Here is a 144,179-nt window from a genome sequence, read left to right on the forward strand (position 1 = left end):
TATTGAGTTTGATAAGTTCTTTATAGATTTTGGATACTAACCCTTTATCTGATATGTCATTTGCAAATATCTTCTCCCATTCTGTCGGCTGCCTTTTAGTTCTGCTGATTGTTCCCTTCGCTGTGCAGAAGCTTTTTATTTTGATGCGGTCCTAGTAGTTCATTTTTGGTTTTGTTTCCCTTGCCTCTGGAATCGTGTTGAGTAAAAACTTGCTGTGGCCAAGATCAAAGAGGTTTTTGCCTGCTGTCTCCTCGAGAATTTTGATGACTTCCTGTTTTACATTGAGGTCTTTCATCCACTTTGAGTTTATTTTTATGTATGGTGTAGGAAAGAGGTCCAGGTTCATTCTTCTGCATATCGCTGTCCAGTTTTCCCAGCACCGCTTGCTGAAGAGACTGTCTTTATTCCATTGGATATTCTTTCCTGCTTTGTCAAAGATTAGTTGGCCATACGTTTGTGGGTCCATTTCTGGGTTCTCTATTCTGTTTCATTGAGTGTCTGTTTTTGTGCCATATAATAATGCCTTCTTGATGTCCATTTATGTTGTCAGAATCAACTTTTCATCCATAAAGCACTGTACACAAAAAAGATCATCTTAAAAGGAGCACAGTTCAAAGCTTCTTTTAAAGTTCTGCACTACTTTTTAAAAAAGGATTGTCATTCTTACTTTGAGCCCAATATAATGCTCTCTGTAGAAGTTTTGGAAGAGAGCATAAAGAGATTCAAGAAACGGTTTAAGTACTCATATGATCCTGTCTCCTGGAAGCAACATACAATTTTATCCTGGCCATTTTCCTATGTATTGTATTGCATTGTATTGTATTGTATTGTATTGTATTGTAATTTATTGTATTTATTATTTTTTTTAGAAAGAGAGCAAGAGCAGGGGAGGGGGCAGAGGAAGAGAGAATATTAAGCAGTTTCCATGCTCAGCATGAACTTGATGCAGGGGCTTGGTCCCACAACCCTAGGATCATGACCTGAGCCAAAATCAAAAGTGGATGCACAACCAACTGAGCCACCCAGGTGTCCTCTATGCTTTTCAAATTTTTAGATCATACTGTATAATTTGTTTTATTTTTTTAAATTTGTGCTTTTAATGAATATATTTTATTGTGCATCATCTCATACGCATCTGTCTATATCATAAAAAATCATTTGTAAGCCTCATTTCTAATAAATGCATAACATTCCTCTAAGGTGAAAAAAAAATCTCTAAAAAAAAATCCACTGGATAGGGGAAAAAATGTAAAGATTAGATTCTGCAAAAGAAAAGTTTAGTGAACTTGAAGACATAGCAATATATAGTAATAGAAACTATCCAAAATGAACCATGGAGATACAAAGGACTGAAAATAAATGAATAGGTCCTCAGTGACCCATGGAACAATATCAAGTAGTCTAGGATACATGTAATTGAACAACCAAAAGGAGAAAAGGAAGGAGAGAAACATGTATTTAATGGAATAATGGCTCCTAAATTTGATCTAAACTGTATTCATTGTATCTAAGAAGCTCAATGAAACCACGAAGTGAAAACAAAACAAAACAAACTCATAAGATACATTAAATTCCTGAAAACAGAGTGTTAAACAGAAAACCTTAACAGCAATCAGAAGAAAAAAGACATATTAATTACCTAAAGAACAACAAAGAATAATCATAGACTTATCAGAAACTCTGCAAGCCAGAGCAATAGAATGACATCTTTAAAGTGCTGAAAGAAAGTAACTTTCAACTTAGAATTCTGTGATCACTAAAAATAATTTTCAAAATTAAATCAAAATTAAGAATTTTTTCAGAAAAAAATCTAGAACAAAGTAGCACAAAAGGTAAGGCAGAGAGTGGACATATAATATTGTAAGTTTCTTGCATTATTACTGAGGTTTTATAATAACCTACTATAGGTTAATACAGCAACCAGTGTGAACATTTTCAAATGTAAGTCAAATCATGTCATCCCTCTGCTTAAAACCCTCCCATAGCATCTCACTTCATTCAAAGTAGAAGCCAAAGTCTACAACTTCCTGTGAGATTGGGTATAATCTGAATCCATCCCTAATTTCCACTACTACTGTGACCTCAATTAATAACACTTAGCAGAAATTCATGTTTGTGAGTGTTCTTTCTTTTATAAAATTTCATAATGAATTCTTTTCAATAGAAATTATAAAATGTACTTTTTAAGATATAAAGCTCATGCCAAATAATGTCAACCTCCTTTTTCCTTGTTTATAATTCACTCTAATGTAACGGAGAATTTCTTGCAAATTCACATCACTCCCACTTTGCCAAATAGTCCTTCCTCCTAGAATTGAGGTCACAGAAGAAATTCCTGCTTGTTGCCTTAATTTTCAAAATGATTTTTAAATTTTTTTAACGTTTATTTATTTTTGAGACAGAGAGAGACAGAGCATGAACAGGGGAGGGGCAGTGAGAGAGGGAGACACAGAATCGGAAGCAGGCTCCAGGCTCTGAGTCATCAGCCCAGAGCCCGACGCGGGGCTCGAACTCACGGACCGCGAGATCGTGACCTAAGCTGAAGTCAGACGCTTAACCAACTGAGCCACCCAGGCGCCCCTCAGAATGATTTTTAAAAAATAGAAACAAAATACCTTCAAATCAATCATATTCTACTTGAGCAGACTTCCACCAGCTGCCAAGATATTGAACCTGTGACAATTTTGAGTTGCCCTAACTTTATAATCTGTACTGGGGAACTATAATATATATAAAGAAAACAGAAAACAATAATGTAGAAATATAAGTATGCCTAGGCTTGGTATGTGGTAAGAAGTTTTTGATCAAAATAGGGCTTATTCTCTACCCAACCTCTTTTTTAAACTGTGTTTATTCAGAAACTCTCGAAACAAATCAAGTGTTTATGAATGATCAAGAAATGTCTGTAACATTCATGGAGCTGTTACTGATTCCTTAATCCCCATCCAGCTATTATTAAATAGTATCAATTAATGTATGGGTTGGTAAAAGTGTTTTAGCATATAGACTTTCTATCTTGTTTGGAACATATTCAAGTTGTGGTTTAAGAAATCTGGTAACTGGGAAGGAAATAGGGTTGCTTGATTTTGAGTATGGTATAACAACACAAGGGTTAGCACTAGCTATTCATGGAGGCAGATTATGGGGAAGACTGAAAACTCCCTTAATCTGAAGGAGTATAAAATGGAGCAGGCAAGAGGGAAGAGAGCACAGCAGGAGACTTATAGAAGAGGCTGATATTTAGACAAACCACCTGGCCCTGCCCTTTGGGGAAGGCAGCTTAGAGATAAGATAAATCCTTTGCAAGTCAGGTAAACCTGTCTTGTCCTTTAGGCCAGATTACCAAATAAGGCCATGGAAGCTTACAGTTGGAGTTATCCCTTCCCTTTGTTCAATAACTAATATAACCACTGATTATGTATAGAGTCGGAATATATTAAAACATAAGAGAAATCCAATTAAATTCAGTTAAATCCAATTAAGTTTTAAACTATTGCTCCATATTAATATTTCATTACTATGGTTAATATTCAGGTAGAATTTAAAAAATTTATCCTCATCATTTGCCAGATTTACGACGAACACTATCTTGCCTCTTGAGGTTTATTATGACCTCTGTAAACTTTCCTGAAAACCAGAAAGTAATAATACAGAATTCTGCTTTAGAGATTCTTATATTTCCAGGGGAAAAAATATATCTTAATTATTCCAGAAAACAATTGAAAATAAATCTATTTGAATAAAACCCACATTGGCCTATCTAAGGTGAAGGAGCTAAGGACAGAGACCACTTGACACATTTATGACTTAAACTCTCATCCCCATGTAACTGAAACTATTCCCTTTGACACTCCCTAGTCAATTTGCTCAAGTGAAGAGTGACTATAAAAACAACACCCACTATTTCCAGATAGTCTGGGGTTTTTCCTCTCCTCCTGAGCCTTGTGTTTTCTTTCTCTCTTATTCCTATTTTTGTTCAATGAAACAGTTGAGTGATTCTCTCCCTTATGCATGTCTCTGATCTGTCTATCTATCCATTACATGTTCCATTTTTTTAAATGTTTGTTTGTTTGTTTAGAGCTTGTGAGCAGGACAGGAGCAGAGAGAGAGAATCCCAAGCAGGCTGTGCACTATCAGCGCAGAGCCCAACATAAGGCTTGATCTCATGAACTGTGAGATTATGAGTTGAGCCAAAATCAAGAATTGGGTCCTCAACCGACTGAGCCACACAGGCTCCCCACATGTTCAATTTTTATTGAGTGAACGCACCCATAAACCAAGCACCCATATTAAGAAACAGAGCATTTCTGACATCTGAGAAGCTACCCTCATTTCTACTTCCAGATGCTATACTCTGACTTCTAAGAGATCAGTTTTACTTGGTTTTGAACTGTTTACAAACAGCATTATACTGCATGTATTTATTTGAGTATGACCTTATTTTTTTTCAATAGTATGTTTTCCGAGATTTGTCTATGTTGCCCTGTATGGTTGCAGATGCTTCTTTAGATTGCTCTATGGTATTCCACTGATTGAATATAACAAATGTATTCCATTTGGATCATTTCCAAGGTTTTGGTTTTTTTCCTATTAGAAATAGCGCCATTTACGAACACTTTTGAACGTGTCACATAATGAACATGCACGTGCATGCTTGGTGGGTGTATGGCTAGGAATAGAATTGCTTGACCACAGAGTTCACCTCAAGTCAATACTGACAAGCAGTTTTCCAAAGTGGCTGTACCAAGTTTTACTCCCAATTAACATGTAGGCCTCTTGTAATATTACTAAATTCTGTGGGTTTTTTTACTTTTTATGGAAGTATGACGTAGGTGCAGAGCACTAATTTACTTAAAGCTATCTTCTTCAAGGTATGTTCGTTCTGCTAAATAGTAAACTAAATCTCCCCTTTCTGCGGTCATTTCCAGAGGGATGCTGGTTTTAAAGAAGGTGAAATTCTAAGTATGCTATGTCAGCAGAATCCTGGGGTAGTCAGGCAGCATGATATATAGAAGAAACATAGGGTCTAGCACTAAAAACCCCATGTTCCTCTCTTAACTCTGGACTGCTCACATCATTCAGCCTATTTTCTCAGTTTCCTCATCCATATAAAGGGAATTAAAGAAAACCTTTATAGAACTAAGTTTTTGTGAGGCTTCTCTGAATCACTTTTGACAACTTATGAATGCATGGAGTTCATTAAAACCTTGAATCTCTAAGTAGGAACAATTTAAAATTTGTTTGTAATGTAATGTAGCAAACTAAACATATTTCTTGCAGGGGAGCCTGCGTGGCTCAGACAGTTGAGCTCCTGACCTGGCTCAGGTCATGATCTTGCAGTTCACGGGTTCAAGCCCCGTGTTCGGCTCTATGCTGACAGCTCAGAGCCTGGAGCCTGTTTTGGATTCTGTGTCTACTTCTCTATCTGCCCCTCCCCTGCTCATGCTTTGTCTCTCTCTGTCTCAAAAATAAACAAACATTAAAATAAAATTTATAAACGTATTTCTTGCAGGCTTCAGAGGGTACCACAATTCTAACATTCCAGGGTGTAGTAATTAATTCATAGATACCCTTTATTTCTACATAAATTTATACACGTTGAACCAACTGACTTTTATGACTCATTTTATATTTCAGCAGAAAACTCTCATACCTAGTCAGAACACTTAAAAAAGCTGCTAAATTTTATAATAACTAATGTAATTCCCAGTATTATTTGAAAATATTCCAATGTAATATTTCTTTTTTTTAATATGAAATTTATTGTCAAATTGGTTTCCATACAACACCCAGTGCTCATCCCAAAAGGTGCCCTCCTCAATACCCATCACCCACCCCCCCTCCCTACCACCCCCCATCAACCCTCAGTTTTTTCTCAGAGTTTTAAGAGTCTCTTATGCTTTGGCTCTCTCCCTCTCTTACCTCTTTTTTTTTTTTTTTTTCCCCTTCCTCTCCCCCATGGTCTTCTGTTAAGTTTCTCAGGATCCATATAAGAGTGAAAATACATGGTATCTGTCTTTCTCTGTATGACTTATTTCACTTAGCATAACACTCTCCAGTTCCATCCGTGTTGCTACAAAAGGCCATATTTCATTCTTTCTCATTGTCACGTAGTATTCCATTGTGTATATAAACCACAATTTCTTTATCCATTCATCAGTTGATGGACATTTAGGCTCTTTCCATAATTTGGCTATTGTTGAGAGTGCTGCTATAAACATTGGGGTACAAGTGCCCCTATGCATCAGTACTCCTGTATCCCTTGGGTATTCCTAGCAGTGCTATTGCTGGGTAATAGGGTAGGTCTATTTTTAATTTTGTGAGGAACCTCCACACTGTTTTCCAGAGCAGCTGCACCAGTTTGCATTTCCACCAACATTGCAAGAGGGATCCTGTTTCTCCACATCCTCTCCAGCATCTATAGTCTCCTGATTTGTTCATTTTAGCCAGTCTGACTGGCGTGAGGTGATATCTGAGTGTGGTTTTGATTTATATTTCCCTGATGAGGAGTGACGTTGAGCATCTTTTCATGTGCCTGTTGGCCATCCGGATGTCTTCTTTAGAGAAGACATGTCTATTCATGTTTTATGCCCATTTCTTCACTGGATTATTTGTTTTTCGGGTGTGGAGTTTGGTGAGCTCTTTATAGATTTTGGATACTAACCCATTGTCCAATATGTCATTTGCAAATATCTTTCCCCATTCCATTGGTTGTCTTTTAGATTTGTTGACTGTTTCCTTTGCTGTGCAGAAGCTTTTTATCTTCATAAGGTCCCAATAGTTCATTTTTGCTTTTAATTCCCTTGCCTTTGGGGATGTGTCAAGTAAGAAATTGCTATGACTGAGGTCAGAGAGGTCTTTTCCTGCTTTCTTCTCTAGGGTTTTGATGGTTTCCTGTCTCACATTCAGGTCCTTTATCCATTTTGAGTTTGTTTTTGTGAATGATGTAAGAAAGTGGTCTAGTTTCATCCATCTGCATGTTGCTGTCCAGTTCTCCCAGCACCATTTGTTAAAGAGACTGTCTTTTTTCCATTGGATGTTCTTTCCTGCTTTGTCAAAGATTAGTTGGCCATACGTTTGTGGGTCTAGTTCTGGGGTTCCTATTCTATTCCATTGGTCTATGTGTCTGTTTTTGTGCCAATACCATGCTGTCTTGATGATGACAGCTTTGTAGTAGAGGCTAAAGTCTGGGATTGTGATGCTTCCCGCTTTGGTCTTCTTCAAAATTACTTTGGCTATTCGGGGCTTTTGTGGTTCCATATGAATTTTAGGATTGCTTGTTCTAGTTTCGAGAAGAATGCTGGTGCAATTTTGATTGGGATTGCATTGAATGTGTAGATAGCTTTGGGTAGTATTGACATTTTGACAATATTTATTCTTCCAATCCATGAGCACGGACTGTTTTTCCATTTCTTTATATCCTCTTCAATTTCCTTCATAAGCTTTCTATAGTTTTCAGCATATAGATCTTTTACATCTTTGGTTAGATTTATTCCTAGGTATTTTATGCTTCTTGGTGCAATTGTGAATGGGATCAGTTTCTTTATTTGTCTTTCTGTTGCTTCATTATTAGTGTATAAGAATGCAAAACTGATTTCTGTACATTGATATTGTATCCTGTGACTTTGCTAAATTCATGTATCAGTTCTAGCAGACTTTTGGTGGAGTCTATCGGATTTTCCATGTGTAATATCATGTCATCTGCAAAAAGTGAAAGCTTAACCTCATCTTTGCCAATTTTGATGCCTTTGATTTCCTTTTGTTGTCCGATTGCTGATGCTAGCACTTCCAACACTATGTTGAACAACAGCGGTGAGAGTGGGCATCCCTGTCGTATTCCTGATCTCAGGGAAAAAGCTCTCAGTCTTTCCCCATTGAGGATGATGTTAGCTGTGGGCTTTTCATAAATGGCTTTTATGATGTTTAAGTATGTTCCTTCTATCCCGACTTTCTCGAGGGTTTTTATTAAGAAAGGATGCTGAATTTTGTCAAATGCTTTTTCTGCATCGATTGACAGGATCCTAAGGTTCTTATCTTTTCTTTTATTAATGTGATGTATCACATTGATTGATTTGCAAATGTTGAACCAGGCCTGCAGCCCAGGAATGAATCCCAATTGATCATGGTGAATAATTCTTTTTATATGCTGTTGAATTTGATTTGCTAGTATCTTATTGAGAATTTTTGCATCCATATTCATCAGGGATATTGGCCTGTAGTTCTCTTTTTTTACTGGGTCTCTGTCTGGTTTAGGAATCAAAGTAGTGCTGGCTTCATAGAATGAGCCTGGAAGTTTTTCTTCCCTTTCTATTTTTTGGAATAGCTTGAGAAGGATAGGTATTATCTCTGCTTTAAATGTCTGGTAGAATTCCCCAGGGAAGCCATCTGGTCCTGGACTCTTATTTGTTGGGAGATTTTTTATAGCTGATTCAATTTCTTCACTGGTTATAGGTCTGTTCAAGCTTTCTATTTCTTCCTGTTTGAGTTTTGGAAGCATGTGGGTGTTTAGGAATTTGTCCATTTCTTCCAGGTTGTCCAATTTGTTGGCCTATAATTTTTCATAGTATTCCCTGATAGTTGCTTGTATTTGTGAGGGATTGGTTGTAATAATTCCATTTTTATTCATGATTTTATCTATTTGGGTCATCTCCCTTTTATTTTTGAGAAGCTAGCTAGAGGTTTATCAATTTTGTTTAGTTTTTCAAAAAACCAACTCTTGGTTTCATTGATCTGCTCTACAGTGTTTTTAGATTCTATATTGTTTATTCCTGCTCTGATCTTTGTTATTTCTCTTCTTCTGCTGGGTTTGGGGTGTCTTTGCTGTTCTGCTTCTATTTCCTTTAGGTGTGCTGTTATATTTGGTATTTGGAATTTTTCTTGTTTCTTGAGATAGGCCTGGATTGCAATGTATTTTCCTCTCAGGACTGCCTTCGCTGCATCCCAAAGCATTTGGATTGTTGTATTTTCATTTTCATTTGTTTCCATATATTTTTTAATTTCTTCTCTAATTGCCTGGTTGACCCATTCATTCTTTAGTAGGGTGTTCTTTAACCTCCATGCTTTTAGAGGTTTCCAGACTTTTTCCTGTGGTTGATTTCAAGCGTCATAGCATTGTGGTCTGAAAGTATGCATGGTATGATCTCAATTCTTGTATATTTGTGAAGGACTGTTTTTTCCCCTAGTATGTGATCTATCTTGGAGAATGTTCCATGTGCACTCGAGAAGAAAGTATATTCTGTTGCTTGGGATGCAGAGTTCTAAATATATCTGTCAAGTCCATCTGATCCAATGTATCATTCAGGGCCCTTGTTTCTTTATTGATCTTGTGTCTAGATGATCTATCCATTGTTGTAAGTGGAGTATTAAAGTCTCCTGCAATTACCACATTCTTATCAATAAGGTTGCTTATGTTTGTGAGTAATTGTTTTATATATTTGGGGGCTCCCATATTTGGCACATACATTTTTAATTGTTAGGTCTTCCTGATGGATAGACCCTGTAATTATTATGTAATGCCCTTCTTTATCTCTTGTTACAGCCTTTAATTTAAAGTCTAGTTTGTCTGATATAAGTATGGCTAATCCAGCTTTCTTTTGACTTTCAGTAGCATGATAGTTCTCCATCCCCTCACTTACAATCTGAAGGTGTCCTGAGATCTAAAATGAGTCTCTTGTAGACAGCAAATAGATGGGTCTTGTTTTTTTATCCATTCTGATACCCTATAAATTTTGGTTGGAACATTTAGTCCATTTACATTCAGTGTTATTATAGAAAGATACGAGTTTAGAGTCATTGTGATGTCTGTACATTTCATGCTTGTAGTGATGTCTCTGGTACTTTGTCTCACAGGATCCCCCTTAGGATCTCTTGTAGGTCTGGTTTAGTGGTGATGAATTCCTTCAGTTTTTGTTTGTTTGGGAAGACCTTTATCTCTCCTATTCTAAATAACAGACTTGGTGGATAAAGGATTCTTGGCTGCATATTTTTTTCTGTTCATCACATTGAAGATCTCCTGCCATGCCTTTCTGGCCTGCCAAGTTTCAGTAGATAGATCTGTCACTAGTCTTATCAGTCTCCCTTTATATATTAGAGCATGTTTATCCCTAGCTGCTTTCAGAATTTTCTCTTTATCCTTGTATTTTGCCAGTTTCACTATGACATGTCGTGCAGAAGATCGATTCAAGTTACGTCTGAAGGGAGTTCTCTGTGCCTCTTGGATTTCAATGCCTTTTTCCTTCCCCAGATCAGGGAAGTTCTCAGCTATTATTTCTTTAAGGACACCTTCAGCACCTTTCTCTCTCTCTTCCTCCTCTGGAATCCCAATCATGCGTATGTTATTACGTTTTATCTCATCACTCATTTCTCTAATTCTCACCTCATACTCCTGGATTTTTTTATCTTTTTCTCAGCTTCCTCTTTTTCCATAATTTTATCTCCTAATTCACCTATTCTCTCCTCTGCCTCTTCAATCCGAGCTGTGGTAGCCTCCATTTTATTTTGCAGCTAATTTATAGCATTTTTTAGCTCCTCCTGACTGTTTCTTAGTCCCTTGATCTCTCTAGCAATAGATTCTCTGCTGTCCTGTATACTTTTTTCGAACCCAGCAATTAATTTTATGACTATTATTTTAAATTCATTTTCGGTTATATTGTTTAAATAATTTTTGATCAGTTCGTTAGCTGTTGCTACTTCCTGGAGTTTCTTTTGAGGAGAAGTCTTCCATTTCGTCATTTTCGATAGTTCCTGGAGTGGCACAGAACTGCAGGGCTCTTCCTCTGTGCTGTCTGGAGTAAGTTGCGTTGGTGGGGGGTGCCGCAGTCAGACCTGATGTCTGCCCCCAGCCCACCACTGGGGCCACAGTCAGACTGCTGTGTACCTTATCTCCCCCTCTCCCAGAGGCAGGACTCACTGTGGAGTGGTGTGGCCCCTGTCTGGGCTACTTGCAAACTGCCAGGCTTGTGGTGCTGCTTCCATGGGATCTGGCGTATTAGCCAGGTGGATCTGCAAGGTGCACAGTGGCAGGAGGGGCAGACTCAGCTCGCTTTGCCTTCAGTGGTCTGCTTCAGGAGGGGCCCTGTGGCACCAGGAGGGTGGCAGACCCTCGGAGGGATGGATCCACAGAAGCACAGCGTTGGGTGTTTGCACTGTGCAAGCAAGTTCCATGACAAAACGGTTCCTTTTAGGATTTTGGCTGGGGGTTGGGCGAGGGAGATGGCGCTTCCCAGCACCTTTGTTCCCCACCAAGCTGAGCTCTGTCCTCCGGGGCTCAACAACTCTCCCTCCCATTGTCCTCTAGCCCTCCCACTTTCTGAGCAGAGCTGTTGACTTATAACATTCCAGATGTTAAGTCCCACTGGCTGTCAGAACACACTCCCTCCGGCCCCTCCGCTTTTGCAAGCCAGACTCAGGGGCTCTGCCTTTGCCGGGCAGGCTGCCTCTCCACCGCCCGGCTCCCTCCTGCCAGTCCACGTAGCACACACTGCCTCTCTGCCCTTCCTACCCTCTTCCGTGGGCCTCTCATCTACGTTTGGTTCCGGAGAGTCCGTTCTGCTAGTCTTCTGGCAGTTTTCTGGGTTATTTAGGCAGATGTGGGTGGAATCTAAGTGATCAGCAGGCTGTGGTGAGCCCAGCGTCCCCCTATGCCGCCATCTTCCCTCAAGAATGGTTTCTTCTCACCCCGTCCAGAATACAGAATTGAGTGCGGCATAAGTAGGAGCAGGAAGAGACTGGGAGTCTTGAGGACACTAAGAAGATACAGATCCAACTAACTACATCACAGATTCCACTGAGAAGCCTGCCCAGGAAATTAAGAAGTGCACCTGTTGTGATGAGCACCGGGTGATGTATGGAATTGTTGAATCCCTGTATTATACACCTCTCATTTCCAGTCCGGCGTTCACCAGCTCTATGCCGGTCATCACCGCCATCATTCTCTTCCTGCACTCCCCTTCCTATGCGGCCAGATCGCAGGGTGAGTGAGAAAGAAAGTGACTTGGGAATGGCCAGGCAGGTGCATTACAAAGGAGGAGGGGTGCAGGATGGGCGGGCAGCTTCTCTGCCATCACCAGGCTGCCACTCTCCCCACAGCTCCATGTCTCCAATGCAATATTTCTTACCAATCCCCAATTTTATTTCTAGGTGAACATGAGATAAAACGCTTTATTAAAAGCACTGGATTGATATGTCAGTCTTATTGGCCCACTTGAAATCATTAACTAGGTCATCATTTTTCCACATACAGTAACCACGTTGTTACCCCTTGTAAAAATAACTGTCATATGTGAAGATATGATCTAAATATTGCCAAAGGCAAATGAATTATTTTTGTAGATGATCATGAGATTAGACCCAAATAATGTGTAAAACAAAGCACTTATAAAAGTATTTTCACAGGAGTTACATTTCAGGCCCAAAGTTGAATGGTGGAAAGTTAGGGCCAGGGAGCATTCTGAGAACTGGTGTGCCACAGTCCCAACTACAAGTGGAGCTGCACACATTTAGGTCCTGGGAATGAGAAGAGATGGCAGCAGAGCAAGAAGTGGTGGTGAAGAGCTGAGAACACCAGCATTCAAATCTCGGCACTGGCCTTTCTGGGGCCCAAACTCTCTCTGCCTGTTTCCTCATATTTATTTTTACCATAAACTAAGAGAAGAGAGAAGTTGGGAGTTACTGACTTTTATCAATGGGGAACAGCAAGGATGTGCTCTTGACCTTTTGCTTTCATTAGGAGATGAAGCATCAAAGCACCTAAGTACAGGTGTGTATATAAATATTCTCCCTTTGGGGTGAGAGTCTGGAATTGGTCAGGAAGACCATGCAGATGCTGCAGTGTCCCACCTGCTAATTGCAGCATTTCAACTTCCTTTCTGTGGTCCCAGCTGTGGGGACAGCTCAGGTTGGCCCTTAGTGCACGGTTGCTTGTAGAGCTGGTGTGTGGATGTGCTGGCATGCTGGGCTCGCTCACAAACCTGACCTAGCATCTATGCTCTTAGGTCTGACTCCCCAGGCATCTAGTATTCCTCTTGACAACTGTCAAGGGGGATAGAGTCATGTTTCTTGGCTGGTGTGATCAAAGAGGCTCACCCTAGATCCCTTGGTGAGTGAGCAAGGTGGAGCTATTGGCTCCAGATGGTTTATGATGTTAAACATATCAGATGAAAAGCTAATGTTTTTGTCCAGATTACTGAACATAATGCACTTGGATAACAAATCCATTTTCTCACTGCCCTATAGATTTTCAAAGTCAAATGCACAGCACATTCTGGTGTGTGTATGTGTGTGTGCATATGTGTGTATGGAGTTGGGTGTCAGGGGGTAGGCTGATAAAGAAAATTCCTAGTAATGGACACTCTTCAGGAGCAGGCATCTGAGCCGCTCATCCACTGGCTCCAATGTTCCACCAAGTGAAATCAGCCATAGGGCTCCAGGGTCACTCAGGCTTTCCAGGTTTAAGAAAAGTGAGACACTCATTCTGCAGAGGTTTACTGGGCACAAACCACAGTCCAGTCCCCATGCTAGGAGTTGTTGGGGAGAGATATCACTACCATACACAAACTCACCGTTTCATGAAGGCAGACAGGCACACATGGCAGATGGTGAGGGGCCACGATGTCATCCGAATTGTCTTCCCACTGCCCATTAAGTTGGCACCTGTGCAGATGGCTCATGGTTCATCTCATTTATATTTCTGAACTCTTTAACCAGTTTTAGAGTATTGACTTCTTCTAATTCATCCCCCCAAGTGAGATGGTTCAGGCTTCCATGCATTACGTGTTCAACCTCTACCAGCATATATGATTCTAGGATTAAACTGCAGAATTTACAGTGTTCCAGCTGAGCTTTGTTTGTAAAGCTGAGAGTGGGACAGGGTTGGCTATGGGCAGTGGGTCCAAAGTGTTTTTTTGTTTTTGTTTTTGTTTTTTTTATCTCTGACAAAATGCAGAAAAAGGGTGAGCTGCAGAAGCCCAGTGACAAATGGGCTTCTAAATACTGGAGGAGCATGCATCCATTTGGGTTAACTAGTTGCACTTTAAAATATGAATAACCTCCTAGAGGATTAAGCCCTACTAAGCTTAGGTCATTGCAAGTAAATAATCATCCAGCACCAATTAGAAATGCAGTGAATTAACTATCAAATATCCCAGGGAAGGTTAGATAGGAAAGGAAAGGAAAGGAAAGGAAAGGAAAGGAAAGGAAAGGAAAGGAAAGGAGTGACCATCAGTTGATTCCATCTGAATAGTCTACATCAAGAGAATGGCCATTTTGATTGGATGAAAAAAAAGTAGGGATTTGTACAATTATCAGTTGTAGTGTTTCTCAAACTATTTTTAAATTTACATTGCAGATAAATTAACTTTTGTAAAATACAATAAAACAAGTATCAGGAAAATGAAAGGAAATACTAAAGATACAAGTCTAGATTTTTATTAAGATTCAACAGATCCTACTTATTGTTAAGTATAACATAAAATTACATTTTGATAAATATAATCAGCACACACATAACCCTGGAAAAAGAAAACAATTACAAAACTGTACACATTCACTGAAGGTATGTATTTGTGTAGGTAATTAATCTATACTCTTGTAACCTTCTATGGTTCCACAAGTGCAACTAAATAAAAGTTGCAACTAAATAAAATAATTCATGAGTGAAGTGATGATTCCCTATTTCAAATGCCCCTGTGCATCCTTTGAATGAATACCGCCATGTATGTTAATATGTGAAGTTTTTAGGGTGACAAACGAGCTTGTTTCCCAGTTGTTAAGTCATCTAAATTCCCAACAGTACTATTTGCAGGAGATAGTGTTTCTATCTTGTTCTATATTTTGTTTTCATAACACTAATAGTAGAGACACCATCTCGCAGAGAAATGTTGACAGTAATTTTAATTCAAACATTTTAAATTTTGAAGGAATTTCAGTGAATTGAGGATATTCACTTTGAAGCTTTTTCCAAAATGAATCAAGTGGTACTGTATCTTCAAAATTAATCTTCAAATTTTCATCAATAGCCTGTTCCAACTATTTGCCCTATGAACTCCTAATTGAATTTAAATTATCTTTTGATGAGGGGCACCTGAGTGGCTCAGTCGGTTAAGCATTCCACTCTAGATTTTGGCTCAGGTCATGATCTTGTGGTTCATGAGTTTGACCTCCACATTGGTCTCTGCACTGACAGTGTGGAGCCTGCTTGGGTTTCTCCCTTTCTCTCTCTCTCTCTCTCTCTCTCTCTCTCTCTCTCTCTCCCTCCCTCCCTCCCTCTCTCTGCCCTTCCCCAGTTTGCTTTCTCTCTCTCAAAGTAAATAAACTTAAAAAAATAAATTATCTTTTGATGAAAGAAATTATTCCTAATCTGTGAATTTCTTATGAGAAATTCTTTTGATAAAACAAATTCCATATCTTTTCCAACACATGGTTGATCTTTTTAATTGTTGACATTCTAGCAGGTATGCAGTGGTAGCTCATCTGGGTTTGATTTGGATATTCCTAATTAGTCTGAACATCTTTTCACGTACCTATTTTTCATCAATGTATCTTCAGTAGTTAAGTGGCCAAATATTTGGCCCACTTTTTAACTCAGTTATGTGTTTTTTTATTACTGACTTTCCGGTGTTCTTTATATACACTTGATAAAAAGTCCTTGACCAGATACATGATTTACAAATATTTTCTCCAAGTGTGAGGCATATCTTAACTGTCACTTTAGAAGAATAGAAGTTCTTAATTTTCATACATCCAATGTAACAATTCATCGATGCCCCAAACCATCAGGCACACTATATTTTATATCTTTATAATTTATATTTTGGTTTATTACTTATTGCAATGAAGGAGAACACTCACCATGGGGAGCCATGGGGAGTTGGAGGGAGGGTGTTAGAAAGAACCTATTATAAGGTTTGGGCTTTAGTTGGGTAATTTTGACTTCAGTAGAATTCTGTGATAGAATCTTTCACTCAATCTTATTGAAAGGCAGAGCAGACCAGAGCAAGGATGAAGCTGTATTTGGTAAAGGAGTAGTAATCACTCATTTTAGCTGGAAGAGATGAAGATGGTGAATATTTTGTGGGTTACACAGTGAACTTGTTTTTGTATCACTTTATCATTGTCTCAGGGCGACTTTGTTTGATGTTGGTGTTTTATGAGATTGTTTAATGTCCAACATTAACTAGTTGTGAGCATCAGGCTAGCTTTGTAGTAATACTGAAGCCCCGCTGTGTCAGAGCTGTTCCCAGATGTAAGAATCTCCTTTTTTTTTTTTCTTGTTTCTCTTATGGATCGTAATTTTGCTATTAAATATAAGACCCAAGGTCACAAAGATTCTCTTCTATGATTTTTTCCTGTAGAAGTTCTATGGTTTTACTTTTAGGTCAATAAAGTTTGAGTTAATTTTCATATATGATGATAGGTATAGATCAAAATGTTTTTCCTCTTCTTTTCCTCCTCCCCCTTCTCATATTTTCCCCTTATCTCCTCATCCTTTTCCTCCTCCTTTTTGCCTATAGATATCCAGTTAGTCCAGTATTGCTTATTGAAATGACTATCCTTTCTCCACTGAATGGACTTTGTCAAGAATCAATTACCAGTATACACATGTGAGTCTGTTTTTGAAATCTCTATCTTATTTCATTGATCTACTTGTTTATTTTGATACCAAAACCACACTCTCTTGATTTCCATAGCTTTATAATGAGTCTTGAAGACTCAGCTTTGTTGTTTTCTTTTTTTTAAGTAGTTTTGGACATTTTAGGTACTATGCATTTTCATGTGAATTTCAGAGTCAGCCTGCCAGTTTCTACAAAAAGGCATGCTGGGATTTTGATTGAGATAGATTTGGATTTATAGATCAATTCATAGATCAAAGATCTGAATCTTCTGATCCTTCAACAGAGTATGTCTCTCCATTTGTTTAGGTCTTCTCTGATTTCTCTCAGTGATGTTTGTAGTTTTAGTGTATAGGTCTTATACTTTTTTTCACATTGTCTTTAAGTTTTTCATACTTTTTGTAATATTGTAAATACTATTGTTTTTAAATTTCAATTTCCACTTGTTGCTAGTATATAGAAATGCAATTATTCATCCCTGGGTTACTTAAAGGTATGTTAGTGTCCAAGCACTTGAGGATTTTCTAGATGCTTTTCTATTGTTTTTATTTTCAATCTACTGTGGTCAGAGAACATATGTTGTATGACTTCACTCCTTGAATCTCTTAAAATTTATTGAGACTTGTTTTATGGCTCAAATATGTAGTATATCAGTAAATGCTCCATGTGCATTTGAAAAGAACACATATTATGCTGTTGGGTGGAATGTTCTATAAATGTCAGTCAGGTCAAGCTGATTGGTAATACTGGTCAAGTCATACTGATTTTCAGTATACATATTCTGTTGATTGTTGGGAGAAGGGTATTGAAATCTTCATCTACAATTATGAATTTATTTAATCTTATGGTTCTATCAGTTTTTGCTTCATATATTTTGAAATTCTGTTATTAGGTACATATGTGTTTAGCACTGTTACATCTTCTTGACCAGTGTACTTCTTTATCATTATGAAATGGCCACCTTTTCTCCTAGTCATGTTGTTGGATATGATATCTACTTTGTTAGATATCAATATAGTCACTCTAGCTTTATTTTGATAAGGTTGAAGATGGTCTATCTCTTCTTATTTATATCTTTTTCTTTAAAGTGAATTTTTCTATAGGCAGTATATATCTGGGTCTTCCTTTGAATATAAGTGGATGATGTTTGCCTTTTAAAAAATGTTTATTTATTATTTTGAGAGAGAGAGATAGAAAGAGAGAGCAGGGGAGGGGCAGAGAGAGAGAGGGAGACACAGAATCTGAAGCAGGATCCAGGCTCTGAGCTGTCAGCACAGAGCATGACACAGGGCTCGAACTCACAAATTACGAGAACATGTCCTGAGCAGAAGTTGGATGCTTAACCGACTAACCCACCAGGCGCTCCCACAATCTTTGCCTTTTAACCATGGTATTTAGATTATTAATATTTAATTAACATTAATTGATATGGTTGAGTTTAAACCTACCATCTTACTCTGTTTTGTATTTGTCTCATCTGTTTTCTGTTCCCTATTTTTTTATTCTTTTGGATTAATAGAGTTTTAAAAAAGTTTTATCTCCTTTGTTGGCCACTTAGCTATATATAAGTATTTGTGTTATTTAGGTGGCCACTTTGGGATTACATCTTTAGCTTATTGAAATTTTCCTTCAAGTGGTATTATACCATTTCACATGTAGTATTAGAACCTTACAAAACTACCCTTTTGTTTCTCCTCTACTAGCCTTTGTGGATTTTCTTTCTACATACACTGTAAACCTCACAATAAAGTAATATTTTTGCTTTAAACATTTCTTGTTCTTATCACACATGCCTCCAACAAGTTTCTCTTTTCTGTTCTCTTAGTGGAAATCTGTGTAAAATAAGAACAAACAGGATCTGAGATCCTTTGGTTTCATAATCTTTAGTGTATCGTCTTTTTAAAAATTTTTTTAAAAGTTTTTAAATGTTTTTTTTTTTAATTTATTTTTGACAGAGAGACAGAGCATGAGGGTGGGAGGGGCAGAGAGAGCGAGACACAGAACATGAATCAGGCTCCAAGCTGTTAGCACAGAGTTTGTCGCAGGGCTCACAAACTGTGAGATCATGACCTGGGCTCAAACTCACCAACTGTGAAATCATGACGTGAGCCAGAGGAAGTCAGACACTCAAACAACAGTGTATCGTCTTTGTAGCACCAATGTAACTATTCAGAAGCTTTTTTCCTCCTAGTTTTCTTGTTGTTGGTTGTAAATTTGTGGAATAAGCAACTTTCAAGTGAATTGTTACTGTATAAAGAAAGTAGATTAAAAAAATTAAAAAATTAAAAAATAAAGAAAGTAGATAAAAAAGAGAGTTGGGAATTGTTGAGTATTGAGAAACAGATCAAAACCTATTTTGACTACAACTGTTACAGTAAAAAATAGAGAGCTGGGGGTGGAAATCATTCATGGAATGATTCATGGGATGGGAGGTGGTGGGATGTTGCATTTGTATTATAGGACTTGAAGATTGGCTAATGTTGTCTCCTTTTCCCTTTGGTGAATTGATCTAGTTTTCTCTCCTTGCTTGATGAGGAAGCATTTCCCCTTCCCCAAAACCAGATTTGATTAAGGTATTTTATATTTTCTTTAGTCATCCGTTTTAATGTTAAACCTCACAAACTTAAAGAAATTTAGACTTGACATAATGAACATATGGATTCTGGAATGTTGCATTTTATTGCATTCAAATACAGAGCATAAAATAAACGGTGGAACAATAAGGAGACAATAGGCTATGTGCAGTGAGTACTCTAAAAACTGGCTAGTGATCACAGAAGGAACATTTAGTCCTTGCTTATATACCAATACAGCTTTTAACTCCCTCCTTCCAGCAACTTCTGTCTGCGATACTCTACGTTAGGAGACATTAAAAAAAATTATATTTCTGCTTCCTAAATCAAGGGCACAGTACAACGTCCACTTGGAAAATCCCTCCTCTCCCAACACCTAGCACGGTATTCCTTTACGTTCTCTTTTAAAACTATTGTTCTAAATTAGAGTTCTAAAATGTTTCAGTCTAAAATTCAGAGTTCCGTTAGGAAGCTTGCTGGAGATCTGTTCAGTACCCACTTCAGGCTTCCCTGTCACTTAAGACAATTTCCTAAATCAAATTCGTGATGTGCTTGGTAACTGCCTCGGTTCTCTTTTGAACCGCGGCCACAGGTTGTCTCGGCGGCCAGGCCTCTGGGGAAAGCGGGAGAGAGCTGGGCGCCCAGCCGGCCGCGGACACCTGTTTCAGGCACTGCCACGGCTGCGGGAAGAGAGCGCGCGGCGAAGGGCACGTGTAGGTGAACGCGCACGCACACACGCGCCCGGCCGCCCCGAGACGCGGACGTGGGGAGGGGGTCGCCGCGTTCTCACAGGCGGCCTGGGTTACATAAGCGAGCGGGGCAAGGAAGGGGCTTCGCGTGCGCGGGGGGCTCGGGCCGTGCCTGCCTCGCCCCCGCCCGGGTCCGGTTGTGGTCCTGCGGGACCGGCCGCCCACGCCGCGTGGGGGACACCGCCGCAGCCTTGCGCCTGCCCGTGCCAGTGGTCGCGGTGGCCCGTAGCGGCCGCCTCCAGACGCGCGTGGCTCTCAGAGAAGGCGGCGGCCGCGCTCCCGCCGCCGCGCCCCAGGCAGCAGAGCATCCGCTTGCCTAGGCTTCTCCCGTCCGGGCCTACGTTGCCGCAGGCTCGAGGCTATGAGCCCCGAGCCGGTCCCACCGCCGCCGCCGCCGCCCCAGTGCCCCGGCTGCGACTGCGGGGAGTCTTTCGCCAAGCGCCTGGAGAAGGGCGATGAGGCCTTCCGCGCCGGCGAGTATGAGATGGCCGCGGAGCTCTTCCGCTCGGTGCTGGCCGGGCAGGCGCAGCCGGACCGCGGCCTGTGCCTGCGGCTGGGGGACGCGCTGGCCCGTGCCGGCCGGCTCCCCGAGGCCTTGGGTGCGTTCCGCGGGGCGGCGCGGCTCGGGGCGCTGCGGCCGGAGGAGCTGGGGGAGTTGGCGGTCGGCCTCGCGCGCGCCCTGGGCCAGAGAGAGTGGAGGCTGCCGGCTGCGGGGCCGGGCCGCGCCCCCGAGGAGCCGCGTGGGGAGCAGCCGGTTTCGGCGCCCGCCGCGCCCGGTGATCTGCTGGGCTGCCCGCGCTGCCAGCGGCTGCTCCACAAGCCGGTGACCCTGCCGTGCGGGCTGACGGTGTGCAAGCGCTGCGTGGAGTCCGGGCCTGTCCGGCCGCAGGCGCGCCGAGTCAACGTGGTGCTGAGCGGCCTGCTGGAGAAGTGCTTTCCGACCGAGTGCCGTGTGCGCAGGCTGGCGGGCCAGGCGCGGAGTCTGCAGCGCCAGCAGCAGCCCGAGGCCGCGCTGCTCAGGTGCGACCAGGCTCTGGATCTAGGTAAGTCGGCCTTGGGAGTTGGCCCGCCGGCCTGCCCACCTGTCGACTGCAGGGGTGGGCGTGGAGAGCTTTGTTCAGGTGTAGGGATTATTCTCTTGATAAAGGTGGTAAGATGAACCTGCACCCAGAGTGGCTGGTGTCAGAGGGCAGGTGCACCCCGCTGGTTGCGTCTTTTACCTCCGCAGCCGGTACCTCCGCAGCCTTCCTGAGTAACCCTGTAAGGCCAGGACTGTCTTTTACTCCCATCTCAGCTGTCCAGGAGTGGGAGGATGACCTAGTGTTTTTACTTGTCCGGCAGGAAAGTGCAAATAACTAACACCCTAGAGGCGCACTAGGACCTTTGCCTTGTGATGTGGAAGGATTTGCTCTGGGGGTTTCAGCTAATGAATCCAGGAAGGATCGCCTTCCATTCTGCTTTTGTTACTTGTACGTTCTCTCTCAAAGGGCATTAGATGTCGTGTAATTAGCTTATTAGTTACATTAACTAGTGTGTGTGTGTTTAAGTTTTAAAAAAATAACTGAAATCTGTGACCAGCACAAAGGATCTCTGATTTCCTACCTACCCCCCCACTCCAGCCCACCTGTTAAGAATATGTAATTTAAAAGACCAAACTTCCTGTCATCGTATTTGATTCCCACTGCCATATGCTCTATTGACAGTTATTGGGGTGAAGTGTGTGTGGAGGGTGATTTGGCTTCACTGTTTTTTTTACAGGTTGTATGTGATTTAAATCACTGGCCAAGAAGACTTGGTTTAATCTCTGTTACTAAGAGTCTTGTATGCTGTACTCATCCATTTTATTTTAAATTCAGAGTTAAGGTTTTCCCTTTTTGAGAGCACACCTATATCTAAGTTGGGAGATGCTTTGTTGCAGTAGAACAGTTGAATTGCTTTATGTAAAAAAATATTGTGTACCATTTCTGCAGCCAGTATATTCCATACCTTAATATGGCTGCATGTTTCTGAACTTTTGTCCATCTTGTTCATGCACGTGCAAGGTGGAACAGCACTGTCCAGTGGAAATACTGTGTAAACCACATATATGCAATTTTAAATTTCTAGTAGTCACATGTAAAAGGTAAAAAGAAGCAGATGAAATTTATCTTAACACTATTTTTTAAACATTCAAAACATTCAAAATACTATTTCAGCATACCTTCAATATAAAAAATGATGGAGATTTTACTTTTTTTTTTTTTTAAACCAACCTTTCAAATGCATTATGTGTTTTACATGCACTGCCCACCCCAATTTGGGCACAAATTTTTCATCAGAAATACTTGCTTTATACTTAGATTTTTTAATATTTAGAGTTGAAAAACTAGGTTGGCATATTGAAGTTCCAAATTAAAAGTTTTCCACTAGTCAATAGGGTATCAGGTTTCAAATTTAAATTTCAATTAATTAAAAAGTTAATAACTTTGTTCCTCTAGTCCCATTTTAGTTGCCCAGTAGCCACATGTAGCTAGTGGCAACTGTATTAGTGGAAATCTAGAACTTTTAAAAACAGCTGCTGGAAATGTAGAAGATCACAATACCAACTGTTGGAGAAGATGGATAAAATGAGGATTATCATATATACTGCAGATCTGCGAATTGTACACCTGGAAAATTGCTTGTAGTATCTGAAAATATTAAATGTGACTTTTGGCCAAGCAGTTTCAACAAGGTGCATGTATATGTGCACTGAGAGAATTACAAGAATGTGCAGGAGTGTATATCCTTATTTAGAGATAGCCCTGAAGTAGAAGCAACCCACATGTCCAATAAGAACAGAATGAATGGCTAAGTAAGAAGAGAATAAACGCCTTTTCTAATACTATATAGAAAGAAAGTAAACTGGCTACAGACACACACACTACAATGTGGACAAATCACAAACATAATGTTGGGTGAAAGAAGCCATACTCAAAGGCATTTTTATGATCTGATTCTATTTTTTTGTAAGTCCAAATACGCAAAACTATTATAGCATGTTGGAAGTAAGGGCAGTGGTTACCTCTGGGGGGGGGGGTAGGGGGGACAAAATATTGGCAGATTGAATCCAGTGATACACTTAAAACACATCATGGTCAAGTAAAATGTCATTATTTAATCATTGTCAAATGTTTAATCATTATTAATCAACCAGTGTAATTCACTGCATCTACAGAATAGAGAATGGATCTCTCAGGAAAGTTGGAATAAAAGGGAATTTCTTAATGTTAAGGAGTATATACAAAAATCTGTAGCAACCATTGTAATGATGAAATATTGAATGTTTTACTACTGAAGGAAAAGGTTGACAAGGGTGTTCACCTGCCATCACTGCCATTCATTCAGCATTGTATTAAGATTTTAGCTAGTACAATGAGAAAATAAAAGGTATTAAGATTGGAAAAATAAAACTTACTATTTGTAGATGACATGCTGGAGTACGTAGAAACTCCAGAGGAATATTTGAACTGTTAGAAATTATAAGCAAATTATCAAGATTGTTGACTATAAGGTTAATATAGAAAGATCACTGATATATATACCTAGTAAAAAAAACAAACAGAAAGAAAGCCCATTTATATAACAAAAATTCTTTGGAGTAAATGTTGAAATATCTGAAAGTTGTTCAAGACCTCTACACTGAAAATACAAAATATTTCTGGGAGAAATTACAATTGACTTAAGTAAATGGAAACATATGTTATTTTCACAGACTGCAAAACTCAGTATTGATGTCAGTTCTGTGCGTATGGAACTATAGATTGAGTGCATTCTCAGTCAGAATTTTAGCTAGGGGTTTTGGTGGAAGTTGATGAATGGCCAAGGCAATAATGAAGAAAAGTAACAAAGCTGGAGAACTGATACTGTAAGATACCTGAGACTTACTATAATGTAGCTGCAGTAACTAGCACAGAGTTGTATTGGCCCAAGTTTAGACACATAGAAACTGACTCTCACATACATGGTCACTTGGTTTGCTACAAAGATGCCAAAAGAATTCAATGAGGGAAAAAGTCTTTTAAATAGTCTAAGTCTGTTGCATATCCATTTGGTAAAAAAATGAACCTAGATGCCCACTACACACCATACATGGAAATTATAATCCCATATCTAAAATCATACAATATTTTCATGATTATTAGGCAGTTGTTTTTTGTCTTAAGACACAAAAAACATATCCATACAGGAAAAGATAAATTCAATTTAAAATTAATAACTTCTCTTCCTTAGAGACCCCCCAAAGAGTGAAAAGGTGATGTCTATTTGTAATATATCCAAATGAAAATGCAAATCCAGAATGTTGAAAGAATGCCTACAGTTCAACAGGAAAATAGGAAGTCTATCTAAATAATAGGCAGATTGAACAGATGCTTTGTAAACTGGATCTCAAATGGCAATAAATATATGAAAGGGTGCCCAAAGTAATTACTGATCAATTGAAAATTTAAACTAAAATATTACTACATGTCTTTCAGAATGATGAAAATGAAAGGGTCATGGTACCTCGTTCTGGCAAGTATTTGAAGTAATCGGGACTCTTAACAATCCTGTGGGAAGTGCAAATTGGTACAAGTTAGATATGTTTGGGAGTACCAAGTAAGTTTAAACATAGATATAACCTCTGGCACATTTCCACTCTTGAGTATATATCAAGTAGAAATTAATGCTTATGTCCACTGAAAGTAATATACAAGAATGTTCATTTCTAGATATATGTGCCAAAAAAACATTTAGATAACAACCCAGTGGTAGAATAAGTATGTAAGTTAAGTCATACAGTGTATTATGCAACAGTTTATTAAAAAGAAAAAACTGAGACCTACAGCAATGTGGAGGAATCTCACAGAATGATACTGAGTGACCTATACAAAAGAGTACATTCTATTCATATAACCCCATGATAAGTTCATAAACAGGCTCAAGTAATCTAATGATGATAGACGTCAGATGGTGGTTCCCCTCAGGAAAGGTGTACTACCAGAGAAAGTGCACAAAGTAGCCGCCTTAGGTCCTGATCTGGGTGGTGACCATTCAGGTGTGTAGGTATATAAAAGTTTAACAAGATCACACTTAGAATTTGTGGCCTTGACTTTTGAGTCCTACATCACTTTGAACAAATAACCTCTGAGGAGAATTGCCGTTTATTCTATTTATTGGGACCACTACATAGCTGTCCTTGCTTTATGTCTCCACTCATTCAGCTCTTTCTAAATAATACTTGGGATGCCTAGGTGGCTCAGTTGATTACGCATCCCACTCTTGATTTTGGCTCAGATCATGATCTCACTGTGAGATCGAGCCCTGAGTAGGAGTCTGTGCTGACAGTGCAGAGGCTGCTTGGGATTCTCTCTCTCTCCCTCCCTCCCTCCCTCCCTCTCTGCCCCCCTCCCCACTTCCATGCACATGCTGTCTCTCTCAAAATAAACATAAAAATAAATAACACTTGTACAGTTCTCTACTTCTCACCACTGTCCGCTCATTTGACACATTTTACACCGGTAACTAGCTCCCAACACTACGACAACTCTGGGTTGGAGTTGGAGGAGAACAGCCTTAGATTAACCCTAAACACAAATGTAGAGAGTAGATTATCTCTTCTCTTCCTCACAATGCCAAGTTCTCAGACTGTACTCTTTTTGACTCATTTCCCCATACAGGGGTTAATTGATAAAAAACCCTTTGGATATTTGTGTCAGTTTCTTGGAAGGTGCACATGTGCATTTTTCTTCCATAAGCTGTCTTCATAACAAAGAATTTTAAGTTGCTTTTCCTCTTCCATTTATTTTTTTTAGTGATTCCTCTATAAATTTTTCTCAGTTTTACTAAGCTTAAGGCTTAATGGTTGCAAAATGTGTAGAGATTTATTAGAAATATTTTAAAAGATTAAATTATGAAGCTCTGGCTTCATAAATAGTAGAAGTCAACAGAGAAAACAGTCTGATTCATTCAGTGTCTGGATGGGAAGTGACTTTTTTGGACTTCATTAAAAATAGCCTTTAGAATGTGTGGAGTAGAGGCTTAAATGCATTTATTAGAAAAGAATGATTAAAAACAAATGCAAATGAAGAGTGTTTTTCACTGCAAAAACTTTGTCAAAATCAATTAAGGTAACACAAGTGTAAGCAAAGAGATAATGAAGAAAACATTAGTGAAACAAAAAGATTGAGTTGGTTAAGAAGTCAGAAGCTGGTTCATTACAAAGACCAACAAAAGAAACAAATGTTTGGCAAATGTAATGAAGAAAAAGCAAACCACAAACAGGAGGATCAGGAATGAAGAAGTAGCAGAATTGCAGATGTAAAGGAATATAACAGATTTTAAAGCCTATAAAAAAAGGACAGTTTTAAGGAAACTATAAATTATCAAAATTTACCCAGGAAGAAATAAAAGCCTAACACTGACCAAAAATAAATGAAATAGAAGTGCTACTTGGGGCTTTTCTTTTGACAAACAAAACAAAACACTAAGATCAAACAAGTTTTAACAAACTTTCAAGGAAGATAAACTTTCATTTCAGATCATGGAGAGATATGGAAGATTTTTCATTGTTTTATTTTAGAATGCATGAATGGGGTAGAGAGGTAGAGGGAGAGAGAGAGTTTTACGCAGGCCCACGCTGACATGGGGCTCAATCCCACGACCCTGGGTTCATGACCTGAGCTGAAATCAAGAGTCAGACACTCAACTGACTGAGCCACCCAGGTGCCCCACATTTAATTTTATAAGATTAATATAATCTTGATATTATAATCAGGTAAAGCCTAGGAAAAATTTTGTAGACTAGTCTTACATATATACATGGTTGCCAAAATCTTAAACTTGTCAGTATTTGAATCCAGCAATATAATAAGAGTTAAGGTCAAGATGTGCTTATTCTAAGAATATAAGGATAATTCAGTATTAGACAAATTGTTCAATGTAATTCACTGTAAGGACAGATTAAAGGAGATATATTTCATGTAATCTCCCACATGTTGAAAGAGCATTCTATAAAATTCAACAGCCACTTGTTATAATGCCTATATATAAAACTAGGAATAGGAGGGAACTTACCTAATTTGATAAATATTCTCTGTCAAGAGTTTACAATAAGCATATTTCATGTTAAAACATTATACATATTCTTTTTCAAATTCAAAAATAAGAGCAAAAAGTCCGCTGTTGCTGTCTCCCCTGTTACTGCAACGTGGGAGTGAAAAGAAACACAAGAAATAAAATCTAGAATGCCACAGTCAAAGCTGATTGTTAGCATATGATATAGTTGTTTAGAAGATTCAAGCGGGAGCAAGTTGGGAGAACTTCATTCTCACACTTGCAGCAAGTGTATGTCTCAAGCTTGAACTATAGTTCTAGAAGCATTTTTTTGTTTGAGATTTCCAAAATCTCCAAAGGTTATTTCTGTATTTGATAATGCATTTAACTATGCAGTTTGAGGAGACTTCACTTAATCTTTAGTTGGAAATGATTAATCTGTAACTACATTTACTATATAATGACATACTAAAGATATAAGAAGAATCTAATAGAATTCTGCAAATAACTCCCAAGCAATCAAATGCTCAATTAAAAATTTTATGCTTGTGGATGGACATCCGTATTTTATAGTACCTATGTGTGTTTTCAAAGATGAAATACGAAAAATCTCATTACAGATCATAACCAACACATGGACATTTTCAATTTATTTTGATGATAGGGAACATTAACTTTGAATTTTAAGGAAAATGTTATCCCTTACCCAAATAATTCTGTTCGTGTACAATATCCTCAAGCTTCTAACTGGCCTGCAAAACCTAAAATATTTACTGTTTGATTTTAACAGAAAAAAGTTGATCCTTACTCTCACCAGTCAATGTCATTTTAAAGGATTCAACTTTTATTGTTAGATTCTCCTTTCTTGCTATTTCTTTCCTCTTTTTCCCCTTTTTTTCCTTGGCATACATTGCTCTATGAAACATATATGCAGCAATAACACAGTTACAAGTGGTGGCTGTAATATCTTTTTGTATGATTTGTTACGCACACTTGCTCAGTTACCTACATAAACTAAGGAGATGTAGTAGCATTTGCAAAGTTCCAAGTGGCTAGTTTGAGAAAGAGCCAAGGTCAAGGATTTGGAGCAAACTGAAATGGGTATTAGGTAGAGAAATGAGAACATATTCTAGGTACTGTACTTAGAATATTTCTTATCAATTAAAATGAAATGCTATAGCTGTATTACAAAGATCCTGCAATGAATATATAGAGTGAACCAGGTCCAGCAGTATGAAAAATGGCTTTCATGAGCTCTGTCACTTTTCCATGGTACCTTGCCAAGTCAATGACTTCATATACTACATATCACAGTTCATAGAATCACTCTTGGCCTTTGCATAGCTAGGCTCTATCCATAGTCTCATATGAGCAGTTCTCAAGCTCGCTTCTGTTTGAGTACTCTAGGGAAAAGGCAGTTATTTTTTTCCCTCATTTTACCACTTAATATACTATAGGTACAATTATGATGACAAGTCCACATCCATGCAGTTGTATAGGAAAGAAAATTATGTGCTTTTTTTTTTTTTAGTTTCTTAAACTATTTTATAAAATGTTTATTTTGAGAGGGAGAGAGAGAATCCCAAGCAGTCTCCATGTTAGAGTGGAGCCCAATGCATGGAGCTTGGTCTCGTGACTGTGAGATCATGACCTGAGCCGAAATCAAGAGTCAGACACTTAACTGACTGAGCCACCCAGCTGCCCGTTAGTTTCTTGAGCGGGACTTTCCTTGTGTAATTTCAAAAAATTATTTTCAATCATTTAATTTTTAATATGTAATTATAGCATTAGGATGCTTCAGCATTTACTCAGTATTATTGCAACTTATATTGTACCTAGTGTCTTTTTCTGGGTGCATTTCAACATTTATTTATTTTTGAGAGTCAGAAACAGCAAGCTGGGGATGGACAGAGAGAGAGAGGGAGACACAATCTGAAGCAGGCTTCAGGCTCTAAGCTGTCAGCACAAAGATCATGAATGGTGAGATCATGCCACGAGCCAAAGTCAGACGCTTGACCGGCTGAGCCACTCAGGTGCCCCTCTGGCTGCATTTTGAAGTCTTGCCAATCATCTGTTTTCCTGAGAGAAGCTGTGTAAAATATATTTATCAAGTTACTAAACCACATTATAATTTGAGGGAGGAAGTATTTATTTTGCCTTTATATTTACTTTCCAGTTTATTATTTTTAGTGACTTAAAGATTTGTTTTTAAATGTAGTCATTTTAATTTTTTTCTATTCCCTGTGTCTTTCAGTTCCTAGAGATAATTCGTTATTGCTGCTGCGAGCAGAGTTGTATTTAACCATGAAGAACTATGAGCAGGCTCTACAGGATGCCAATGCAGTTTGTCAGAATGAACCTCTCTTGACTAAGGTATTTGTATTGGCTGGTTTTAGAAATTAGAAATGTAAGTTTATGGGATTTTCTTAAGAATAAACTAAGATGACTGTGATGAGGTACCTACACACAGTGTATATATCCATCAATAATAGCAACGTAGCAATTCACTTCATGATAAACCAACTCAGTTTAAAAGATCAAAATGTTCCCAGCTGGATTTAATTAAGAAACACTAATTTAGATTATTCTTAGGAGATATTTAGCCGAATGATATACCTTATATACTAAATAAATACATAAACACAATGATAAAATTGGATAAATTTGTGAGTTCAGGGGAAATGTTTAAAATTATACTTTAAATAGGAAGATTCTAAAATAATCATGAATAACAGGCTCTGCTATGCAGGGAACATATAAATGTTATTAGTGAAAGGATGAATGTTTTGTATGTATTTTGGAATAATTTTAGTGTCTATGTTGGAAAGGTCTAATATGTCTGTGATGACACAGAATAAGCTTTGTTAATGTAATAACAATAGCTTAAGTTGCCCTTGAAGATTAAGAAGCCACATAATCAAAGTTGTAGCTTTTTTCATGAATCTCTGGAATTTTAAACCCAAAAGGGGTTTTGAAGTTTTAAAGAATTTGTGATGAAATTAATACCAGTTGCATACTCTATTAGCTAGTAATTAAAAATATTTTTGTCCTGCTGTATTACTTTTTATCATTTTCATTTTAGAAACATTGAAGAGGCATTAACCCAGGTTAATAGAAAAGATGCCCTTTCCTTCCTTCCATCCAACCTTCTGTTCTTTAAAACTAAGTGTTTTCAGATTAGATTGAGTGTTAAATTGGAATTAGGGATGAGCCTTAGGATGGGAAACAAATGTTTATTGGGCCAAGTCCAGAAATCTGTATTGTTGCTTGCTTGCTTTACTAAAGACATTTTCTCCTCCTTTTTCTGATGACTTTTCTTCTATCCCTTGATCTGTTAATCTTCTGAGCTAATTTCATCATCAGTGTCTGAGCCTTAATTGTTATGAATTATAAGCTTAGTATTTCTGACAGTAGACCTGTAGTACCCTGTGAAGCTAGTTTCTTCTCCACAATATTGGCCTTTCAGCTAAAAACTTGGCAGTGTGTCTGTGACAAAAGACAGACTTCATTACTACAAAGTTACATAGATAATTTTAACTGTAAGAGACCCAGCAAATGCATCATTAGCTTTTGGGATTTTGGTCCTGTCTTTAGTATTTGTTGCAAATATGTGGGCCTCAATTCTTGATAAATGCTTAGTAAAGAACAGCTTTAGCAGAAATGTACCCTGATAAATAACTTTAAGATGTGAAGGATAGAAATTTGTTTCCAGGCTAACATCATAACTAAAAGATTAGGGCAGAAGCAACATTGTTAAGTATGTTGAAAGCACTGAGGGAAGGATGAAGTTGTCCAACTATGGCTGAGCTGAGATGGAAGCACTTGTAGAATCAACTGAGTTTTCTGTTGGGGGCTACCAGAGCAATGTGTTTTATCCAGGCAAAACTATCCTTTCAAGCTACCAGCCATGGCTGATACTGATTCACAACTTTTGGTACAAATGGAGGTAAGTTAGTGCTAACAAAATATTTGACCACATTCAGAAATATAAATAGGCATGTGATGAGTTTGACCTTATCTAAATGGGTAAGCATACCTGTGCTTTTTAATGTTCATAGAATCCTATGCTGGTAAAACATGTCTCAGTAGATTTCAAATCATTGAAATCTTGAAGAATATACTGACAATAGAATGAAAAGAGTAATCAATGATAGTAAAATATCCAGGAAATCCTTAAGTATCTATTTTTTAATTAGGTCACCTTTAAACAATCCATAGAACAAAGAAGAAATCACAAGGAAACCAGGAAATATTTTGAAATCATTGATAATAAAAGCACATTATATCTAATTTGTCATATGCAGCTAAAGCCACTTTTTGAGGGAAATTTGTAACATGAATAAATTATTAAAGAAGTAAGCTCTCAAATGAGTGATCTAAGTTTCCACCTTAAAAAAAAGCTAAGAAAAGAGCAAATTAAAACAAAGATAAGCAGAAAGAACAAAAAAAATACATAGAAGAGGTTGGAGTCGATAAATGGAAGACAAAAAACAATAAAGAGAAGTCAATGAAACAAAAACCTGTCGTTTTTGAAAAGATCAATGAAATTGATATATCTCACCAGACTAATCAGGAAGAAAGAGGGAATGCACAGATTACTAATATCATGAATGAAAGTGGAGATATCACTATAGATCCCACAGACATTAAAAGGATAAAAAAGGAACAGTTTCATGAACAACTTTGTGTTAATACATTCAACAACATAGAAGAAGTTAACAAACTCCTTGAAAGACACAAACTGCCATTATCCATTCAAGAAGAAGTAGATAACCTCAATATTTAGAGAAATTAAAGTTGTAGTTAATCACCTCCCCCTGCCCATACCAAATATCAGGACTAGATGGAATTACTGTTGATTCTATCATACATTTAAGAAAGAAATAATACCAGCCCTTCAAAAATTCTTCTGTAAAACAGAAAACGAGGGAACACTTATTTTATGAGAACAGCATTTTTGTAATAAAACCAAGCAAAAATGTTAAAAAACAAACTTTAAACCACTATCTCTCATTATCTCATTTGAAAATCAATTTGTATTGGCAGACTGAAAAAAAGCAATAAATGAAGCTAAAGCACTTGATAAAATTGAATATCCTTCATGTTAAAACTTTGAATGAAATAGGAAGAGCAAAGGATTTCCTCAATCTGGTAACGAGCATCTATGAAAAACCTTACAGCAAACGTCATACTTAATGGTAGGAAATGGAATGCCTTTCTACTGAGACCAAGAACAATAAATACGTTTGCTTTTACCACTTACCAATGTGGTACTTGAGTTCCTAGCCAGGAAGGTAAAGCAAAAAAAAAAAAGGAAGAAGTAAAAGGCATACATAATGGAGAGAAAAATGTTTTACTGTCTATTCACAGTTGACATAATTGTGAGGAAATCTCAAGAAATTTATAAAAAGCTTGCATTGTACAAGGTGAATATGCAAAAATGAAACCAATCATATTTCAACACACCAACAAGAAATAATTGTAAAAATGAAATTTTAAAAATAATATTGTTAAAATAGCTTAAAGAAACATGACATGTTTAGTGATAAAGTTAACGAAGTACCTAAAAGATCTATACACTGAAAACTATAAACCATTGCTGAGAGAAATTAAGTAGCACTTAAATAAGTATAAATACATACTAGGTTCATGGATCAGAAGACTCAATTTTAGTAAGATGACAAATTCCCCAAATAAATAGAGCTAATTTGCCAAATTCTGCAAAGAAGCCTATCAGAATTTTAATCGGGACTGTGTTGTTTTTATTTGGGGAATTTGTCCTCAATGTATATATGTATATATCTAATTATTCATTAGTACAAATTATATACATATGTATGTATGTGTGTATGTATGTGTATGTCTGTGTGTATTTATGGAAATACAAGGGAAAGAATAGCCAAACAATTTTAAAATATAAGAATGGAGTTCCAGGAAATATACTACTTGATTCCAAGACTTCCTATAAAGCTAAAGTAAGGAGAATTGTGTGATATTTGCTTAAGGAAAGACATAAGATCACTAAAACAGAAGGCAGTCCAGAAATAGACCTACACATAAATGGCAAATTAGTTTTTTTACAATAGTGCAAAGATTTAGGGAAAAGATCATCTTTTCATAATTTGTAGTAAGGGGCAATTGCATATCTATTTGCAAAAGAAAAAATGAACCTCACCACTCTCTTTACATCATATATAAAAATTAATTCAAAATGGAGCATAGCCTTAAATATATAGGCTATAACTATAGAATATCTGAAACAAAATGTAAAAATCTTTGTCACTTTTTGTTAAGCAAAGACTTCTTAGTCAAGACAAATTGTAAAAGAAAAAGTTAGTAAATTGGTCTTCATCAAAATTGAAAACTTCTGTTCTTCAAAAGATACTGCTATAAAAATGAAAAGGCAGAATGGGAGAACATATTTGCGAGGTATATATCTGTATATAGCATATATAAAGAATACTTACCAACTCAATAATAATTTAAATACCTCAGTTAAGTAACGGGCAAGGATTTTAGCAGATACTTCACCAAAGAAGACCTAGGAATATCAAGTAAACACATGAAAAGATGTTCCACATCATTAGTCATTAGGGAAATACAAATTAAAACCTCAAGGAGATACCACTCAGTACTCACTAAAATGGCTTAAATTTAAAATACTGACCATACTAAGTGTGGAGAAGGATGTCTAGCAACTAAAACTCTCACACAGTGTGTGAATGCAAAATGGTACAGTCACAACAGAAGACAGTTTTAAAGTTAAGCATACACTTCCTATGTGATCCAACAGTCACTCTTAGATATTTCCCAAGAAAAGTAAAAGATATTAATACAGTATTCATAACAGCTTAATTCATAATAGTCAAAGACTGAATATAACCCATATGTTTGTCCATCAGCATGTAAATAGAGGCTATCACAAGATGGCAGACCAGGTGGTCCCAACACTTATCTCCCCCATGAAAACAACCAAAGCAATAAACAACTACAAAACAGTGAAAACTGTGGGAAAGCTCTGGACTACAGCAAAGCAGCAGCAGAAAACCTATAGAGCTCCAAAACTAAGGATGGTCACATAGAAAAGTGTAGGAAGTATTTTACTTATATCACTACATCCCCCAGTTCAGAGCAGCTCAGCACCAAGAAGGATCCCCTCAGGGATTTCACCGCATAGGGTAAAGAGAACAAGAGGATTCCAGCAGTCCTTGTTTTCACCAGGAACTTCTGCAGCCTTTACTACTGAGGACCCCAGAACTCTTAACCAATGCTGAACCCAGCTGATGGAGCTGTCCAGAATCCTGTCTCAGGGTCTCCTTCCCAGGGCTGGAGCCATTGCTATGGTGACACTTGCCCACTGGAGCCCGAGTTATTGCTGTGCCCAGTTCTGCAGGACTGGGATGCCACAGGGCCTCACCATCTACAGGGACCAGAGCTACCTCTGTGTTGTGCCCCACCCCCCTCAGTCCTAAGCCCTGTCATTGGCCCACCATTACCAAAGCTGAGCTTCTGCTGCTCTATGCCCTGCATCCTGGGTCCTAAGTGACAGCTTTTACCTGCTATCACTGGGTCATGTTGCCTTTGCTCTGTATCCCACCCCTTTGGTCCTGAGTTGGGGGCTCTGTAGCTGCTGCTGTGCCATCACTAGGGCCACACAGCTGCTTCTGTTTGCCCTACCCCTCAGTCCTGAATAGGGATACCTCTGTGCCCTGTCATCCCTGGGCTGTGCTGCTGATGCATCTTGCTTTCCCTTTATCCCCTTAAAGTAATGTCATTATATGAGTTTCCCAGATCCCGTTTCCATGGGTGATCTGCACACACTCTTCTTTTTTTTTAATGTTTATTTAAATTTGAGAGAGAGAACGAGAGAAAGTGAGGGAGGGGCAGAGAGAGAGGGAGACACACAGAATCTGAAGCAGTCTCCAGGCTCCGAGCTGTCAGCAAAGAGCCCAATACAGGGCTGAAACTCATGAGCGGTGAGATCATGACCTGAGCTGAAGTCAGACACTTAACTAACTGAGCCACCCAGGAACCCATGCACACACTCTTACATCTCAGATACTATCATCACAGGAAATAAGTCTGTGTCCCAGGCCATGGGCTCGGGTAGTTCTGCATGTCACTAAGCCCATGACTCCAGCTCCTTTGCTGTTCTGAATGCCAGCACATCAGAACTGTCACCAAGAGGGATCCTCGTGGCAGGGCACCTGGATGACTCAGTTGGCTAACGTCTGACTCTTGATCTCAGCTCAGGTCATGATTTCAGGGACATGAGTTCAAGCCCCATGTTTGGCTCTGTGATGGGCATGAAGCCTACTTAAAAAATAAATAAAGGGATCCTCTTGGCTAGAACTTAACACCCACAGACAAAGTAGAACAGGAGGATCCCAGCAGCCTTTACCATCGAGGACACCAACAGCCCCAGCCACCACTGCCATCACAGACCCCCCCAGAATGCCCACAGTCTTGGCCACTGAGGATTCCCACTGCCTTTGCCAGCATTGGACTCAGTAGACAGATCTGCATGGAGACTATGCCACTGCACCCGAGCCAGCCAGTGCCCTTGCAGCCAGCTTTAGATGAAAATCTTTCCCCATCAAATACACATCATCCAGACAGAAAATCAGCAAGGAAGTAATGGACTTGGACTATACTTTAGGCCAATGAATCTGACAAACATATACAGAATATTCCACCCAAGAGCAAAAAAAATATGTATTGCTTTGAAGACCACAGAGAACATCCTCCAGGATGGATCATATGTTAGGTCACAAAACAAGTCTTAACAAATTTAAGAAGATTAAAATCTTATCAAATATCCTTTCCAAACACAATGGTTACTAGAAAAAGTAACAGGAGGAAAGCTAAAAAAAATCACAAATACGTGGAAATGAAACGACTTCCAAACAACCAATGAGTCAAGAAATCAAAAGAGAAATTAAAAAAAAATCTCGAGACAAATGGAAATGGAAACACATATACCAAAATTTATGGGGGTGCAACAGAAGCAATTCTAGTAGGGAGGTTTATAGGACACCTACATTAATTAAAAAAAAATAAAGATCTCAAACAACTTAATCTTATTTCTCAAGTAACTATAAAAAGAACAAACTAAGCCCAAATTTAGCAGAAGGAATAAAGATTAGAGCAGAAATGAAATAGAGACTAGAAAGACAAAAGATCAATGAAACTAAGAATTGGTTTCTTGAAAAGAAAAAATTGATAAACCTTTAGCTAGACTAAGAAAAAAAAGATGACTGAAAGAAATGAAATTATAAATGGAGGAAGCATTATAACTGATGCCACAGAAATACAAAGGATCGTAAAAGACTATGAATAATTATGTGCCAACAAGTTATGTAACTTGGAAGAAATGGATAAATTTCTGGAAACATACAACTTATCAACTTAATCATGAATATCATGGTTTGTGAGATGAGCCCTGCATGAGGCTCTGCATTGACAGTGTGGAACCTGCTTGAGATTCTCGCTCTTTGCCCCACCCCTGCTCTCTCTATTTCAGAATAAATAAACATTTTTTGAAAAAATAAATAAAACAAATGAGCAAAGAAAAAAAGAGATAAAGTAAAAAATGGGCTCTTGGGGGTGGCTCAGTCAGTTGAGTGCCTGACTCTTGATTTTGGCTCAGGTTGTGATACCAGTGTTGTGGGATCGAGCCCCACAACAGGCTCCAAGCTGAGCATGGAGCCTGTTTAAGATTTTCCCTCTCTCTCTCTCTCTCTCTCTCTCTCTCTCTCTCTCTTTCTCTTTCTCTTTCTCTCTCTCTCTCTCTCTGACCCTCTCCCCTGCTAGCACTCTCTCTCTAAAAAAATAAATAAAACAAATTTTAAAAATTGAAAAAAAAGTCTCTTAACTATAAAGAACAAACTGATGGTTTAGTGGAAGGGAGATGGGGGGGATGGATGGAAGTGATGGAGATTAAGGAATACATTTGTTGTGATGAGTACCGGCTGATGAACTGCAGAATCACTGTATTGTATACCTGAAACTAAGCTTACACTGTATGTTAACTAACTGAAGTTTAAATAAAATTTTTTTAAAAAAAGAAAAAAAAAGACTTCATCATGAAGTAATAAAAAATCTGAACATACCAGTAATCAGCAAGGAGAATGAATCAGTAATCAAAATCTCCCAAAAAAACCAAAGCCCAGGACAAATGGTTTCATAGATAAATTCTACCAAACATTTAAATAAGAATTAATACCAATCCTCAAAATTTTTAGAAAGAATTCAAAAGGAGGAATACTTCCAAACTCATTTTATGGGGCCAACATTACCTTTATAGTGAATCCAGATAAGGACACTACAAGAAAATTATAGGCCAATATCCCTGATGAGCATAGATGCAATAAATCCTCAACAAAATACTAGCAAAATCAAAATCAGGAACATGTTAAAAGAATATGCCATGATCAAGTGGGATATATTGCTGGGATGCAAGTATGATTCCACTTCTGCACATCAATCAGTGTGATATACCACATTAACAGAATGAAAGATAAAAATCATATGATCATCTCAATGGATACAGAAAAAATATTTGACAGAATTCAATATCCTGTCATGATAAAAACTCAACAAATTAGGTGTAGAAGGGATGTTCCTCAACATAGTATAGGTTATATGGGCAATCCCACAGCTAACATCATACTCAAGATTGAAAAGTTAAGTCTCTCCTCTAAGATCAGGAACAAGACAAGGATGCCCATTTTTACCACTTCTATTCAACATAATATTGGAAGTCCTCACCACAGCAATTTGGCAAGAAAAAGGAGGGGAAAAAAGGCATCCAATCAGAAAGGAAGAATTACCTGCTTGCAGATGACATGATTTTTTATATAGATAACCGTGAATATTCCACCAAAAAGCTGTTGGAACTAACCAGCGAATTCTCTAAAGTTGTAGAACACAAATTAGCATTCCTATACAATAACAAGAAACTATTTGAAGAGAAATTAAAAAATAAATCCCATTGACAGTAGCATCTGGAATAAAAAAATAGTTAGGAATGAATTTAACCATGAAAGTGAAAGACCCGTACACTGAAAGCCATAAGATCTTAATGAAAGAAATCGAAGATTCAAATAAATGGAAAGATATTCTGTGTTCTTCGATTGGGAGAGTTGATATTGTCAAAATATCCATACTACCCAAAGCAATCTACAGATTCAGTGCAATTCCTATCAAAATTCCAATGGAATTTTTACAGAAATGGAAAAAACTATCCTAAAATTCATAGCGAAGCACAAAAGATCCCTAGTAGCCAAAACAATCTTGAGAAAGAACAAAGTGGGAAGCATCACACTTCCTGATTTCAAACTATATTACAAAGTTATAGCAAGCAAAACAGTGCAGTACTGGCATAAAAATAGCCACATAAACCAATGAAACAAAATTTAAAGCCCAGAAATATACCCATGCATATGTAGTCAACTAATCTTCTACCAGGGTGCCAAGAACACACAATGAGGAAAGGGTTTCTTCAATAAATGGTGTTAGGGAAAGCAGATCTCCATATGCAAACAAATGAAACGGGACTTCTATCTTATACCACTCACAAAAATGTACTTGAAATGGTTTAAAGACTTAAGTGTAAAACCTGAAACTACAAAACTCCTAGCAAAACATAAGGAGAAAATTCTTTGAGAGTGGTCTTGGCAATAATTTTTTTGGATATGATACCAAAAGTAGAGGTACCAAAAGCTAAAATAAACAAGTTGGGAGTGTATCAAACTAGAAGTTTCTACACAGCAAAGGAAACAATAAATTGAAAAGGCAAACAGTGGAGTGGGAGACAATATTTGCAGACCATATATCTGATAATGGGCTAATATCCAAAATAGATGAAGAACTCCTACAACTCAATAGCAAAAATTGAATAGGGAGACTAAAAAATGGACAAAGGACCTGAATAGACATTTTTCCAAAAAAGATATACAAATAGTCAATAGGTACATGAAAAGGTGCTCAACATCACTCATCAAGGACATGCAAATCAAAACCACAATGAAATATCACCTTGCACCTTGTTAGGATGGCTAGTATCAAAAATACTAGAGATAACTAGCAAAGATGTGGAGAAAAGGAAACGCCTGTACACTGTTAGTGGTAATGTAAATTGGTACAGCCATTATAGAAAACTGTATGCAGGTTCCCCATATAAAAAATGGAACTGCTGTGTGATTCAGCTGTCCTATTTCTGGGTATATAAAGGAAATGAAGTCCGTATCTTGAACAGATACCTACACTCTCATGTTCACTGCAGCATTATTCACAGTAGCCAAGATATGGAAACAACCTAAGTGTGGGTGAATAACGAAGGTGAGAAGCACACCTGTGTGTGTGTGTGTGCACACACACACACACACACACACAGGAACATTCAGCCTTAAAACAGAAGGAAATTGTGTTATTTGAAACAATGTGGATGAACTTGGAGGGCACTGCGCTAAGTGAAGTAAACCAGATAGAGAAGACAGATACTGTGTGCTACCAGTATATGTGGAACCTAAAAAAAATAAAATCTGATTTCGTAGAATAGAGTGGTGATTCGCTGTTGTTTAACATAGTGTTGGAAGTTCTAGCATCAGCAGACAACAAAAGGAAATCAAAGGCATCAAAATTGGCAAAGATGAAGTCAAGCTTTCAGTTTTTGCAGATGACATGATATTATACATGGAAAATCTGATAGACTCCACCAAAAGTCTGCTAGAACTGATACATGAATTCAGCAAAGTTGCAGGATACAAAATCAATGTACAGAAATCAGTTGTATTCTTATACACTAACAATGAAGCAACAGAAAGACAAATAAAGAAACTGATCCCATTCACAATTGCACCAAGAAGCATAAAATACCTAGGAATAAATCTAACCAAGGATGTAAAAGATCTGTATGCTGAAAACTATAGAAAGCTTATGAAGGAAATTGAAGAAGATATAAAGAAATGGAGAAACAGTCCGTGCTCATGGATTGGAAGAATAAATATTGTCAAAATGTCAATAATACCCAAAGCTATCTACACATTCAATGCAATCCCAATCAAAATTGCACCAGCATTCTTCTTGAAACTAGAACAAGCAATCCTAAAATTCATACGGACCACAAAAGGCCCCAAATAGCCAAAGTAATTTTGAAGAAGACCAAAGCAGGAGGCATCACAATCCCAGACTTTAGCCTCTACTACAAAGCTGTCATCATCAAGACAGCATGGTATTGGCACAAAAACAGACACATAGACCAATGGAATAGAATAGAAACCCCAGAACTACACCCACAAACGTATGGCCAACTAATCTTTGACAAAGCAGGAAAGAACATCCAATGGAAAAAAGACAGTCTCTTTAACAAATGGTGCTGGGAGAACTGGACAGCAACGTGTAGAAGATTGAAACTAGACCACTTTCTCACACCATTCACAAAAATAAACTCAAAATGGATAAAGGACCTGAATGTGAGACAGGAAACCATCAAAACCCTAGAGGAGAAAGCAGGAAAATACCTCTCTGACCTCAGTCGTAGCAATTTCTTCCTTGACACATCCCCAAAGGCAAGGGAATTAAAAGCAAAAATGAACTACTGGGACCTTATGAAGATAAAAACCTTCTGCACAGCAAAGGAAACAACCAACAAAACTAAAAGGCAACCAACGGAATGGGAAAAGATATTTGCAAATGACATATCGGACAAAGGGCTAGTATCCAGAATCTATAAAGAGCTCACCAAACTCCACACCCGAAAAACAAATAACCCAGTGAAGACATGGGCAGAAAACACGAATAGACACTTCTCTAAAGAAGACATCCGGATGGCCAACAGACACATGAAAAGATGTTCAACGTCGCTCCTCATCAGGGAAATACAAATCAAAACCACACTCAGATATCACCTCACACTAGTCAGAGTCACCAAAATGAACAAATCAGGAGACTATAGATGCTGGAGAGGATGTGGAGAAATGGGAACCCTCTTGCACTGTTAGTGGGAATGCAAATTGGTGCAGCCACTCTGGAAAACAGTGTGGAGGTTCCTCAAAAAATTAAAAATAGACCTACCCTATGACCCAGCAGTAGCACTGCTAGGAATTTACCCAAGGGATACAGGAGTACTGATGCATAGGGGCACTTGTACCCCAATGTTTGTAGCAGCACTCTGAACAATAGCCAAATTATGGAAAGAGACTAAATGTCCATCAACTGATGAATGGATAAAGAAATTGTGGTTTATATACACAATGGAGTACTACATGGCAATGAGAAAGAATGAAATATGGCCTTTTGTAGCAACGTGGATGGAACTGGAGAGTGTGATGCTAAGTGAAATAAGCCATACGGAGAAAGACAGATACCATATGTTTTCACTCTTATGTGGATCCTGAGAAACTTAACAGAAACCCATGGGGGAGGGGAAGGAAAAAAAAAAAAGAGGTTAGAGTGGGAGACAGCCAAAGCATAAGAGACTGTTAAAAACTGAGAACAAACTGAGGGTTGATGGGGGGTGGGAGGGAGGGGAGGGTGGGTGGTGGATATTGAGGAGGGCACCTTTTGGGATGAGCACTGGGTGTTGTATGGAAACCAATTTGACAATAAATTTCATATATTGAAAAAAAAAAAAAAAGAATAGAGTGGTGATTGCCAGTGCCTGGAGGGAGGGGGAAATGGGGAGATGTAAGTCAAAGGGTACAACTATAAGAAGAGCAGGTTCTGAGGATCTAATATACAGCATGGTGACTATAGTTAGTAATACAGGATTACATACTTGAAATTTGTTAAAAGTAGATTTTAAGTGTCCTTGCTGCAAAAAAAAAAGAAAAGAAAGAAGAAAAGGAAGAAAGAGTTAACTGTGTGAGGTGGTAGATGTGTTAATTACCTTGATTGTGGGAATCATTTCACAGTGTATGTGTGTATCAAATCATCATGTTGGGTCCTACATTTTATATGTTATATTTGTTAATTATTCAATAAATCTGGATTGAAAAAACTGGATTCAGCTATCATCTGGAGGAGTTCAAATTCTTAGTTTTGGGCTATGTGACAGTATTTTTTTTGTGTTTGTTTGCTTTAACTCCCACAACCTGTCATTCCTGAGACCCTTCAAGGAGATAAACAAGATGAGTTGTACTGTGCATATGACCTGTCATAACTGTCCATTTGAGTAAGGTTACTAGTCAGCAAATGTCTGGTAACTTAAAAATTTCTGGTTTATTGTGTGTGATTCACTTGTCTGAATGAAGTACTATGAAATAATAAAATTTCTTTTTAAAAATTAAAAAATTCAAATAAGCAGATTGTAGTATAATCGTTCAGTGGAACCCTACATGGTAATAGGGAATAATGAAGTATCTGTCTATTCAGCAATGCAGGTGAACCTCAGAAGCATCACGTTAAGTGAAGGAAGGAACACAAAAACATGTGTGATTACATTTATATGAAATTGTCAAAAAGGGAAAACTGTAGTGACAGATCAGTTGTTCCTGAACTTGGAGAGAGGAGAGGATTGACCTCACAGGGCATGAGGGAACTTTCTGGGGTGATGGAAATGTGCTACATCATGATTGTGGTTGTAGTTACACAGTGTATACATTTGTCAAATGTCATACATTGTACATTTAAAATTGGTAAACCCCTAGCCAGACTTCTCAAGAAGAAAAAAGATAGGAACCAAATAGATAGATAAAATCACCAATTAAAGAGGACAGATCACAACCAACACCATAGAAATAAAACAATTATAAGAGAATACTATGAAAAATTATATGCCAACAAACTGGGCAATCTGGAAGAAGGCAATCTGGAAGAAATGAACAAATTCCTAGAATATCACAAACTACCAAAACTGGAACAGGAAGAAATAGAAAATTTGAATAGACCCATAACAAACAAAGAAATTGAATCAGTAATCAAAAATCTCCCAACAAATGCAAACTGGTGCAGCCACTCTGGAAAACAGTGGGGAGGTTCCTCAAAAAATTGAAAATAGAACTACCCTATGACCCAGAAATAGCACTACTAGGAATTTATCCAAAGGATACAGGAGTGCTGATTTATAGGGGCACATGTACCCCAATGTTTATAGCAGCACTTTCAACAATAGCCAAATTATGAAAGGAGCCCAAACGTCCATCAACTGATGAATGGATGAAGAAGATGTGGTTTATATATATAATGGAATACTACTTGGCAATGAGAAAGAATGAAATCCTGCCATTTGCAACAACATGGATGGAACCGGAGGATATTATGCTAAGTGAAATAAGTCAGTCAGAGAAAGATAGATATCATATGTTTTCAGTCATATGTGGAACTTGAGAAACTTAACAGAAGACGATGGGAGAAAGGAAGGGAAAAAATAGTTTCAAACAGAGAGGGAGGCAAACCATAAGGGACTCTTAAATACAGAGGAAAAACTGAGGGTTGATAGGGCGGGGGAGGGGGTGGGGGAAAGGGGAAAATTGGTGATGGGCATTGAGGAGGGCACTTGTTGGGATGAGCACTGGGTGTTGCATATAAGTGATAAATCACAGGAATCTACCCCCAAAACCAAGAGCACACTGTATATGCTGTATATTAGCCAACTTGACAATAAATTACATTTTTAAAAAATTTCCCAACAAACAAGAGTCCTGGGCCAGATGGCTTCCCAGGGGAGTTCTACCAGACATTTAAAGAAGAGTTAATACTTATTCTTCTCAAACTGTTCCAAAAAAAAAAAAAAAAAATAGAAATGGAAGGAAAGCTTCCAAACTCATTCTACGAAGCCAGCATTACCTTGATTCCAATACCTGGCAAAGGAGAATTACAGGCCAATATCCGTCCCTGATGGACCTGGATGCAAAAATTCTCAACAAGATACTAGCAAATTGAATTCAGCAGTACATTAAAAGAGTTATTCACTATGATCAAGTGGGATTTATTCCTGGGCTGCAGGGATGATTTAATATTCACAAATCAATCAACGTGATACACCACATTAATAAAAGAAAGGATATGGGGCACCTAGGTGGCTCAGTAGGTTGAGCATTGGACTTTGGCTCAGGTCATGATCTCATGGTTTGTGAGTTTGAGTCCCACATCGGGCTGTCTGCTGAACCTGCTTTAGATCCTCTGTCCTCCTCTCTCTCTGCCCCTCCCCTTCTCATGCTCTCTCTCTGAAAAATAAATGAAAACATTAAAAAAATAAAAGAATAAGAGCCATATGATCCGGTCAATAGATGCAGAAAGACCATTTGACAAAATACAGCACCCATTATTGGTAAAAAGTCTTAACAGAATAGGAATAGATGGAACATACCTCAACATCATAAAGGCCATATAGGAAAGGCCCGTAGCTAATATCATGCTCAGTGGGGAAAAACTCCTTTCCCTTATGGTCAGGAACAAGACAAGGATGCCCACTTTCAACATTACCATTTAACATAGTCCTGGAAGTCCTAGCCTCAGCAATCAGACAACAAAAAGAAAGGGTATACAAATCAAGGAAGAAGGCAAACTTTCACTGTTTGCAGATGACACTGTACCTATGTAGAAAATCTGAAAGACTCCACCAAAAAATTGTTAGAACTGATACATGAATTCAGCAAAATTTTAGAATATAAAATCAATGTGCAGAAATCTGTTGCATTTCTATACACAAATAACAGAAAAATCAAGGAATTATTCCTATTTACAATTGCACCCAAACCAATAAGATACCTAAGAATAAACCTAATTAAGAGACAAAAGATCTGTACTCCAAAAACTACAGAAGACTTATGAAAGAAATTGAAGAGGACACAAAGAAATGGAAAAGCATTCCATGCTCACGTATTGGAAGCACAAACATTGTTCTTGTTGCTTGTTACCCAAAGCACCCTATGCATTTAATGCAATCAAAATACCACCAGCATTCTTTGCAGAACTAGAACAAACAATACGTTTCTATGTAAAATTTGTATGGAACCAGAAAAGACCCTGAATAGCTAAAGCAATCCTGGAAAAGAAAAAACTGGAGGCATCACAATTCTAGATTTTAAGCTATATGATAAAGCTGTAGTCATCAAGACCATATGGTATTGGCACAAAAACAGCTCAATAGAACAGAATAGAAAACCCAAAAATGGACCCACAGCTATATGGTCAAGTAATCGTTGACAAAGCAGGAAAGAATATCTAATGGAAAAAAGACAGTCTCTTCAACAAATGGTGCTGGGAAAACTGGACAGCAACATGCAGAAGGATGAAACTGGACCACTTTCTTACACCATACACAAAAATGAGCTCAAAATGGATGAAAGACCTAAATGTGAGATAGGAAACCATCAAAATCCTAGAGAACATAGGCAGCAACCTCTTTGACCTTGGCTGGAGCAACTTACTGGACACATCGCCAAAGGCAAAGGAAACAAAAACAAACATGAACTATTGGGACCTCATTAAGATAAAAAAAACTTCTGCACAATGAAGGAAACAATAAACAAAACTAAAAGGAAGCCTACAGATTGGGAAAAGATATTTGCAAATGACACATCTGGTAATGGGTTAGTATCCAAAATCAAAGTCAACACTCAAAAAACAAATAACCCAGTTAAGAAATGGGCAGAAGACATGAATAGGAACTTTCCCAAAGAAGGCATCCAGATGGCTAACAGACACATGAAAAGATGCTCAACATCACTCATCATGAGGCAAATACAAATCAAAACCACAATGAGGTATCACCTCACACTGGTCAGAATGGCTAAAATTAACAACACAAGAAACAATAGGTGTTGGTGAGGATGCAGAGAAAGGGGAACCCTCTTGTACTGCTGGTAGGAATGCACACTGGTGCAGCCACTCTGGAGAACAGTATGGGGGTTCCTCAAAAAACTAAAAATAGACCTACCCTGCGATCCAGCAATTGCACTATTAGGTATTTACCCAAAGGATACAAAAATACAGATTCAGAGGAATATATGCACCCCAGTGTTTATAGCAGCATTATCAACAATAGCCAAACTATGAAGAGAGCCCAAAGGTCCATCAGCTGATGAATGTATAAAGAAGATGTGGTATACATGATAAACACACACATACACACACAATGGAATTGTATCCATACATACAGTTGTATACATACAATGGAATATTACTCAGCCATCAAAAAGATTGAAATCTTGCCATTTGCAACAACATGCATGGAGCTAGAATGTATTTTGCTAAGTGAAATAAATCAATCAGAGAATGACAAATACCATATTATTGCACTCACATGTGGAATTTAAGAAACAAAACAGACCATGTGGTAAGGTAGAGGAAGAGAAGAGAGGGGAACAAACCACAAGAGACTCTGAGAGAACAAACCGAGGGTTTATGGAGGTAGGTGGGTGGGAGATAATCTAGATGGGTGATGGGTATTAATGAGGGCACCTATGAGCACTGAGCGTTGTATATAAGTGATGAACGACTAAATTTACTCCTGAAACCAATATTGCACTGTATATTAACTAAAATTTAAATTTTAAAAGTATTCATAAAAATTTGTGGATTTTATTATACATAAATTATATGTCCCTAAAACTGGTGGCAAGAATGTATAAGCAAGTATAAGTCTATAGCTGAAGAGAATGAGGAACATTTATGAGATTAGAAAGCTCAGAAAATGTTTGGAATGCAGGTTAATGGATGAAAGAGCAGAGGATGTAATAGTTCAATGGGAGCCAAGTTCACATCATAAAATAAACTCCAGGAAGGATTCGATTTAAGCTCTTAGGAAAGGAGTAAGAGAGAAGGTTTGCTTGATGGTGCCAGTTCACTCTGCCATGCAGATCAGTTGTGGAGAAAGAAAAGTCCTGGTGCCTCACCCCGACTTCCTGCAAAGAATTGCACAGACTGCCTGGGGAAAATTGTGGCTGCCAATGCATGTGACAGGTCCTTCCCCCACCCCCCCCCCAAGTAAGCCCCTCTAAATCCTGGTACATGGGGCTCCCAGCATAAGGCCTGGCTTCCCTGTCACACACCCGAAAATAAAATCTCTCAAATAGATCTCTTTTATGTAGACAAAGGACCCAGAAAAGCTTCCATTCAGCAGTGAAGACTATGGAGGACGAGGGTCTGACTCAACATAAGAGAAAAACAGTTGGAAACAGTACATCTTTCTTAAATATGAACAAAGAACCAGAGAGTAACAAGAAAAAATAAATAAGAAAAAGACTAAAGATAATATGTGAACTGATAAATTACAGTATTTACAATGATTTGAGAAAATTCTGCAATTACCAAAAAAAATGCTGGTGGAAAATTCTGATCCATATTACACTTTGTTTATTTCTGTTGTAGTATTTTGTAGGCTATGCTTTGTGTTATAGATATTTCTGCTCATGTCTGTCTTACCTCACAAGTCTATATGCTCCATGAAGACAGGAACATGGTTGTGATCTGTGATTACTGAGTGTATTTAAAGTTGGTAGATAGCCAGTTCTCAGCATGTACCTTGGAACTGCCTTGGGCTCAAATTCCTAGTCTGGTGACCCCTGTTGGCTGATTGTGGATTGTGTTTATGAGACATTTGGGTTTGCTTGGTTTCCAAGGTAGAAGAGCTAGAGGCCAACCTTGATGGGTTTTTGTTTATTCTAGCTAATTTAAAAATTAAATAGTTCTAATGGTTTTTTTCAGTCTCCTTGTATACAAGAATATAATCACACCATTTTTTAAAATGTATATCTTGTTTTTTGATGAATCCAGGGGCATCATGTGAAAGCTCAGGCTCTTTCTGGATTGGGAAGAAGTAAGGAAGTGTTGAAGGAGTTTCTCTACTGCCTTGCTTTAAATCCTGAGTGTAACTCTGTGAAGAAAGAAGCACAGAAGGTATGATTTTCTTTAAATGACTTTCTTCTTTAAGTCTCATTTATATAGCCCTTGTGTCCATGCTAGTGACTCCTGTCACATAAACAAGAAATATAATTCTGAATATTCATAACAATATGATTAAAAACACACAGGAATAATGATGAGTTTCATGCACTTGGTAACTTTCATCCAGGGATAAAGCACAGTGAGATGGCTTTCGTATAGCTCTGTTCTGCTGAAATAATGGCACGTGCTAGTGAGGGAGGATTCATGTGTGAGACTGGAGAAGCAAAGTGAGTTTCCTTAGAGTGGTAATTTCAAACATTATAGTTTGTATAGGAGCCCTATAAAAGACATTGTGATAATACGCAAAATATACCAGTCTAGCTGCATAGGTTGACTTGAAAGTTTTAGCAAAGCTTCACCAGAACAATGCAGAAATATCTTCTCTCTTATTCAGGTCTTTAGCCCAGTCTTCTTAGAAGTCACTGAGTCACACTTACTGTAAAAGAACCTGTACAATAGTTACAGTCTTAGCAGGTGCAGTGACCAGCAGTTCTTGTTTTTATGTCAGTGTTTCCCTATTTTAACGCTATTGCTGACTTCTACCACACATTTACCTTGTAATTTCCACTTTCCAGTCTAGTTTTATTTTTGGCAGCAAGGAATAATGAATCTATTCTTCCTTCTCCATTTTAAAGCACCTTAGATATTTGAGATGGACTGTTATCTTTGTCTCAAGTCTTTCTTGGGCCTGAACATCCTTACAGGGTAGTAAGGTTTCCTCCTTTGGATACATTTAGTGTACCCCAGCATCCAAATCTGACAACTATAGGGGTCACCTTTCACCTTCCCTTGTGTTCATTTCATGAGGCATGTTTGTTTTTAGCCTAATACCATCACACCATTGGCTCATAGTTAGACAAAACACCTACATCTTTTTTGTTTGTTTTCAGTGAGAACCTTGTAGCAATATTTTTTTTATCCTTTTATCATGCAGTCTGTTGGTCTTCGCTAATGCTGTCAAATCATCACTTACTGGTTTTGGCCGTTGTTTCAACTTGTCAAAATAACATTGAATCTTAACATTGGCTTTTCTAACTATCACTGCCTGCTTTGTTCCACCTGCACATTTCACAAGAATGTTAAAATGCGTCTCAACTGCTTTTTACAACAGCATCATAGGAAATTCAGCTTGAGCTCAAAATTAAGCAGATGTATAAAGGTCCCAGGACCAGAATCTAGATCTTGTGGTGCTTCTTGTCAGTCTGGTGCTATTTCAGATATGATGTTTTTCCCTGTAGCATTCTGTGAGTGGTAGATGTCTTCTGTCTCACACAGCCCCAAAACAGTGCCTGGTGGTGCCCGTGAAACATGGTATCCTCCCAGGCAGCCTTCTGCTGCTCTAGTGAAGCCCCTCAGAGCCAGTGCTGAGGACATTGATATCCATGCTGAGTGCTGTTTCTTCTTGATACAGCAGTTATGGGTGTGGTGCACTGACCTGTGACATGAAGAACCATGGAGGACTCTTTATTAGGTTTCAGTCACTGCTTTGTACTTCTCTTAAGCCCTTGGATTTCAGCTGAGTCCATGAGGATTGGCAGGACCATCGAGTGATTGGCAGTTACTTCCCCCTACCACCAAAGGCTGGTCTGTGGCTCTTGAACTAGAATTATGGCCCTTCACCTTGTCTTCCTTTTATAGTTCTTTACTAGGTGGCTCTTCCAGTTCTCTTGTAAGTTGAGCAGTCCTCTAGAAATGTCTCAGTCCTGTGGGTGATCACGACTTGGATTTAATTTAGGATCCCTGCAACCTCTAGACCCCACTTTTCTCTCTTAACCATGAGACTTTAGGGGTGATTTTCTGTAGCAGATGTGTAAGGGCCAGACAGAAATAGTGATGCTCATATTTTGTAGTTGGTTAGACTAAAGTGGAAAGGTACTGCTAGCCAAAATGCTTAAAGCATCGATTATGGTTTCAGAAACTTGAGTTTTAAAACATTGGCAATTGGAGTATGGTAACTATTCTTTTCAATGTCTTGGATCATTTTGCCCCGTAGTTTCCTTTGGATCTTTAAGGCATACTATGTATTTTTCAAAAGTGTTTTAAAACATATTTTTTTCTTCTTGGAAATTTTATAGGTAATGTGTGAGGTGTTGTTCCCAGCTTCAGAAAATGTGCATCAAAATTTAACACCTTCCATCCAAAGCAGAATATTGAACAGCAGGTTGAAGGCTCAGTGTGCCAGTGATATAAACACCCAGCCTCTGGAAGAAGGTGACAATGCAGGGAGTTCTAAGGTACAAAGTGCATGTGTTTGTCAATATTATCTTGATTAAACTTTATGTAATTCCTTAATTTTCAACATTTACAAGTTATTCAGACTGTGGTGTTATATTAGTTGGAAGTACTTCTCAAGACAGGTTCTAGCTCCTCAACCTGAGAGTTGAACCTTTTAAAGGAAATTGATGGAAGTAATGAAAATGATGCAAAGAAACATGTAGAAAGAAAGATTTAGGACAGCACACATTGGGAACCCCAAGCATCAGGAGACCTGAACTTATTTTGGCTTGGAGAAAAGAAAGCAGAGGGATGATTTGAATATATGAAGACTGATATTCAGTTGATCTGTCTCAAGGAGAATTATTCTGTATTTTACTACAGGAAGTGCAAAGCTCATCTTAGAAGTTAATAGATGAAACCAGTCATGAATGAAGAGTACAATCCTGTTTTTTTCCAAAGATGTCTAAGGAAGGCTACTGCATGAATACAATTTTCTCTTATTTTGTGATTTCTTTAATATTTCGGATTCTTTTTTCCTACTTAACCAGAATCCATCTGAGAAATCCGATGTGTTCAGAAATACAAATTCTTCGGTTTTGTATTTTATACTGGGTCTGCACTTTGAGGAGGATAAAGAAGTGTTAGAAAGTATCCTTCCAGGAGCACCCAGCACCAGTTTAAAGAGACAATTTCCAAATGATATGGAGGATGTGCATGACCTGAATGCTCCTGGGAAAATTCCCAAAAAAGGTCAGTAAACTGTTTTATCATGGAGTTGTGTGACTCCAGAGTGATAGAATGTTAGCTAATATTCAATGTATTTTTTATTTTTTTAAATTTTTCTTAATCTTTATTTATTTTTGAGAGAGAGAGAGACAGAGACAGAGACAGAGTGCAAGTGGGGGAGGAACAGAGAGAGAGGGAGACACAGAATCCAAAGCAGCCTCCAGGCTCCGAGCTGTTAGCATAGAGCCTGACATGGGGCTCGGACTCACGAACCGTGAGATCATGACACGAGCCAATGTCGGACACTTAACTGACTGAGCCACCCAGGCACCCCCAATGTTTTCTTTTTTTTAATTTTTACACAGATAGTTTAAAATTAATAATTAAAGGAATATGTCAGCTTTAAGATTATAGAACAATTTAAACGGTTAATCCCACAAGGATTTCATAGTCAAAATGAGGGAAAATTTAGTTATAACTTTACCTTTTATTCAGGTCCACTGTCCAGATAAATTATTGCTGTATATTTTTAATCAGGTTAGGAACTATTCCTTCCTAGCATGATTTGTTACATTAATGTAACACTTTTAGCCAGAGGAAATACAATTATTGCATGCTGGTATCCATATAAGCAGTGTTAATTTTAGCATTTTAAACTTTTTCAGAGGCAGATTCCTCACCTCAAAGGAATATGACCTCTAATGTAGGAGAAGGTCCAGAGCTCTCCATAGATGTAACGGACTTTGAGTGTGCCCTTTGCATGAGGTAGGATGACATAGAATCTGTACAACTCTTTGAAATATCCATCCTTCCTGAATTTGATATCATAAACATAATAGGCTTTTCATTATCAGATAAATTATATATACCTTAGCAATAAATGATTTATTTTCTAAAAATTTGATAAGGAAGCTATAAATGGAAATAGATACAATTGATTTCTACAACAGTAGGGAAATTGTCTTAAGGAATTCTTAGAAAATAAATAGATTATTTGAAAATCTCTTCTGGACAATTTTTGGCTAAAAACTCAGATATATTTTCCAGGTTGCTCTTTGAGCCTGTGACTACACCATGTGGACATACATTTTGCCTAAAATGCCTTGAGCGCTGCCTTGACCATGCCCCGCATTGTCCGTTGTGCAAAGAAAAACTTTCAGAAGTAAGTATTTCTTCTGAAACAAGAATACTGTTCGGCCCCTCTTCTTACCCCTCAGCAGGTGCTCATTTCTTGGGTTGGCTTTGTTTTGACTACCCATTTATTAAAGAAAGTTGGATTTCTCCAATCAGAGATAGGTCTTTTTCCTATTGGATTTCTCAAAAGATACACAGAGGAAGTTTAGATACAGAACCCATTAAACTTCAGGGAAATTTTCAGGCATGAGTATTGAAAACAGGTAACATAATTGGAGCTCTTACTATGCGTTAATTATAAATAATTGAGATAACATTGCTGAATCCTTACCCTATGTTAATCATAAAGGGTTGAGGTAATATAATGGCATACTTAATATGTGCCAAGGATTCGGTCCTTTACTTCATCTCAAGGTGAAGTCATATTATAGTACTTAGTTTTTCTTAGGATCGAAGACTTGATCATTTTTGATACTGGGAAATCCCTTTGGTGCCCTGTCAGTTGCATCTTTTGTCTGAAATCAAAGCCAGTAATACATAAGTTTCCATGAAGGGAAGCTGCTTAGTTATGTCTAACTCAAAAATAAACTGTTTAAATCCATACCATAGGTATGGTAAATACAATAAACAACACTTAAAAGCTTTTAAAAGCTTTCTGATCAACTTTTCACATCATGACTCTGTCAACTATGTGGGCTCTGGTACTTTTGGTGCCACTAACCTTCCACGAAGCAAGTTATTTAACTTCTGGGAGGGCAGTTACCTGTAAAATGATACTACAAATATTTGCCTTAATTACTTCTAGAGATCAAACTCACTAAATGCATTTTAAATACAATCAAGTGTCTTTTTAAAAAAACAAATATACAGTAAAATTTATTTTTGAATTTGATATGGTACAGGAGATATCATACCTACATGAGTTTTTAAATAATTGTGACTTAGTTTACTGCCAAAACTATAATTGAGACCTTTCTAGAGCATTATCTGTACATAGTTTCTTTTAATTGCATACATCCTGAATCTTTCTAAGTTACTCAGGGAGAGCCTGAATAATCATGAATATCATTCATTGTACCATGCACCATGTGTCCTGCTGGTGGATGCTTTTTGAGTCTTTGTAGCAGTTTCCTTCAGCTGTTCCTGTGCAGGTCTACTCCACAGTATTTGCTCTCTCTTCTTGCTAACAGTGGGTAGCATCTGGCCCACTGCCTTGTTGTACCCATGCTTGTCTGGACCGGTGGACCTGGAGGCAGCTTTCTTATTCTCAGAGAGTAAGATGCATGTCTTTATGACCACTGTTTGTAACACAGACCCTTCATTCATGTCTGCGTTCAGTGCTATTTGGTTAGGGGGCTGTGTGATGAACCAGTGCATTGAGGTTGGCACTATAATATAAGCTCCTTAGGGACAGAGATGCCTTCTGTCTTGTTTTCACTCTACTTCCAGAGACGAGAACATGTACTAAAGGTTCAGCAAGTCCATGTTGAATCAATGATTAAATGAGTGAATGAGTGAATGGCTAAGTGCAAGTTCTGTGTAGATTGCCGGTGTTCCAGAAATTAGAATATAATAAAACAAACTAAAATAATAATAACTTGATCTTTCTTCAATGCAGAAATACTTTCATGAGGTTAGACTTTTTCACATGCGTTATTATAAACACGAATTGTCAATTATCTGTGTATGTGCCGAAGTCTTGGTTGACATAAAGCCAAGTGAAGCAAATTTTATTGTATTACTCTTCAATAAAATGATACCCTAAAAGAACAGTATGAAATACTGATGTCATTAATAATACTAGTTGTGAACTAAGTGAAACTTGTTTCTGCTAGTTACTCCGTTACTGAGGGTCTCAAACACAGTTGTTGTTTCCCAAAGTTGAACTTCTAGTTCTTAGTGGGTTATAGCAACACATGTAGCTTGCTTCATATACTTTGTTTCATGTAGCTTGCAGCCCAGAAATGCAGCAAGTTAACAAAGAAACAATAGGACATTGAAACCTACTGGCGCTGGGGTCCTAGCTGTGCCACTGTCACTCTACACTAGCCCCTTAACCTTTCTGAGACCCATCTTCTGTATTAGTGCATTGTAGATGGTGCCTGTGGGACAGTGCTGTTTTAAGGCCTAACTTAACTTATATGAAGCATCTTCAGCTGGTACCTGATATGTATTCAAATGTTATTGAAAAATAACTGTTATTTGCAAATTCATATGTCTAAGATAAAAGCAGTGCACGCACAGACACAGAATGATAGATCTTCAGCTACGTATAACTCTTTCACCCACTGATCCTAGCACATTTTAATTCAGTTTCCACCTATTTTCCTTCCTATCCAGCTGTAATTCCTTGGTCTGTCAGTTCCTTGCCCAATCCAAATAAAGTCAACTCTGCTTCTTTCATATGTCCGTATAAATAACAAAGCAGAGCTAGAGAAAAGCCACAAAATTGGTAAGATTGGTTTCAGTTTAAATTCACAATCTTAAATCTTAGACTGAAAACATTAGTACTCATCCTTACTATGCTTCTCTAGTAGCTTCAATTTTCTACTTTCCCGGATGAGTATTTCCTGTTTCTCTTCTTTGACAACATATCTACTCACTTCCTCTCCCCTCCCTGACATTATGATACGTGATTGAGAATACAGAAGCCAACTCACTAATCCTTCCTCTGGGTGAACACCTTCTCCTGCCCTTTTCTCAGAGGGGAGGAACTGCCTTGCCCCTCTCCATATCCCAGACTGGCTGACCTCCAAGCTGTCTATCCCCATCCTTTTGTCTTCCCAAAGACTGCACCCCTCTACCTTGTTGTCAACCTTTCCTACTGGGAAAAGAGTGCTTTGTCCTTTGGAATTAATTGCCATCTGATATTAATATTGCCTTTTGTTACAGTTGTTGGCAAGCAGAAATTTTAATATAACTAGTCTGGCCGAAGAATTAATATTTCGATATTTGTCAGATGAACTCTCTGATAGAAAGAGAATTTATGATGAAGAAATGACAGAATTGTCAAAGTAAGTCCTCATGTTGTATATACTTGGTCTTGAGTTCAGATTAAAGAAGGAAATCCTTGTTAACTTAATAGCTTTATCTCAGGTGTTTGTTTTTTTTTTCCTCCTTGGCAGAGAAATTAGAAATCCCACAAATAGAAAAAAATTAATTACAGAGACTTATAGAATTTAATTGGGATTATAAGAACTACTTCAAAGGTGTGGCTTCATAAAAAGTATGTAGTTGCTTTTTGTATCTGAATAAGTGGTACTGAATTTTTCAGAATTGAAAGGTATAGTATATAGAAACAAAAGGGAGAGCAGGATTACCACTCAAAATAGGCTTGACAGTTGTTTTTATCTTTTAAAGTGAGCAGAGTTCTGTGTTGTAGCAACTTTTAACTATTGAGGTCTTAAAATTCTGCTATTTTTTATTTAGAACTCACTACTTTTGACTACTATGTAGTTGATGCTTTCATCAGAACTTTTTTCTCTTTTTCTTATTTGTTTTTATTGAGGTGTAATTGGCACATAACATTACATTAATTTCAGGTATGTAACATAATGCTTTGATATTTATGTATATTGCAAAATGATCACCACAGTAAGGCTTAATGTCTATCGCTATACATAGTTAATTTTTTTTTCTTGTGGTGAGCACTTTTAAGATCGATTTTCTTAGCAACTTTCAAATATACAATGCAGTGTTATTAACTTTAGTCACAATGCTTGGCATTACATCCCCAGGACTTACTTATTATACAACTGGAAACTTGTATCTTTGACCCTTTCACCCATTGCCCGCCCCCCCCCCCCCCCATTCCAGCCTCTGGCAACCACCAATCTTTTGTCTGTATCTATGAACTTGGTGTTGTTTGTTTGTTTGTTTGTTTTTAAGATTCCACATGTATGTGAGGTCTTGTGGTATTCATTTTTCTCTGATTTCTGTTTTTCTGTTTAAAATGTTTACTTATTTATTTTGAAAGAGAGAAAGAGGAAGAGAGAGAACCCCAAGCAGGCTCTTTGCTGTCAGCGTAGAGCCTGACATGGGGCTTGATCTCACAAACGATGAGATCGTGACCTGAGCTGAAATCAAGAGTTGGACACTTATTTCACTTATGATGGTGCCCTCAAGGTCATCAGAATTTTTTTATAGGAGTCATAAGCTATAACTTTTCTAAGAAAACGAATACAATTCAGTATGTTCTAGCTCATCAAATTAAGTAAGAAAGGCTTGGCAGGAAGCCTGGTGAGTTGAAAACTTTCTCATGTGGTGGGCTTTCTTTTCCCACTAAAGATTGAGGAAGGGAGTGCCTGGGTGGCTCAGTTAAGCATCCGGCTTCAGTTCAGGTCATGATCTCATGGTTCGTGTGTTTGAGCCCCGCTTTGGATTCCGTGCTGACAGCTCAGAGGCTGGAGCTTGCTGCAGATTCTGTGTCTCCCTCTCTCTCTGCCCCTCTCCCACTCATGTTCTCGTTCTCTCTCTTTCTCCCCCTCCCTCCTTCTCTCTCTCTCCTTCCCTCTCTCTCAAAAATAAATAAACATTAAGAAAATTTTTACAAATAGAATAAAGACAGAAGCAGGCTTCAGGGTTTTATTTTATAAATGAGAGAATTGAGGTTAGCTAGCTTTTGCTATTTTACAGTGACTAATACTCCCTTCTGTTTCTGACAGCTCCCACTTCTAAGTTAACATTTTTACTCACCCCACAGTCTGACCAGAGATGTCCCCATCTTTGTGTGTGCCATGGCCTTCCCCACCGTCCCATGTCCACTGCATGTGTTTGAGCCCCGCTATCGGCTTATGATAAGAAGATGCATGGAAACCGGCACCAAACGGTTTGGCATGTGTTTATCTGCTGAACACGCAGGGTAAGAATTGCCAACGTTCAGAGGGTCCTGAATAAATGCATAACCTGTTATTTTTCTTGAAGAACAATTTAAGGTGATGTTGAAAAATTCTGGTGGCTTCCATTACATAACAAAGTATAAATCCAAGGCCATCCATGATGTGATCCCAGCTTTCCTTCTAGCCTCATCTCCTACTTCTTTCTTTCAGACATAATATTTGCTAGTCCATTACCATATTATTTGCTTTTCTGTAAATATACTTCATATCCATACTTCCATGCTTCTGCGTATAAGTCTTTTGTAGTTCATCATCATACAAGCAAATCCAGTCTAACTTTTTAAGATCCAGAAATTTGCTATGTAGGAGCACCTGGGTGGTTTAGTCGGTTGAGTGTCCAACTCTTGATCTCAGCTTAGGTCTTGACCTCAGGGTTGTGAGTTCAAGCCCTGCATTGAGCTCTACATGGGCATGAAGGCTACTTATAGGCAGGTAGTTAGGAGATAGATACATACATACATACGTACATATATGCATACATACATGCATATGTACATACATCTTCCGTGAAACCTCCACCTATACAGCCAGACAAATTTCAGTCTTATAAAAACCCACAGCTCTTAGTTTTGACCTCTCCTCATTTTACATCATTTGTGTAAGGAAGGTGTTCCAAATCGACAGGCAGCTCCTTTCCATGGGCTGCTCTGAGGACTCTGGGAAGGAGACTCCCAACAGATGGGAAGGAATCCCATCTGTTGGCTTCCTTATCCCCTAGGACTTTGTCATTACTGCATGGTCATGATGAGGTCTCTACATGTAAGTTCTAGCTGGTAGAAGAGGCACAGGTGCTCTGAAAGGATTTGAAGAAAAGGGGTGCTCATCACTATTGTTCATACCTACTGCAAAGGAGGCTGGGAAATGTAGCCCATCCATGTGCCCAGGAAGAAAAGGAGAGTGGATACATAGGACCATCCACTAGCTTCCATAATATATACCTAGGAACAGATCTTTTTAAAGATATGTGTAGCACCTTTATGGAAAAAATTTTACAGCTTTATTGAAAAATATTCAAGAAGGCCTAAATAAACAGAAGTACCATATCCATGGATGGATGCATAGATTCAATGTCATAGTAGAAATGTCAGTTTTACTCAAATTAGTCTCTAAATCTAAAGTAGTTTCAGTCAACATTCCAAGAGAACTTTTTCATGGACTTGTTCAAGCTGACTTTAGAATTATTATGGAAAATCAAAAGACCAAGACCATGATAGTTTTGAGGAAATCAGCTGCGCAAGATGGGAGAACCCTCCCATCTAAATCCTAGTGAGTAGACCATTACAGTATATGGAGATAAGAAACAGATCATTCATATTTGACCCATATTTAGATATAATTATGTGAGAAAAGCAAGCCGCTCATTTTTAAAAGGTGCTCAGAAAATTAGTGGGCAGTCCAAATGTGGAAAATAATCTCTTCTCTGCCTTGCACTGTACACACAAAGTAAACACATGTTATTTACATTCTCAATGTGAAAAATAACATATAAAATCTTTAAGAGAAAATGTTGGAGACTATAATTAGGAAAAGACCTTTTTTTACACAAGATGCTAAGAGCACGTAACATAAAGGAAGAGATGAATAAATTTGAATATGTTAAAATTTGATTCATCAAAATCAGCAAAAGCAAAGTGATAAAACATCCAGAAGTTCTGCTTCCACTGAGGATATAGAACACTAAGAAGTGAATTACTCCATATAAAGTATAGGACATAAGTCTCTTGAACCTTGCTCTGGTGAGCACAAGTTGCTCAGGGGAAGTGAGGAAAGGTAAGTCTATCCAGGGAGAGAGTAAACAAAAGTGTGGCTCATCTGTGGCAGAGCCTAAGAGAAGGAGACCTGCAGGTGTGTAGGAGGAATTCAGCTGGATTTTTGGGACCAAGTTCTAATGGCCTCGCGTGGACAAGCACGAGAGTCCAGAAAACCCTGGGAGTTTCAGGTGCAAGGGGAGTTTGCATCCACTCACAAATTCTTGTCCACATACAAGACAGGATGGCTCATTGGAGAGACAGGTTCTGCAGCTGAGATGAGCTTTGGAAGAGCTGGTATTGGAAGACATTTGTCTGCTGATAGTTGGGGCAGCAAGTCCTCTCTTGAAAGGGATCTTCAGGGCACCTCCGTCCATGCCACAGCTATGGATAAGATAGCCCTGTTAGATAAGCAAGAAGAGATTGTTTTATTAGAGATTCAAGTAGAGGTGTCCAACCTTACAGTCATGTGACTTGGGAACCATCACTCATTGTTAGTTTGAAGGCATGTAGTGAAGTTGTTCATTCACTTTAGAATTGGGTAGCCTTGGGTTCAGATCTCGGGTCTGAATCTTACTGTGGCCTTATAGAAGTTGTTTGATTTTTCTAAGCCTTTTCTAAGCCTTTCTGTTTTTGTGCTTGAATGAGCACATATTATAAACTGCTCCTAATAGTGCATGACACATAGTAGGCACAATCGGTATCCTCAGGATACAGATGATAGTTCAAAAGGGTGAGAGTGGGTAAGGTCACACAGGAGAGCTTTGGAGCGAAGATGCCATTGTGGGTGGCCCTGGTGTTTAAGGGACATGTGGAGGAGCCAAGCTGTGAAGGGGTGCACTGGTCGGGGAGGGCAACTGAGAGCAGCAGTGGGTGTTAGGTCAGTGACAGATCAGTAGAGGATATAAGTAGCAGATGGGGTCATGCCAGAGTCATTTGTGACTTCCACTGGGGTTTCAGTGGAACAGAAGCCTGATGGGGAGGTAGGAGATGGAAGGCAGTGACTGTAGATGACTTCCCATAGCCGTTTGTTGGGGACGATAGAGTTGGCCAGCATCAGTGGAAATGAGAGAGGAGGGAGCAGAATCTGTGAGTAGCGTGGGGGCCCAGGCATACTTTGTGCTCTCTGTACCCCCTGCTGGTGCCCTGGCCAAGGGGACTGAGGATCATGTCTCTCTCCACCTCTTAGGTCCTTCCAAAGCACTAGCTTGTTTCAATTACTGAGGCACAAGGGCCCTTTCCCCTCCAGCTCTCCCTCAGTGGCCTTGCACACCAGTGTGTTTTGCATTTAACAGAAGGAATCATCTGCAGGTATCTCTTAGAGAAAACAAGCTTGCTGGTCCCATGCAGAGACACCATTTGTTTTGTTTGGACCTCCTGCGTTTTTAAAATCACGTTTTTTTCTCCCGCCTGTCCTGTCAGAATTTCAGAGTACGGCTGCATGCTGGAGATTAAGGATGTCAGAACATTTCCTGATGGGAGTTCAGTTGTGGATGCCATTGGAATTAGTCGGTTCAGAGTTCTAAGCCATCGTCACAGAGATGGCTATAACACAGCCGACATTGAATATCTCGAAGATGAAAAGGTGAGGTTTATTTTCCTGGCGTGTGTTTAGAGGGCCATCAAGTCAATACTGTAGACTTGTCCAGGCCATGCAGTCTTGGTTGCAACTCCTCAGCTATGCTCTTATAGCCCAGAAGCAGCCATAGACAATATGTAAATGAGTTGGCATGACTGGTTTCCAATAAAATGCTGCTTACATATGTAATGAACAGGATTTAATTTGTGCGTAGTAGTTCATCCCTGTTCTAGATACTGGTATTAGTTCAGAATGAGATATAAAAAGTAGCATTTAAAAATACCTTCTAAAGCTAAATATAAAAGGTTTGGCTCTCTTACCCCTTAAGAATTATTTATATGCCTAATAGAAATAACAGAACCCATGTTTTGACAAATTAACAAAATGTTTTGAAGGGATTCTCAAAAGATGTGTACAAAGATGTCTCTAGAAGTCTTACTCATTAATGGCCACAAACAAGAAATAGTGCAGATACTCATCAACAGGGGAATGGATAAACAAATTGTAGTACATTTATACAATGGAATACTACTTGGCAATAAAAAGGAAGGAGCTAATGATACACAAAACTATGTGAAAGAATCTCCTAGATCTCTCAATGAACACATCTCTCAACATCCTGCTAAGCCGGGGAAGCCAGATGCACAACCACATGCGCTGTGTGGCTCTATTTATATGCTTCCAAGACCAGGCATCACCTGTCTCTGGTTTTGGAAGGCAGAGACAGGCTGGGGTGAGGGTTTGTAACTGGCCAGAGGAGGGTGTAAGGCCATTGTGGGCCATGGAAATGTTCTCTGTCCTGTTTAGGATGGTGATTCCACTGGTGTGTGTGGCTGGCAAAACTCTGAGCCAGCCAGTGAGATCTGTGCATTTTCTGTATGTAAATTATCCTGCAACAAAAACATTACAACTGTTTAGAAGGAGGAAATCCTTGGAATTACTGTATCCTCTTTTGAATTCTGTCCTTCACATTTAGAACCACACCATGGTTCTCACCGTGGCGAGTGAGAGTCTTTAGCTGTCTGACATCACACTGGAAGTTGCTTTGGGGACGGTGCTGTACATTTGTGACGCCCATCAGTAGACCCACACCCACACTGCCAGCACTGCCCCCTTTCCAGCTGCTGTTTCTGGTCATGCTAGGCACAGAGCTACACAGCTCAGAGGAGCCAAGGGTAGCAAGTCAACCCCAGCATCTCAGGAGCAGGGAGTGGGTTTAAAGGATGGGACTGAATGTGATTGTTCTCTGCTGCCTGGGTAACAAATCTGATGGAAGAGTTTACTGACGGTTGTGGATGGCAGTTTTTAGTGGTGTTTGTATTTATTTCAAAACAAGAGCTTACCTAACTACAAATAAAATAATTTTGGTGTTTTTTTTTTTTAAAGAAAACCCTCTACTACATAGGAATATTTGATTTGTATAAATCAAATTGAGAATGGTTGCATGCATTATAATCTAATTCCTCAGTTTACCCTAGTTTTCAGAGACCCTTGAATTTTATAACCAGAAAGGACCTGAATGGTTTATTCCCATTTTGTAGATGAGAAAACTCTACCCTCTGGAGGCTGTGTGACTGGCTCATGAGAATCAGCAGTGAAGCCAGAACAAACCTGGGTCCCTCGGTCCCCCGCCCAAGCTTTTCCCACTCAGGTGTTCCTCAATAGGGGTGGGATATACTTAAAATAGTGACTTGGCTGTGAGATAGGCACCCAGCAGTAATGCATGATAAATCTAAGGTATCAGGGCTTACTGCTGCTTAAGGCTAATACAGTGATACAGGGTAGCTGTCATGTTTTCTGGAATATAGTTTGGTGATATGGAATATAATTTTTTAAATGTCTCACTCTTTGACTTGGCAATTCTTCTTCTAGGAAACTATCCTGAGGGAATGACAGCCCCTTCTATCACCACCACTGACAAAAAACAAACCACTTTTGCATAAATATTTATATTACTGTGTAATATTAAAGTCTATTTTATCTTAATGGTGGAGTAAGTTATAGTGTATCTCTACATGTAGCCATTGAAAATGATTCATAGTAATATGGCATATATGTTCATGTTGTTAAGAGAAAAATCAGGATGTTATGGATAGACAGGATAGGTAGATCTTCACTGTATACAAAAATACAAATTTCTATGTTGAGCATATATCATGTTTATAAAACACTGATGAATTATCTGAATACTAAATGTCCCAGCTCCACTTACCAAATACGGCAGATGATCACTATATTTCGTGTGCTAATAATGAATTGCTAAAATGGTCATCCCTCTTTCCTTGATCAGGTGGAAGGAACAGAGTATGAAGAACTTACCAGTCTTCATGATTCAGTATATCAGCAGTCAGTTTCCTGGTTTACTTCACTTCAGGATCACATGAAAGAACAAATCTTAAGCCATTTTGGGTTGATGCCAGACAGGGAGTCTGAGCCTCAGGTATATTCTCCTTATTTCTTTTAGAATGCTATTATTTCCTGCTGTATGTTAAGACACATTATTCTGAAGGAAAATTTGCCCGTGCTGTGCTGTGTACTCCATTGTGATCACTTATGAACGGGTTCATTTGTCAACAGCCCAAAGAATCACCTAATGTAGTAGCATGTGCCTTTTGGAGCAAAACAACCAATGCTTTTTGATTAACAATGTGTGAAGGTCATTTATTTTCTATCGAAAATCAGTTTTTTCTGACTGGCTGTTGGCTTTGGTACTTTTACTTCTCTCACCCACTGTTTAAATCAGCTGTTTCAATCTTATGACTTAGAGAGTAATAATTTGTGTGTATTGGCATGAACAGTCCATATTTTGCACATACTGTTGCCTTGTGCCTAATCAACAGATGTTGAATAAATGCAGAGAAAATCTAACTCCTGTTAAATTAGGAGTCTTCCTTGCCCTCTATATCCAGTCAGGCTTTCTCTGTGTTCCGCCAGCGTGCTTTCAGTGAACTTGGCTCTGCAAGCAGGGCGTGGCTTCGGGCTGTGAAGCGCTTCTAAGTGTACATGAATCCTTTCTTCCTCCTCCGGGTGACAGAGCCAGGCAGGGATGGCTTAGGCCTATGACAGAGTATAAAGTTCCTTCTGTACAAACTCACCTGTCTTGTGGAGAAAGCAGCATCCGGGACCAGCTCTCAGCAGGTTTGGGGAAAGATGAAATGTACTCTGTATTTTTCCCATCCACTGTTACACTCTTTTTCTATCTCTGGCCGACTTCTGTCTTTTACCCCCACCTGAGTTATGTCTTTTCCAAACTCAAGACCATCCTTTAAGCCAAAAACTGCCTCAGTGTTACTCCTAATCTTCCAATAGAAGCTTCCACATCCTAAGCTAAAGTGACTTCAGAGTCTACCCTCTCTAGTTCCCAGTTGGATTCTGTATTCCTTTAGGGGTAGGATTGGAGGAGAATCCAAGATGGGAAGCCAGGCGGCCTAGATATCTTGGTTCTTAGTGCAAGGAATACTGAGAACAACTTTATGACTAGCTTTTGCTTAGATCTCAGTCCAGAAGTGTGTTGGGTTATGTGAAATATAAGCTATCAGGTAGCAGAATAATTCTTATATATTTAATTCATGATGACTCCAATCTATATATAATTAACAATAATTCATATATAGATGTTTTGTATACATGTGCATATTTATCACACAGATATTGTTAAAAGATTTATAATACTCAGACTTGTACACCTACTTTTAGCCTTCCTAATATTGAGCTTTCTATAGTATATTTAAAACTTAAAAAATAATAACACAGAACATTGGAAAGTAGAGGTGAAACTTATGGTCCCCTCTTCTGACTGGTATATACGCATAACAAGAGCTTTGAGAGAACAGAAGCAATTAATTCATGGAATTTCCCTATAAAAGATGCTTCTCTTTGCAGGCTTTACGTTTTGTGAATTCTTCCACATTTAAATTTGTAACAGAAAAGTAAACTTTGTATCTCAAGGGTTGAATGGATGGAAAGTAGCTCTAAAATAGAAGGTGGCATTTAATCCTTGCCCCCGCCTTGTTGGTGAAACAAAGAGAAGAGACTTGCATTTTAGGTGCTGATTTTCTTTCCCTTTCATGTCCCTTGCAGAGTAACCCTAGTGGTCCTGCGTGGTCCTGGTGGATCCTGGCAGTGCTGCCTCTGGAGCGCAAGGCTCAGCTGGCTATTCTTGGCATGATCTCACTGAAAGAACGTCTGCTCGCCATTCGGCGGATATTAGTCATCATTACGCGTAAGATGAATAGTCGACAGGAGCTGGTTAATAGCAGGGAGAGAAATAATTGATTTTTTTTCTCTCTGTCAAGGTTTCTGGAAGCCCTTGTACTTTTATGAGGAGCGCTAGACGTGGACAAGTAGCATCCCATTCATCGTGCTTTGTAAAATGCTTGTTGAGGGTTACAAAACGGAACACTTAGCAAACATTGACTCCTGCTCAAATGTTAAAAGTTGGTGCCTGGCGGAACCTGACGGTACAAGGTTAGCCTGAAGTTTGCATGGAGCCCACAGTTGGAAACCAACCTAAGAAAATCTCCTTGAAGCAGATGCTTTAATGTGCAGTTCACTGACAGCAGGGAACACCACAGATGGTTGGCAAGTGGTTTAGGTTTTGTGAGAAAGAAGGACTCCCTCCCTGGTAAAGTATCTCACTACACCAGATGGGAACAGCATGCTTTGGTGGCTAGAGAGTAAGAGGGAAACCACATTTTTATCTGGAAGCAGATTTCTCAGAGCACAGGCTAACTGAAAATGCGCTTCGGCTTTGTGTGTCGCTGTGAAGTTGTGTGTGAAATTGAGGGATCGAACTGTTGTCCAGTACAGGAGCCAAAATTAGTCCTCACCCAAGAAGTAGTAGCTACCAGATAGAACTATGTTGTGTGTCCCGTAGTAGTTCAGATATCGTACATTGCATGTTGTAATCAGATGAACATCAGAATACACGAAGGTGTACCTTGGATATAGAAAAATCTGACAACAGTATAGTTGATTTGAGGATATATATTTATATGCACTCAATAAAGAGTGAGCAAAAGTTCACTAAAACTGTATGTGTATTGGAATGTCAAACATGCAACCAAACTAGTACAAAAACCCCCTTGAAAGCATAAGCCTGTCTCATTAATTTGGTGAACACTAAACATTTAGGAAACAGTCCTCTTCCTACCAGTATTTGCATTGGAAATTACGCCCATCAGTAAATCTGAGTTCACCATCCATCCACTCATATATGAGGACATTAACGTCTGCTCTGGAATGGGACTCTATCTCTTCCAGGAAAATATATCAGGACAGTGTGCAAGAAGGGGGGGGGGTGCATATGGGGTGTAAATATTCAGCAATCTAAAAATTGTTTTCCATCCTCAACCTAAAAATTGTCTCTGTGTCTTTCGAAAAGAAGTTTTAAAAGTGATCAGACCCAGTGTTACCTATTACAGAACAATACATTACAACTTCGACCTCTAATGCATATTGGTAGTATTAATTGGAATAACCGTGTGAACTAAGATACTGGATCATTAGCACTGGCCTAACCAGCTGGTGCACTGAGTTGGCTTCTTGGGCTGTGCCATGGATGCTCTTAACTAAAAGATGATGAGAACCAGACCGGAGAATAAATCACAGCTTTAAGTTTTGCTTTTTTCATTCAAGGTGTATCATATTTGAGGTTTTTTGTTTGTTTGTTTGTTTGTTTTTTGGTTTTTTTCCAGGTAATTTATTTTTTTTTTCAATAAATGAAATTTATTGTCAAATTGGTTTCCATACAACACCCAGTGCTCATCCCAAAAGCTGCCCTCCTCAATACCCATCACCCACCCTCCCCTCCCTCCCACCCCCCATCAACCCTCAGTTTGTTCTCAGTTTTTAAGAGTCTCTTTGAGTTTTAACAGAATATTTCATAATGTCAGAAGTTGGTTGTTTATCAATCCATCAAACATTTTATTAGAAACTTTATAATTGTATTTTTTTTAATTGTATGGGTTTTCAATAGCTACTGCTCGGTTTCATTATGGGAGTGAGAAAATCCTCTTCTTGTATAACTTAGTCATAAAGAGAAAATGTGAAAGTATTTCCAATCAGATGTTTCTGGTACCTCACTTATTGCAAATCTCATATCTCATCTTGAATATGGTTTAAAGGCGATTTGGCCATGTGATTTCTAAAATATTTTATTGATTCATGTGTTAATGATAGTATTCAACATTCTTAGGCATTGTATCCTAATCTGATCATCTAAAAGAAAGCAAAACTGTATCTAGTATGCCAGAGGACCTTTCTTAGAAATGGCTCCTAAAAATGGGTATGCATTGACCATTTTCTTTTTTTTTGGAGAATCTTTCCTACGTTAAAATCATATCATTGCTGTTTCCATTTGGGAGTGTGTAAAATAGCCACAGTGTGATCCTAGTTTCTGCAGGAGCCTTCCTGAATTTAAGTCTCTGTGCTCAGAGTACCAGGGCTTTTCCTGTCCCCATCACATGCTGTGGCTTTCTCACCCTTACGCCTGAAATGTCATAACTGGCACAGATCTCTGATCGGAATCATTAATTATCGCTTCCTGATTCTGTCTGCCTCTTTCTGAATTGTCACCTTGTTCCTAGTGCTCTTATGTAAAAGACTATTCAAACAAGTAATGATGTAGATAGAACAGCCAAAGTTTTGGTTGTTTTTGTCTTTTGACACCCAAGGGAATGGACTGCGACTGCTTCATGCTGTGTCCAGTATCTCACCTCTCTGCCCAGAGCAGAGCAGGAGTAGATGGGTATTTCCTGAGCACTTAAATGACAGGAAGTCGGATCAAGGAAAGAATATTTCAAGTCATATTATGAAGGAAGCTTCCTTTCAAAAACTTAAAGAAGGACACCTAAATTCTGGTTTGTTACAAATTTAGCTAACGCAGAATAGCTTTGCCCCTGCCCCTGCCCTCTTTGCTGTCATGGAGATGTCGTTTCTAATATTTCTCAGAAAATAAGCTCTTATTCAGAGTCAGAACATTCAAGTTTAATTTTACTGAAAATGTTCCAACACTAATGGTCTAGTTAGTTCTGCATCAGAATAAAAGCAGAATCTACTTAGAGTAATAATAACAGTGTGGGGGAGTAATTTTTCTTCTTTAAATATAGTAATTGAAGTACATTCTATACACTTTGTTAGGTATTTTTCCATTTCACTCTCCTAAGTGGCTTGACTCATAATTCCATCCCTGCATCCCTATGTCTCTGAAATACAACTGATATCCTGACAGGCAGTATTCTGAAAGCTTCGATTTTTAGGGTACCACATTCCCTATGTGTCCTCATCTTCAGAATTGAAAGTTAGAATACTTTTTAAAGTTCCAAATTAAAAAATTTTAAATTTTAAGGTCTATCCATGGAACCACAATAAGTATTAGCTGATTCATGTGCCAGATTTTGGAGTGCTATCCCATTTTTACAACCACAACAAAGTCTTTCTCTTAAGCATCACCCTCCTTGACCTCCCAAACCAAAAAGCACCAAGACTGTTTAGTAAGTTGTATTTCAACTATTAACATACATTAAGCCTTACCACAGGACTTTTAAATCATCAAGGAACAAAATAGATGGTAGAGTTACCATAAACTATGACATTATCATTTTGTCATAAAATTATTTGAAAATTGGCAGTTGGTACAATCAAAATACTCCATTGCCTGACCTAGCTGTATCACATAGAAGTCATTATGCTTTTTAAGTTGCTTTTTAAAAGTACTCATCTATTTCTTCTTTTCTCCTTTTGTGTTTTCTCCCACTACTTAAATTACTTTGGTAGATACCACTCTGTAAAATTTAGATGCTTTTAACGTGGATGGAACTGGAGAGTGTGGTGCTAAGTGAAATAAGCCATACAGAGAAAGACAGATACCATATGTTTTCACTCTTATGTGGATCCTGAGAAACTTAACAGAAACCCATGGGGGAGGGGAAGGAAAAGAAAAAGAGGTTAGAGTGGGAGAGAGCCAAAGCATAAGAGACTCTTAAAAACTGAGAACAAACTGAGGATTCATGGGGGGTGGGAAGGAGGGGAGGGGAGGTGATGGGCATTGAAGAGGGCATCTTCAATGAAGATATGAAGAAGAAAGAGCCATTAGGAGGGAAAATAAATGTGGGTGATTTTTGTTTGTTCAACAGGCATGGGGTTTTATTTTTTTCTAAATACCCTTATGAAACAGGGTAGAGAGGCACCCATCTCCCATTTTCAACCGGGATAGCAGCGGCAGCTTGAAGAAACTCTTCCTCTGTAGCTCTACCCCTGCTAAAAGACCCTGTTATGATTCTATGTTTCATCAAAACCCAAAACCCGGGAGGCTAGATCTGGATGAGTAGGGTGAGCTGTATCAACCACACATGGGAAAAATTGAACCCTTAATGTTTCCCAGTATCACCTTGTCCCTACTGGCACCGCTTCATTCTGAGCCATTGACTTCTGACTTGTAGGAGAAGGTCTTTCCGCCTTTGCAACTCCTCACCTTAACTTCACCTTAATTTTGGCTTCTTGACTGATAAAAAAATTACCAATATCTGCTGAATCCTGTCAAGTAGCTTTTAGTAGTAGGTCTGCTTTTAGGTGAATATTAGCATATTGACTATTAGAATATTGAAGTAGCATAAACTATTGAGGAAATTAGAGTGCTGCTACCCCCAGGTGGACCATTTGGGGGACACTAGTTCTGACTTGTGTCCAAGTCTTAATTTCTAAAGGTGACTGGGTGACAATGCAGAGAGGTCCGTGCCATTGTAAGGCAAGGTTGTTGTTACTCATAGTTCCACTAGAAATGAGAGGCATGAACTTAAGGCCACACAGGGAAGCACCAGAGCTAGAAGGCAGAAGCAGGAGTGAAGACAAAGCGTGGGGAGGGCCTTTATTGTGTTTCTGTGGGAAACACCAGACAGGTCAGGGGAAACAGCTTAGGATTGTCTAGTTTGGATGATCATGATTGGCTCTGGGTTATAAGAGTGGGATCTACTTGTCTGGTATTGAGTCCTGGGTGATTAAGGCCAGGACTCTTTTCTCCTAGACTGTAAGAGCCAGACAAAGGAGGTGGCTCAGAATATGGGCTCTGGGTTGTTTAGTTCTCATATGAAAGGCATGCTTCCTTGTGGACCCTTTGCTGTCTCTGACTGGCCAGCCCAGGAGGGTCAATCTCCCCAGCCAGTGAGGCCCTGGAGATGTCAAACGCATGATTTTTAAACGCATGATTAGTACAATTGGTCCTCCAATATTCTGACATCATATTAAGGAAACTTCAGGGTGATGACAATGGAGACATTAAAGAGTAAGGTGTAAGTTACCTTAAACACATAGAAAGCATTTTATTGTGAGAGTAAAAAGAAGCATAAGGAGTCCTTGAGGCCAGTCTATAACTAAGGTTCCCACTTATAGGCCTTAGTCAGATCATAGATATGGAACTCTGGGGGGTCTTCAACACTATCTTGGTGGAATTGTAAAGTATATACGAAGTATGAGTGTGATAATGTCTCAATGTATTTCTCGAGTTAAGATGGCAGGCCCAGCAGTTACGCTATTGGAGGGTATGATAACTTAGTAAATACATTAACGATTAAGCAGTTATGTGTGTGTAACCAAGGAAAAGGAGTGTTACAATTAGAGACACAGGGCAGGAGAGGTGGCGGAAAGCTGGAGAGGGCAGTAGAAGGCGGCAGTGGAGAGTGAGTAGTCCTCTCCCAGACACTGGAGGGGTTGGCAGAGACAAGGCAGGCTCTTCCTGGGGAAAGTAATAATCACCATTAATTTTTGGAATAGTGTACAGATAGTAAACTCCATCAGATTTCACTTTAGGCAGGGGAGTGTAGGGGTGTGTGTTTTGGCAGAGAGCAAGGAATATACCAGAGTAATGCACTAAATAGGCAGCAAGCTCAGAAACATAATAGAATCCCTGATATTGAAGGAAGAGAAGTAAAAATGTCCTGGGTTTACTTTGTGACTTAGCAAAGGTAGTCTGTGGGCATAAGTTCTAGTGTCCAGTGTAGAGTTATCTCCAGTGGCAAGCTTGAGGTCTGGGCAGTGAGCTTCCAGGCCAGAGTGATGTTGTATGGGGTTTGGGACTTGGGGTATCCATTTTAAGTAGGTACCCACTCAGGTCGATGTGGGTCTCAATGTTTGCTATGTTTGCTTGAAACAGTGGTTTACTTCAGGTGTTTGCAAACCAGTGAAAACGTCCAGATCAACAGTAATAAGACCAACAGGCAGCAGAATGGTGGGCAGCTACACCTGGCAGAGTTTTTGGTTCTGATTTTTGCTTCAGGTTCACTTGGGTCCCTTATCAGCTGCTCAGCTGCCTGACCTATGGGAATGTCCATGATTAATGCATCCCAAGAAAGCATGTGCCCTCGATCTGGCTGCTAGCCCTTGTTAGATGGGGGAAAGATAGAAACATTTATAAAGGGAGGGGGAAACATTGTTAAAGGGCCTAACATATATAATGAGTTTTTAATATACATGAAGGCAACACATATCCCCCTTTATTTTATTTTGTTTTCTTTTTTTTATTTTTGAGAATGTGTGTGTGTGTGTGTGTGCACACATATGCAGGCGCACGTGCGTGAGTAGGGGAGGGGGAAGAGGGAGAGAGAGAGAATCTTAACCTCCACACTCAGTGCGGAGCCTGATGCAGGGCTTGATCTCATGACCTTGAGATCATGACCTGAGGCAAAATCAAGAGTCAGCCGCTCAACTGACTCAGCCACCCAGGTGCTCCTGTTCCTCTCAAATAGAGGAAAGTGCAATCAGAAAAAATTTTCCCCAACTTTATTGAGGAAAATGGACAAATATAATTATATATATTCAAAGTGTGTAACATGATGATTTGTTATACATACACACAGATAATTAACACCTCCATCACTTCACATAGTTAACCTTGTGTATGTGTGTATGTGTGTGTGATAAAAATGCTTAAGATCTACTGTCAGCAACTTTAAGAACACAATACTGTATAATTTAGTCCCTGTGCTGTACATTAGAGCCTCAGAACTTATTCTTCTTATAACTGAAAGTTTGTACCCTTTGACCTACATCCCCCCATTTTCCCCTCTCCTCAGCCCCTAGCAACTCTGCAATTCTTTATTTCTATGAAATCAGCTTTTTCAAGATCCCATATATAGTAATATGATAAGTATTTATCTTTTTGTGTCTGGTTTATTTTCACTTAGCATAATGTCCTCTGTGTTCATCCTATTTGTGACAAATACCAAGATTTCCTTCCTTTTAAGACAAAATCATACTCTATGTATATAAATATGTGTGTGTATGTATCAGATTATCTTTTTCCAGTCATCCCTTGAAAGACATTTAGGTTGTTTCCATATCTTGGCTGTTGTGTGAATAAGCTGCAGTGAACCTGGGAAATGAAGATATTTCTTCAAAATACTGATTTCTTTCCTTATAGGATTTCATTTTATTTCCTAAATGATTTACAAATATTTGTTTCCCATTCTATAGGTGCATTTCCAAATTATTAATTGCTTTCTTGCTATGCAGAAGTACTTTAGTTTTATGTGGTCCTACTTGTTTGTTTCATTGCCTGGGCTTTGGGCATCTTATCCAAAAAGGAAGCATTGCTAATACCAGTATCAAGGAGCTTTTTTCTAGGAGTTTTACAGTTTCAGCTCTTACATTTAAGTCTTTAATCCATTTTGAATTAATTTTTTTTAATTTTTTTTAAGAGAGAGAGAGAGCGTGCACAAGTAAGGGAAGGGCAGAGAGAGAGAAGGAGAGAGAGAATCCCAAGCAGGCTCCACACTGTCAGTGCAGAGCCCAGTGTGGGGCTTGAACCCACAAAACATGAGATCATGACCTGAGCTGAAGTCAGGAGTTGGGTGCTTAAGTGACAGTCACCCAGGTGCCCCTTTTTTGAGGTGATTTTTATAGGTATAAGATAGCTGTCAGTTTCATTATTTTGCATGTAGATATCCAGTTTTTCCAACACCCATTTTTTGAAGAGCCCATCATTTACTCATTGTGTTTTCTTGGCACCCTTGTCAGGATTAGTGGACCATATCTGCACAGGTTTATTTGGGAGCTGTCTGTTCTGTTCTACTGGTCTGTGTGCCTTTTTAGGCCAGTATGAAACTCTCTTGATTGTTATAACTTTGTAATGTAGGTTGAAATCAGGAAGTGTGATGCTCCCAACTTTATTCATCTTTCTCAAGATTGCTTTGGCTTTTGGGGTCTTTTGCGGTTCCATATGAATTTTAGGACTTTTTTTTTTCTATTTCTGTAAAAAATGCCATTGGAATTTTGATAGGGACCACATTGAACTTGTAGATCACTTTGGATAGTATGGACATTGTAACAGTATCAGTTCTTCCAATCTAGGAACATAGGCTATCTTTCCATTTATCTATCTTCAATTTATTTCATTAGTGTCTCTTAGTTTTCAGTGTATGGGTCTTTCATCTCCTGGGGTAAACTTATTTCTGTGTATTTTTGATGCAATTATAAATGGGATTTTAAAAATTTTTATTTCTGATAGTTTGTTAGTGTATAAAAACACAACCAATCTTTATATATTGATTCCATATCCTGCAACTTTACTGAATTCATTGATTAGTTCTTACAGTTTTTTGGTGGGATCTTTGGGGTTTTCTATTTATAAGAGATAATTTTACTTCTTCCTTTCCAGTTTGAATGCCTTTTATTTCTAGGATTTCCAGCACTGTCTTTAATAAAAATGGTGAGTACTTGGCTTGTTTACGACCTTACAGGAAAGGCTTTTAACTTTTTGCTGTTGAGTGTAATGTTAGCTATGGGCTTATGATTCATAGCCTTTATGACATTGAGAAACATTGATTCTATGCCTAATTTATTGAGAGTTTTTATCATGAAGTGGTTTTGAATTTTGTCATATACTTTTTCTGCACTATTGAAAAGATCATATACATTTTAGCCTTCATTCTGTTAATGTGGGGATCACACTGTTCGATTTGTATATGTTGATTTTTCTTTGCATCCCAGGGGTAAGTCCATCATGATCATGTTGTATAATCTTTTTAATATGCTCTTGAATTTGGTTTATGAGTATTTAGTTGAGGATTTTGTGAATCTTTCTTCATCATAGATATTGACCTGTAATTTTTTCTTATAGTGTCCTTGCCTGGTTTTGTGTCATAGTAATGATGGCCTTGTAAAGTAAGCTTGGAAGTGCTCCCTCTTCTTCGATTTTTGAGATGGTTTGAGAAAGATTAGTATTAATTGTTTAAATCATTGGTAGAATTCACGTGTGAGGCCATCTGTTTCTAGGCTTTTCCTTTTAAGAAATTTTTGATTACTGATTCAGTCTCCTTGCTTGTTATTGACACTCATATTTTCTATTAGTTCATGATTCTGTCTTGGTAAGTTGTATATTTCTTTGAATATATCCATTTCTTCTGAGTCATCTCATTTGTCGACATAAATGTTCAGAGAATTCTCTTAAGAACCTTTGTGTTTCTGTGGTATCATTTGTAATGTCTCCTATTTTGTTTATCACATACTTGAATCACCTCACTTTTTTCTTAGTCTGGCTGAAGGATTGTCAGTTTTATTTTTAAAAAAACCCAATTCTTCATTGATCTTTTCTGTTGTCTTTCTAGTGTCTATTGTATTTACTTTCTGCTCTGATTTTTATTATTTCCTTCCTTTTGCAAACTTGGACTTAATTCCTCTTTTCCTAGTTCGTTAAAGTTTAAGGTTAGGTTTATTTCTTTGTACACATTTACTAGGCATTAATGTAAACTTCCCTCTTTAGAACTGCTTTTGCTACATCCCATAAGTTTTGGTATGCTATGTTTCCATTTTCATTTGTCTCAAGACAAACCCTTTTGATTTCTTTTTTGATTCATTGATTGTTCAGAAGTATGTTATTTAACTCCTACGTAGTTGTGAATATTGTAGCTTTCCTTCTGTTATTGATTTCTAGCTTCATATCATTGTGCTTGGAAAAGATACTTGATAAAATTTCATCTTTTAAATTTATTAAGACTTGTTTTGTGACCTTTATATGATCTATCCTAGAGAATGTTCCATGTGCACATGAGAGGAATGTATATTTTGCTGCTGTTGGGTAGAATATTCAGTATATATCTGTTAGACCCATTTGGTATAAAGTGTAGTTCAAGTCCATTATTTTCTAATTGATTTTCTCTCTGGATGATATCCTTGCTGAAAGTGGGGTTGAAGACGCCTGCTGTTAACTGCTTTGCTGTCTGCTTCTGACTTCAGATCTGTTAATAATTGTTCATTTTATTTAGGTGCCCTGATATGTGTTATCTGTATATGTGCAGTTATTATGTCCTCTTGATGAATCGATTCCTTTATCTTTTTATAATGATCTTCTTTGTCTCTTGTTACAGCTTTTGACTTAAAGTCTATTTTGTTTGACTTTAAGTTTAGCTACCTCTGTTCTCTTTTGGTTTCCATTTGCATGGAATATATTTTTCTGTGTCTTGACTTTTAGCCTATGAGTATGGTTAAAGCTTAATTGAGTCCCAGCATATATTTGGGTCTTATTTTTTTTTTTTAATCTTTAGCCACTTTATGTCATTTAACTGAAGAATTTAAACCATTTACCTTAGAATAATTATTGATAGGAAGTGACTTACTATCACCATTTTGTGAATTGTTTTCTGACTGGTAGTTCATTTGTTCCTTTTTTCTTCTGTTGTCTGACTTTCTAAATTAATGATTTTTGTAGCGATATGCCTTGAGTTTTTTTCTCTTTATCATTGATGTATCTGTTAATAGGTGTTTGCTTTATGATTTCCATGAGGCTTTCATAATGCATTTGTAGTTTCAATAGTCTATTTTAAGCTAATAAAAAGTTAATTTTAATTGCGTAAAAAGTTCTACACATTTACTTGTCCTCTACATTTTATGTTGTTGATGTCACAATTTCCATCTTTTTATATTGTGTGTCCATTAACAAAATATTGTAGCTATAGGTATTTTTAACACTTTTGTCTTTTAACGTAGATGCTAGAGTTGAAAGTACTTTGCACACTACCATTACAGTTTTAGGGTATTTTGATCTTGCCTGTATGTTTATCTTTACCAGTGGTTTTATATTTTTATATGTTTTCATGTTACTAATTAGCATCCTTTGGTTTTATCCTGAAGAACTTCCTTTGGCATTTCTTGTAAGGCAGGTCCAGTGGTGATGAATTCCCTCAGCTTTTGTGTATGTGGGAAAGTCTTTATCTCTCCTTCCTCACGGAGGGACAACTTTGCTGGGCAAAGCATTCTTGTTTGGCAGGTTTTTTATTAGAGAACTCTAAATATATCATCTCATTCTCTCCTGGTCTACAAGGTTTCTGCAGAGAAATCTGCTGATAGCCTTATGGGGTTTCTGTGTATGTGATGTGATGAGTCTTTTTTTTTTTTCTCTTTGGCTTTTTTTAAAAATTCTCTCTGCCTTTGATTTTTGAGAGTCTCATTATAATGTGTCTCAGTGAAGATCTGTTCAAGTTGAATCTGTTTGAGCTTCATATGCCTGAATGATCCATATCTCTCCCCCAATTTGGGAAGTTTTCTTCCATTATTTCTTTAAATGGTTTTCTGTCTCTCTTCTTTTTTTTTTTTTTTTAATTTTTTTTTTTCAACGTTTTTTATTTATTTTTGGGACAGAGAGAGACAGAGCATGAACGGGGGAGGGTCAGAGAGAGAGGGAGACACAGAATCGGAAACAGGCTCCAGGCTCCGAGCCATCAGCCCAGAGCCTGACGCGGGGCTCGAACTCACGGACCGCAAGATCGTGACCTGGCTGAAGTCGGACGCTTAACCAACTGCGCCACCCAGGCGCCCCCTGTCTCTCTTCTTTTTCTGTGACATTCATAATACGGATATTTTTTTGCTTGATGGTGTCCCATAACATAGGTTTTCTTCACTCTTTTTCTTTTTTTGGCCTCTGATTGGATAATATCAATGCTCTGTCTTTAAGTTTGCGGATTCTTTATTCAGCTTGTTGAGGCTGCTGTTGAAGCTCTCTGTGGCATTTTTTTCATTTACTTTGTTATATTCTTCACAGTATTATATTCTAGAACTTCTATGTGGTTCTTTTTAATGATTTCTAAATGTTGAACTTTTTGTTTTGTTCATGCATTATTTTTTCCTGAGTTCATTGAGTTGTTTATCTCTGTTTTCTTGAATTTCACTGAGCTTTTTAAAAATAATTATTCTGAATTATTTTTCAGGTAACTCATAGAGTTCCAATTCTTTGGGGTCAGTTGCCGGAAAGTTAATTGTGTTCCTTTTGTCATGTCATGTCTCCTTGCTTTTTTTGTGTTTCTAGTGCGTTTCACATTGATGTCTGAGCATTTGAGGGAGAATTAACCTCCTCTAGGTTTTTCAGACTGGCTATGGTGGGGAACGACTTTCACCTGACTTTCACCTGGTGGGCTGTGAGGGCCCTGGCTTAGTAGGATGCTTTTCTTGTTCTGGGGAGGGTACAGTGGCATAGTTTCCATGCAGGTCTGTTAATTTTTTTCAGGTTTTTTAAAAAAAAATTATAATGTTTATTCATTTTTGAGACTGAGAGAGCACAAGCAGGGAAGGGGCAGAGAGAAAGAGGGAGACAGAGAACCCAAAGCAGGCTATGTGCTGTCAGTTGTGGGGCTCAAACCTAAGAACTGTGAGATCATGACCTGAGCTGAAGTCAGATGTTCACCTGACTGAGCTACCCAGGCACCCCATACAAGTCTGTTAGATGAGGTCAGTGTTAGTGAGGACTGTGGGGATCTTTAGTGGCCAAGACTGTGCAGGGCTTGCTGGTGGCAGTGGCAGCTAGGTCTACTGGAGTCCTTGGTGGTGAAGGTTGCTAGAGTTCTCCTGTTCTCTTTTGTTGCCCATGGAAGGAAGTTCTAGCTGAGAGCATCCCTCCTGGCACCAAGTCAGTACACTGATACTCAGTGGAGCTGTGGTCCAGGTCAGTTGCACACGGAACTACCAAGGTGCCTGGGTCCTGAGGCACAGGTGCACCTGCTGCAGCTGTGGCACCCATGTCTGAGGTACTGGCATTTGCAGATCTACAATGAGACCAGGGTTGGGAGCTTGCTGCATGATTTGGGTCCCGGGAGCAGGGGATGCAGTAGTGGCACAGACCCTAGGATGACAGAGTGCAGCAGTGGCCTGGGCCTAGGGGGCAGTGGTCGGCATCCATCAGCACACCCTGGGGGTAGTGTGTCAAAGTTCCAACTCTGAGTCCAGGGGGCAGGAGACAGAGCAACAGCAGTTTGGCCAGTAGTTATGCTGGATCAAGGCTCCAACTGAGGAACCAGGAAGGAACACAGAACTACAGTGGCATGGCCCGATGATGGCAGGGCAGAACTGTGACTTAGGACCTGGGGAAGAGGTGTGGAGCAGCAGCACCTCTGCCCCAGTAATGGTGGGTTGAAGCCCTGACTAGAACCTTGGAGTCAGACACAGAGCTGCAACAGCACAAGCTTGTGATGGCGGGTCAAAACTGTGACTTAAGACCCTGGGGGCAGGTCTCACCGCAGGGACCACTCCAGCCTCAGGAAGAAGACCCTGTAGGACTCTGAGCAGCTCTGTTAGCTGGGTTCAGCACTGATAAAGAATGTCAGGGTCCTCAGTAATAAAGGCTGCAAATGTCCACTGCTGGGGGGCCCTGCTCTCCTTTCCCTGTGGGGTGACATCCCTCTGAGGGGATCGCTCTTGGTGCTGAGCTGCTCTGGACTGAGTTGGGGTCTTGCATGTAAAATGCTTCCTGCACTTTTGTAAGTGGCCATCCTCAGGTTTTGAGCTCTACAGGGTTGTGGCTGCTGCTTTTTTGTCGTCCAGAGCTGTTTCCACTTGGTGTGGAGTTATTCATTTGTTGCTTTTGCTATTTTTGGCAGGGAGAGAAGAGCACTAGGACTACCTACCCCATCAACCGCAAGATATTTTGGGGGGAAGTTTTTAAAAGTTTGTATGAGGAGTGAGGCAGCCAAGAGGTCCTGAATTAAGAGACATTAAGGCCTGGGGCACAATTGGGGCCATCGAAGGGTCTGTTTGCTAGACTCGACTTTGAAAAGGAAATGTTTGAGGACGTCATTATTTTTCAAACTGGTTATCTGGGACCTAACAGGGACATGAAAGGTCTGTTGAACATCTTTTCCAAATGCCCGGCATTGCATATTCTGAGAAGTGACATGTATGTCTTGATTACTTTTGAAAATGCCTGAAACCCCAGAGGAGTAAGAAGTGTCCTGGCAAAGGCTTGTGTTGTGGGTCTAGTATGTATGTGAGTTTGATTTGTGTTTTAGATAGCTGTGAGGGATAAGATTCCCAGCCATTTTTATCCCCAAAGGGACAACGCTTAGGCATTGGCAACAGTTGTGATATTTGCCAAGGAGAGCATCCAGTGCTAATATGACTCTGAAGTTTGGCCATTTGTGCTGACCCTTGGGGTCCAATCCTTTTAGAGACATCCTAGCTGAGAGACAGAACGTTTCAGTGTTCCATTGAGCTCCATCATGAAAATGATGGTGGACAAGGTCATTCATGTGGTCTGTGAATTTTACCTCCTGTTCACTCATTTAATCCCAAGGGCTTCTCAGGTAGCCAGGGAGTCTGGGGAGGGTGACCTCCTCCAGCACAGTGGCATCTGGAAAAGGACTAAGGACAGGAGAGACCACCCTCTCTTGTAGCTGAACTGTGTCAGGTTTGGCTCCATCCTATCTATATCAGGGAAGCCTCAGTACCCATGCAGACCTTGTGGGGTGCTACTTCCATGGCCCAGGGGCATCTGGATGCAGAGATATAGCCCGGGGTCTGTGAGAGCCTATGTTTTCAGGAGAGTCTGGTATGTGGTCAGTCATTTGTTGTTTTAATGGTACATAGCATGAGACCGAGAGGCTCAATTTTTTGCATCTACAGCCTTTTGGCCACTTACAGCCACATCAGTGGTCCAGAGATGCTGGGAGACCTGAGAAGAGGTTGCCAACATCTCTTGAATGAGGGAGTCTCTGAGGGCAGTGCCTGTTGGTGTTAATTTGATCAGATTTCAGATGTTTTTCCGAGGCAGCCCCATTTAAGGGGGCTGATTTGTAAGTAGCAACATCCATGAGATTAAGGGCAATTTGTAAATGAGGACTATTACAGAATATTTCAGAGGACTACTTTCAGAACCCCCAAAATACTGAAAGATGTTGGGCTTGTATGTCACTTGGGGAATGTGTGAGGTGAGTCTCCTTGGAGCAAGGGTGGTATTACTGTGGAGCCTGTGCTCCTGGAGAAGATGGGTGCAGCAAAGATCTTGTCTGAAAAGCTGCTGAGGTACCCCACAGGGAGCTGGAGAAGATGGGTACATCCCTTTGAGGTGAAGGCAGAGTGTGCCTGAGAGACTGTTGAAGTAGGTGCTGAGCAGAGTGTACTAGCCAAGTCTGTAAGAGCAAAATATTTACCAGTTACTGATTGAATAGAATTAGTAATTTTAAGAATATTGGATATTGGTTATGGGGGCCCTAACGCAATAGGACCATAGCAACAAGGCTGCAGTAATCCACCATGAGGGACCCTTTATGTTCCCCGGGTTTAAGAACAGGCACATTTGAGCTGTAAAAATGGAGAAGCATTTGGGATAATCACCCCTTTGTGAATTAGGTTTTATAGAATACATCTTAATTTTTTTTATGTTTGTTTATTTTTGAGAGAGAGTGAGCAGGGGAGGGGCAGAGAAAGAGGGAGACAGAGGATCCCAAGCTGACTCTGCACTGACAGCAATGAGCCACATGTGGGGTTCGAACTCATGAACCATGAGACCATCACCTAAGCCAAAGTCGGACACTAAACTGACTGAGCCACCCAGCAGCCAGCCCCTAGAATAAATCTAATAAATTTATATCTTGAAAGGCCTTATTCACTTACATTGGGCCAGATAAACTATTTTAATGAGGGGAGGGGGATCATGGAGTCCCATTTTTATCAATCTAATTTGTAAGTGACAAAGACTTACTGTAACTTAATTTATTATTCATTATGTTAGAGTGTCTATACTCAACATGGGGTATTTTAAGGGAATTGGTACCATCACTACAGGAGATTGAGACAAGGCTACACTTACAGTGTACCTATGTTTTTTTCTATTTTCTATGTGGTTACTTTATTTCAGATTATAGGAGGTACAATGTCTAAACTTAGTAGAATCCTCAGCTGTAACTATAATTTGAGCCCCAGTATTCAGTCTAAGAAGTTTTGTTAATTGGTGCATTTTAGCAAAATGTTTGAGGTAACGTAGAACCTAGGTTGTAGAGGCACAAAAACCAATGAAAACTTTTTAAAAAATCTTTTGGCTATGTAAATCTTTTAGTAAATAAATTTTATTATATATTTGCTTCATATATAATTATTCTACATAATTTGTTATATAAAATGTTGTATCCAAGATAGCAGTGGTGGCAGCATCCTGAGTGTGTGAGCATGTAGTTTGTTTGTCTTTTTAAAGTTTATTTATTTACTTAGAGAGAGAGTAGGAGAGGAGCAGAGAGAGAGGGAAAGAGAGAATCCCAAGCAGGCTCCACGCTACCAGTGCAGAGCCTGATGTGGGGCTTGAACCCAGGAACCATGAGATCTTGACCTGAGCCAAAACCAAGAGTCAGAGGCTTAAGTGACTGAACCACGCAGGCACTTCCTGAGCACTTGAAGGAGGCTTGAAGCACAACCTTGAGCTACCAGTCTCCATGGAAGGGGTTTCCTATATCACTCTGGGTCTCGGGACAAATTGCAATAGCAGAAAGGCAAGTGACAACAGAGAGATCTGCCATTGAAGCAACTTCCTAAGCCTTTGGGGGCCATGGTTTCCATGAGGAGGGCGCTCAACACTGTGTTACCAGTGGATCCTGATAGCGTATTGAGACTAACACCCAGACTTCTGCCAGAGACACTTTCTAAAAGGGAGACAATCTGGAGGAAGTTGGCATCAGTGTGATGGCATCAGTTCACCGAATGAGGAGGGAGGTGACTCAGTCATGCAGCCCCCCACTGATGTGGGCTTTGCTGGCTCAGTCAGTCAGGCTTACATCCCAACACAGTCTGTCAGAGAAAATTACTCCTCACTCCTTGTTGCAAAAAGCCTCTGCCTTGTATGTTGGCCAGTTATCCTAGTCACTGAGGGGTCATCAGTCCAGAAACGAAGCATATCAGGGTAGGGAATCACATGTGACCCACGGATCCAATTATTTATCCCAGAAGGTGTCCACTAGGGAATGTGGATTACCATCAGCCTAGGCTACAGAACCTAAGGTAAATGAGGACCATGGATGTGCACGCCTTTGTGGTCCTCCTGCAAGTTAGGCTGGAGCACCGTGTCAGCCTATGGCAGCTGCAGCGTAAGTGGTAGCTCCCAGAGTCCAGGTGTGTCAGCATCGGGCTATCCTTTCATAGGCAGTGTGGGCCACTTAGCGGAATCTGTTCAGTAAGTCAAGAGCAATTAAGAGGCATGCCCCTCTGTCAAAACCAGTCACCCTTCTGCTGCACTGTTAAAATATACCCATGGGACTCTAATTTATGGAGGTGACTGAGGAGCCGACATGGAGAAGCTAATGCCATGCCACAAAAGCCTGCAAGGGGGCACACCAGAGCTTGTCAGGAGGCAGGAACAGGCTTGCTGGGAAAATATGGGGGAGAAGAGAAGTGTGAGTGTTTTTGCAAGAAAGGCCAGGCAGGGCAGAGGAACAGTTGAGGATTGGCTAGTTTGGATAAGGTCAGCTGGCTCTGGGCTATAGGGCGGATTGATCTCTAGTTGTGTGGTGCTGACCCTGGGTAATGAGGCCAGAGGAATATTGCCTCCTGGAGAGTAAGAGCTAGGTAGAGGAAGTGGCTCAGAATTTGGCTCTGGATTGGTTTTCCTATGAAAGGTGTGTTCCCTGGTGGGCCTTTTGCTGTCTCTAAGAATTGGCCAGTCCGTGAGGAGCAGGCTCTCCACAGTCAGGGAGTCCACCAAGTTGCCAAAATGTCACAAAATATTTTTAAAGCATGCTCATTCTAGCATTTCTGGCTTCAGCTTCAGTAAGAGACATGAAACTCTCCAGTGAGTAGGTATTTCTCTACAGAGGGGCCTGGGCCTGCAGGCACAGACCTTTGTGCAGAGCTCAGCAGCAGAACCACTGTCATAGTCGTGCAGCAAAGGAACAGGTCTGCGGAGCGGAGAGGCTCCTCAGCATGAGCCAGTGTCCAGGTTAAGAGCTCGAACCTAGGTAACAGCAGACTACACAGAGCACGTCTGCCTAAGTCATGAAGCTGAGTTGGCATATGTGGCCCTTAAGGACACAAATGGCATTTGCAACATGGAATATCTCTAACCTTTTATTTTTAGGGATCATTTGAAGCATTGCATTGGGACTTTTGTTACTTACCGTAGTCTTTTAACTTGAATGGTTTGGTCAAGTTTTGGATGCTAACAGTTGGATCAGTGACTGGCTTATCTTACTTCTCAAACTACTCACTCCCCATTCCCCCTCCCCCCTAACCTATACACACAATTTTCCACTGAACTCTGGAAAAAAAAAAAACAAAACTGTGAATAGATAGGTTGGGCAGCTCTATTTGTATATTGTTCTGTGCTAGTAGAGAGTGGTGTGTCATTAGCATTTTTTATATCTGTGAAATGATTTTACCAGTTCAAAGTTTGATGTGTATTTTTTTCCTTTTAATTAGAAACACAGGTTTGAACCAATAAGTCAATGCAGATAAACTTATAAGTTATGCTTTCACCTGTTCAGAAATAGACAATGTGTTCTCACATTCATGTAATGTATGTTATTCTTCTTGCCTTTTATTTTTTAAGTTCAAGTCAGGGTTAAAGCTGGAGCAACGGTATTTGGCATTTCCTGTTGCTTGAGTGAGACCAGTCTTAAATGTTGCAATATTTACTTTATGTATTCTTGTACTGCTCATTTTCATTCCTTGGAATTTGATATCTGAGATGTGATACTTGGAGTAAATAAAACTTACGGTGTTGTAAATGATCTTTAATAAATAATTGCACCGAAGTGATAGGGTACAGTGACCAGAAGTTAGATCAGCTCAATGTGTAGCATATCATATTTGTTTCCTGTGGCTGCTCCAACCAATCACCACAAACTCGGTGGCCTAAAACAACAGAAATTTATTCTCTCACAGTTTTGGATGGAGGTTAGAAGTCCCAAATCAGGGCACCAGCAGGATCACACTTTCTCCAAAGGCCCCAGAAAGAATCCTTCCCTGGCTCTTCTAGTTCATGGTGGTCTAGCTAGCAGGCGTTGGCTTGTGGCACTTAACTGCATGTCTGTCTTGGCCATCACATGGCCTTCCTCCCTATGTGTGTCCATGTCTCACCTTTCTTCTATAAGAACACCAGTCATTGGATTTAGGGCCCACCCTAATCCAGCATGATCTTAACTTGATTACATTTGCAAACACCCTGTCCCAAAGAACACTATTCAATCCAGTGAAGATGTGAAACTATTCCAGCTTAATTCGGTAATAGAAAAATAAGAGAAGAGACTGTAAATGGCTTTGTCTTAGAAACGAAAATTACCTTTTTATTAATTTGATTTTTTAATTTACATTTAAGTTAGCATACAGTGCAACAATAATTTCAGGAGTAGATTCCTTATTGCCCCTTACCCATTTAGCCCATCCATCCCCCCTCCCACCCCTCCCAGTAACCCTCTGTTTGTTCTCCATATCAAAGAGTCTCTTATGAAAAATTACTTTTTAAGAACAGTTCTATCCAAGTCATAGAAGATTTTATAGGAACTGAGTGGGGGTAGGTCTTCATCAAAAAAAGAATATAAAATTTCAAATACAGAGCTAGGTTATGAAACTGTATATTTATTTAGAATATTAAAAGGAGTAAGTTAAAAAAATTTAAAGCTGGCATACCACTTATTGCAAAATACTAGAAACTATTTTCATTAAACTTCTGACACCTTTATGATACATTCCTTCCTTCCTTTTTTTTTTTTTTTTTTTGGTTGCATTTACTTTGATCACCTCTTCCTATGACAATTTTGTATTAGTTTCCCAAGAGAGGATGATATTTAAATTCTTCCTCTCATGTGGTTGTTGAAAAAGTTTTATGATTTAGAAGTTTCTTTTAATTTTCACAAGTTGTTGGTTATGTCATTTAAATTATTAGGATTGTTGACAAATTAGGGAAAACCTAAATTGATATTCCTTTGTATATCAGCTATAAGATACATTTTTAAAGGTATCTCATTTAGTGCCTAATCTTAAATCCTTTAGTACTATCCAACAAAATTTTCTGGGATCATGGAAATATTTATTTGTGTTGTCCATTATGGTAGCTACTAGCCATAGGTGGCTTTTGAACACTTAGTGTGGTTAATGTGGCTGAGAAACTGAATTTTTTATTTAATTCAGTTTTAACCTTGGCTTTTTGTCCATATATCTGTCCACTCCCAGCCCTGTGGCCCAACTCAGTGCCCTCTTCTGGGCCTCCCTTCAGGCCTGGTGACTGTGCTATCAAACTGGGACCCAAGCCAGTAAATTTGGTGAAACTAATTAAGAACATGGAGCTATGAAAAAAATTGTCTACCTCACTTACCTATGTGCTCACAATGACTATTGAATCAACGTGTTTAAAAAAGAAAAGACATAGCGTTCTGGGAAAATGTTCTTTTAATGTTCTTGAGACTTGAAAGAGCTTTTTCCTTCTTTCAGCATGAAGTCAGATGTATCAGTCAGGACAGACTACATGGTGCCACAATAACAAACATTCCCCCAATCTCATTGTCTTCAAATGGCAAAGATTTATTTTTCATTTATGTGACCTATTCAAAGAAGTAGCTTAGAGATAATGTAAATCTCCTTCATATAAGGGATAACACCTTGTACTCCTCAAGACCTATGCCCACCTACCCTCCTGGTCACTAAGTCTATAATAGGATTAAATCATAGTGAACCCACCCAGGGATATTCTGAGCCTGATAAAGGGGTTGGGGAGAGTACTATATCCCAAAGAACAGCAAAACCTAGCTCATAGGTACCAGCAGAAGGCAGGAGACTGTGTGGGATGGGATTGTGGGGTGTTCCATCAAAGGAATTGGAATATAACTTGCTTAAAAGAAAGCTGACCAATTTGGGAGCAATCTCCTAAGATTCAGGATGTATTTAACACACTAGTAAGGACCCCAGGAGACAGGAGAGTGCCCTAGTGAAAGGAGTCCCAGCAGCCCTAAAATCCAACCCAGAGCTGATGATAGGAAAGGGCATTGCAGAACACAGCCCATTGATGGCAACTAGGATTATGGACTTCCAAAGGAATAGAAGCCACATGACAGCATGGAACTGCCAGATGAACAGTTACTATAATGTGCACCAATGCCTTAGGTGTGGAGGGAGGTGTGCTGTTGACCCAGAGATAGAATACTAAGGTGGATATTAAAATAAGGTATCCCTGGGGCAAAATAAGTGGACAGCCAACAAGAGAGCTACCCAGTCTGTACTAACAAAAGAAATCAAGAGGTGAAGAAGAATTACTCCAGTAACAATTCACCTTCCTTTGCCCGCCTTCCATATCTGAGTCAGTTTCAGGCCCAGAACCTGTTGAAGGAAGAGGATAACCAGCTTCCCAAGAGGGAACTGAACTATAGCACCATGGTAAGTTTCCCTGATCCTTCTCCAAAGACCCCATCAACCATTCATTCAGCTAACAACATACCAGGGAAGCAGATTACTTCACATTTCAAGGACCCCTGAACACAGGATCCAAGTCCATATCATTATCCAGGTACATGAAGCACCATCACGGCACTCTTACTAGAGTGGAGCATATGAGGACCAAGTAATAAATGCAGTCCCAGCCAGAATCCCAGTCACTATGTGTCAGTTGGTTCACAGACCCCCCTGGTGGGTCTGTGACTTTCCCTGGTGAACCCTTTCCCTGGTGACTGAATGTATAAACAGAATAGACCTACGTTAGTGTCCTTGGCCTGAGAGGTAAGAGCTATCCTAGTGGGGAGGGGCAAGTAGAAGCCTCTGAAACTATTCTCCCTCTTCCTCAGCCAAGATAGTAAATTAAAACAATATCCTGTCCAAGTGGGATGGCAGAAATTTTTGTCACAGTTAAATATCTAAAGGATGCAGAGATAGTGATCCCGTCATTTCTCCACTTACTAATCTAGCCCCTGAAAAACCCTGTTCCAGGCGCCTGGGTGGCTGAATTGGTTAAGCAACTGACTCCTGATTTCAGCTCAGGTAATGATCTCAAGGTTGTGGGATCAAGCCACGCCCATTGTGGAGCCTACTTAGGATTCCCTTCCTCTCCCTCTCACACTCTCTCTCTCTGTCTCTCTATCTCAAAAAGAAAACAAACAAAAAAACTCCTGGTGGATTTTGGCAAGTGAGAGCAGACTTCTCTAAATTCAACTGAGTACTGGCCCTGATTATAGTCAGCCATGCCAGATGATCGATCTTTGCTAAGACATATAACTTAGGCTGCGGCAAACGGTGTGCGGATACTAATTTAGCAAATGCATTTCCTATCAGAAAAGAGGCACTTAGCATTTACATGCAACAAATAATGTATACATTTACAGTCTTTCCTCTGGACTAATGTTGATCCTTCTGCCCTCTGTCATGACATAGTCTAAAGAGATCTGGACCATCTTGGAGTTCTGCAGAACATCACATTAATCCACTGCATCACTGATCTGATTCTAATCAAACCAGACAAGCATGAAGTGGCTAGCACATGGAAGGCCCAGGTAAAACATAAACATTCCAGAAGATGGGAGATAAACCCTAAAAAAACACAGGGCTTGTGTTTCAAGAGGGTCCAGTTATGAGAGGCGTACAGGACATCCCACCCAAAGTAAAGGACACATTATTGCATCTCCTATAGTGAAGAAAAAAGTGCAGCATCTTGAAAGCCTCTTTAGATTTTGGAGGCACCGTGTTACATGTTTGGGGGTGCTGATGCAGCTCTAACCCATATGCAAGCTGAAACAAGAGCTGCCGACTTCCGGTAGGGCCCAGAATGCAGAGGAAGGCCTGGCTGTGGTGGAAGGGTCCCTGACACTTAGACCATATAACCTGGCACATGTATCATTGGCGGGCAAGGAGCCAGGCAGAATTTACGGCAAACCACAATAAGGCAGTTGCAGCACATGCACACCTTTGGCCTCAGGAGAGCAGGTGTACGCCATTTCCAGGAGAAAATGATACAGCTTTTAAAAACACTCCCGGTATGCTAGTGGGGCCCTGGCAGAGACAGAACCCTTGACCATGGGGAGTAAAGTGGCCCTGCAGCCACAAGTGCCCATACGATGAGCTGGGTTCTGACCCAAGTCATAAGGTAGGGTGGGCTGGCAAGAATCCATTTTAAGACGGAAGTGATATATCTACAGTCACATGCAAACAAGAGCAGAGGGTGTAGCACATGACACAGCCTGTGGCCGAAACCCCCTCCCCCCACCCCTTGATCCCCCAGTCTTGCCCCAGTGCAGCTGGGCAGCTCCTACTTATGTCTGTTTGGGAATTCTGTATGACCAGATGAAGGATGAAGAAAAAGTCCAACCTTCGTCCATGGTCAGGTGGGCTTGATATGGATATGGAAGCCGAGAAAAGGTGAAAGCTGTCTACAGCTCCTTCAAGGGTGGTCTTGCATGAGTAGGGAGGGGAAAACCTCCCAATGGGCAGAACTTTGAGGAGAGCACCTGGCTGTCCATTTGGAGTAGAAAGAAAAGGAGGAGGAAATTAGAATATATGTGGACTCATGGGCAGTGACAAGTGGTGGTTTGTCTGGCTGCAGGATCCCAAAAGGAAGACGATGGGCAGATGTGGGACAGGACGGATGGCATATGGGAATGGTAGGCAGAGTGTGAGGAGACTCGTGTCACGTGTTGGTGATAACTGGAGACCCTTCACTAGAGAAGAGGCACTGAGCAATCAGGAGGATGAGATGATTCAGCCAGACTCTATCACTGCTCATCCCTGTGCTGACACGGTGGTGACAGGATGAAGGCTGTGAATGGGCCCAGCAGCATGGGCTTCCACTTATCAAAGGCGATGTAGCCACTGCTACCACCAAATGTCTAATCTGCCGTTAACAGACACACACACCAAGTCTCTGACACAGCCTAGTCCTTCAGGAGACTTGGTAGCACACTGACTTGCATTGGACCCCCTCCAGCCTGAAAAGGGCCAGTAATTCATTCTGACAGCAATAGACCCTCCAGGTATCAATTTACCTTTCCTGACAACAGGGCCTCTGTCAGAAGCACTCTGACATGCTCATGGAGTGTCTTATTTGCATCAGAGGCAAATATTACTGTCACACATCACACAAGCTCGAGAGATCCTCTTCCTGGCAAAAGGGCAAGAATGGGCCTGTGGCCCTGGACTCCTGTCACAGACTGAACCCCTGATAGCAAGAAGGAGTGGCCTGTTACAGGAATAGTGCCACCTTGGGGGCACTGCCGTACAAGAATGGGATGCCAGCCTCCATGATGCGGACACATGTTGGAGCTGGCACATTTACGTGGTGCTATGTCCCCAGTAGGAAGAAGACACAGATCTGAGAGCCAAGGGCTGGTTCTTGTAACCCCCAGTGACCCACCTGGATGGAGCACCTGTACTTCCCAAAGCCTCGTTTCCCAGCTCTGCAGGTTGAGAGGTCTTGGTTCCCAAAGGCAGATTTCTGCCTGCGAACACCATCAGACTCACTGGGTTACAAGCTGCAGTTTTCACCTGGACACGTCCAAGCAGCCAGCAAGCAGGAAGAGTGTCCCCATCCTGATGGGGGGTAGTTGACTCTGATCAGGAGGAGGAGGCAGGGCTGTTGCACCCTGGGGAAGAGAGGAATGTGTGAAACCCAGGTGACCCACGTGGGTGCCTCCTAGAAGTCCCTTGCTCAGTTTTGATGGAAAATGAACACGTGCAGCACCCCGGCCTAAGATGGGTGTGTAGACCAGGGTGCACACTTCTCAGAGAGGAGGGTCTGAGTCAGTTAAGGCACTGAGACCAGCAGAGGTGCAAGCTGAGGCGAGGGAGTCTGCAATGGATGGTGTGGGAAGGAGATAGCACTCATCAGTTACGGCCGTGAGACCAGCAACAGACGTGGGAGCTATAGAGCACCCTACCTGTCTTGTTTTGTTTCCTCCAGGAAGAGGCCAACCGGCATCTTGAAGGAGCTGCTTCCCGAACGGAGTATGAAGAAATGTCCGAGAGGCACAAGGGGTGGGATGTAGTGAGCATATGGTGTACTGCCCAGACCCCTTCCAGCGGAGGGCTGGTTGCTCAAGTGGCTGGATATGTTGACACAGCCTTCAGCCCCCTCCCTGCCCCTTCTGGAACGGTCTCCAGTGCAGAGCTTCCAGGTAGTTCACATCCCATGACTGACCAATGCAAGAGTACGAAGGCCTGGCCCTCTCTGCCAAACTTGGATGTCTCGGAAGGGTCATTACCGTTCCAGAGCTTTCCAGGGCTGGCGAAAGGAGGGTCAGCCCAGGCCACTGTTGGGCTTGTGCTGCCATTTGACTTCTCTCTCTGTCCACTTCTGCCTCCTTCCTTTCCCTTCCATAGGTGCTGATTCCAGGTGCATTCCTTAATAAACACTCTGCATGCCAAACTCCGTCTCAGTCGGGTTTCTCAGAACCCAACCTGCAACATCACATCAGGGAAACCTACAGGCTGCAGAATGTGTTAACAACCATAACCTGTGTCTGGTGACCAAATCAGAAGTACGGGGTTGTTAGCAACCAGGGACAGACCAGGAGCACAAGGCAAGGATTGGATGGACTTCTTTTGGCCAACAATAATTCCAAATCCAGAATGCTGCCTGAGCCATGCAGGAAAACCTTACTTAGTTAGGTTCCCATGCTCCTGATTACTTGCAGCCTAAGAGCCCAGTGCCCGGCTAAGTGCCCACAGGCTGACTGTTGAGGCCCCGTGGAGTAGGCAAAATAATATCTCCCTGAAGATGCCCATTTCAAGACCTGTGAACATGATAACTTACATGGCAAAAGGGACTCTGTGGATTGGAATGAATTAAGGATTTTGAGATGAGATTATCCTGGATTATCTGGGTGGGTCCAATGTAATCACAAAGGTCCTTAAGAGTGAAAGAGGGAGACAGGAAAGTCAGGCAGAGATGGGATGGCAGAAGCAGAGGTCAGAGCAATGCAGGTGCTGGCTTTGAAAATGGAAGAGAGTCATGAGCCACAGAATGTAGAACCTGGCAAGGGCAAAGCCGGAGACTCTGCAAAAACAGATTTCCCCCCTAGGTGCTCCAGAAGGAAGGCAGGCCTGGACACCTTGATTTGGGCCCAGTGAGACCTGTGTTAGACTTCTGACCACCAGAACTGAAAGAGAACTAATTTGTGGTGATCTGTGCCAGCCCCCGGGGAAACGCATGCATTCCAGAATGGCTGTCTTTCCAGGACCTGACCCACCTCCTAGGCCCTCTCTTGGCAGGATGGGTGAGACAGCTCTGTTGAAGGAAAAAGAGACCTCTTACTCCTTGGCTCTTCAAACCTAAGACTGCCATGGAGATGCACAGCCCGGCACTTGTAAGAGGTCAGTATTCCGTATGAAACCTCGGAAGCTGACTTCGGAACAAAGTGATGAGCCCTGTTTCAGAAGGAAGGGGGAAAAACCCAGGGGCTTGGACAGGAAACAGGTAGCAGATTTCTTCCTCTTGAGGCAACAGTGTCACCGACTCCTCCCAGACAGACCATAAGCTGTAGGTCAGCTGCTAAGTGCATGGGCTTCCCCGGGACAGACGACCACCCCATGGGCAGCAGCACGGGAGAGCAAGTCAGTGCTGTGTTCCAGATCCCTTTTCTTTGCCACTTCAAGACTCTTTCAGAAATTCATTTTTGAGAAAAGTGCTTATTTCTGTTAGAAGCCTGAGAAGCAGAGCCTAGCAATTAGCATAAACACAGCCCTAAAATAAATAGCTGACCTTTAAAAGCTCAGCTCATGGGGCGCCTGGGTGGCTCAGTCGGTTAAGTGTCTGACTTCAGCTCAGGTCATGATCTCGAGGCCCATGAGTTCAAGCCCCACGCTGCGCTCTGTGCTGACAGCTCAGAGCCTGGAGCCTGCTTTGAATTCCGTGTCTCCCTCTCTCTCTGCTCCTCTCCCACTCACACTCTTGTTTTTCTCTCAAAAATAAAGAAACATTAAAAAAAAAAAAACAGCTCACAACTGAGGTCACCAGATTGCTGCTGGGGAATGTAATTTTTCTGGTGTTTTGTTTACTAGAAGAGTACAACCAATGTGGCTGGAGCCAGGGCCTTGGAGCTAGAGAAAGGGAAGGGGTACTTAGGTTTGGGGATACTTAGTTTGTACCCAGAGCTGATTCTATGGTGCTTTCTTCCTGCCACCCACCTCCACACGGGGCAGGGCCCCTGCCCCCCCCAGCTGCTGTTTACAGGCTCTGAGAGGCCCAGAGGCCCTAAGTTCCTGTTGCAGTTGAAATCAACACATGAATAAAGCCACATAAAAAAAGCACCCGAATGAGTTGTGATGTTACTGGACCATTCTTCAACATGTGGCGTTTTGAGCCGGTTTCTGTGCATGTTACTGCTGCGAGAGCCGCTGAGCCCATAGCAGGTGAGCAAGCAAAGCACAGCCGATGGATGTCTCAACCAGAGTCAGCACAAGGTGCATCAGCAAAGCCAAGAAGGAGCTCAGGACAAGTCATCTCCTGGGCATCTGCCCAGATGAGTGACCAACCCAGGGCCAGTGGTGTCTAGGCCCCCATATCCCACTGTGGGGAGGAGAGCCTTAGGCTGGGCAGAAAGAGAGCCCCTCAGCCTGAAGCTCTGCTGAAACCACTTGAGCATCCTGAGTGTTCCACCCTTGGGTATTGCCACGCCCAGTCAGTGGGAAGAGAAGGACCCTACGTCCCCATGTAACCAAATGTGCCCCTCCTTGAGCTCCCCTGGATGTGGGGGCACTTTAGCCCATGGAAACGTGGAGCAGTTGGCACTAGGCAGCCACCAGTTCACTGTAGAGCATCACTGACAACTAGCCTGGGGTCACTGGTGTGTTGTGATGTCTGTTTAGTGGATTGTGACCATCACTTCCAAGCCATGAACCAGAATAGAATAAAAAACTGCAGAATGCATTGAACACAGTAAGAACATGTTGGGCTACAGTCTCGAGCATCTATGGTATGGTGTGGCTTGTAATGTAAAATGTATCTCTTAATGGCAGAGGGGGGCCACAACTCAAAATTTAAAATCCTGTGGAGCCCAACACCACTCTTGAACCCAAAGTAGTGGAGTGAAATGCTGTGGTCACAGGCTGATTCAGGCCTTCGGGATCCCTGCCTCTGGCCTGACCTCAGTTTCAGCAAGATCACTTCATCGGATTAACATTGGTCCCTGCTCTTAACAGACAGCCAGAGAGCATGTCTCCAAAGGGCAAAGCATAGGCTATGCTGTGCAGGCAGCATCTAGGAGATTGAGAATAGCATCCGTGGAATGAGCACCTGGCATACAGGTGGCACTCAATAAATGGACAGCAGGAGAGGGAGGTTGCTCAAGAGTCTTCACAGTGCCAGGCCTGGAGGAGGAGGAGAGGGGCAAGGGTGTGCATATGGGGGCCCACACATTTCATCACACGATATGTCCTCCTGGATACTCAGCCCATATTTCCTTTCTCGGGACCCACTTTTCTTCTTCCTCCCAGTCTTGAAATGGGGACTCTGACCCCAGCACCATGCATGCTGTGCTCTTCTTCTAGAAGAGGAGACTGAGGGCCCCACAGCCCATCCGACCAGGGAGGAGCTGCAACTCTCACCCCTCCATACTCAAGGAGAGTGAAGGCCCTGGTATCCTGTAGGCCAATGTACCCTAACCCAGCACTGTGGACACTCTCTGTGGCCCAGAAGGGCAGTTAGCACTGCCTGGCAAACAACTGAGTCACCAGTCACTGAGCCAAACCCAGCAGCCCCATGGACCTGCAAAGAGCCAGACCCATTTGTTGGTCCAGATCCCAGAAATGGAACACTGGGGTCCCTCAGACCCATGTTTAAGACTGCACAGGTGTCACCTGCCCCAGAGCCCACTCTCCCTGGTGGATCGCCCTAATGCCACTGGACCTGGAGGGAATTGTCACAGGCCTAGGGGATGGGGAGTGCAGGGACTGGCCCAAGGCATCTGTGCCACCATCTTGAGCGAGCACAATTCCTAGCCCAAGGATGCTCCTGGAAGAAGTGAGTGAATCTCGTTTTTAGAGGCACACCCTGTAGTCTCACAAAATCCCATTTATTGCCTGGGAGGACACTTTAGATGAGCCGTGGCACACTGCTCAGTGAGAAGGAGGCCAGAAGACTCTCTTGGAAGATGCAGGCTGCCCCTGCAGGGTGTGAGGAGGGCCTGGGGGAAGTGGGTCATGGTGTGCTGGCTGCTGTTTCTGGGGCAGAAGCAGGAGATGTGCATTAGGATTAGCTCAGAGTAAGGTGTCCTCCCAAGCAACATTGGTTCTGTGTTTGGATGTCCCTAGTAAAGGAGAAGAGGAGCAAAGCTAGTGTGGGGAGTCAGAGGTTAGAAGGCACTGGTCGCTCAAAGAGGTGGTCATTGAGGCATTTTTCTGCTGCGTCTCACCTTGGGAGAAATTCTATTTTCTGGGAACAGTGCAGCTGGCTCTCTGAGTCTGCTCCTCCCTGCCTGGCTAACACTGGGGCTGCTCTTTTCTCGTTATAGTCTAAGCTGATTTTACAACTTCAGTTGTGATAGATTTTTACACTTTCACCAGAGAAGGTATTCAGAAATATACTGAACAAGCATTCATGCTGAGCATAGCTCCCTAGAGCACAGGAAGGTTCCTTATATTTATAAATGTGCCTCTCAAAACAAGGATGGTCTTTTTCATGTGCTTACATACAACAAATACCTATGGAATGAATGCTTGCATGAAAGAATGAATCAGTTACATGTTTTAAATAACACTTTGAGGATTTTTATGTGCTACATGCTTTATGTATATTATTAACTCATTTATTCCAACGTTATGAAAATCTCATGGGGTGATCTGTATCCCCATTCTGCAGATGAGAAAACCGAGGCTTTGAGAGATTAAAGCACTTGCACAAGGTCACAGTAAGTGTGCAGTTGGGACCTAAAGATAGACAAGACGGGTCTAACTCCCAAACCCATAGGCTGAGCTAATGGAGCTCAAGAATGATACTATTCCCTTAGCAACCTGCCAGCCTCATTTGTCTATTGTATTTCTCTTTGTATGCTCTGGGCTCCTCTATGGCAAGGACCTCGTCCTAACTCATTTCTCCACTATCGTGCACAGAGCTCAGCTTTAGGCTTTCACAGATATTTGGTGAATCAGTGAATAAAAGAAGAAAGGGAGGGACAGAGAGAAGAGAGAGAGAAAAGGGCAGGGAGGAAAAGGAGGAAGGGAATGAGGGAGGAAGCAGCCATTTTTGGTGAATATCTCTTCCAAAGGACAAGAGATGTTTTGCGCCATCTTCTGGACATGCCCCAGTACTGCAGGGGCTTGAGGCACAGTATGTGAGCAGGGATTGCCATCAGGACTTCAGCCTGTGCCTGATGATTTTCCAAAGAACTCCACCAAAATAATAAGTCTTAAGTGAGATCCCATGATAAATGGCTTTAAGACAATAAAGCACAAACGCCATTTCCCAGGCAATTGATGGTGGAGCCCAGTGCTTCCAGAGGCCCAACTGTTAATATTTCTGTTCTTTATCAGAACAGGTAAACCTTCCCTCAGGTTCTGGGTTAAAGGAGTAAGTTTTTAAAAGGGGAAATTCAGGGGCACCTGGGGTGGCGCGTTGAGTGTCCAAATCTTGTTTTCGGCTCAGGTCATGATCTCACGTTTTGTGGGATTGAGTCCCAAATTGAACTTTGCACTAACATTTGAGCCTGCATGGAATTATCTCTCTCTCTCTCTCTCTCTCTCTCTCTCTCTCTCTCTTTCTTCTTCTTCTTCTTCTTCTTCTTCTTCTCCTTCTCCTTCTCCTTCTTTTCCTCCCCTCCTCCTCCTCCCTTCCTCCTCCTCCTCTTCCTCCTCCTTCCTCCTTTTCTTCTTCTTCTTCTTCTTCTTCTTCTTCTTCTTCTTCTTCTCCTTTCCTCCTCCTCCTCCTTCTTCCTTTTCTTCTTCTTCTTCTTCTTCTTCTTCTTCTTCCTCTTCTTCTCCTCCTCCTCTTCCTCCTCCTTCTTCCTTTTCTTCTTCTTCTTCTTCTTCTTCTTCTTCTTCTCCTCCTCCTCCTCCTCCTCCTCCTCCTCTTTCTTCTTCTTCTTCTTTTTCTCCTTCTTCTTCTTTTCTTCTTCTTCTTCTTCTTCTTCTTCTTCTTCTTCTTCTTCTTCTCCTCCTCCTCATCCTCCTCCTCCTCTTCCTCCTCCTTCTTCCTTTTCTTCTTCTTCTTCTTCTTCTTCTTCTTCTTCTTCTTCTTCTTCCCCTCCCCTGCTCATATATGCTATCTCTCCCTCAAAATAAATAAAATAAACTTAAAAAAATAAATAAAGGGAATAAATAAATAAATAAATGAGAAATTCAGGGTAGGAGATTACATACGTATTAATGAAACGAGCAGGGAAACTTATGACTACTCATGAGTAAAGGTGGAGGACGCCATTGAGCAAACGTATATGTAACATACATCCCATGTTCACTTGGGGTGTAGACTTAACACCAGGAAGAGTCAGAATTCAGCCCCTGACATCAGGAGGTTCTCTTAGGACAAGGAGAGGGACTATGAGCATGCTCCAAGAACTAGTATAAACTGGATGTGGCCTTGGGCTCCTTATCTTTTTCTTTTAATTTTTTTATATTTATTTATTTTTGAGAAACAGAGTGAGACAAAGCCTGAGTGGGGGAGGGGTAGAGAGAGAAGGAGACACAGAATCTGAAGCAGGCTCCAGGCTCTGAGCAAGCTGTCAGCACAGAGCCTACTGTGGGACTCGAACCCACAAACTGTGAGATCATGACCTGAGCTGAAGTCAGACGCTCAACCGACTGAGCCACCCAGGTGCCCCTTGGGCTCCTTATCTTGAGTGAGGAATGCAGGGCCTTGCTTGTTCCTAGGCTGGAACCATATCAATTGACTTTGAGTCCAGGCGTCTGCAGAGACAGCTAGTGGATTTGTTAGTGGTGTCTGGAAAGACACAGTAGCTGATTAGGGGGAAACCGTTCTCTGAAAGACAAGCTTTCAACTTTCTGCTACCTTCAATCTCATTAACCCAATGGGGCACAGTTTTCAGACCATGGAATTTGGAGTAAGATCTAGGTTCAGATTTTTCTCCATCACTCATGGGCTGTAGTGCAGGTTACAACCTTATGAGGCTTCATTTTTCTCACCTGTGAAGTAGAAAAACAGACTCTGGCAGGTTATTATGAGGATAAATGAGATAGTGCATATAAACATAGTAGGTGCTGAAGAACTAGTGGCCATTATAATCACCACTAGTTACAGAGGAGACTTCTAGTTGTCTATATTTTCATTCTCTCGCTTCCTTCTTAGCAATGTGCCCAGCTTACAAAACTGCAATTCCAAGCCTCTTTTTATAGGTAGGGATGGCCAATAAGAAATGAGGTAAGGTATTGGAAAATAGGAAAAGCTATTTAAAAGGAAGCTTACATCTCTGGCAAATTAGCTTTTCCTCTTGCTCTTTCTTTCTTTTTTCTGCCTGGAACTCAGAATTGTTGGGTGGGTCTCTAGCAACCATATTGTGCTCATGATATAACCTTGTAGCTAGGCTTTATTCTTCAGAGCTGATGAAGCAGAGGGCAGAGGAGTTGGGGTCTCAGGTGACATTTTGGAGCCATGAAAGGAGCCCTGGGCCACCTACCTCTGAGGGACTTTAGTTAATATTGATGCAGACAGGCTGGGTCTGAAGACCCAAAGGCGGGTCCTGCAGGACCAGCCAAGAGGGTCCTTGGCTTCGAGCAGGATAGAAATCAAATGTGAACTGGAGAAAGCAAAAGCAGAATTTACCGAATAGTGACCAATTATAGCAGATGGAATGTCTGGGAGACTCAGAAAGGAAAGGAGAATGAGTTTCCTGGTCACTTGGGGTTAGGGGATTCTATTGAAATGAGGTCCAGGATACCTGTTCCTTCAGGAATCCAGGGTGGGGTCCAATCAAAGGTGAGTAACAGGTGAATAATAGGTGTTATTTCGTAAATGACCAAAGGTAGGGGTACAGATGCCAGCGTCAGCCGAGGGTGGTCCCAAGCTAATGTCCTGGAATGTGTTTGGGATCTTCTTAGATGTTATCAGGTATTTGGGAGTCTAGGACAAAACTCAGAAAATGATTGACTTTCTTGCTTCCCCCTTGAAGTGTTGGTTTATTCACATGCAAAATATAGACCTTGAGTAAATGGGGCCTGGCAGAAAAACAGCACAGTCAGAGTCTTTCTAAAAATGGAGTCCTTTTCAGTTTCCCTATCTCAATATGAAAGAAAATGACCCCTACCTAGTTTAAGCCATCAGGACTTGACAGGTTAGTGGCAGTCATATGCAAATCCTTGCTGGGTGGCTTTAAGGAGAGATTTCTAACACTTCTGGCCTTTACTTTTATTTATAAAATAAAGAGTGGCTTAGATCAGTCCCATGGACCTTCCCAGCTCTTGCATGACAGGCCCCCATTTCTACTTTCTGAGTCTGGAGTTTACACCACAGGAGAATTTCCCTGGTGCAGTAGCTTAGTCTGGGATGGGCTGGTGGGGGGCAGGGGTGTCACAGAGGAAGAAGCCGGGGAGAGGGGTGCATAAAGGGCAGAAATGGACCTTAAGGTTAGCTGTCCCAATCACCATAGCACAACATTGCTGTCCCTCAAATGCTGCCTCAAGGGGACTCCCTCATCCCACTTCCTGAGCTGGAGGGTTCCTGTTGTCAGCATGCTGGAAGGATATTTGTCCCGGAAAGTTCAACATGCCTCTTCCCAGTCAAAGCTGCTTCTTTCACCTGCCTCCTCAGTGGAATGAAAGCAAAACTTCTAACAAAAGACATCAACCTGCTGATTTTTAGAATTTTTTTTTTTTTTTTTTAATGATGAACTAGCAGCAAGTGGCTGCTCTGGGAAATGGCCACGTGGGGTCACTGCACACTCAGGAATGAAGGGACACTAGCTGGTTTCCTGTCAGGCAGTTGGGATTTGTGAAAGGAGCTGCCTGTGGAAGGGATAAAGATGCTCCTCTTCTGCAAAGCTGATCTGACCAGGACACCATCGAGTCCCTCCCTAAAGTCAGGAGGGAAGAGTCTTAGTTTAGAGACAGGCTTCTGGAATATTACTGTTATTATTGTTTTCACTGTTATAGGATTTTGGAATGCCTACCTAATCTTTTTTTGACTCACAGCTGATGAAAGTTATCAATCTTTTCTCTAAAAAGGTCAAATACCTACTATAATAAAATCAAGGCCAAAGCCTTTGACTCAAAGGGTCCTGCTGGTAAGTGAGAGTCCAACTTTGTGCTGGGTGGATGGTTTTGTGTAAAAGAACATGTGGTTGTAAAGCAATTGCTTTACATGGGTTTGAATCCCATGCTGGCTGGGTGACCTTGGTTGAAGTGCTTCAGTTCCCGGAGTCTTGATTTTTTTATTTGTAAAGTAGGAAACCTATTATCTACCTTGATTTAGAGTTAATGTGCAAAGAGCACCAGTCAGTGCCAGGTACATGGTGAGCAATAAACATGACCATGTTGCTCCCAGGGTAGGGAGAACAGGAAGAAGACGGGCTTGGGGGAGAGGAGGGTGGGCACAGACATAAGTTCGGATGTGTTTGCATTATTCTGGGAGAGGGAGGTGGAGAAGCAGGAGACAGGGAGCTCAGGAAAGGTGGGGTTCTTGTCTGAGATGGTGCAGAGGTGGGGCCATCCCCACATAACTGAAGTCACAGCAAGTGGGATGGACCAGCCGTTCTCAAACTTGAACAAGCTCAGAAGCATCTGGAGGGCTGTTAAAACACAGGTTGTTGAGACAGGTGGCCCCAAATGCTGTGCAATTTGTAATCGGGTCTTTCAGGGTCCATAACACAAGGCCTGGACTGTCCACTTTCTGGTGGTTGGTCAAAAGCCAAAGTGAACTGGACAGTTTCTGGTCAGTTTGTAATTGTGCCTTAGGTACTGTCCAGCAAGGCACCCCTGACCCCACACCATCATCTTATTCCTTTATTTTTGCCTCCAAGACATTTCATTTGACCAAAGGGTTCCCTAGCTTTAAAACATTTGAAGAACAGTGGTCTAAAGCATTGTTCTCTAAGTCCATTGCCCAATCAGCAACACCAGCATTGCCTGCAACCTGCCAGACATGCAAAATCTTGGGCTCCACCCCGACCTACATATCAGAAACTGAGGTGGGAACCAGCAAGCTGGGGCTTAACAAGCCCTGCAGGTGATGCTGATGGAACTAAAACCTGAGAAGCAAGGATGTAAAGGAGGTGTGGGCCCTGTGCTTGGGCTCCAGCCACCCTGCTGGCAGTGTGCTTCCAGTGTCATTCTCCTTAGTAGCCCATCCCTCTTTGGCTCCCCCCATCGCCCCGGCCCCTAAGCAGACTCCAGGCCCTGCTCTTCCATCCCTCAGCTCCCCGCTCTGGCACCTGGCAGTGGACAGTGAGGGGCTCACCAGGCACACTCATTTCTGCTGGTCCCATAACGTGAGTATTGAAGTTCCCTGTCAGATTTCCACCTGCAACAATGCATGCTTCCTTAAGGGTCCAAAGTAAGATCCACAGGGTTAGATGTGGATGGTGGCATATTTTGTGGCCTTCGGACACCCTTCATTCAGATGGCTAATGATAATGGCCACTGTTGGTGGTGCAAGTAATAATAGCAGTGATGATAACAATGACAACAAAAACGGCCACGGCGGCTGACATTAGTGGGCACTTTCCAGATGCCAGCCACAGTTCTGTACTAACTCACTCTCCTCACAATGAACCACGAGACTCTCAGGACTGTTATTCTATTGTAAGGAGGAGGGAAGGTAGGCTCAGAGAAGTGTTCTGGACTGCATTCACACATCTGGTAAGTGGGGATCAGTGGCAGCTCAGCTAAGGTAAACCCTGCCCCACCCTGAGGCCCCCCACCCCCCCCAACCCAAGTTTCTGCCCACTAGGCTGCATGGAAGTCTCTGACGAGCCAGTATTAAGAGGACAACTCATTTGGACTGATCAGGTCTACACCTCTTAAATTATCCAGGTACTCTTGGACATCCTCCCCAAATTCTAAGATTGAGGAAGGAGACTGTGGGTTCTGAATTTCTCCGTCATTTTGGGAGGTGGTAGACATGGTAAATCCAAGCACGGGCTTGAGTGTTTCACTTATAGGAGGCACCCTCAGGATAGCTGCTTAGCCTCCCGTTGCCTCAGTTTTCCTCTGTAAAATGGGGATGAGAATAATGCCTGGGGTGTGGCCATGTGAAGCCAGGGCCCCACCGCCCTCCATTAGCTAGATTGAGAGAGTCTTGCCAGACATGCCCCTGGGGACAGGTAGGTCTGACCAGGTATAGGTGCTGGTGAGTATCTCAAGAGTTCTGGATGAATACATATTGAGCACAATCTGATGGGACTTATAAGTGCTATGTTTTTCCTAAACATAGCAGAGAGTATGTCTACTCGAGATAAATGATACAGCAGTTCGTGCAAACCATGGCTCTGTAAATGCAGTAAAAATACGTCCCGTGTCTACTAAGTGTTCCTGTGACTTTTCCAAATGCTAGGAGGGTGTTTACTGCAGAATAAATAAATAAGAAAAAATAGAGACAATGACACATGCATGGAAAAGAGAAAAAAGAGGGATAAAAAAGAAAAATAGAAAATATATTATAAATAAAACATAATAAATATTGTACAATATAGTCATATATAATTATTATGTATAATACATGTAATTATATTATATTAGTTACATATAATTATATATTAATACACACACACACTTTCAAAGGAAAAATAGGCCTTTATTCTATTTTAGAAAATCCTTAGTACATTTTGGTATTGAAAATGTCCTTTCTTAGACAGATACCATATGGTTTCACTCTTATGTGGATCCTGAGAAACATAACAGAAACCCATGGGGGAGGGGAAGGAAAAAAAAAAAAGAGGTTAGAGTGGGAGAGAGCCAAAGCATAAGAGACTGTTAAAAACTGAGAACAAACTGAGGGTTGATGGGGGGTGGGAGGGAGGGCAGGGTGGGTGATGGGTATTGAGGAGGGCACCTTTTGGGATGAGCACTGGGTGTTGTATGGAAACCAATTTGACAGTAAATTTCATATATTAAAAAATAAATTAAAAAAAAAAAAAAAAAGAAAATGTCCTTTCTTGGGGTGCCTGGATGGCTCAGTTGGTTAAGCATACGACTTCAGCTCAAGTCATGATCTCACAGTTTTTGAGTCCAAACCCTGAATGGAGCCCCTCATCAGCCTCTTCATTATTAGTGCTTGGGATTCTCTCTCTCTGCCCCTCCACCATGCCCTTTTTCTCTCTTCTTTGCTGTATCTCAAATAATAAGTACAAACTTTTAAAACAGTCATTACTCTTATGAAGTGTTGCTGACAATTGATGGTAGTTTTCTCTTTTAACATCTTTAGTTGGTGAAATTAAAAAGTTAGCAACCCAAGAACAACCTCCCGAGATATTTCTGAGCCTTGACCAGTCTGAAATCTCTGACTGCCTGCCCCAGCACCCCCTTCCTCCTTCCACATTGTCTCCCACAGTCCCTGTGCCCACTGACCAGGGTCTGAGCTGCTCCTGCACCAGCTACTGCAAGGGGTCTGCCAGACCCCAGCAAAGTAGCTGCCCTGATCTGAGGGCTGGGGACACTGTGTGGGCCCCACTGGAGCTCCACAGTCAGTGCGACCACCTGAACATCTCAGTTCCATCACACCACCCATCCTCCTCCAGAAGGAGCTCAGGGTTGGGAACAGGGAGGTGAATCATTTTCAGTATCCTCTGCATAAAATTCAGCCCCAAGCACACATGTCACATCTGCCTCATGGCACTTGCCACCTCCTCACTAGATTGAGTGCAAGGTCCTAGGTGAGGTTCCTAAGCCAGGCCCACACATTGCTGAGATGGGCTTCTGTCCGGGTCACATTTTGCTCCCTGAGAGTGTTCAACACAGGGTCTGGGGTTACAATCAACTGTGCCTGACCCCCAGAGCTTCGACTGGAGGACATAAATACAGGCCTTAAGAGCCATTCTGGGAACAAAGCACTGATTTTGTTATAGTTACCACGCTGGAGTGCAGGATACTGCCCTCTCCTGTGCCCCTCTGCATCTGTCTCTTTCATCCCCAAACCCCAGAGAGGTGTTTCACCACAACAATGTGGGGTGCTAACAATCAGAAGCACCCCGGTGCCAGAGAAAGACCATGGCAGGCAGCAAGAGAGAAGGGCTTGGTTCCATACGTGCATTAGAGTCATCGCATTTGCCAGCTCTGTTTCCTGGACCACACTGCCACATGGATGGAAGGACCGCTGAGAGGGAAATGTCAGTTCTTCTCCTCTGCAGGGAAAACTGGCCCTGGGTCCCTGAGGGCATAATGAGCATGGATCCAAGAGTAGGAGTTGGGAAGGGAGCTGGGTTCTCATTGGTGGGTAGGACCCAGTGGATGTCAAATTCTCACCAGTCCGTGGTGTGAGGGAGGATGAGAGATTCCTTCATCTCTGAGCCATGAGAAAAGAGCGTAGCATCCCCCATACCCTGTGTGCAGTAGGTACTCAATAAATACATACGGGACCTATGACTGCTCATCTACCCAAGGTCACTCCTTTGGTTCCCCCTGCCACCAACTCCAGGGTTGTAACCCCATGGTTACTAAGGACTCTGCTTCCTCCTGCTCTGAAAAGGTGCCTATTTTTAGCTTCAGTCCTCCCATGCATCAGTGCTATTGAATCACTTCAAACACTTAGCTAGGACGAGTTCAGGTTAGAGAGCAGGGAGATGAGCCAGGCTCAGCATCCCGGGCATAAATGCAGGGTTTGGAAGAACCTGGGACCCAGGAGGTGCAGGAGCGTAAGGAATGCCTGCGCCCTCCACAGGAAGCAATTCCAGGCCTCCTGGGTATTTGACCCACATATGGGTATTCAATCCAGGCAAAAGCAGGTTTGGGACACATTTTCACAAGCTGATGAAATTCTACCTTCAAAAGTGCCTGGATCCAAAAGCTAAAATGCAATGAAAGAAATAAGCCACGAAGTCACAGGAAGTGATTTTGAGTTTAATCAGAATCTCCCCCTTCCCCTGAGGGACCTACCCGGGCATACCCTTCATTCTTTCTTTGTTCCCAATTTCTCACCTCCTCTGGTCACAGTCCCAGCTGCACTGTAAAACTAACAGTGGTGGCACTTAGGGTGCCCGGGATGGTCCTGAGCACTCTACATGTGTTACCTCCGGCCCTTGTAACCACTGTCCCCACTGCATGGAAGGGGACACTGGCACAGAGGGGCCAAATGGCCTGCTCAGGACTGTGCAGCTAAGAAAGTGAGCCCCTTCAACAGCCTCTTCCTTTTCTTACCTCTTCCCTGGCAGAGGAAAGCCCGTGTGTGAGGAATTGTGAGGATTAATTTTATGTGTCAACTTGGCCGGGCCATGGTGCCCAGATATTTAGTCAAATATTATTTTGGGTGAGTCTGTGAGGGTGTTTTGGTTAAGATTAGTGTTTGAATCGGTAGACTTTGAGTCTACCTCCATAATGTGAGTAGGCCTCATCCAATCAGTGGCAGGTCTGAATAGAAGGAAAGACTGACCCTTCAGATAAAAGAGAATTCCTCCAAACTGCTGGCCTTTGAAACAGGCTCTTCATGGTTCTACACAGCTTCTGGCTTTTGGACTTGAACAGGGACATTGGGTCTGCAGATTTGGGAACTGCCAGCTTCTATAATTGCATGAGCCAATTCCTTATAATAAATCCTTTTCTCTTTCTATTTATACACATCCTATTGGTTCTGTTTCTCTGGAGAACCCTAATACAGGAACCTTTCCTAAATTCTATGCTTTTTGCAGCCCGAGGGCACATAGCACAGCCCCAAGCCCATGGTGGGGGCAACAAAGGCATTTTGAACTAGAGGCCCCTGTCCGGCAGCTTCTCATCCCTGAGAAAGGCATTCGCTTTCTCTGCCCCATGGAGGACTGTAGGAAGAAGTATAGGGAGAGGTGGACAGTGTGGAAGGGTAAGCAGGGTCAGGACTGCAGAACTGTGAGGGTCCATGTGAAAGCAAAGGGGATGTCAGCACGCGGTCCCCAAGCAGGCCAAAGATTCAATGCCACCCCTTGTCACTGTCAGCCAAAGCAGGGTCATGTGGGGTGGGACGCAGGGGAGGCATCCTACCTCAGTGTCCCAAAGCTGAGTCTTAGGCACATCAGACTCGGTGCAACATCCTTTCCTTATCATTTATCCAGAAAACAACTTACTAACGCAGAAGACAATTAAGCACCTCCCTTGTTGAGGACGGTGCTGTGTAGTGGGAACAGCAAGATGAACAAAGCACAGGTCTGCCCTCAAGGAAGATGCACATATAACAGCTATGAATAGTAGTATTTCTATAGTATTAATATTACTCTTAATGCCCTCACATGGTGATTAGTATGCCAGGCACTGCTTTCAGTATTATAGTAGTTACATGTATCATATTAATTCTTTTAAGCTTCCCAACAGCCCAGGGAAGAAGCTATAACTACCCCCCCCTCTTTTACATATGAGGAAACTAGAGCACAGAGAGGTTAAGTGACAGGCTCAAGGTCACACAGCTATCAAGTGGCAGAGCTGGGGTTCATACTCAGGTAGTCTGGTTCTATTTGTTGATAGAAAATTATAATGTAGTACGAGCCTAATGTATGCACCAGGCACAGCATGCACCAGGCACTCTGCTTGAGTGGGCACTGAGGGTTTCACCCAAGGGGAGTAGCCTGGCAGGGAGGGCCCTGAGGCAAGGGCCAGAGTTTTCCACAGATGGTACAGAGGGACAGAGGCCTGATTCCAAGCAAAAGTGAGAAATGTTGCATCAAAGAGAGGCCCCCCTCCCTAGCAGGAAGAAAATTGGGAGACGTACAGATAGCTGAGTTGTAGGAGGGAAAAATACTCATGGCCTATTGGACCCAGAGGGGGCTACCTGTTCAGAGCTGAGAAGACATCACCAGGAGCCATGCCATGAGACATGGCCTGTGTTTCCTGGGGCAGAAGGGAATGGAGAAGGGGACATGCATGTGGCAATTCTGCCCCATACTCCTCTTTGGGTCTGATGTCAGTGGGCATCTGAGTTGGGGGGATTCAATGAGAAGCTAAGGTGGTGGGGGGTGTCAGTACGCATCTGAGGGGTGGGGTGCTGTAGGAGTCATTCACTCAGCCAGGAAGGAGCCATTTGGCCCTGATGATGATTAAAAACAAAACAAAACAAAACAAAAACAGACTGACCTTTGTTTGAGTTTTATTATTGTTTTTAATTTCTCTACAGACAACACATCCCTTATTGCCCACACCAGGCAGCCACTCCCACCACCCTGGGTAGGAAACCTTTGGAAGATCTTGGTGGTGGAAGCCAAGTGTTTGATTTAGTTGTTGTGATTTTAGTTATTTTTTTTTTTAAGTCTGGATTCCCTTGGAATATATAGGTAAATATTCCCTTAAAACAACTGAAGTATAATCTTAGCCACATATGCAACTCATATGGGTAATCTAGTAGTCCTATTTTAAAAAATGAAAAGAAACAGCTGAGATATAAACGTTAACAAGCTATTTTATTTAATCTAGTCTGTTAATTAAAAATGTAATCCATATAAAATTATTAATGAGCTATTTTACATTTTTTTTTTCTTTCTTTGAAATCCAGTGTGGGTTTTGAACTCGGCACCTGTCTCAGTCCAGATGCCACCCTTCACGTGCTCAACAGCCATAGGTGTGGAGTGGCTCCCCAACAGGACAGCACAGCCTGAGAGCCTTGACCAGTTGAGAAAATCAATCTACAGAGAGGTGGCCACTCAGAACGTGTTAGTTGCTTGGCGGTGGTGCTTTGTTTGCTTTTATATTTATTTATTTATTTATTTATTTATTTAATGTTTATTTGTTTTTGAGAGAGAGAGCGAAGTAGGGGAGGGGCAGAGAGAGAGAGAGGAGACACAGAACTCAAAGCAGGCTCCAGGCGCTGAGCTGCCAGCACAGCTGACAACTGTGAGCACAGTTCACAGGCTGGAATTCGTGAACTTCGAGATCATGACCTGAGCTGAAGTCCGGCACTTAACCCACTGAGCCACCCAGGCGCCCCTGCTTTTAATTTTCTTAATAGGACTGTTCCCCAGGCAGCATGCAGGTGTCATTTAGCTCTAAATATTAACTACACACGGCCATCTGTCCCGGGCGGAGGGGAGGGCAAATTCTCCAGATTTCTACAGCACAAGGGGGAAGCGGGCCCTCGGAAGGCAGAGAGGAGATGCAGAGGGAAGAAGTGCTTCGCCCACTGGCTCCTCCGCACCTGTTAATCGCAAGGCATGATTCTGCTCGCAACCAAGCCGTCGGAAGAGGAAGGTGGAGACAAGGGTCAGGGGTCAAGGTGGGGCGCCCGCTGCTGGGCTGCTCACCAGAGACTCTGCTTTTGTTTCTACCCTGGCACGGTTCATTTGAAAGCGTACACTGCTTGGTTTTGGTAAAGGAACCGGTCTGAAGGTCGGCCCGGAAGTCGGCCCGGGGATCTGAGGTCCCCAGGATCTGAGGTTACACAGGAAAGGGCTGCGTGTCCCTAGGATGGTGACGGGGCCACTGCCAGGCCATGACAGTATGTGCGTGACCTCAGCGCTTCTCCGTGGCCAGCACAAGAAGAAAGTTTTGTTTATGGCTACAACACAGACCTGACCACATGGGGCGCCCAGACCACGGCCTCCAAGCCTCACCTCGTGGGGAGTGAGGGCTCAGCCTGTGCCCGGCCAGACCACCCCTCTGACGATATGCTGTTTTCTGAAGAGACAGTGCAGGGTCATCCGTGATGCTTCCTCCCTGGAGTCCTCTGCCATGGAAAGGGAGGATCAGAGTGAGTTCCCGTGATCATTTCCCTGGCTGTGGTGGGCCCCCCCACAAACCCTGACTTGGGCTGGGAATCTCCTTGCAAAACATGAACGGGGTGTAAGAGCTGAGTAGGAGCCCGGGGAGCCTACATGCACACCTCACCTGGAGGGCCCAGCAAGCTTGCCCTCACCACATGGCCACTGTGGGCAGATGAGTGAAGCCTGAGCTTTGGCTCAGCCCACCTCAGCCCATTTCCCCTCCTCTTCCCTTCCTCATTCTGTCCCTACTCCCCCTTCCCCCTCCCCCTTCCCCTCCTCCTCTCCTAGCCACAGTGATGCCTGCCCTGGCTATGGGGATGAACCTGCAGGGCAGCCCCAGAGAGCCGCTCTAAACTGTCTGCCACCCTGCACCAGGGAGAGGGCCTTGTATTCTTCTGTGAGAACCCTTAAGAGAGGCGGGTAAGGTTCAAATTATCATACAATCAAATAATCATGGAGAATCCACTCTTCTGTGTTTGGTTTCTGATGGGGTTTGGGGGCAATGGGTGTTCAGAGCTGACCGCCAAGAAAGAATTCTTGAAGACATCTTTGGTGCAAAAAGGTGATTTTATTAAAGCATGGGGACAGGACCCCTGGGCAGAAAGAGCTGCACTGGGGTTGTGAAGAGTGACTCCTTATATACTATGGGGCTGGGGGAGGTAAAATCAAAAGGGAAGTTTCCAAGGTGATTTTCATATGCTAAAGAAGACTCACTTACGGGAGACCTAGCTATTGTCAAGTTAAGGCTGTTTTTCCCTCTAGCAAAGCATTAACTTAAGACAGTAAGGAGTTCCTGGAGAAATGTTTTACTCTGCCTGCCTCAAGTATTTGTCAATGGGCTGCAGGTTATAAGAAAATTTAATTTTATCTGTCATTTCCTTCTTGTCTTTGTTCCCCCACATCATTATGAAGGGGGTGGTGATGTTGGGGCTCCAGGAAACTGAGTCTATAGGTTTCTAGAAATTTCTAGGCTATTGTTAAGATTGCCTTTTTCTTGTAATTTACTAAGATATTTGTAATCCCATGGAGACTCTATCAGTTTAACCATTTGTTTTCTGTCCTTTCCTTTGTACTTGGGCAGCCAGGAGTGCCTGAGGAATGTCACACATATCCCACCTGGGGGGTGGGAGTGGTAATGCTAGCTTATGCTTGGCCCTCAGCTTGCCTGAGGTCCCTCATCCCTTTCTATTACTCATTACAGTATCTGCGAGATTCCTCCTTGAGGTCCTTATACCAGGGGTTCATTTCTATTCAATTGGTCCATAATATTCCATTGTATGAATAGACATACACATTGAGGAATACACTTACAAGCAGTGAACTTTATGTACTTTGCTGTATGTCCATTTTTCATCAATTTACAAAGTCTAAAAAGGCACATGAGGAACATGAACTATGAACAAAGCCTGGCAATTGCACATGGCTGAATTAATGTCTCACTCATTTGAATTCTAGCAGCAAACATCTCTATGTGTCTGTGTAACCTACCAGTTTCACTTCCTGTTAGAATTCTGTACTGTGAGATCCTAAAGGGCAGGAGACTTAGAAGGTTAGCACCAGTGGTGTGCCAGTAAATGATCAATTATGGACTCTTCAAAAAAAGTGTACATAAATATATACAAATAAGTTGACCACACATTTTACTGACATAAAGGATATATATATTATAAAACAAAATAATATTCTTTATTGTAAATTATATATAGCCAGTTGATTTTCATAGATTTAAAATTTTGTTTTCTTGAACCCTGTATCCTCAGCCATCCTGTGGTTACATTTCTACCATGAGTTGACAAATGAAGTTGCTCTGCTACCTCCCATGATGTTTGTTTTTATTTTCTGTATTTGTCTTCATCTTACATTTTGGAAACTTAACAGATTACTCCGCATTTTAGTATTTTAAGAGTCAGAATCCAGAAAAGAATTTTACATTTACAGTGAAATTTATACCCCTTGAGGATTAAAATAAATTTTTCGATTAGTGATGTTAGTCCTTTAAGTTTGGAAATGACATAAATATTAAGGTAGATACTTATTTTTCAGTTTATATGTATAACTTCTGTGTGATTTGCTATTTCTTGCAAAATTTACTAGTCTTTACAGTTCAATCGCCAGTAGTGTAACAAAATCAGACTATAAATAAATGCTTGACGCTGTTTGATTTGGCAGAGAAGTCACTCATGTCATTGTAAATGAGTGTACTGTCAGCATAAATGTTGGTTGATATTTTTGTTTATATTAATAAGATGAAAGTGAAACAACAAAGATGTGTATTGAAACTTGATGAATTTGTCAATGATGTGAGCAACTTCTTTGCTAAATTGGATACTAGTTTTCAAATACTAGAAGAACAGATTTGCAATTGTAGTAGCTATAGGCACAACACACTTTTAAATTTAATCTTCATTATTAACTTTTTCTCCACCACTTTGTCAAGTCTAGACAATCATCAGAATGATAAACCAAGCCCCTGTTTGCAGTATTTGCCAATTTCTTCAGTGTAAATGCTCCCACCATGGTCAGTTTCAAGTTACTGACATGTCACAAAGAAGTGACACCTAAGTTCACTTTTGGAGAATAAGCATGGGTGGTCGACTGGATGGACAAAGGAGGGGGTGCATCCCAGGCATGAGAAAATGCATGGGGCACAGACGGAGCATGAAAGGCTGTGTCCAGCGCATAGAAGGTCTTGTCTACCCACCAGAATTGATAGTAACTGAGAGCTAATATGTACTGAATCAGTACATTGTGCCAGGCACTGTACTAAGCATGATCTCATTTAATCTTCATAAGAAGCCTATGAGATAGATGTTTTTGTTACCCCTTTTTGTGCAGAAGGAAACTATTATGGCTAAGAGCAGGTGAATGACTCACCTGAAGGCACACAGCTAATAAATAGCAGAGTTGGGATTTGAACGTACGTTAGTCTGACTTTAGAACTCTAAATTTCCCTACAACGTCTGAAAAACCTCTCCTTTCTTATAGAAGCCCAGGCAGAAAGTGATGGGGCTTGAACTGAGGCAGGCTGTGATGGTGGACAGGGAGGAGGAAAGCAGTAATGAGGAAATAGCTCAGACAAAATTCATAACCAACTGGTTGTGGGAAGTAAGAGAGGGGGGTAGGGAGGGAGTATGACAGCAGAATTTTTAGCTTGGACAGTTAGATGAACACTATTGCCACTAACCAAAGTAAGGAATAGGGAGGAGGAAGTAAGGAGAGGAAGTGGGGAGAGAGATGATCAAGTGGTTTTGGATATGCTGAGTGAAAGGCAGCCTGAGGCATCCAGGTGGAGAATATCTAGGAGGCATTATAAATATGGCCTGGACATTAGGGAAAACCTGGCCTGTTGGTCTGGATGTGGCTCTCATAAACTTGTGGGTTTGGTGGTCTCACCTGTGTGAAATCATTCAGGAGAAGTGACAACATTTACCTTCAGTAAACCAAACACTAAGAACCAACATGGAAGGATATTCTTCACATTTTGATATGTTACTACTTGGTTGAGCATTCCTAGAAGGCTGATTTTAATTACTGCAGATTCTATTAAACAATAAGAAAGCAGTCTTTCTGGGAGTTGCTGCAATACTTTATTTTTGAGATAAACCATCAGTTACCTTCCACTGGAGAGGCCCCACTTGAATGTAAGGCCTGCTCTACAGACCCAGACTGGGGGGTTCCCTGCCCAGACCAGCCCAGAAGCTGTTTTCCTGGAGGCTCCCGTCCCACTCTCTTTGGGGGCGGGGGGAAGGAATATAAGGGAATGGGGGAACTTATGATCTTGCTGGCCAAAAAAGGGAAGATACTACCAATCCATGAAAGCTCTCTGCTGGCAACAAATCTCAGGGAAGAGCAGATGTTCTCATGCACATGAGAATAAGAACCCTCCCATGGTGCCTATAAGATGAGGATTCGTGGGCTCCTCCAAAAATTCTGATTCACTGGACCTGGGACAGGGCCGAAGAATCCACATTGTATTGATTACCTCTATTAGTCAGTGTTCTCCAGAGAAACATATGTGTAAAAATATTTATTTTAAGGAATTGGCTCATGCAATTTATGGAAGCTGAGAAGTACCCTAATCTGCTGTCTGTAAGCCAGAGGTCCAAGATAGATTGTGGTATAATTCAGTAAGTCCAAAGACCTGAGACCCAGGGTTGCTGATGGTGTAAGTCTCAGTCCAAGACTAGAAGACTGATGTCTCAGCTGAACCAGTCAGGTAGAGCAGGGACAAATTCTCCTTTCCTCTGTTTTCTGTTTTATACAGGCCTTCAAATGTTTGGATGATGCCCACCCACACTGGCATGGGCCATCTGCTTTACTCAGTCTACAGATTCAGATGGTAATCTCATCCAGAAACACCCTCACAGACACACCCAAAATAATGTTTGACCAAATGCCTGGACACTTTGTGTCCCAGTCATGTTGACACACACAACTCATCATCACATTATGTCAGGTGAGTCTGAGGCTTGGCAGTCCTGAGAGGATGGCACTGGGAGAGAAGAGAGGAGAGGAGAGAGGAGAGGGGAGGGGAGAGGAGAGGAGGAGAGAGGAGAGGAGAGGAGGAGAGAGAAAAGGAGAGAAGGAAACTAGGAAGGAGATTGAAGAAGGGCAAACTGAGAGCCTGAGGAATGGTTGCATCCTCAAAACCTCAGGAGGGTTTCAGGAAGGAGGAAGGGTCAACTGTTCAGAGGACTGAGGTCCAGCACTAGAGAGGGTCTCTGGACTCTTGCCACAGAAGGTCACTGAAGGCTTACATCAGAGCAGCCTTCATTGTGTGGTGGGAAGAGCCTGACTGCTGGACTGAAGCCTGACATGGGGTGAAGAGTTGGCCAGCAGGAACAGTTCGTTTCTGGAGGCTAGCTGAAAGGAAGAAGAGACTCAAGGCTCTGGCTTGTGCTGTCACCAAATGACGCAGCAACTGAGGAGTTTCTACTGTTTGGGCTCCAGCCTGCTCCCTGGCTGGGGTGGGTGTATGGGTCTCTGTTCCTCTCCCTTCTTCTGACCCCCAAAGCATATAGACAGGACTCTAATGTGTCCCAAACTGCTTTGGTAATCTAATCCCTGCAATGAGAGACAGGGTTAACTTGTACTCCGGTTAACAAATGGAGAGTCTTAGCAGCAGAATGGCTCCAGAAAAGGAAACATTGCATAAAGGTGTGAACTACCCCAACAGCCGGAGGGGTTTGTCCAGTGAGTTCCCCGGGCACCTCTTCCTTTTACTGGAAATAATTTTTGGGTGTTCTAACAGATTGGGGCTAATCTTGATTTCAGTCACAGTAATTCCACTGAATAGTTCCTTTTAGAAACATTTACAAATGAAGCCAACTTGTGTTTTAAAAGTGAACATGGGTATCACCACGTTGTGGTCATATAAAACTATTTATATTTGTTTCCTGAATGGATACTATAACAAATTACCACAAAATGGGTGGCTTAAAACAACAGGAATTTATTCTCTCATGATTCTGGATGCCAGGAGTGCAAATTCAGGGGGTTGTAGGGGTGGGCTCCTTTCAGAGGCAGTAGGATCGAATCTGTTCTTGGCCTCTTCCAGCTTCTGGTGGTTGTTGCATTCCTGGATTTGTGGCCAAATCACCCAGTCTCTCTGCCTCTGTCCTCACATGGACTTCTCTGATACGTGTCTATGTCTCTCCTCTGTGTGTGTCCTAAAAGACACTTGTCATTAGAGTTAGGGCCCACTCGGATAATCCAGAACGATCTCAGCTCAAGATCCCTAAATTAATTTCATCTGCAAAGACCCTTAAAAAAATTTTTTTTAATGTTTATTTATTTTTGAGACAGAGAGAGACAGAACATGAACGGGGCGGGGGGGGGGAGGGTCAGAGAGAAAGGGAGACACAGAATCTGAAGCAGGCTCCAGGCTATGAGCTGTCAGCACAGAGCCCGATGCAGGGCTGGAACTCACCAACCACGAGATCATGACCTGAGCCGAGGTAGTAAGCTTAACCGACTGAGCCACCCAGGCGTCCCTGAAAAGACCTTTTTTAAAAAAATAACGTCATATAAATAGGTTCTGGGGATTAGGATGTGGCCATCCTAATGGGGATCCTAGGATGGGGGCCACCATTAAATCCACTCTACTACTTGCTCAGGCAAACTTTCTAGAAAGCAGATATAACCTAAGCAGCATATGTGACTCAGGGACCCCTGCAAAATAAGAGTTGTTGGGGTCCTAGAGAAGACCTCATACAGTCCCACTGTACGGAGGAGAATGTTGAGGCCCCAAGAGGGGAAGTGGCAGAGCCCAGGAGGTGCTAGTGATAGTTCCTCTTTTCAGAAGTAAATCCTTGTACCTGGAAACAACATTCATTGCTCTGTCTGAAAATGGCAAACCTTGTTTGAACATCTTGCTTTCAATCCAGAAGTCAAGGCCATCAGCAGACGCAATGGCACATATTTGGGGTGGAGTATGGGGAACACTAACATATTGATTTTGGCTAAAGCTCCTAATACTGCTTGGCCTGTGTACATGACTGTCCTTCTCTTAAATTGATGCCTGGAATCCATTTGATTTTTCTTGAAGAGCACTACCGATTTTAAGTGTCATCTGTTGTAAACCTCCATAGCTAAACTGCAATGTATGTCAGCACAAAGGCTTATTTGTCATCATGAGGTTTGTGTGGAGGGAGATGGGGAGGTAGTGTGATAAATTGGAGAAAGGACCTGTGTTCCAAATCATCTCTGATCTTTTAATTACTAAGCTGTGTGTTCTGGGCTAATTAATTAACCTCTCTGAACTTTTTCTTCTCCACCTGTGAAAGGGGGCCAGTGACCGCCCCCCCCCCCCCCAGCTCTCAGAGTTGGCTCTAGGATTGGTGAGACAGTGGTTGTTAAAGCACCTGGTATGTAGTCATTACTCAGCAAATCACTTTGAATTTTGCTTTTGAACAAATGTTCATTTACTTTGAGAGAGAGAGAGACTGTGAGTGTGCATGCGCCCGTGTGCTGGCAGGGGAGGGGCGGAGAGAGAATCCCAAGCAAGCTGCATGCTCAGTACAAAGCCTGATGTGTGGCTTGATCTCGCAGCTGTCAGATTGAGACCTGAGAGTGAGACACTTAACTGTCTGAGCCACCTAGACGCCCTGATTTTTGCTTTTTTTTTAAATTTAAATTCAAGTTAGTTAACATACAGTATAATATTGGTTTCAGCAGTAGAACCCAGTGATTCCTGAATTTTGCTTTTTAAGGAAGAACACTTACAATCTAGGAAGGAAGGTAACATGTAGTACTTAATAGCTAATACTTCTGGGTGTTAGACTCTGTTCCAAGTGCATCCCATGTATTCATCCATTTAACCCCCTCTGTGCGGCAGCCTCTGTCCCTCTCATTCTACAGATGGGGAAACTGAGGCTTGTGGCAGTAAAGGGACTCGCCCACAGTCATAGAGCTACTCTGTGATAGAGCTGAGACTTGAGCTGAGGCTCATGTAATCCTGAGCCTTGCTCTATGCTGCCTCTCCAACATTTCAGGAGGAATATGTTAAAGGAGGTGAAAGAAGCTTGGGGTGGACTTGAGGGTTCAAAGAGAGAGAGGATACCTGTGGTTGAAGACATGCAGAAAGGCAGAAAGGATGCTAGGTATTTAAGGAGTTGGGCTGAGTTTTAACAGACATGGGTGTGCAGCACCAGCCACTTAGTTCTCTGCACGTGGGCAGGGAGCAGTACCCATGTTCACCCTACCTCACTTTCCGCTGGCTTTCCCAGAGCTTTGGGAAGCAAGCTCACCCCTCTCCAACAGGGGAGCTTCAGAGTGGCTTCGGAGCGGCCAGATTTCAGAGGCCAAGGAGATGGTGCTGGCCCTCAGATCTTTCCCACACAGGGTGACCATAGTTATTGTCCAAATCAAGACCATCTGGGGAGTTATTAGGCCATTAGTCCAGGACAAGAGGTGTCACCTGAGACTGTCCCAGCAAGCCAGGCCATGTAGTCACGCTGTCCCTGAGCAGCCAGGTGCCTGGGCCTGTAGAATCTATTGAACCACGGCCCAGCACAGCCCCTCACGACACAGTGTGCTTCGGCTCAGGGTGGCAGGGCTCACTGGTGAAAGCGTCCAAACCAAACAGGATGAGGCAGACAAGAGGCTGTCACAAGGCCCTGTGCTGGGGGCGGCCGGGGAGAGGTGAAGGCACCTGACCTGCCTGGACGTGCCATAACAACACCGTGCAGCCTGCTCTGTGTTCAGGGAATTGAGAAGAAGCCCCAGGTATGAGATCTCAAGCCTAAACTTTCCACCAAGAAGGGACTTTCTCACGTACGAAAGGAAGGCACCACTCGGGTTGTTATTTGAGTAAATACAGGCAAAGGAACCCAATGTCTGCCTCCGTCAATAGAATAACAGGCAAAAATAGCTTTGTGGGTTTCTTTACTTCTTTTCACTAAGCGAGCCTTTGAGAGGTTTGTGGTGTGTTCCACGTAATGATGTACCCCCAGGACTCCCAGTTCTCTTTTTCAGTGTCCCTGGAGAGAAGTGGCGGCTGCTCCCGTGCCCAAGGAGCCACAGCTGTGCCGACCCCCTTCTCTTTGTTGCCTCTCAGCATCTCACACCCCTCTGGGAAGCCCTGCCTGCAGAAGGGCTCAGGCAACCTTGTTAAGTACTTATGTGTCCCCAAGAGGAAAAGCAGACACAAAGCAGGGCCCTAAGGGTGGGATGCAGACAGGTTAGTTTTGCTGGAACACAGAAAGGGTGCGTGACACTGGGGTGCATAGGCAGGTTGAGGAGGGTGGGGATGACAAACTGCCTTCTTCACACCAGGGCCCCAAGCTGGGCTGTGGTGGGCAGGTCATAATATCGGTGAAGGACAGGAGAAGAGCAGGTTCCCAAATTTTCTGGTGTTTGTGAGGTGGAGGGGGAGTGGGGCAGGTGGACACCACTGTGATGATGAGGCCTTGCTGCGGTCCTCACCTGTGGCCCTGCTCCAGGTCACTGAGCCCTTTCCGAGACCACACTGCAGTGTGACTAACACACAAATGCTTGAGCTGCTCTTCAGAGAAGAATTTATCCACTTACCCTCGGCATCCCATGAATTTGCTTTGTCTCCGAGGGAATAATTAACCAGTGTTAGTATGATATCAGAAAATTGCTAATTATGGCAATGAGCTAGCACAGCGATCTGAGAACTTGTGGAGCTATAGTTAGTAATGACAGGAGAGGAAAATATTTGACTGTTTTGTGCTGTACCCAGGTTCTCAGGAGGGGGCGAGAGACGAGGCTTGGCACTGTGCCACACATGGCACCCATGGCATGAATTTGGAGCAGAGACAGTCGCCTAGGAGTTCAAGACGGTGTGAGGAATGAGGATGGCTATGGGGGCTAATGCCCACAAAGGGTCATGGTGACCTGTCCCCACCCCAAATGCTCACAGTGTTTCATGTACACTCACACACAATTTCAAGTTTATATCCCACATTCACACACATTTGCACACTCACTGTCAACCATACACATTCACTTAGACTTACACACACTTACAGTTCACACACACACATACACACATACTTTCACATGCTCATAGGTGCTCATATATTCTCTTTCTCTCTCTCTCTCTCTCTCTCTCTCTCACACACACACACACACACACACACACACACACACACTTCAAATCATTTGAGCTCTCTTCCTAGTCCTGGAAAGAAGATGGTCACCTCAGTGTTTTGGGCTTATATCCCTTGGGGTTAGATCCTTTGTGCCTTGAGAGTAATTTTTCCCCCTTTCATATTCTCTGGGTGTTGAGAGAAGGACTGAGCTCCAGCGGAGTGGCGGGGGGCGGGGGGGAAGAATTCTAGCAGCACCAGATGTAAATTATGCTAAGATACTTAAGCTCCAGGAAATGTTGGTATAAACAGTACTTGCAAATTACTGCACAAACAACAAAAAACAAACAAACAAAAACACCCTTCATTTGAATGGGTATCTTATCTGGTAAATAATTTGTGATATGTGATTAATTCTGTATGCTATGGAGCCTCATGAACCTATGAAGAACTACCTACCATGCCATACTCAACATTCAAGGTGCTTCTCAGGTGCAGCCAAGATTGAGAATCACTATGTGTTTAGCCAGTGGGTCCCCAACTTTGCTGCACATTAAAATTACAATCCTGATGCCCAACCAAGCACCTGGATGTTGGCTTCTAATATCATCCTCCAATGAAAGGAACCATGGTTTGTTGAAGAAATGATTGATCCTGGGGCTTAGGCAGGAAGGATTCAAGATAAGCCTGGAGCATCTTGTAGTACCAGAGAATAAGAAAATGCTCACCACAATGATGGGGATATGTCAAAGGGACACAGGAACCAACTGAAAGAGCTCCCAGTAGCCAAAGCTGAATGATTTGAGCAATGAAATATTAGACCATAAGCAGTTTATAAAATAAATATCCACAAGTCGATACTGATATAAATTATTGAATAAATAAACAAATGGAGGAGAGTAGACAAATCTCTCATACAGAAGAATTCCAAATGATTTATGTAGATACTCCTCCTTCAAGGAGGTGGAACCTAACTCCTACCCCTTAAGTGTGGGCTATGCATAATGACTTCCAAAGAGTATAAGGTGAAAACAGGAAAAGAGTAACTTTACCATGGAGAAACCTACCAAACCCAACCTCAGCCAGGTGATCAGGGTCAACATGAACAGTGATAAGTCACGTGCCCATGATTGGTGCCCATCTCTGGGGTTGTCTTCCCCAAAGCCCATTACACTGTCTAACCATGAGAAAAACATCAAACAAATCTAGTTGAAGGACAGTCTACAAAACACCAGACCAGTACTCCTCAAAACTGTTAAGGTGATCAAAAACAAGGGAAGTCTGAGACTCTATCACAGTCTAAAGGAGCATAAGGAGACAAGATGACTAAATGTAATGTAGCAGGAGGTATCCTGGGACACCAAAAAGACATTAGGTAAAAACTAAGGGCTTCTGTATGATGAATGAACCTTTATAGTAATAATGTGTCAGTATTGGTTCATGAGTAGTGACAAAGGACCATAGTAATGTGTTTAATTTTTGTTTTAGAGAGTGAGTGCAGGCGGGGAGAGGGGCAGAGGGAGAGAGAGAAAAAGAGAGAGAGAATTGCAGGTAGGCTCCACACTCAGCACAGAACCTGACACAGGTCTCGATTCCGTGACCCCAGGGTCACCACCCAAGCTAAAACCAAGAGTCAGACATTCAGCCAGTTGAACCACCCAGGTGCCCCACACAAGATGTTAACAATAGGGGGATAGGGGAAACTCGGTGAGAAGCATATGGGAACTCCCTGGACTACTTTCTCAACTTTCCTGTAAATCTAAAAGTATTCTAAAACAAAAAGTTCAGTTTAAAAACATCCTGATTCCCAGAACACTCATACCAATGAAACCAGGGTTTCTGGTGTGGGAGTGGGCATCAGGACTTTGTAAAGCCCCTGGATGATTTTGATGTATAGCCAAAGTGAGAGCCTTCAAGGCCAGTTTGTGCTACAGCAACAAACAACTATAAAGTCTCAGATACTTAAAAACAACACAGATTTTTATGCCCCTCCAGCTACACAGATATTATGGGAGGCAAGGCCCTGCTGTTCATCATAAGTGACTCAGAGACTCAGCCTGGCTGGGCCAGCCATCTCCAGTGTTGCTGGGCATGGGGCCAGGGAAAAGGAGATCTCCCAGGGTCTTGCACCAGTAATTACAGGCTCTGGCAGAAGGGACACGTGCCCCTGGATCTCATAACTCATTAGCCAGACTAGTCACATGCCCCATCAGACCACAAGGGGGCCAGGAAATGCAGCCCTACCATGTCCTCAGAGGTGGAGAGCAAATATATTTGGCAAATGCTCCAATGGCTACCACAAATGTGCAGCCAGAGCTTAGCAAGAGGGATTTAAACAGAAAAGTTGTTCCTCCTGACTTGTGGTATTGACCACTGAGGGCCTGGATCTGCCTCATGCCCAAGCACTACCTCATACCTTGATGGTAGAAAATGGCTGCCTGTCTTATATCCTGTGCACCTGTCTCTATCTCAGTGCCCTGTCTAGAGTTCCAGTCTCTCTAAGAGTAGGGACTCCCAGAGACTGGAGTTCATGGAGCCACCCCCTGGCCCAGCAACTGGAGGATGAGGTCTCACCATCTGCTGACCTTAAGGCCCCTTGAGAGTTGATTTCTGGTAAGGGTCTGCTCTGAATTCCCTGTCTTTGGGCCTTTCCAGCTGTCAAGACACTTGTGACTGCACAGAGGCTCCTGACCTGACAGCTGGGCTGAATGACTGGCCACCTCTTGTCTGTGCCCACACATCAACTGCCACATTCAGCTTGTGAGACCAGATTCCTTCCAGCCATAGACCCATCCCCACAATCTGCCTCATCTCAAAGTTCTGAGTTCCCCCGTATTCCAGGGGTCAGACTACATGACTGACAGGCTTCTGAAACATGAAGACCTTTCTTGCAGAGAGCTCAAAGAGGGTCATAATCAGATGGATGACAAGTAAGGCTACAGTGAGAGGGAGCTGCATGAGAACACACCCTAAATTAGTTTCAGCTTTCCTGCAAATCCTTATATATTCCTTCTGTTGATCAACTGAAAACCCAAAATCAATCTAATTCAATTCTGAAACTGAACATGGAGCCAGATGTTGTATAGGTGCCTGGGACTGGTAGTGAATAAAAGACATTGCCTATGTCCTTGAGAGATTTAGTCTTTGGGGAAGATAAATATTAAACAAATGTGAAAATACGAAAAGCCTCTTTGTGTGTGTGTGCACGCGCGCATGAGAGAGAGAGATGGCAAGAGCATGAGCACGAGAGCACTATAGGAGCATGTACAAAAAAATATGATTAACCTAGTCTGGGATGAGAAAAGACCTCCCTAAGAAAATGGCATTTAATATGAAACTGAAAGCATCCAATGGTGCTTGGCCAAACAGGTTGTATGGCTTAAAGATGGTTACAAATTCTTTGCTCCTCCTCCCACTGAAATATGGAGTCTAATTCTTCTTTCCTTGGATCTGGGCTGGCCTTTACTTGACCTATAGAATGTGGCAGAAGTGATGTTCTGGATCTTCTGAGGCTAGGTCATAAGAAGCCTTCAGCTTCTGCCTAGACCTTTTAGAACACTTGTTCAGGGGAAAGCAGATGCCATGTAAGAGGCACACTTACTCTGAGACCACCATGCTGTTAGGAAGCCCAGCTAGCCTCATAGAAGGGCAACATGGTGGGGAGAGACACCCAATCAGCCCTGGCTTTTCCAGCCCTAGACATGTGAGTAAAGAAGCCTTTTGATAATTTCAGCCCCAGCCGTTATCTGACTGTAACAGAATGAGAAGTGCCCATGTGAACGAAGTCAGCCCACAGAATTGTGAAAAATAGTAGCAAGCTATTGACTTAAACCACTGAGTTTTGGGGTAATTTGTTATGCAGCTATGGATAGCTGGATACTGGGAGTGCTATAGAGTTCCATGCAAAGGGAATAGCATATACAAAGGCCAAGACTCTGCCCTTAGATTTTGTTTAGAGAATAAGGCATTAAAAAACATTTTAGAACCAGCTCTGTGGGACCGGTTGCAGTATGTGGTATGTCTTCAGGACTTCTGCAGAATGTTCTCAGATACAGAGGGATTTTTAATCCATCCATGGATTGGCTGAGGAGAGGAATGATTCACAAACGCCTTGAGACCATGGCTAAATTAGTTTGAATATGGGTGCATTAAATCTCTTCAGGTCAAAGGGTCCGTGAGATCTAAAAGGAGTCTGGGAACTCTAAGAATCAGGGGCGGTGTTTTAGATTTTAAAAATGGGGCGCCTGGGTGGCTCAGTTGGTTAAGCATCCTACTTCATTCAGCTCAGGTCATGATCTCGTGGTCCCTGAGTCTGAGCCCCGTGTCAGGCTCCGTGCTAACAGCTAAGAGCCTGGAGCCTGCTTCAGATTCTGTGTCTCCCTCTCTCTCTCTGCCCCTCCCCTGCTCACATTCTGTCTCTCACTTTCTCTCAAAAATAAATAACCATTAAAAAAAATTAAAAATAGTGTTTTTTAAGCCAGTCATAATTACAGTGGGAACTAATAAGACACACTCTTAGCTGGGTACAAAGTAGATTCTTTTTGTTTTTAATGAATATTTATTTATTTATTTAGTGCACGTGCAAGCAGGAGAAGGGGGGGTGGTGCGGGTAGGAGGTTGGGGGAAGAGAGAATCCCAAGCAGCCTCCGCACATGGTCAGCGCAGAGCCCGTTGCAGGGCTCAGTCCCACAAACTGTGAGCCACTCAGATGCCCCCAAAGTAGATTCTTTAAAGGAAGAATCAAGGGAAGCAACAGTGTTTGGGTCAGGAAGTATGGATTTTACATTTATTCTGTGTCGATTTAGTTTATAAAAATAAACATTCCTTCTTTGAGTTCTAAGAGTCTATAGGGCTAGAATACATTTGGTAAGAGTAAATGTGAAGAAAAGAACAAAAACCAAAAATCTGGAGGAAGCTGACAGAACTCTGGGGTCTGTCTGCTGACTTCTCTCCCTGTGTTCAGTGTGCACTCAGGCTGTGCCTGAGCCTGTCCAGGGCTGGGAGCTGGGGGCATGAGGCTGGGCTTCCTAGACCTCCCTAAAGTAAATGAAGGTGGGAAAAGCAGATAGGATCTACTACAGTGCTTGTATCTGCCTGAGTCCATCTGAATATTTAGCCACTTCTGCCTCTAGGTGGCACTCTGTAGCCACCATTCTGTTTCTACATTGGCAACAGCCTGGTGACCCCCATCAGGCCTCAGACAGTGTCTCCCAGAGAACCTGGGGGGCTGAGCCTGTCCTGTGGCAATTAGGAAACTCCATGCAGTGCTTTCCAGAAGTGACAGGGAGAGGAGGGTAGGAAAGCAACTTGCCTCCTCCAGACAAAGTTCGTGACTGAAGCTTTGCCTTGGGGTTTCTCTTCCTGAAGTAAAGTAATTCACATCTTATACTCTTTCTAGCCATCAGCGCTAGAACATTTATAAAAGGGCCAAGCCAGCGTTTTCTTTCCTTTGCCCACCTTGCCACATTTTCTAACACCTGGGCAAAAGGCTGTCTCCAGAGCCAGGAGGGATTGCCAGCTTCCGTCTTTCCCCACCCCCCTTTCTATCAGTACCTCACATCCTTTCCAACAGGTTGCACTGACCTGCTTCCAAGAGGTCTGAGCATCCAACTTCACACAGCCAGGATGTCTGTCTCCACCTGCTAGTAGCTCACGCTGCTTCAGACAGGAAGTAGTCAGTGAACCCACATCACTCCTGGAGGAAGGATGTTTTGAGTGCAGGATGAGAGAGGACTCTCTTTCTGCTCTGTGAACCCCTTTTCAGTGCAGACCCCAGTCAGAAAGTGACTCTTTTCTGCAGAGGAAAAGGATGGATCTCCCCTCTTGTCTCTGCAACAGGCCAGTGTGCAGAGCAGGGGCCAGAGATCATCAGACCCAGGCCAACCTCAGAGCTGTGCAGGCTGCAGTGAGTACTACCATGGGCACTCCAAATACAGGAAAGCACCTTCCAGAGCCTGCTGGAGGGAACCAGGCCTTTTCCACAGTTCTGCCAATAAAACCTCTGGGGCTCAGCTTTGAACCTGATCCTAGGAATGACATCTTCACACAAACTTTGTAGGACAAGTAAAATCCAAAGAAGAGAAAATGCAGGACTGGCCAATGAAAAAAAGCCAAGAAATCTGGACCAGCCCAGAGCAAATGCAGTATTTTCTCCACATGGGTTGAAAGAGGTTCTCATGTGTGAGGAATTGAAAATTTAAGTTAATTGTGTGATAAACTATCTTTTGTCTTCATTCTAGAGCAAGGAGCAGCTGTTCCTTTAGAGTCTTTATGGAACCCGTGTTCATTGAAGCTCTTCTGGGATTTGCCACAAATATATTTTTGGTTCGGGTGCCCAGAGTAGCAAAATGAGCCAAGAGCGATGCTTCCAGATTGTTGCTGTAAGAAGACCACATCCCTGTCTGGTTCTCCAGGTAATCCACGTGCACAGTAGGGAACATTTAGAAACAGCCTGTCCCTTCCTGTTTTTTCCAAAAGTACATCCTGAGACAAGGGTTAATTTGCAGGGATGTGGTCCCAGGGAGCAAGAGTGAAGGACAGGGGAGCAAACAGGGGGGAGATGTGTTATCGAACTGGGCACTACCAGGGGTCACCACATGATTGCTCTTTGGTACTCTGAAGAATTTTCTGGAGCAAGACTCAGAACTGTCCACCTGAGCAATAAAGGAGGCGTCCTGACTCCACCTCCCATGCCTCACAGGTCAGAGGGCCCCTCACAGGGCATTAAGTCTCCACACTTCTAGGTGATGACTGAGTGAAACAGTTCTCCCAGGTGGCCCATATCTCAGCATCAGAGAGACGACCTGAAGCAGGTGTGGCGAGGGAAGTAGCTGGCGGTTCACACCTGTGGGAAACTGGTTGCAACCTGCAGGGACCTGGGTTTCTGCAGCAGTGGCTACAAGAGGTGAAGATGACAGGAGGTGAGGTGATGCACAAAAGGTGTCTCCCTCACAGGCATGGGCCTAAGCAGAGTGTAGGGTGACCGAACGGTTGATGTGCAGACCACACTTCTCCATGGAAAGCATTACAAATAAGTAATGGCTAGCTTGCTCTGTGGGCCGGCTCACAAACAAACCACAATCTGGATGGATTAACTGCATAGGGAAATACAACAGCATCAAGGCTTTCACTATGGAAGAGAACAGAAAAACATAGTGAATAAAATAGTATTTTTAAAGTTCATCTTGAATGCTAGTGCTTGAGGAAAGCAGGTGTCCTTGGAGAAATGGAATGAGGTAGTTAGCGTCTCGAGATTGAAAGGCACTTCTGGATACTTTTCAGAGCTTTAACAACAGCACCGGAGCATAGTTGCATTTACCTCCATGGCAGATGCAGGCACGTCCCTTTCCTGGATGCAGTTGGATTACCAACACCACTTTTATGTCATTCAGCCCTAATTTTGGTTAATATTTTGTTCCCAGATGGAAGGGAGACAGGATTATAAAGTGGATAGAGATTTTTCCAGTGGAGAAACTCCAACAGGGTTGCAAGGGAATGAGGAGGAGGAGGTTAGAGAGAATATGGGTGGGCATATGAGAGGGAGAATGTCCATGGGGGAATTACTAGTTCTAGATAATTATTTACCGTGTACCAAACAACTCAAGGACCATAGCACAGGGGTGGGGGGTGGTGGCAAGGATGAGGGCTGGGGAGAGGCGTGTGGCATAGAAGCACCCTCCCTTCAGAAGTAAGTCGGGGAAGCAATGAGGAGCCAGCTTCAGTAACCTGTACTAGGAGGCGCTGTGGACCCAGGAAAGCTTGGCTGGTTCCTGCCAGATGGGGCTAGCAGGACTTGGGATGGGGGGCAGGGGCAAGTGCAGTAATTGCTCACATGAATGGGAACATGTTTCTTAGGGTGATGGTGGAGGGCGTGTGAATCTCAAAGGTTAATTTGCATTTTAAAAAATGTTATGCTGATATCTCACTGCAATGGAGGAAAAGCTTTGCGTGTTCCATCAAGTCTAGATTCTCTCTCTGAAATGTTCTCACAGGTAAAGATTTATATAAAATGCCCAGAGGAGGCTGTAATAGATTTTGATGCATATTTCATATTTTCAAGCATACCACTTGATCTCACAAACAGATTGATGAAAATGCAGTCTTTATTGTACAATATTCATGTTTTATTAAATGTGATTACATAGCAAGTAAGGGAGAACTGCGGTAGCAGCCATGCTTCAGAGCTGGAGCCATGGCTGTTTCCCAGAGGCCCAGATGGGACCTCCCTCTTTGGGTTTATAACCTTGGGGTCATCCTGCCTTGGGGAAGTCACTGTCTCTTCTAACTCTCACTCTGCAGGAAAAGAACAGCACTTGCTCTTTTTGAACCAAGCAGAGTATTAATAACACGTTCAGAGACAGAGGCCTCAATCTTATCTGAGGTAGAAAAAGGAGTCTGGCTCCTTATCCAGTCTGCCGCCCTTGGCTTCTCTAAGGAACCACATAGCCCGGAATTCGTTGTTCAGTCCACACTCCCAGCTTCCCAGCAAACCTTCCCTCCTTGGAAACCTGAGAGGGTTCGCTTCAAACACGACTTTCTGGGCCTGGAATCAAATTGGCCTGGCTCCCCTCTGATCTCCCCAGTCTGTAAGCAGGGGTCCAGGCAGCTGTAGTAACTCTACCCTGCACAACCCAGCTTCTTTTCTTTTCTTGGACAAGATTTATATGGCGGGTGTAGTCTTACCGCAGACATTCCCAAGAGAGGCCCAGAACACCCGCGTCACCCCAGCCCCTCAACTCCCTGCAAGTTAACTTTAAGATGGGTTTTTAGATAAAGTTGGGTTGATACTTAAGGAAAATCGAATTTGTGTGTGATTGAGAAACCACTTTATACAACTTGATGGATTACCTGAAACCTTCCTATGAGAGAGGGGGTGGAGGAGAGCTGAAAAAGAGTCCAACCTGCAGTCTGCAGTTTAAGATGCTTTGTCCTCCCCGATGCTGGAGGAGTGACAGGCTTGGGCTTGGAGTCAGAAACAAACCAGACTTGAATCTTGGTGACCCCACTTACTGGCTGTGTGACGTGGAGTAGGTGAATTACCCTCCCTGTGCTCAGGTTCCTTTCCTGGAAAATGAAGATACTAATGCCATGGGGTTGTTGTAAAATAATGAATATTAAGCACAGCCACTGGCACAGAGAAAGATGTCAATACATGTTAGCTATTATTATGAAGTCATTAATTCATTTAAGCCACAGAGACAATGGCTTTGCTATTGTTGTTTGATATATGTCCTTTTTGACAAGTGGATAGTGTCACATGCTAGGATATGAGTAGGGGAACCAAGAATGAAACCCCAGGCTGTTGCCAATCCCCACCTAATGCTAGAGTCGAAATGGGCCACGTGTTTTACTACTATGTTGGTGGAGGAAGTGCTAAGTGGCACAAAATAGTAAATTACATTCTGCGCAAAGCATACCCCTGCATCTGGGGGCTGGAGACAGTTTTCACAAGATGGCCATGAATGCTGTGGGTACAGGCATACGCTTTCCCATGACGGGACATAAGAACATGCGCAGTCTCCAGTGAATGCCCTTTTATTTACCTGGCGATGTCAGTTCCAGACAGCCTGGGCCTCGCTGCTGATCTGAATAGTAATCAGATTCTCACATGTCTCCCTGTCTTTCCAAGAAGCCCAGACACTAATAGCATCCCCGGGGAGGGGCTGCCGTTTTCTGAGTGTCCGCCACAGATGTACAGCTTGCCTTGCTCTTCCTCATAGGCAGGAGCCAGGGATAGAAAGGATTTTTTCAACTTGGCTGGCAGTTTCATTTGGAAAAACAAAACAGTATAAGCACTTGTTTCTGTTGGGCATAGTGCAGAGATGTTTGTATTTTTAAGCAATTACTCAAAATTACTTTCTATGGAATTTCCATTTTATTTTGTTTATTTCTAAAGTCACCCCAGATAATGCCTACCCTCTACTGATCTGTAACTCGGTGCCCCAAGAAACTGTGACAACAACCCTGTACTCCACTCTAGGTCTTCTACACAAAGGGTGTTGCGTTGGAGGAAACTCCAGTGTGTGCAGACACCCAGAGAAGGGACCTGAGCTGTTTTAAGAATGGCTGTATTTTAATGTCCATGAAATTTGATGTAGCCATTCTTTCCTTCAGTATATATTTGCTGTGTGCCCATGTGGATGGATTGAGGCCCTGCGTCAGGGCTTTCATTCAAGGCAAGAGTCTGGAAGCTTCAGCCTGAAGATCGTTTGGGCCCTTCTTGCTGCCCAGGTCCTGGCATTCAGTAACCCCTGTTAAGCTCCACCCCCAGCAGGTTGTGCTGGGGGTGCAGTGCAGGAAAGGAGGTGAAATGCCCAGTGAGGAGTTTGGTGGACAAGGAGGCCCTCTACTTAGCAAAGCTTGGGCCTCCCTGTGGACTTCAGGCCCACACCATGCCTGTCTCCCAGCCCCTGGGAGAATACAGATAATTACTGCAGGGACTTCTGGAGAGGCTTCCATTCCCATAACTAAATTTATTCCATCAGAGTTTTTTCTTTGCCTAAGTCTAATTGGTACAGTCATTATGTCAGAGTGAATGTTATTATTTTAGTCAAAAGCAGTAAACTAGGAAAGACATTCTATATTACAGTTCGCCTCTCTGTCCTGGGGTTAGGAGCCTTACGAAAGAATCAACAAGACCTGATTGTGTACCATGGCCAGCATACCAGACCTTCCAGGGACCTCAAAGAACAAAGAGAAAACTGGTCTGTGGGGTTTGCCCCAAATCATCATAAACGAGGTTGTGAATCTACACACAGGTGGACTACTTCTGCATAGATAGAAAAATATCTCTGCACCACTTTCCTTCTTTGATTTGTTTGTTCTGTTCTGCAGAATTCCTCACTGTACAGACTGCTGAGCACAGTAACAGAGAGCAGTGTGTGTTTGTTGAATGAATGAATGAATGAATGAATGAAATATGTAGTGTCTATGCATGTGGCTCTGTGCCATGGTCGTGCTTCATGAAGCAAATTAAACCCTAGCCTCAGCTCTTAGTGAGCTTGTGTCCTGACAGCCTGTCAGGTGTTGGATAACATGTACCAATGATGGAAAAAATACAAAAAGGAATTCATGTTTATCCTTTCAACCAGCAACATGCATATCAGATTACAGAAGAATTAAAATGTCTGTGGGTAAAATTACAGTGCAAAGTTTTATGAAGTCATCAAGGTAAATCCTATTTTGCAAAATTTCCACAAAATTGTGAATGTTCTCATGGCCTTAATTCAGGGTACATTCCTTAGACAAAGAACATCTTGGTTTGATTCTATTTGTTTTGAAGCCCATATTCTACAGAATTATTTTTTCAGTGTAGTATAAAAATGTAAGAATGGTAACTGGAAAAATTAGATCATTTTTCCAGATGTATAGATTTTCAATTGGCAGTTGTATGGAGGACTGAAACATGGTTAAATGTAACCAATATTCATTTAATGTAATTTTCATCTAATGTTTGGGCCTTTATGCTTCAGGTATCAGCTCCCTATTTTCTTGTTTTTATTCAAAATCTGTCACTTAAGACTCAAATCTCTTGTTTAAGCATCTGACTCTTGATTTTGGCTCAGGTTGTGGTCTCATGGTTTATGAGTTTCAGCCCCACATTGGGCTCTGTCAGTGCAGAGCCTGCTTGGGATTCTATCTCCCTCTCTCTCCACCCCCTCCCCTACTTGCTCTCTGTCTCTCAAAAATAAAAAAACAAACTAAAAAAAAAAGAGACTCAAATCTCTCTTACAATGCTGCCCTCAATGTATAGTTGTTCAAAGCCTTCCTAAGAAGTGAGGGAAATGTCATGGAAAGCCCACGGTCCTGTTTGGGGTTGAAAGCACATAACTCTGCCTCTGCTGTATTTTCAGGTGTAGCTTTACACCTGAGAACTGTTGTTTACCATCTAGGTTTCTCTTAGCAGAACTTTGAGACTGAGCTGTTGCATCTGGTTTGCTAGGGCTGCCGTAACAAAGTACCACAAACTGGGCTGCTCAAACAAGAGAAATGTATTGTTTCACAGTTCTGGAAGCTGGAAGTCTGAAATCTAGGTGTTTGTAGGGTTGATTCTTTCTGAGGCTATGAGGGAAGGGATCTGCTCCAGGCTTCTCCTTGGCTTATAGATGACTGTCTTCTTGTTCACGTGATGTTCTCCTTGAATCTTCTGTGTGCAAACTGCCTTTTTTAAAAATAAGGACATCAGTCATATTGGATTAAGGCCAACTGTACTGCAATATGACCTCATCTTAAGTAATTATGTCATCAAGGACTCTATTTCCAAATAGAGTCCATATTCTTAGGTACTGGGGCTTTAACATGAATGGGGAAGGCACACTCAACCTGTAATAGTTATGAAGAGCTCTGCCTATGCTACAGGATTTAAGTGACTGAGAAGGCCCTATCCACCGACCCGCCCTTCTTCTCCATGTCCCTGCCCTGCTTGTTTCCAGGCCTTTTCCCATAGGTATCTGAGACTCCCTTAGAGACTTGCCCCTTTGCTTCCAGAAGATGAGTTCATCTTCGAGGATCTCACCCAGATTGCAGTCATGCCCAGGAGAGGTAGCAAGAAGCCATTTTCAGTTAATTCTTTAGCACATCGTCTCTCAAACTGTGTGCCTCAAACCTGTACTGCCAAATGCTGATCAGTGTGTGGATCATTCTGTCACCCTACCATGTCTCAAAAAGGGACATTGGGTTGGTGGGACCATGAGCAGTAGTGAGAGCCAGCATAATCTGCAGTGAGTAAGAGCTGAGAGGTGGGATGTAGAGTTAGTCACACTCCACTTTCTCAGTGTAGACAGCGGGAGCTTGGAGTGTGGATGGTCCCACTGACACAGGGGTGTAGGGCTGAGACTGAAATGACCAGAGATGCTCTTTTAGGCTCTAGAAAACAGCGTGACATTGTACGAGTGATTGCTTTGTAATTACTGCTGAGGTTTCGAATTGCTTTTTGAATATCAAGTAAGATTAGTCTTCTAATGTGTGCAAAAGGACATCATAAACAGATAGATGGAGAAAGTCTGCTTTGGGCAGGTTCAGCTTTCCCAGTGATTGGCTCCCAAATGTGAGAGAAAGTTGTGAGGCACAGGAAGGGATGGGAGATATGCCTGGAAAAAAACAAAAAACAAAGGCAGCATTATCAGAGCAAGAGGAGCCAGGCAGACCTGGGTTTGAACCCCGACCCACTTTCTTTCTGGCTGGATGACTTTGGACGTCTGACCTCTCTAACCAGCTGTGACCTCCTCATCCATTCAGTGCACATAGTAATGCCTGCCTCGTGGAGTTGTGATGAGAATCAGGCTGGCAGAGAATGCCTACAACATCCATTAAAATGGCTCCAATGTCATTAACTACATCATTCTTTCTGGGCCCAGCCCTGGCTGGCAGTGAAAGTGTAAGCTCTGCAAGACTGTCACAGGTTCACTCAATGGCTGTGAACTTGTCTTTTCTACAAAAGCTGCTCTTATAGTGAGAATGGGCCTGGAGCCCCCTATTTCCAGGCTCCTGACCTGCTGTGGAGTTCTGCATGCACAACCAGGACTGCACAGCTTCCTGAGCAGCAGGGGGGCCTTGGGCAGGAAGGGGAAATGAGAGTGGCCAAGGCTGTGCACACCTGGGCTGCATCAATGGCCACGTTGTGGAGCAGGCCCTCTGGGGTGGCCTGGAACGTGGGGCTCTGGAGCTGTGTGTCAGTCATCACCTCGTTGGGCCTTGGTTTGTTTTGCAAACTTTTGTTTGTGTAATTTATGTTTCTAGTAACTCATCTTTAACTGCCCTCCCTCCTGATGACTCTATTCCCTTCTCCATTTATACTTTCTTTTTCCTAACACACTCTTTTCTCTCCCACCCCCACCCCGTCTTTAATTTTCTTTAGTCAAAATAGATAGGGAAGCAGAAGGCCTGGGATGAATGTGGGAAAGGCCACTTAGGTTATTCTAGAAAACTCTATGTTTTGCTAATTCAGAGGAGGTCTGTCAGCTCTTGTGGCACTGGTCCTAGCTGATGTGAGTGGCACACAGCTGCCATTGCTAGGAGAAATCATTTGCCCACCCCCCCACTTACCTGTCTGCCGAGCCCCTCTCAACTAGACCTTAAAAGGACACCTTGCCCATCTGCAAGTTACAGAGAAAGAAACTAAGACTTCAAAAGACTGAAGGAATAATTTTTAAGACCAGCAACAGATTGTAATTCTTGACGTGGGGAGCTAAATAAACCTTGCCATGTAGACCTGCCCCTATCTTTCCTTGTTTATTCACACTGGAAATTAATGTCCTTTTTTTAAAAGTTTTTTTTAACGTTTGTTTATTTTTGAGAAACAGAAATAGGGTGCAAGTTGGAGAGGGGCAGAGAGAGAGGGAGACACAGAAAGTGAAGTAGGCTCCAGGCTCCAATGCCGGGCTCAAACTCATGACCAGTGAAATCATGACCTGAACCAAAGTCAGACACTTAACCGACTGAGCCACTCAGGCACCCCTGGAAATTAATGTCCTAAAGACTCTATGAAGTATCACTTCATATTCCCACATGTTTACAAATGTCATGAATAATTCCTGCAAATATTCATTGAATGGAAATATGTTTGAGAACTACACTAAGATGGACTTTACCTCTTTTTTCTGATTAAATGGTGCAAATTTATGTAAAATTCCAAACTGTACAGGAACGTACATAATCTCACTTCTAGAGACACACTGCCAAAAATTGCTGCAAAATTCTCCATATTCTTTTTTTACACTGATATTAACTCTTGCTTTTGATTGTTTTGGTTATGAACTCATGCCATGAATGCTACCCTGAGCTTGCATGTTTTACTCCACAGTAGTGCAAAGAAGTCTACCTCATTCTTAAGTCACGTACAGACAGTATTCCATTGTGTGGATGTCTCAACATTTATTTAATCTTCTTCAGAGTTCATTTGGGTTAATTATATGTTTGTAATACTTTTAAGTTTTTAAACAAAGCCACAAGGAACATATTTGAGTCTTTGAGCACTTATAGAAGGGTTTTGGAGGCATAAATCTTAAAGTTAGAAATACTGGTTCAAAGGGTATCAACTTTAAACTTAGTAGATACTGCTAAGTTACAAGCCAAAAAGATAATATGGGTTTACCCTTGTACCACCAAAGTACTCAAGCACCCATTTATTTCCTTATACCCTCACCAATGCTGAAATTCACTAGCCCATATTTAGCTGTGCCAATCTAATAAATGAAACAATATATCACTGTACTTTAATTTGCATATCTTGATTATCTCCTCAGAAAATCTGTGGCAGGGGCTTCCCAGCCATGGGCTGGTTTCTTCTTCCTGGCCTGTACCTATTTCTTGACTCTTTTCTCATCCTTTAACATATATGTGAATGGGAAGTGCCTGTGAATTTTTAATAGAAGCCTAGCAAAACCAGAAAGGCAAATCTGATTCAAATTGACACTCTACAGTCCAGAGCAGAGGTTAAGTGACTTTCAGAATAGAGGTACCACCTCCTGCTTCTGTTAGCCCAGCTAAGAGACAGTAAACCATCTTTAAAACTCATCCCTGAGACACTTTCTGGTGCCTTGCCACAATGGGAATGACAGTACAGGAGATGGGAGCACCAACGGTGGTTCTATTTCATATGAAGGGGTCTTTTCTCCAGCCAGTCAAGCACCATTCCAGCAAGTATTCAGAGCATAATGTCCCCTATCAGGTCAAACTGGTGGGGACAGACGCACCATGGAAACTCAGCCCTGCTAGACTGCTGCCACCCCAGTCCTTTCCAGTCTGTTTCCACCTCTAACCTGTTGAATGACTTCTCATCTCAGCACAGGGCATATGCTGCCTGATTGTTTCCTTTGTCAGCTGTCGGTCTTACTTCCCCAAGAAATTCTTGAGGGCAGAGACCAGATCTTATCCTCATTCAGCACCTAACTGACCTCAGCAAACCTCACCTATGGCAAGTGCCAGTGGTGATGGGGAGGAAGTTGAGGAATGGATGAGTTCTGACTCCACCTTGCATCTGAAGCCTCTGATGTGTATGGGGGCACACTCTGTCCAGATTCCCTAGACAGTTTGACCTGCCCTCCCTCTCACTGGCTCTAATTTAATCTCATCTAATGAGGCCTGGAAATGAGCCAGTTCCAGAACTGGCAAGAAATCTGACATATCCAGGTGGCCAGAAGACCACCCCCAAAACCAGCTTGCCCCCAACAGGAGCATGTCCTGTGTTTCTCTTCTCAGACACATATTCCTGAAATTAGCATGTCACCACCTTGTTGGGGTCACTGCCTGATGGAAGAAAAAACTATATATATTCATGTACCTGCAACTATATCTGATTTTTTTTAAAGAAAAATGTTCACATTTGTAGCACTCCATATATTTCTTTAATTTCTGAAGATCAGTTTTTAAGTTCCATATTGCTTTCATAGTACTTGGCCTAAGCATAATTAAACCTACTTTAGCTAAGATTCACACTTGAAAAGTGTGAATAACATAACTCATTCAATCCCACTTATAAAAAGAGGAAACATATGCAAAGCTCATTAGAGTTTCTCAGGCATTCTTTCAGGAATTAATTGCCAGATTTTATAACCCATTAGAACCATTCCAGCTCTCTTTAGAAGCCATTGCTAAAATCAGGACTTTATTAACATTTTTGGGCACACTTGCTCTATGACACCTCCTAGGAAAGGAAAAATTCCTTTCCTTAAAATTTCATACCTACAGAAAAAGATTGTGGATTATAATATAAATGAAAACTTGTCAAGGGGTGTGATTGGTGAGGAGAGATTGTATTGCAAAGGGCCCAAAAGATTATTGAGGGGTAGGAGGATAAAATGGTGAGACACTGAATAATTCAGCCCGAAGAAGAAAGACTCCAATGAGTGACTAGAAGAAATAAAGTTCATTTAAGTTCTCTCCATTATAAAATTATTCATGCTAATTTTAGAGAAGAAAATTTAGAAGGAAGGAAGAAGGAAAGCATCCATAAACCCACCACTTAAAGATGACATTTTAACATTTTCTTTATTTTCATCCACTCCTTCTGTACACACATGCTTTTTACATTGTCGTGATCAGATAATATGTATGTATAATAGCCACATTAATGTACTCTGATCTAGATTCCAAAGACAATTTGTTTCATGGTCATGGTTGCTGTTACCCTCCTCACACTGTGTTCATTTACTTGTTTATTATTCAACAGATATTTATGGAGTCCCTTGGTAAGAACCAGGTCTTGAGAATACTACAATGCACCAGACAGAAAGATGTTTGTCTCTCAGAAAATACATATTCTACTTGGACATGACACAATAGACAAACAAATGTTGAGTGTGATGGGAAGTCACTAGAAATTTGTGAGCAGGGAGTAGCATAATCTGATTTATATTTTTAAAAATGGTTTTCTTCCATGTGGAAAATGCATCATAGGGAGAGAAGACTCGAAGCAAGGAGAGCAGGCAGGAAGTTGTTGCAGTCATCTAGATGAGCAAGATGGTGGCAGAAATAGGGAAGAAAGGAATGTTTAGGCAGTTGGGTCTGTTGAGCTTGCTGATGTGTGTCATGGATGTGTTACAGGTGTGAGTGAAAAAGAGGAACCAAGACTGGCTGCTAAGACTCTGGCTTGAATAATTGGGTGAATGATGGTACCAATTCAGGAGAAGACTTCAGGAGAAGCAGATTTGAGGTATAATTAAGAATCCTATTACAGATGGGCAAGGTGCCAATCCAGGTGGACATGGCAGGTTTGCAGTTTGCTGCATGAGTCAGGAGTCCAGAGCCAGAGTTGCCTAATCGAGAATTATTGACATAGCTATATATAAATATAGCTGTGGAAGTGAATGAGGTCACGTGGGAGAGAGTATGAATGGAGAAGAGAAAGGCCCTGCACGAAGACACCTTAACTTCTAAAAACTGAGCAGAAGAGGAGGAGCATGCTTCTTTCTCCAACCACATGCTCCCTGGCCCCCATTGACAGTCTAGGGGATATGTGAAGTGGGAGACAGCCTCCTTTATCAAACTGTTATCCTATTTTTTATGAAGAAATATGTTGCAAAGCCATTCTAGAACCTCTTAAAATTGTGGGAGTCAAAGCAGCATTCTACAATTTTGATTTACGAAGATCATGGGGTATGTATTGACAATCCAGTATTTAAATCACATAATAAAATATATTGAAATTGTTTTATAATTATATATAATGGAAAAATTTTATTTTCAAGAGATACTTTTAAAGTTGGTGAGCAGGGCACCAGCGTGGCTCAGTTGATTAAGCATTTTACCCTTGATTTTGGCTCGGGTAGTGATCTCATGGTTCATATGTTTGAGCCCCATGTTGGGCTCTGCACTGACAGCATGAAGCCTGCTTGGGATTCTCTCTCTCTCTCCCTCTCTCTGCCCCTCTCCGGATCGTGCTCTCTCTCTTTCAAAATAAATAGATAAATTTGAAAACAAGTTGGTGAGCATTTTCATACAGTTCTATGTATATTTTAAATTTTCCTTTGAGGTTTTCTTTATGACCAATAGATTGTTAAAAAAATATGTTGTTTAATTTTCAACTCCTTAGGTATTTTTCCTGTTGTCTTTATCTTATTGAGTTCTAATTTGATTCTGTTATGGTCAGAGAACATAACTTGTATGGTTTTAATGCCTTTATATTTTTTGAGATTTGTTTTATGGCCCAGAATATGGTAGGTCTTGGTGAATGTTCCATGAGCACTTGGGGGAAAAAAAAAAAGGATATTATGCTGTCGTGGAATGGAGTATTTTGTATGTGTCAATTAGATCCCATTGGTTGACCACATTGTTTAGATCTTCTCTATTCTCACTGATTTGCATTCTAGAAATTCTATCAGTTGCTGAGAGGTGTCAAAGCACCTAACTATAGATGTGGATTTGTCTGTTTTTCCTTTCAGCTGTATTAATTGTGCTTCATGGATTTTTAGGCGCTGTCATTTGGTGTCATTTGATCTTTAGGATCATTATTTTTTTTCCCAGTAGGTTGATCTTTTTGTTGTAATGCAATCTCCTTCTTAGCTTCTAGTGGTTTTCTTTGCTCTGAAATATTTTTTATCAGATAGCAATATAGCTATCCCTGTTTCCATAATACATTTGTATGTTATATATATTTCCAAGGCTTGCTTTCAACCTACTTATGTCATTGAATTTGAAGTGAGTTTTTTTGTAAGCAGCATATAGTAAGAGATTTTCTATCCACTAACCCAAGCTCTTTCTTTTAATTACTGTATTTAAACTATGTACATTTAAAGTCACTGGTATATTAGAGCTAAGTCTGACATTTTATTATTTGTTTATTTCTTCTGTCTCTCATCTCTTTTCTTGCCTTCTTGAAGATGGTTTGCATAAATTTTAGAATTTCATCTTTATTTGCTTATAATGTTTTTGAGTACATATCTTTTAATCACCTTTTTAGTGCTCTTGTTAATTATAATATATATAATACTGTGTGTGTGTGTATAAAACAAAATGTAGGGGTGCCTTTGGGGGCAGAGAGCACTGTATATGCATATGTGACTTGGCGACTTGGCACAGTGTACTATTATCAACATTTACCACTTAAAGTACAGTGTGGAAACCTTACTTCCATTGAGGTCTCTTTATCCCCCCCACATTGACTTAAGTATCAGATGGTGTTATTTTTATTTCCATATTCAAATATGATTTATGAAGCTTATAGGGAGGATAGTCTGTTTTATGTGCCCATATAAGTTCTCTTTCCATTGCTTTTTCTTCCTCCTGATATTCCAAGATTCTTTTATTATTACTTTTCTGTTTAAAGAAATTGCTTTAGTCATTCTTTAAGGGTAGGTATGCTAACTGCAAATTCTTTTTGTGTTCTAGTGTCTGACATCATGTTTATTTCCTCTTTATTCCTGAAGGATAGTTTTTCCAGATATAGAATTTGTGGTTGGAAATTCTTTTTTTCAGCACTTGAAAAATATGCCACTTCCTTCTGGCATCTGTGGTTTCAGATGATGACCAATCCACAATTTGTGTACAAATTGGTTCCCCTGCAGGTAACATGTCATTTCTCTGTGGCTGCTTTCAAGTTTTTTTAATTTTGTCTTTATTTTTCAGAAGCTTAATTATAATATGTCTTAGCATGGATTTATTTGGATTTTTCCTATTCAGAAGTTCACTTAGCTTTTTGAACTTGTAGGTTGATGTCCTTTGCCAAATTTGGGGAGTTTTCATCCATTATTTCTTTGAATTATCTCTCAGTCACAGTCTTTCTCCTTGTCTCTAGGACTCTGATGTTAAAAATTTTGGATCTTTTGTTAATGTTATACAGGTTTTGAAGCTTTGTTCTTTCTCTTCTCTTTCTTTCTTTCTTTCTCAGATTATTTTCTCTCTGTTGTTCAGATTGGGTAAAATCTATTAATATTTCTTCAAGTTTACTGGTTATATCTCTTGCATCTCTGCTCTACTATTAAGCCCATCCAGTACTTTAAAATGTTTGGTTATTGGATTTTTCAGTTCTGTAATTTCCCATTGGTTCTCTTTTAGAACTTCTATTTCTTTGTTGAGATATTTTTATTTTTTAATTTGTGTCAATAGAATTTGTAATTGATTATTGAAGCATTTTTATAATGATTGCTTTTAAAATCCTTGTTAAATAGGAGCACCTGGGTGGCTCAGTCAGTTAAGCGTCTGACTTCGGCTCAGATTGTGATCACACAGTTCTTGGGTTTGAGCCCCGTGTTGGGCTCAGTGCTGACAGCTCAGAGCCTGGAGCGAGCGTCCTTCAGATTCTGCGTCTCCCTCTTTCTCCATCCCTCCCCCACTTGTGCTCTCTCTCTGTCTCTCTCTCTCTCTCTCTCTCCCTCAAAAATAAATAAATAAATAAATAAATACACATTTTTAAAAAAAATCCTTGTTAAATAATTCCAGCATCTGATTCATCTTAGTATTGGCATTAGTTGATCTTCTCTTTTCATTCAGACTGTGAGGTTTGCAGCATGCCTGGTAATTTTTTATTATATCTTGGACTTTTTAGGTGTTATGTTAGCAGACTATCACTTTAGGTTTAACACCCAGGCTACTTTTTATGCTTTATGGTTACAAAGACAGTTTAATTTTTGCAGGCTTCATGGTGCTGGTTTGATCTGCTTGGTTCTCTGGAGCTGCTAAGGCTCCCAGTGGTCCCTCTTGGTGCTGCCACAGGGAAATTTTTGCTAGGCTGGTGCCTCTAGATACGGGAAGGAACCCTCCAAACTCTGGAAATAAAGAGTGCTTCCTGGGCAGGATCCTGCTTGCTAATGCCACCCTGCCACCTGGTGTTTCTGGGTAGGAGAAAAGAGTCTCAAGCCTTGGAGACAAAGAAACTTCTTGGACTCAGGCCTTCCTATAACCAAGATCTCCCTTGCCAGTACTGTTAAGCTTCCTGGTGTCTTTCAATAAGGAGGAGATTCTCAAGCCACTAGGGAAAACAGCCCTTCTTCTGGTCACTTTTTGTCACCAGGTCTCCTGATCCATCTCTCTTGGCACAGTTGGGTGGATTTTTTCTTCATCCAGGGGAAGAGTGGACTATGTGGGCCATTTTCTATTATAGAGTTGGGACCGGAAACATGGGGCCTGAGTCACTTTCTCCTAGTTGGGTAGAGGGTTGTGGAGAAAAACACAACACACAGCCTATTGTTCTTCCAGTTCTTAGTCTCTAATCAGTTCATCTTTCTCTTTCCACCTTTCAGTTCACTTTTCCCCTTTCCATACTCTTCTTTGGTTGCCTCTGACATTAAAGATAAAATATTTGGAACCTAGGCCAGGCAGAGTTCTTGGACTTAACACCAAAAATACAGTCCAATTGATAAGTTGGACTTCATAAAAATTAAACAATTTTGCTCTATGAAAGACCTTGTGAAGAGGATGAAAAGACAAGCTATAGACAGTGAGAAAGTATTTGCAAAAGTACCATCTGATAAAAGACCATTATCCAAAATATACAAAGATCTCTTAAAGCCTAACAATAAGAAAACAAGCAACCTGAATAGAAAATGGGCAAAGACCTGAACAGACACCTCACCAAAGAGAATGTACACATGGCAAGTAAGCATATGAAAAGATTCTCTATATCATATGTTACCAGGGAATTACAAATTAAAACAACCATGAGATATTATCACACACCTATAGAATGGCCAAAATCCAAATCATTGACAACATCAAATGCTGGTGAGGAGGTAGAATGACAGAACGATTATTTATTGTTGGTGGGAATGCAAAATGGTACAGCCACCTTGGAAGACAGTTTGGTAACTTCTTAGAAAACTAAACATACTCTTACCATATGTTCCAGCAATCCTACTCCTTGGTATTTACCCAAGTGAATTGGAAACTTATGTCCACACAAAAACTTGCACGCAAATGTTTACAGCAGCTTTATTCATAATTGCCAAAACTTGGAAGCAACCAAACTGTTCCTTAGTAGGTGAATAGATAAATAAACTGTGGCACATTCAGACAATGGAATATTATTCAGCATTAAAAAGAAATTAGCTATCAAATCATGAAAAACATACAGGAACCTCTAGAAAGTCAACCGTTCACTTAGTAAAAGGAGCCAATTTGGAAAGGCTACATACCGTATGATTTCAACTATATGATGTTCTGGAAAAGTTACAAATATGGAGACAGTAAAAAGATCAGTAGTTGGCAGAAGTTTAGGGGGATGAGGGTTGGAGAGGCAGAGCTCAGAAGAGTTTAGGGCAGTGAAATTTTTCTGTATGATACTACAGTGGTAGACATATATCAGTATACATTTATCCAAATGCATAGAAAGTACAACACCAAGAGTGAACCCTGATGTAAACCATGGACTTTGGATGATGATGTGTTGGTATAGGTTCATGGATTGTAACAAATGTGCCAATCCAGTGGAGGGTGCTGATAGAGGGGGAGACTGTGAGTATGTAGGGACAGAGGCATATAGGAACTTTGTACTTTCTGCTCAAATTTTCTATGAACCTAAAACTGCTCTGACAAAAATAAAGTCTACTAAAAACCCCAAAATAGTAATAAATAAATAAATTCAATCAGAAAATGAGTAAAATACATGAATAGACGTTTCACCAAAAGGTATATAGATGGCAAATAAACACATGAAAAGATGTTCGACATCATTGACCTCTAGGAAGATTCAAACTAAAACCTCTACAAACCTATCAAAATGGCTAAAATAAAAAATAGTGACACCACTAAATGCTCGTGAGGATGTGAAGAAACTGGATCACTCATATGTTGCTGGTGGGAATAGAAAATGGTCCAGCCATTCTGAAAAAGAATTTTGCAGTTTCTTATAAAACTAAACATACAGTTATCATATGACCCAGAAGTTGCACTCAGGCATTTATCCCATTGAAATGAAAATTTATGTTCATAGAGGAACCTTCTCATGGATGTTTGTAGCAACTTTCTTTGCAATAGCCAAGAACTGGAAATAACTCAGTGTCCTTAGTGGGTGAGTGGTTAAGCAAACTGTGGTGCATCCATGCCAGGAAATACTACTCAGCAATAAACAGGAACCAAATATTGATATATGCAACTACTCAGATGAATCCCTTGCATGGATTTAGAAGGAATTATGTTGAGTGAAAAAAACAAATCCCAAAAGGTTACACATTATATAATTCCATTTATATAATTTTGTTTAAATGAAAAAAAAATTAGAAATGGAAAACAGTGACTAGAGGTTAGGGACAGTTGGGGCAGGAGAAGGACATGAGTGTGTCTACAAAATGTCAATAATGGGATCCTTGTGGTGAGGGATCCTTGACTGTGGTGGTGGAAACATGAACCTACAGTGTAATAAAACTGCATAGGACTCAATACACACACACACACACACACACACACACACACACACACACACACACGAGTCCAAGTAAAACTGGACAATCTGAATAAGGTCAGCATGTATAAACCTCAATATCCTGATCGTGGCATTGTACTATAGTATTGCGGAATGTAACCAGTGGAGGAAACTCCATGAAGGCATCTCTCTATGTTATTCTGAATGTGAATCTACAACTATGTTAAAATTTGTAAATTGTTCTTGAAAAAGTCAGTGAGCCATTCACTTTTTTGGGTGAACTGAAATTGGGCTCTGTATGCAGGCCACACATGCGCGACAGAGAACAAAGCTTCATGTTTAGTATTTATGATTTGGGTTTTCCTTGTGGCTACCTGGCAACTCTGCTGTCCCTTCACTTCCTTCTAGATTCCAAGTGGTAGGAAACGAGAACACATGATGAAACCTGTCTTTGTCACTTCTCTTCCAAATACCACAGATTCCAGCAATGTATGCACACAGCAATCAGTTATCAATCTTAAAAAGAGAGAACTTGTTCTAGGTGAGGCTTTTCCTGTAGGTCATACTTTTCTGTTGTTGTTTGCCTTAATGAGAAAAATGAATGCATTAATGGTAGAAAAAAATCAAAGTTTATATACTTTATATTCATATATAGATGTGAAATATTACTACTTACTAAAATTATAGTAATTATTTACAGTTTAAAAATTAAACATAAAACCTCTGACATGATAAATAATTGTATGTAGTACTAATGGAAGAGGAGAGCAGTAGGGAAATGCATAGTGGAATCTTTATCTTTTATTTGTAACTGAAAAGAGCTCAGCCAAAACATTATATGAATATAGACTTAGTTAAGCTTTTGGAAACACAGATACAAAACATCAAGTCAATAATTTTGAGCAAAAGTCAAAATTTTCCAGGTTCCTATAGGAACTCTGTGGATGCTTTTATTCCTTATGTAGATAACCTGGTATTTTCTCTAGGGCTGATGTTTTAAAATTTAGTAACATATTATAAACATTTCTCCAAGTCAACAAAATCCATAATAAACATAATTTTAGCAACTTTATAATGTTCAATAGAGTACATACATCATTTTCTTAACTCTGAGACCTGCAGATTATCTGATACATATATATCTGATTATTTGACATTATCTGATATATATTATCTGATAAATACATATATTTCTATAGTATTTATTATGTTCTTATGTAATATTCCCAGCAGAATTACCAGATGAAAAAGAATAAACATCTTGATGTAATATTATGCATTTTTGTACAAGTTTTTTTCCAAAGGTGTTCTTTAAATTTATATTCCCTAGAAGAGAGTTCACCACCGGAAAGCCTTTCCAGGATCTGGTGGTGTTAGTTTAAAGAGAAACATGTGTTAATTTAGTAACAGGAAAAATGGTATCCCGTAGTTCTTTTAAATTGCTTTTCCTTGCTTGCTAGGTGGGTAATACTTTTCCCCTGTGTGTCTGTTAACAATTTGGAGTCTTTCTGAAAATTGTTCATGTCCCTTGAGTAATACCTATGAGTGATTTCATCAATTTTATTGACTATGTAAAATTCCATTGAGAAGCGAAGCTTTAATTTACTTAATCATTTTTCTGCTGTTAGACAAAAGTTGTTTATGAATTCTATTATAAATTATTTTATTCATACAGAAGATGTTAAAGGGGTGGCTTTTATGTGTTAGTCACTGTTTCTATAGCAGTGCACCAGTCAGACAAAGGGATTGCTTTCAAGGAGCTTACATTCCCCTGCAGGTAGGTAAGAGAGACTCTAAACAAATAAGCATATGATATGTCAGCAGGACCGAAGTGCTGTGAAGAAAAGTAAACAGGGTAAGTAGAATAGAGGGGAGTTAGGTGGATGGTATCTATGCTGTTTTACAGAATATTCAAAGGTCTGACTAATGAGACAGGAAGAAGTAGGGGAGCAGCCTCGTAGATGTCTGGCAGAAAGTATTCCAGGCAGAGGGTATAGCAAATGCAAAGGTCTTGAGGCACAGGTATTAGAAAAAGGTCAAGGAGGCCAGCATGGCTGGTGTGCAGCATGTTAGGAGAAGATGAGGGGACATGAAGCCTTAAAGGGTGCCAGCAACTAGATTTTACTGGAAATGGGATGGAAAGGCATTGTAGGACTTGGGGCATAGAAGTGGAATGATATGGATGATATGCCTTATATATATTTTAAAGACCCACTCTGGCTACTGAATAGATAATAGATTATAGACAGGCAAAGAGGAAGCAGGGAGAGATGTCAGGCCATTGCAATATTCCTGGTAAGGTTATGGTTTAGGTGGTGAAAAAAAATGGTTGGATTTTAGACAGTTTAAAGCATTGGCTGATGGTTGATTATGGCATGTGAGAAAGAAGTCAAGGATGACTCAAAAGATTGTCAGAATTATATTTGGATGTAAGTTTGAGACAATACTTCATCTGGGTACAGCTGTCAAGTAGGCAGTTGACTATGAGTCTGCCACTCCTGGAAGAGTCCTGGGCTGGAAGTGTAAACTCAGTAGTCATGAGTGATTGGAGTAGTCATAGACAGTGGTTGTAGAGAGGGGACCAGAGATCTGAGAACCAAGCTCTGGGCATTCCAGATTGGATAGATAAAAAGGAACCAACAAAAGAGTCTGAAAATGCACACTGAAGTGAAAGGAGAGAGGAGAGAGGGTCGTGTTCTGGGAACCAGGTAAATAAAATGTTTCAAGGAAGAGGTGTTGAGTAAGATGAGGGCTGGGTACTGAGAAGTTCAGATGGGGTATCAGCAGGGGCCTTAACTAGAGCTGTCAGTGGAGTGGTATAGGCAAAGGAATGATGGATCCCATTGGAATCTAAGCCTGGTAAAGAAGGATACAAGAATATAAATAATCTATTGTGATCTTCTTCATGAACATAGCCTCTTTCATATTCCCATCTTTAGGTGAGTCACGGCAATGCCTTTAAAGAGGCTTAAACTTAAGCCTAGGAAAGTTTAAGAAGGGATATAATTTGGAAAATTAATGACCTTAACAGTTAACTCCTAGGTAACTTATTAACTTGATTGAGAAAAGTTTGAACTTTGCTAAGGCATCTTCCAGGAATACTGCTTTTTAAAAGGAAAGGTAGTAATACTCTGGGCATGGAACTTTGATTATTTCTCTACTTTTGAAAAGAAGGAGAAAAAATTTCCCTTGAAGTTGCCTAACCAATATGGCCCTGGCCTAACCCAGCTGGTTAAATGGATCCAGGAGAAACACTGTTATAGTGTTAACCAGGTCTTTAGGTGTAACTGGTAGCTGCTTGAGTGGTAGGCTGTTACCATCTTGATAAAAGATGTTACTCAACGCCTGATCCCTTCAGTGAACAAATAGCAAAAATTTTGCTTTCCTGTAGTCACAGTCTAAAGGGGAGAAAAACAATAACAGAACGATAAGCAAAATGTGAAGAAATTAAGAGTACAGAAGTTTTAGAGACAGGAGTGAAAATAAAATTTTAAATAGAGTGGTCAAGAACAGACTCACTTTGAATGCGGTATCTGTGTAAAAACCTGGAGACATGGTAAACCTGTGACTATCTGGCAGGGGGTGGGGTGGGGAGACTGTTCCAGGCAAAGGGAACAGCAAATGAATAATATGTTTAGGGAGAAATTGAAGCAGGTGGAGATGTTAGAGAGTGGAAAGATATGAGAACAGAAAGATGGGCAGG

General features: G+C 41.3%; 1 protein-coding gene across 1 annotated transcript; it reads left to right on the plus strand.

Moving 5' to 3' along the window:
* Nucleotides 1–20,224: 20,224 nt before the first annotated feature.
* On the plus strand, nucleotides 20,225–64,630 carry LONRF2 (LON peptidase N-terminal domain and ring finger 2). Its single transcript, XM_049650185.1, has 12 exons — nucleotides 20,225–20,972; nucleotides 29,237–29,355; nucleotides 47,704–47,826; nucleotides 49,950–50,108; nucleotides 50,640–50,841; nucleotides 51,483–51,582; nucleotides 51,865–51,979; nucleotides 54,844–54,965; nucleotides 56,654–56,812; nucleotides 60,020–60,182; nucleotides 62,467–62,616; nucleotides 64,257–64,630. The coding sequence occupies exons 1-12, from the start codon at nucleotides 20,291–20,293 to the stop codon at nucleotides 64,449–64,451; spliced, it is 2,289 nt and encodes a 762-aa protein (XP_049506142.1). The 5' UTR covers nucleotides 20,225–20,290; the 3' UTR covers nucleotides 64,452–64,630.
* The last annotated feature ends 79,549 nt before the right edge of the window (nucleotides 64,631–144,179 follow it).

This window comes from Panthera uncia (genome assembly GCF_023721935.1).
Source record: "Panthera uncia isolate 11264 chromosome A3 unlocalized genomic scaffold, Puncia_PCG_1.0 HiC_scaffold_11, whole genome shotgun sequence".
Classification (NCBI taxonomy): domain Eukaryota; kingdom Metazoa; phylum Chordata; class Mammalia; order Carnivora; family Felidae; genus Panthera; species Panthera uncia.

Bases quoted from the DNA above. Each gene is read 5' to 3' on its own strand.
- LONRF2 (XM_049650185.1), top strand. From the start codon at position 20,291: ATGAGCCCCGAGCCGGTCCCACCGCCGCCGCCGCCGCCCCAGTGCCCC. The intron at 50,842-51,482 runs GTCAGTAAACTG...AAACTTTTTCAG, and splicing joins TGGGAAAATTCCCAAAAAAG to AGGCAGATTCCTCACCTCAA. The intron at 51,583-51,864 runs GTAGGATGACAT...TATATTTTCCAG, and splicing joins GAGTGTGCCCTTTGCATGAG to GTTGCTCTTTGAGCCTGTGA.